The sequence below is a fragment of the Rhamphochromis sp. 'chilingali' genome, assembly GCF_963969265.1.
Source record: "Rhamphochromis sp. 'chilingali' genome assembly, chromosome: 21".
Taxonomy (NCBI): domain Eukaryota; kingdom Metazoa; phylum Chordata; class Actinopteri; order Cichliformes; family Cichlidae; genus Rhamphochromis; species Rhamphochromis sp. 'chilingali'.
The window spans coordinates 7,296,108-7,423,200 of NC_137949.1; the positions used below are offsets into that span (position 1 = coordinate 7,296,108).

Below are 127,093 nucleotides of genomic sequence, written 5' to 3' on the forward strand. Positions count from 1 at the left end.
AATATAATTCAATTCAATTCAATTGTATTTATATAGCGCCAAATCACAACAAAAGTCGCCTCAAGGCGCTTCATAGATAATACACTCTGCTACCCAACTCTCAGTCAGTGATATTCTGAAAAGCAAATGAACAGCTCATCACTTCAACTTTGGAGAAAAACTAAATATTTTTACCCTGCGCAAAAATCAAATGCAAAATTACCGTCACATTTGTGAAACGTGCATGCCAGCCTTTTTTGTTGTCACCACGGTGCATATATTAGTCAATCAAAAGCATTCGGAACTAACATTCATATTTCCTCTGCCCCATTTATCTCTGTATGAAACTATGTTTACCTCCAAGTGAAGCAGACCACATGGTGACGATGTTTTAAGAGAGAGTCACAATACAACACAAAATGCAAAAATGCAGAGAGGAAAGACTATCTTCTGCAATCTGGTCACATGAGGACACACACAGTGGGATGTTTGTTATTAGCATAGTACATGTAACATTACAATCAGGCTTGTCCATGACAGCCACTTTGTACATCTTTACAGACAGACTGAAAGCACTAGAATTCAACTCATCTTATCCACAGCATGATGAGATACATAAAGGATATGAACGGCTCATCACTTCAACTTTGGAGAAAAACGTCTGGGTTTCAGCATTAGTATGGCTTTCTTTCAGTATGTCCAGCACTGTGGTTTTGATAGTTTTCTTGTCGGCTTTGGAGAGGTTTGCTTTGAGTTTGAGCAGAGCCGAGACATGTTTTTCACTGTTGGGGACACAAAGAAGAAAGGGTTAAAAAAAGTGTATCATGTATTTCATGATTATGTTTATGATGCTTGCCTGGGGACTCTGTTGTCCTACTGGGAGACTTCAATGCTCATGTGGGCAATGAAAATGAGACCTGGAGGGGCGTGATTGGGAGGAATGGCGGTACCTTTGGATTGGCATACTGGGATGGTGGTTCCCATCTTCAAGAAAGGGGACCGGAGGGTGTGTTCCAACTACAGGGGGATCACACTCCTCAGCCTCCCTGGATGGTAGGGTGCTGGAAAGGAGAGTCCGTCCATTCGTCAAACATCAGATACAGGAGGAACAATGCGGTTTCCGTCCTGATCGTGGAATACAGGACCAGCTCTTTATCCTCTTAATGATACTTAAGGGTGAATGGGAGTTTGCACAACCAGTCTACATGTATTTTGTGGACTTGGAGAAAGCATTCGACCGTGTCCCTCAGAGTGTCCTGTGGGAGGTACTCCAGGAGTATAGGGTGTTTGGCCCATTGCTACGGGCCATTCGATCCTTATACAACCGTGGCAAGAGCTTGGTCCGCAATGCCGGCAATAAATCGGACTAGTTGTCGGTGGGTGATGGGCTCTGCCAGGGCTGCCCTTTGTCAATGATTCTGTTCATAATTTTTATGGACAGAATTTCTAAGCATAGCCAAGTGGCGGAAGGATTTCACCTGGGTTGTCTCAAAATCTCATCTCTGCTTTTCGCAGATGATGTGGTTCTGTTGGCTTTATCAGGTAATGCCCTCTCACTGGAACAGTTCGCAGCCGAGTGCAAAGCAGTGGGAATGAGAATCAGCACTTCCAAATCTGAGGTCAGCCGGAAAAGGGGGGAGTGTCCACTCCACGTCCGGTACAAGTTCCTGCCCCAAGTAGAAGAGTTTAAGTATCTCGAGGTCTTGAGATACTGGGAATGGAGAAGGGAGTGGGAGATCAACAGATGGATTAGTTCTGCGGCTGCATTGATGCAGACACTGCACTGGTCTGTCGCGGTGCAGAGAGCTGAGTGTAAAAGGGAAGCTCTCAATTTAACGGTTGATCTACAACCCCACCTTCACCTATGGTCCCGAGTTGTGGGTAGTGACTGAAAGAACGAGACCACGGATACAAGTGGAGGACATGAACTTCCTCCGAAGGGTGGCTGGCCTCTCCCTTACAGATAGGGTGAGAGGTTCGGCCGCTGCTCCTCCATATTGAAAGGAGCCAGTTGAGGCGGTTCTGGGCATCTCCTGGGTGAGGTGTTCCAGACACGTCTTTTTCTGTGTGTAACCAGTTTCCTGCCTCTGACACACATTCTTCCTAATAGCTGTCAGTAACACATCACCACACCTATTTAAACTTCTGAAAAAAGTGAAGGTGGAAAATGTGTCAGTTTCTGTTTTAAATACAACAGTAATTGGAACTCGTATTGGTGACACTGATATGTGCCTAGATGTACATGAATTCCAGGTTTCCACTAGTTTTACCAAATAACTCCCCATGAAATCATACACTTCTGTGGTGCTGATGCTTTCAGACACACAGACAGTCTATATGTGAGTGCTATCAACAGCAGTGTTTATGTCCCCTGATTCCCTTTTTCCTTTTCCTTTAAGGTTAGAAATAAGAGGTCTATACAGTTGGGTTTCCGGTGCCACATTTGGAAGAAAATCTTTCTTTTCACTCTAATTAACAGCATTGACTTCATCTGCACACAATGCTCTCTCATGCCAGCATATTTTAATTTCAATGAATGCTAAGAAGAAACATCTGAAACCAACTGAGATGTTTGGCTCAGTCTACTTGCTGTTCCTCCTCACCTATCGATAAAAAGTGCAGTTGTTTTTGTATAAAGTAAATAATGTCTGAGTCAATTCAAAAGTTACCTGAGGTCGGGATAAGCAGATCCCAGTGAAACGATTTGCATCTGTATGGCAGGAATATCTTGGAGTTTTAGCACTTCTGCAATCTTGGTCAGGATTTCCTTTAACCAGTCTTGTTTGGATCCCTGTGAAGACAAATCAGTGACGTCAGTTTAGTCTGCAAGTTTCCCCAAACTGTAATCAACATAACTGGAGTTATTACACTGGGGTTTCCCAAGATCGATGATGTATTTGATACGTTCTTTCAGTTTCATGAATAATGTCTTTATTTATGCACCATGTAGTCATCAACCAATGGTCAGATCTTTGAAACATTTGTAACTACAGTCCAGTTGTCCTTAAATGGTTTTTTTCCCTTCATTTCTACCATGTTTTAGTCCATGTAAAATGTTTGTATAAAATATTAATTTATTAGCTACAGATAAAAATCTGTAATTTAAAAATCTTTATGACAAGGGCACTCATCATCTAACTTATATATTGACTGTTGGTCCGTCATTTTCTATGAGTCAATACCTTTGTTCTTAACCCTCTCAGGCTCAAATTAAACTTTTTGTTGCTAATGCACAACCAAGTCCTGCAGTGGTACTTCTGAGTAAAAAAAAACTCATAAAATATGTATGTAGGGTTAATCAGGTTGTTAGTTTTTAACTGTTGCAAATCAGCAACGCCTGCCTCGAGAGGGTTAAGGAATGAGTCAGGTTTTCCATTCCATTTCTTCTATATCCTTGGAGGCTGACATTTTAGCCAACTCCTCTGACTTCCTTTTTGAACTTTATAGAACTTTTAGTCAAAACTTCCAAACCAAATGAATGTGAAATGCAGCTGATTCTTATTCTTATGTTTTCCAGAGCTCAGCAGAAATCTGATCACTTTTGGGTTTTATTCATGTCTCAGCTAAAGTGTGCAGTGAAGGTGAGTCTCACCATTCTGGCAAACAGCTCGTGCAGTCTCTCTGCATTTTCTTGCACAGTCTCGTAAGCCTTCAGCTGACGATCCTTGTCCTTCAGTTTGACCTCTCCTTTCAGGAGCCTCTGGACATATTCCACTGTCACTTCCTGGTGAAGCTGACCAATCAGCTCCTGAATTTAGCCCAAGTATATAAGTAGTCAGAGCACATCATAATCCTTTTACTTAAACATTAGCAATGAAGGCAATAATGGCCATTCAATCCAAAACAAAGTTTCCTCCTTTTACCTGGTAAGAGGACTGACTGGAACCCTGAAGTTCTTGAAGCTGGTCTTCAGTGCTGTTCAGCAGCTTCTCAAACGTGTTCTTCTTCAGCCAGTCACTGGTTCCCACCTTCTGGTAGTGTGGCTGTGTGAGGAACAAATAACACATTGTTTTAAAATCTTTGATTAAAACATGTTAGGATTTAATCCTGAGGATTATTGATATCTGCAGTTGTAAAGAACTTACTTTGAGGACCTTGCGCACAGGGGTTAATAAATAAGTGTGGGCAGACTGTTTCATCTCAGTCAGGACCTGCAAACAGTTTTCCCGCACATTCTCTGGGAACAGATCGTGCTTCTCAAAGAAGTCCCTTTAGACAGACCACACAGGACACATTAGCTCACAGTGAAGTATTCTCCTTTTATGATGAAGTTAAAATCTGAATTTCCATCTAACTGGATCAGAAACATACCTGAACTGTTCGACACAGCTGAGGTTTGCCTTTATGAAAGCTTTGCTGTGCGGTTTGTTCTGCCTTATGATGTCTTCATGAAACTCTTTATACCTGCAGAAGATTAAGAACAGCTTTCACTTTTATTATCTTGTTATTACCAAACATAAAACTAAAATGTATTTTCAAATTTAAATATTTAAAAGACAGCCTTGTGAAGCCTTGTTACCTCTGCATGAAGTCTGTCAGGTTGGATGTTATTTCCTGGGCCTTGTGTCGGTCTCTTACAGTTATATGTGCTGATGTCACGATGCCGTTGATCAACTGAAGACAAATGTATTGACAAATCAGTGGCAGTTTCAAGTACTCAAAGCACTTTACACAGCAATGCACTTCCATCATTTTCAGATCCAGTTAAACACCAGGAACCAAACCCAGTGCTTTACAATGTTAGTGACAAACCCAAGTGATTAAACTACGGAACCATGGGAGGGTTTGAAACTGTGACTCTGATCTGACAGTAAATACGTTTCTATAAATGACCCAAACAAAAATAATTGTCTTCCTTGTTTGTTAATCTTTTTCTCAAAGTTTTTCAAAGTCTTTTTCAGTTTGGTTAATATGTGCAGCAGGCTGGAAAATATTTGTCTGCACTTCTTTGGAAAGTTCTAAAGTGGATAACAGAGTAAATGTCATTTTGCACATTTTGTTCTCCTATAATCAAAACAATGCTATGTCATTACTTCACCACAACAATTTTATTGCACAGTTCTGATATAGCAATGTATTCTCACAATGGTCAATGTGGCGGTGGTGAGGTCCCTGGCTCAACTGCAGGGGAGGAGTGGAGCAGTGAGCTCAAGGGTGATGGAGGGACCCCTCTTGAGGTGTCAGGGATTTAACTAATGAGGTTTCTCTCTTTGTAAATAATGAAGCCAGAGACCTAAGATGAGAAGTGTGTGAGCTGGAGACCAGCAGGAAAACAGGTGGAGTGGGTGCCGTACCTGTCAACAAGCAAATGATTTGCAATAAACACTCCTCAACATGATGCAGTGTGTCAGGTGAGTCACTACAGTCAACAATTACAAGTCAACAAACGCATGACTCACTATAAGAATCCTTGAAGTTGACCACCACAAGTGACACCTTTCACTTTATATTAACACCTTTTTATAAAAGCATCAATTCAAGCCTCTTTTATATCAAGTTGTAGCAACTCTACGGCAACTGTACCTGGATGACATCATAGGCCACAGGACTGGCGTTGCAACCATCATCTCTTGTCGGCTCCTTTCCTTGATCCCACTCTTTCTTTGCTTCATCCAATACTCGGCCAATATAAATCATCAGGTCGCTCTAAACACACAACAACACACAGCTGCCAGTTTTAAACCGCTTTCATGTGTAAAGATTTAATTACTGACAGTAATAATTACATCTACAATATTATGTCTAAAAAATATCCGTTAAAACCAGCAACTCTTTGATGCTGCATTTACACATCTCACTTTAAGCCCTGCAATGACCATACTGATTAACTGGATACACGCCTCAGATACACTGTGTTACCTGTTGTTTGCTGAGGTACTGCTCCTCCAGAGCTTTCAGTAACTCGTCAGGAAGCAGGTTTCCCAGCGCTTCAGTATTGATATTACTGGCCAGCTCAGGTTTTTCAAGGATTCTGGTACACAGAGCAGATAACACATGAGTTTCTATAAACACCCCAAGTTGTGTTTAGTCTATAAAAATGGCATTTTATTTTGCACATTAAGAAAACAAGAAATTAGCCGTTACATTTGTATTATTATTCACTATCTGTAATTGCTCAGGTATTTATTCTTCTAAAAACAATGAAGGACCTCACACTGACAGACATCATCATGTTTAGTCACAGAAAGATGCTGCTTCAAACAATAATTGAACTGGTGGCTTACCCTGGATAAAACTCCTTCACCCATCGCAGGAGGAAGCTGCAGTCCTTGTCATCCAGAACAAAGTCTGCAATCTTTTTGAGTCTTGCGCTGAAAGTTTGATGGTACTGTCTTGCATAAAAGTTACAGATGTCCATCTCTGGTGGGTAGCAGTTCTTCACAACCTCCACCACCCGCTGCAGGTCCTCCTTCAGCTGCCTGCCCATGGACTGGATCTCTGCCTCTATAGATGACTGGTTCACGGGATCACCAATGGGGCTTGATGGATTATCCATACGCCCATTTACTAATTTTTGAAGCACTTCATCATGGTGTTTCTTCCACTTCTTGGGCCTCCAGGCTGGTGGAGTCTGGCATCTTTGTTTCCACAGCTGGTCCTGCTCTTCCTCAAGGTTGATGGCTTTCACCGCAGATGTCAAAGCAGACACCTCTACCTCAGTGCTGAGAGAAAGACTCTTCTGCAGAATCTGCCATACACGCTCTTCAAGGGCTTTATGGTCTGCAGCAAGCTTTTCTACTGCTTCCTTGTTGGCCTCAGCCTCAGCTGTCTCCCAAAACAGATGTTTCTCCCTGTCTATCAGTTGCTGAGTGGCCTCACAAAAGGCTTGCATTTCAAGATATTCCTCAAACGTAGATTTCACTGGTGGACAATAACAAAGACAAATCTTTGAATTTCTTTTAGATTAGTACTATTTTATAGTTCAATCACCCAGGCTCTCTGGGGTTCTCTTGGTATTTATCACTAAACATCTAAACAAATCTTCCTAAACAGTGAAATGAATGCTGCACATGTACTATATACACATAATTAAATATCATGAAAATAATTGTAATTAAACTTATGCCATGGATATTAACATGGGATTCAACAAATAAAAAAATATTTGTACTTCCCACCTTCCACCGAGGAGCGCCTATCCTCGTGTCCTTTCCGTCTAAAAGAAAACTCTCTCTTAACAGTATTATTGGGATCTGAAAGAAAAAAGCACACAGTTTAATGAAGTTTGAATAACAGACTGCAGACATGAGTTCTGGTCTTTTGTTTTCTTCACTTTCCACAGACAAGCATCAGCAGTGCTTTTTGTTGTGAACTCAGTGTCAAAAAAAATGTTGTCTTTTTGCCCATTATTGTCATGTGTAGCTGTGGCAGGCATGAAGGAGGTGGACCCAAGTGCAGAACTCAAACATGAAGGATGAACTAAAGGTGGCAGTTTTATTGCTGGGGAAATTGTTAAAAGCGTAAACTCACAAGAAACACCAAAATTTAGAAAAATGGAAAATAGTAACAAAAACACTGGGAAAAGAAAACTTACACCAAGAAACTACAAATGAGGAGCTACATTGAAACTAGAAACACATGGAGATTTACACACATGAGGAGGTACGATGTGACAAAGGGCAAAGAAAAGCACAGGGCTTAGATATTCAGAGGAGTAATAAGTGAAACAGGAGCGAGCTCTGCCGCAAGCTTTTCTACTGCTTCCTTGTTAGCCTCAGCTGTCTCCCAAAACAGATGTTTCTCCCTGTCTATCAGTTGCTGAGTGGCTTCACAAAAGGCTTGCATTTCAAGGTATTCCTAAAATGTAGGTTTCACTGGTGGACAAAAACAAAGAAAAATTGTTTTTAATTATCAGCACTATTTAATAGATGAATCGCCCAGGCTCTGTTAAACTGCTTTGATACTTTCTCAAGTTTTCACCCCTAAAGATGAAACAGGTCAGAAGAAGCGTTTATAGCCATTATTTTTTTGTTTTTGTTCCACAATTTTACTGTGGAAAACACTTTTAATTATAACATGTTTCCTACTGCAACTTTGGACCTCTGACCTTTATAACGATTTGAATACATGTCCAATGTTCCTGAATAAGTTTTGTTGGGAAACAAAATAAACAGATCAAAAAATGTTTGATATTTATTACTTAACATTTAAACAAATCTTACTAATGAGTGAAATGAATGCTGCACATGTACAATATGCACATAATAATTAATAATAAGAAAATAAGAAAAATAATTATAATGAAACTTTCAACTATATTAAAATGGAGTTCAACAAATAAAAAATAAAAAATATTTGTACTTCCCACCTTTTTCCTCCTTCGAGTCTTTAGAAGGGAGTGTATCCACTTCCCTTTTCCATCTCCATAGAAAAGATTTGCTCATTCTCTTTAATCTTTTATCAAACATACGGGGTTCTAAAAAAGAAAAGCAAACATTTTAATGTAGTTTGAATAACAGACTGCAGGTTTTCTCCCCTTCCCACAGACAAACATCAGCAGTGCTTTTTGTTATGAACTCAGTGCCCAAAAAATTATTGTTGTTTTTTTGTCCACTATAATGACCACCGCAGAGAACATTTTATTAAACATTTTACCGAGAAAAAATCCTGTGCAGATTTTAGCCACTTTGGTTTGTTCTTTCATGACTGCATGATTGTAAATATGAAATCTGATAAAAGGGCTTTTTAACAGTCATTTGGAGTTTTTATAGTAAGGTCAGGGGTAACAATCCATGCATTAATGAGGTACATTTAGTTGTTAATATACTGGTTGTCCAGCCATCAAAAAACTCTAAGTCCAAAGTGTCACATATAAATGAATATTGGCATTTACGTGGTTTCATTTTTACAGTGCATGGTTAAGTTAGCAATTACATCCTGGAAATATTCTAGATTTGCAAAAATGTACCACTTTACATACATTAAATATTTTTTTAACACATAGATTATTGACCAGGTTAAAAATATTATTTGAAGGCATCAAATCAGGATTCAGGAAACTGTGATGAATATAATCACTAATAAATGTTAATGTTACACTACTAAATACAAATAGCAGCTTTACTTAGTCTAAGGAGCTTGGAAAGACAAGCATCTGGACTTCTTTAAGTTGCTTGAAGACGTTTCACCTCTCATTGGCAGTGTTGGGTAAGTTACTTTAAAATAGTAACTTAGTTACATTACTAGTTACTTCTCTCAAAAGTAACTCAGTTACTTCAAGTTACTCGTTACTTTCAAAGTAACTAGTTACTAGGGAACGTAACTTTGGTTTTACTCAGAATTCTCTTGTTAATGTGTTGCTTCCATAACTTTGCCAGTCTTCTAGCTTGCTTACTTGCCACAGTGCACTGTGCCACCGACCAATAGAAAGGAAAAGATAATGTGCATATTTCCACGAGAGAAATCCCACGCCTGGACCGTCATTGACCGCCGCCATGATTCTAGCCTACGTCACAGCGTCATGTGCGCCTTTTACATCCAACACAAAAACTGCAGTCGTGGTGCTTTGATTGTACTCAGAACTCAGAAATTCTGCCTTCTGAATAGGAAGATGTAGGTAACACCAGACTGCAGATGAGCTGCATACAGGGCTGGACTGGGACAAAAAAAAAAATCAGCCCGGGCATTTTGACTAGAGACCAGCCCACTATTATAGGAAAAATCATAAAGCCTTTGAATGAAAACAAACACTGTTGTGACAGTGATGTACACTGTTCTGATGGTATATATGCATCAATATATAAATCGTTTGTTGTAAGATTCAGATAATTATTTTTTAAAAGCGAGACATTTTAAATGAGAATAAGAAAGAAAAGTATTTCTTTGTGCCCCCCTCTCCCTGTTAATGTCCTACCTGCCCCCTGGCAACACTTTGCTAGATCCGCCCCTGCACAGTTACCAGCTGTCAGCTACATAAAAAAGGATCCTGGTGTTATTTGTCTCTCAGAAACAGTTCATAACTTCAACTCATTCATGTCACCTAAAAGGTAAACCTGTTTCTCCATCACAGCTCTGATGATCCAGTAAGGACATCTCCTGGTTTCATCTTCATGTTTCCCTCTCACCACATAACCAAACCATATCATGACCAGCAGCTTTTTTGCAGCTGTGGCTCCAGCAAACATCAGCTGATACTAGAAATTAATATTAAATAAATTCTAACAACAGCTGATCAAACGTGCTGCTGTTGTTTAGCGCGACATCCGCTGGTTTCCTCTTTCTGGCGCAAAGTGGACGATAAACAAACAAGAGAGCCGATCAGCTGATCATTGATCAGTTTCATGATTGAAGTAGAAACAGGAGAGGGAGGGGAGAGAATGAGAGAAGAAGAGGCAGCTGTGCAGCGTAAACACAGAATAACTCCAGCTTTGTGTCTTTTTCATTGTAGCTGAATTACGGGACAAACTGTTCCTTTTCACCTCAATAAGAAATGCGTAATATTTCCTCTGAATACCAGACAGGACGGTTGGCAACTCTAATAACTTATGAACAAAATAAAGTTCAACATCATTAACTTCATAGCACCACCCAGCTGTATAGAAACTCCGTCATGCTAGCTAGCACGCAGTACGAAAAAGTCAGAATAACAAAAATAAACTCCACCTAAACTTGGTTCATATCTGACCCAGAGAGACTGCAGGTCATAACTTCTTACCTGAAGTTCAGTTCACACTTGGACCGGCGGCCGCCTCGGGTCTCTTTTCCTTCTGCGTCCCTTTTCCTTCATCCACCTGCTGGCCTCCACCACTTGCTAATGTTACTGAATCTGTGGAAGCTCCGCGATAGCCACCACACGAAGTAACGAGTAACGACCCTATCTAAATCCCAGTAACGAGTAACGCGTTCCTGATTTTGGCATAATAACTAGTTACCGTGCTCGTTACCACAATAATAACGTAGTTACTGTAATGCGTTACTTAATAACGCGTTAGTCCCAACACTGCTCATTGGAGAAGCTTCTCCAGTTCTGGGGTCAAATGGTGAAGAGTCCCAGATTTAAGCCCTGTGGGAGTGTGGTGGTCCCCCCCGCCCCTCAATGAGCCTCTAACTAATCACATGAGCCAAGGTGTGAAGACGGGTGTGGGTCAGCCAAGGTTTCGGGTGAGCTCATTGTGAAACCTGGCCCCACCCTATCATGTGATTTCCTGAGGTCAGATGGCCCAGGATGTGAGTGGGCGTTAAGGCATCTGGGAAGGGATCTCAGAACTGGATTATAGATGGCAGACAGTTGGTGTCGTAAGCCATGAGGCAGTGTAGTTCACAGTCAGCCAAGGAAATCATGTCCAGAACAGAAGCCACAGTGAACATAGATGGCTTCTTTCACTCTTCTTTCAAACCATCAGTCTTCTCTGTTCAAAATGTGAACATTGGCATCCTCAAAAGAGTGACCTTTGTCCTTTAGATGCAGATGGACAGCCGAGTCTTGTCCCGTTGAGGTGGCTCTTCTATGTTGTGCCATGCGTTTATGAAGTGGCTGTTTGGTCTCTCCAGTGTAGCGGTCTGGGTATTCCTCGCTACACTCTACAGCATACACTACATTGTTAAGCTTGTGTTTAGGAGTTTTGTCTTTGGGATGAACCAGTTTTTGTCTGAGTGTGTTGCTGGGCCTGAAGTACACTGGGATGTCGTGCTTGGAGAAGACTCTCTGGAGTTCCGATACACCGGCTACAACAATGTTGTTTCGTTTGTCTTTCAGAGCCTCCCTAGTTGGTGTCTGATCTTCTTTTCTGTGCATCTTTGCTGACCTGTGAACCGCATGTTTTAAAAGCTTCCTTTACATGTACACTTTCCCCCTGAGATCCATTTCCAGACACCTTAACGCCCACTCACATCCTGTGTCATCTCTGTCATCGACCTCAGGAAATCACATGATAGAGTGATTTCCTTGGCTGACTTTGAACTACATCCGTTTTCACACCTTGGCTCGTGTGATTAGTTAGAGGATCATTAGGGGGTCCATTGTCCCTCTTGGGAGGACACTCCCACAGGGCTTAAATCTGGGACTCTCCACCATTTGACCCCAGAACTGAAGAAGCTTCTCGGATGAGAAGTGAAACGTCTTCAACTTAAAGAAGTCCAGACACTTTTCTTTCCAAGCTCCTTAGACTACAATGACCTGGATAACTGAGAACCTTCACAGACGGCAGCTTTACTTGCTCAACATTTGATTTTACTCCTGGTTGACTTATCTGCAGCCTTTAATAGTATTAATACTTCTCTTATTAACAGACTACACAACTGAGTTGGCATTACTGGTACTGCTCTCAAATGGTTTTCTTCATACTTGTCCAACAGATACTTCAGAATTTGTATGAATCAGCGTATGTCCTCATCTGCACCCCAAGTCTCAGTCCCTGCACCAGTTTCCTTTATTGTCATGGTCTCCGTGCCTGCCCGGTCGGCCCCACAAGGCTACAATTGCTGTTTCTGTTCTCTCCCTCTCTGCCTGGGCGGAGCTCACTGTGGGCTCCTGCCCTTGGCCCACACACACACCTGACAACACTCACCCATCATCACCGGGAGCACTATTTGAGGCTGGAACACAGATCCTCTCGTCGCTGGATGATTGTACCCCTAACGTTAGTGTTCTCACAGCTCTTGTGCTTCATATTCGTGATTTGTGATTAGTTGGTGACCTGCCTTCTCGTCTGCCTCAGATCTCCCCCCCCCGGGACCTGCGACCTCCCTGCTGCGGGAACGTGTGTGAGTGTGAGCGAAGAAGACATGAGCGAGTTACCCTGTGATTCCCCCGGAGTTTTGGATCCCTTCACTGTACATATATTGCACTGGCACTGTAAATAAACTACACCTTGGAGATACCTTACCGCTCTGCGTTTGAATCCCTGTACCAGATCGTGACAGAATCATCCAGCCACGGAAATGGATTCAGCAGATCCAGCGGTCTCGACTCCCACCCTCACCACTTTGGCCGCGATGCTGGCACGCCACGAGCAGATGTTCATTCACCTTCGAGCAGAGCTCGCGAACCTCACACAGGCTGTGGCCCGGCTAACACTGCTACCGGCCGCTCCACTGGTCGCCGCTCCTCCGTCGGAGGCGCCAGCTCCAGCAGTAAGTGTCGCGCCACCCACTCCCTCACCTGTTCATGTTGACAGATTCCTCCCCACTCCCAGGGCTTTCACGGGAGAGATTGATAAATGTGCTGGTTTCCTCACTCAGTGTGCCCTTCAGTTTCGCCAGCAACCGCAAGCCTTTTCTACTGATGGTGCGAAAATCGCTTATATCGTCCAGTTACTCCAGGACCGTGCTCTAACCTGGGCTCAAGCTGCGCTTCAGGCGGAGCCGGACATCACCTTTTCTGACTTTCTTACTAAGTTTAAAGGTGTGTTTGACAGGAAAGCCACAACTGCCACCGCCAGCCAGCGCTTGCTTGCGCTTAAACAAGGTAAACGCAGCATGGCTGATTTTTCTATTGACTTTTCTACCTTGGCTGAACAGGCGAAATGGGGGGAAGAGGCCCTTAAAAGTGCATTGCTCACTAATATTAATGAGGAAATAAAGAATGAACTAATGCTCCGTGAACTGCCTTCCTCCCTGGATGCGCTTCTGGTTTTGTGTATGCGGGTGGACGATCAGGTGCGCGCACATCGGAGCGCACGCGCGCGTTCGGGGCATGCCCCGCTGGACTTTTGTGGGACCCCTACTGCAGCCCATGGGTCGTGTGACGCCGACACCGGGGATGGGGAAGAGCCCATGCAGCTTGGGCGCTCACGGCTGTCGCCCGCGGAGCGCCAGCGCCGTCTTGCCTCCGGTGAGTGCGTTTATTGCAGCCGTAAAGGCCACTCTGTCTCCTCCTGCCCAACGCTGGCAAAAGGGCGCGCTCACCAGTGATCGTGAGGGTGCTGGTGGGCGATCTGTCGAGTGAAAGCCCTCTCCCCAGACTTCTTTTGCCGGCTACTCTGCGTGTTCGGACTGTTTCTCATTCTCTCTCCGTTCTCATTGACTCTGGGGCTGAGCAGAACTTTATTGACACCTCACTCGCCGCCAAACTGAACATCGCCTTGGAGCCTCTGTCACGCCCCCTCCGCGTTCACGCACTGTCGGGCCAGCGCCTGCCTGACATCACTCATGTTTCTGAATTCCTTTCATTATCTCTCTCTGGCAATCACGCAGAAAGGATTTGTTTTTTTTTTGTTTAAGGCTCCTCTCACTCCGCTGGTTCTGGGTCACCCCTGGCTTGTCCTCCACAACCCGCATATCGACTGGGAGAAGGGTGCCGTACTAGGTTGGAGTGTGGCCTGCCATATGAACTGCCTCCGGGCTGCGGCTTCCCCCGTTTCGCTCCCACCCACGGCCTCGCCGTCGGACGCCCCGGACCTCTCGATGGTTCCGCGGGTTTATCATGATCTGCGGGATGTTTTTTGTAAGGATCGGGCGCGGTCCCTTCCCCCGCACCGCCCGTACGATTGTGCCGTCGATCTTCTTCCTGGAGCTCCGCTGCCGTCTAGCCGCCTGTACAGCCTCTCCCGGCCTGAGAGGGATGCTATGGAGCGTTACATCTCGGAGTCGCTGGCGGCAGGGTTGATTCGCCCCTCCTCTTCCCCTGTCGCGGCTGGGTTTTTTTTCGTGGATAAGAAGGATGGTTCGCTGCGGCCGTGTATTGACTTTCGGGGCCTTAATCAGATCACTGTTAAGAACAAATACCCTTTGCCGTTGCTTTCCTCCGCCTTTGAACTGCTTCAAGGCATGACCGTCTTTACCAAGCTGGATCTGCGCAACGCTTACCACCTGGTGCGCATCAGAGAGGGGGATGAGTGGAAGACTGCGTTCAATACGCATCGGGGCCACTTTGAGTATCTCGTGATGCCGTTTGGGCTGACTAACGCCCCCGCAGTGTTTCAGGTGATGGTTAATGATGTCCTTCGTGATTTTGTTAACCGTTGTGTATTTGTGTACTTGGATGACATCTTGATCTTTTCTAAGACACTCGAGGAGCACAAGGTCCATGTCCGGCAGGTCCTGCTACGCCTTCTGGAGAACCGGCTCTTTGTGAAGGGGGAGAAGTGCGATTTCCACGTGGCGTCAGTGAGTTTTCTGGGCCACATTATCGAGAAGGGGGACTTGCGGACTGATCCGGAGAAAGTGCGGGCTGTGGTGGAATGGCCTACTCCTCCTGATCGCCGCCAAGTGCAACGTTTTTTGGGATTCGCCAACTTTTACAGACGGTTCATTCGCGATTTCAGCAGAATCGCTCTCCCTCTCACTAAACTCACCTCTCCCAAAGTTCCCTTCCAGTGGGATTCTGCCGCTCAGCGAGCCTTCGCCCTGCTCAAGGACAGGTTCACCACTGCTCCCATACTCCGGCAACCGGACCTTACACGGCAGTTCGTTGTGGAGGTGGACGCGTCGGACTCCGGGGTTGGGGCAGTTCTGTCTCAACAGCTGGACGGTAAGCTGCACCCGTGTGCCTTTTATTCTCGCCGTCTCTCCCCAGCAGAGTGTAACTATGACATCGGAGACCGGGAGCTTCTGGCCGTCAAGCTGGCCCTGGAGGAGTGGAGACATTGGTTGGAGGGAGCGGCACAACCATTCATCGTCTGGACGGATCACAAGAATCTGGAGTACCTGCGCTCGGCTAGACGTCTCAATTCCCGGCAAGCCAGGTGGGCGCTGTTTTTTGCTCGTTTTGACTTCACTATCACCTACAGGCCAGGAACACGGAACGTAAAGCCAGACGCCCTGTCCAGGCAATTCTCCATCACTGGGGAGGACTCGGACCCTGAGCCTGTCCTCCCGGCCGCCTGCGTAATTGGAGCCATCTCCTGGGAGATCGAGGGGCTCATCCAAGAGGCGCAGGAGACCGAACCGGATCCTGGTACTGGTCCACCTGGTCGCCTCTTCGTTCCTTCAGCCGTCCGCTCTCAGGTTCTCCAGTGGGCTCACACCGCCCGCTTTTCATGCCATCCTGGGGTCCTCCGCACCTGCTCGTTCCTCCGACGTTACTTCTGGTGGCCTGCTATGGCTAGGGATGCCAAGGAGTACGTAGCGGCCTGTTCGACCTGCGCCCGGAATAAGCTTTCGAACCGCCCTCCACCGGGTCTTCTGCAGCCTCTCCCTACACCAGCCCGACCGTGGTCCCATGTTTCTTTGGACTTTGTCACGGGGCTGCCGCCCTCCGCTGGTAACACCGCCATACTTACCGTTATCGATCGTTTCTCCAAAGCTGCACACTTCGTCGCCCTCCCGAAGCTCCCCTCTGCCTTGGAGACGGCCCGGCTCCTCACCTCCCATGTGTTCCGTCTTCACGGGATCCCCGAGGACATCGTCTCGGATAGAGGGCCGCAATTCACGTCCCGTGTTTGGAGGGAGTTCTGCTCCGCACTGGGGGCCAAGGTCAGTCTGTCTTCCGGTTTCCATCCACAGAGTAACGGGCAATCAGAGCGGGCCAACCAGGAGCTGGAAGCTGCCCTCCGCTGTGTCGCTTCGCACAACCAATCGACCTGGAGTGAACAGCTTCCATGGATCGAATACGCCCACAACAGCCACACGTCCTCCGCCACGGGCAAGTCTCCCTTCGAAGCGTCCCTGGGCTATCAACCGCCTTTGCTCCCAGCCATCGAAGGTGAGCACTCCGTTCCTTCTGTACAGGCTCACCTCCGCGGGTGCCGTCGTGCCTGGCGGGCGACTCGGGCTGCCCTACTCCGTACTAAGGAGCGGAACAAGACCCTCGCTGACCGTCGCCGGACACCGGCCCCCGTGTACACCATCGGTCAACAGGTATGGCTGGCTACCCGTTTTGTGCCGCTACGGACTGAGTCAAAGAAGCTGTCTCCTCAGTTTATTGGCCCTTTTCCCGTGGAAGCCGTTGTGAACCCTGTGTCTGTCCGCCTCAAGCTGCCGCGCAACATGCGCATTCACAATGTCTTCCATGTGTCTCAGGTCAAGCCGGTGCTCTCCAGCCCGTTGTGCCCTCCCTCCAGGGCCCCGCCGCCCCCCCGGCTCGTGGATGGTCAGCTGGTCTACAATATCACCCGCATCATGGACTCCCGGCGCCGGGGTCGGGGTTTTCAGTACCTGGTTGACTGGGAGGGCTACGGGATAGAGGAACGCTCCTGGGTGCCTCGAGCTGCTGTCCTGGATGGGGCCATGCTCCGGGACTTCCACCGCAGGCATCCAGGTAAGCCTGGTGGGTCACCGGGAGGCTCCCGTTGAGGGGGGGGTACTGTCATGGTCTCCGTGCCTGCCCGGTCGGCCCCACAAGGCTACAATTGCTGTTTCTGTTCTCTCCCTCTCTGCCTGGGCGGAGCTCACTGTGGGCTCCTGCCCTTGGCCCACACACACACCTGACAACACTCACCCATCATCACCGGGAGCACTATTTGAGGCTGGAACACAGATCCTCTCGTCGCTGGATGATTGTACCCCTAACGTTAGTGTTCTCACAGCTCTTGTGCTTCATATTCGTGATTTGTGATTAGTTGGTGACCTGCCTTCTCGTCTGCCTCAGATCTCCCCCCCCGGGACCTGCGACCTCCCTGCTGCGGGAACGTGTGTGAGTGTGAGCGAAGAAGACGTGGGCGAGTTACCCTGTGATTCCCCCGGAGTTTTGGATCCCTTCACTGTACATATATTGCACTGGCACTGTAAATAAACTACACCTTGGAGATACCTTACCGCTCTGCGTTTGAATCCCTGTACCAGATCGTGACAGTTATATATGTCACCCCTGAGCGATCGATGTAATCTTTTTAATAGATTTTCATACCATTGCTATGCAGATGACACAGTTTACTTTTATGTCAAGCCCAACAACCTTAACAGCCTTTCCTGCCGCAGTGACTGCTTCTCTGCCATTACTAATTGGATGTAGTCAAATTTACTTCATCGCAATTTCAGTAAACCTGAGGTTTTAGTACTTGGCCCAGGCAGTTTCTCTAAGGAGATAAGTCAGTACATCGGCCCCTTCACAAATGACTTCTAAAACTAAAAACCTTGGTATCATTTTTGACCAACACCTGAATTTTGAAACTCATATCTCAAAGCTCACCCAAACTTGTTTCCTTGACCTCAGGAATATTGCGAAATTCTGTTACTAGCATAATCCTCTGCATGGACAGGACACTGCTTATACAGCAGAGCTTCTGAAACCTGATCACTGCAGCCAACCTTTCCGATCCTCTAACCAGGATCTTCTAATTGTCCCTCACTTTAATTATTAAACCAGAGGTGATTGTACTTTTGAGATTGTTGCAAACAAACTGTGGAACAGCCTTCCTCACTCAATCAGGTCTACTGACTCTGTTATTTGATTTAAAAGGTTTATTCCGGAGCCCGAAGCAGCTCTTGACAAAACAACCTGGCTAGCATGTACAGAGGCCTGACCACAACATTTTTGGAATGAGTAAAAGGAACTAGGTCTTGTCACTCAACATCACCTGTGGACCTGCATTTGTTGTACCTGGATGGCAACAAATGCCAACAAATGCAAGTCCAAAGTGTCACATATAAATTAATACAGGCATTTAATAACAAAGAGCTCATTCCTGAGCCTTGAGCAGCTCTTGAAGCAGGAGTGGTGACTTTTCCAGCAGCAGATTAGTGCCCATTGAGTGCCCCTACATCAATTGCTACTCTTGTGGAGGGGTTTGTGTGTTCCAGAGATCACAGGGGCTATAACGTTGGGGGGCTTTTGTCCCCTGGTAGAGTCTCATATGGCAAATTGGCCTTGGGTGAGGCACCAGACAAAGAGAAATTCAAAAACCCATATAAGAAGAAGATCCAGGGAATAGCATGGATTCCCAGCATAGGGTTACCGGGGCTCCGCTCTGGAGCCAGGGTGTTCCAAATGACAGTTAAAAGTACCAGGCCTTCCTGGAGTTCATGAATAGGGTGCATGAGGGTGCTCCAGCTGTGTTCTCTTACTGGGAGACTTCAACGCTCACGTGGGCAATGACAGTGACACCTGGAAAGGCGTGATTGGGAGGAACAGCCTGCCAGATCTGAACCAGAGCCGTGTTCTGTTACTGGACTTCTGTGCCAAACCACAAAACACAAACCACAACAAACACCATGTTTGAACATAAGGATGTCCATAAGTGCACGTGGCACCAGGACACCCAAGGCACAGGCTGATTTTGTAATTGTATCATTAGATCTGCAGCCATACGTTGTGGACACTCAGGTGAGTGTCCAGTTGAGCTGTCCACTGATACCATCCTGGCTGTGAGATGGATTAGGAGGCGGGCAAGGATAGTGAGGGAGAGCTGGGAATGCCTGGAAGAGGCCCCCATCTGCAAGATCTTCAACTCCCACCTCAGACAGCGCTTCGACAGCATTCCAAGGAGCCAGCAGGGGCTGGGTCCTGCAGGGTGTGCTCCAACTGTAGGGGGATCATACTCCTCAGCCTTCCTGGGAAAGTATATGCCAGGGTGCTGAGTGAGGGGAGTGGGAGATCGGCAGACGGATTGGTGCTGTGGCTGCAATGATGCAAATGCTGTACCAGTCCGTTGTGGTGAAGAGAAAACTGAGCGTAAAAAGCGAAGCTTTCAATTTATCTTCTGGACATGTCGGATTGGGAGGAGGCCCCTCTATCTCTCGGCTGGCCTGGGAACGCCTTGATGCTGGTCTATAAAGCTCTGAATGGTTTAGGACCAAAATACATCAGTGACCTCCTGACCCAGTATGAACCTTCCAGATCCCTCAGGTCATCTGGATCCGGTCTTTTATCAGTTCCCAGAGTCAGAACCAGACACGGAGAAGCTGCATTCAGCTTTTATGCTCCATATATCTGGAACAAACTCCCAGAAAGCCTCAGATCAGCTGAAACACTCAGTTTATTTAAATCCAGGTTGAAGACTCACCTATTCTCAGCTGCATTTGAATAAAGCACCAGATCCACATTTTTAAGCTTAAATTTCAAAACTTACATTTAACTACTGATTTTATCTACTGTTCTGATTTTATCTATTGTTTTTTTATTTATTTATTATTTTTAATAAATTTTAGATCATGCTTTTTATTTGTTTTTGTTTTTTAATGTCTCTGTAAAGCACTTTGAATCACCTTGTTGTTGAATTGTGCTATATAAATAAACTTGCCTTGCCTTATGTGGGTGTTTGTGTGTCCATGGCTTTGACATTGCTTTGTATTATACAAACTGAAGAATGCAAAGTTTAAGTCATGTTGGATACAGAACAGGCTGGTGCAGCACAGCGCCAGCACCTAAAAGTGAAACTGATCGGCAGAATCTTGAAAAACAGTCTGACCTCATTTCTGACCACATGATGATTTAGAGTTAATGACTTGTGGTAAATTACCTTAATTACCTAATGTGTACACCTGAAATGTATAACCTTTGATAGAGGTTGAAAAGCTTAGCATTGGAAACATTAAACACTGGGTAAAATTTTGCTGTAGTGTGTTTACGTTCGACTATGATGTGTCTTAAATGGAGTTGTTTTGATTTGGTGCTTTTCCTGCATGACATTATCAGTCCTCCATCACTGTGGAGGAATTTTGCCCCAGTTTTCTTTACAATGATGCTCTCTACAGGTCCTGCCACAGGATTCAAGCTCTGGACTTTTTCTGGGATGATTCAAGTCATTGATTGTCGCCTTTCTGTTGTGGATTTGCTGCAGTGCATGAGATCATTGTCCTATTGCATGACAAACTTTGGGCCAAAAGATGGTTTCACATTTGACTATAGAATAATTAATTTCTGGGATAAAGAGCAATGTGTTTACATCTTCCATTTTTTTGTATTTAAAGTCTGAGGTGAGTTTTTTTGTATGTTTACCAGCACCAGAGGAAAGCTTGTCTGCTTATGTATGACCCAGGCATTCCTTCATTTAGCAAACGGACATGTTCCAACAAGTTTATCAGTCTTTTTGTGTTTTGTTTGATTTTTCTACCTCGGCCAAGGAGATTATGTCTTTGATAGTGTTTGTGTGCATGTATGCATGTAATTCTGTCTGAAAACATAGTAGCTTCAAAAGTTTGGGATGAATTCTGAAACTGTAGAGCGAGGTCATGTTAACTATTCATTAAAATTTACCTTACATCCACTGAGATCTTCAATATTAACTTAATGTGTGTTTATTTGTCAGAAATTGACATAAAAGCTTAGAAACTATGATTTTTAGTCTTGTGTGCATTGTTTCTCACTGCCAGTGTTTGTACTGACAACACAAAGGTACATAGGCGATGATATATATTGGCAAGGTAAATATGACATCTCAGTTTGCATACAAATATCATGTTTTTCAAGTTAACCCTAAAATGCATTATATCTTTAAAGAAAGTTTCATCAATAGAAAGAGAATGAGCTGCTAGTTAATTAGAAATACGGGTTGGTTTAAAAAAAAAAAAATTTCCAAATTCAAATTGATTTTAATTTAAATAATCTGATATTAATACATTAAATCCTGGAACTGTTTTTTAAATATTGATTTCAACAACCACAAAACAGATAAAACTCCAAACAGTTAAAGAGCAGGTAAACAGATTCAGCAACGAGATGTAAAACAAAGAGTGGATCTTTCTCAGTGTACTTTGAGACCAATTTCCCACCAGAAATCTTTATTTTCTGCCTCATTGGCTTGCTTATTATGCACCGGTCTAAAGCGGTGTACAGTGTAGTCCAACGCTTTTCTTTTTTTCCCCACTGAATTTTTAATTGTAGAGAAAAAGTTAGTTCACTTTGTGTATGTCATGGCAACAGGATGAATACAAAGTAACTACTTTAGGATCTGTTCATAATTTGGAAAGGTTTTGACAGTACATAACCAAGACAAATGATCATAAACTTGCATTTGCAGAAATCACTGACAATACCCAGTCTTATTTAGAAATATACTATTATATAATTAGCTCACGTTAATCATGTCCAGTTATTACAGATAAATATTACCCATTACCTGCTCCTACATAATGTTTGTGTCAAAGTAAATCTGTCATTGCTATCTTCATCTGATTTTTACTGCACTACAAATTTCCTGTAGGACATTTAAAAAGAACAAAAGAAAACTAAATAAATATGTACAAATTACAACTATTTACTTTTACTGTTCCCTTAAAAGTAAACAGAGTGAGCTGCCATGGTGGAGCTTTGTCAGTGCATGTCTCCTATAATCAAACATCACCGTTAATGTCTTGGACAGGGGGGACACATTTCTGCACCTACAGTTTCTAAATGTAATGGTGCCTGCCTTCAGTCAGCTTGATAGATTTCTTTTTTTTGCTCTTTCTGCACTTTTCCCACACAACTTCTCCTTCCACCTGCACATACTGTGTGTACAATAGCACCCACTTCTCAGAGGAATGACTTCACACAGGCTTTCATGCTGGTCCTCTAGGGAAATATATGCAACCCTCACTCTCAAAAAGCTGGGAAACACTCATAATGTCAATGAAGATTTTAGGCATTGAACATAGAAGACACATCAAATGTAAGCACTGATGGCTAGCTTGCCACCAGTGCTTACATTTGAAAGCAGATTTTATGAAGACCTCAACGGTACTCACTGGGTGACGGAGGTTGTGTTGGAAGCCGGAGGCTCCTTCTAAACTTCCCCATCATGCCCACATTTATGCCACCATCAGTCGACGTCTTCTCATCGCTCTTGATGGATTTGTTGCTCTTGGTGGACACCGTGTCATTGCTGGGGTTCTCAGTGGACTTGTCCATCATTTGTGACATGTTATTCCATTATCTACCCAAATGTGAGAACGAATACAAAAGAAATGTTTAAAGACAAAGTTTGTTAAATTTTAAGTAACACGTCTGTTTGGAAGAAGTAAAAAGTAATAAATACTCAAATAAAGTAATGAAGTATTTGTATTTTGTTACTTCCCATCTCTGGATTTAAATAATAATTAAGTGAATTAGATCCTACATAATAAAACCTGTATAAGTAATGTATAAATAATCAATTCATTGTGGCTTTCACCAGGATCATCCTAAAGCTATATTACAGGTAACATTTTATATCGGATAGATTAGAAAAGATAGTGTAGAAAAACAGAGAACAACGTGTTTTTTTTTAAATTGGGGAACATTTCCTCTCATCTCTCAGGTCCTGGACTTTAAATATACTGTTTATCTGCTGTTGATCGTTTTTAGGCCTCGCAAAACTTCAATTTGTCTGGTTTACTAAATAATTCAAGGACATGCTGCACACCGTGCTGAGATAAGAAATTAGATGTCGCTGAACACAAATGTGTGTGTGTGTTTGTGTGTGTGTGTGTGGAGAGAGAGACAGCAGAGTGATTTCTCTCGCAGTTTTATTTTCAAGATTGATATTCAGTCCGTGTATGCAAACCGTACCTAGTTACAGTAAAGAGAAAAGATGTACTCACCTCCGGTTTCGCACAGGTGATAGAACTTCCACAGTTTCTTCCCGCTTCACCTGCTTTCGGTTTAGTTGAGGGTTGGCAAGAGGGTGTGACCGGGGCGCGCGATGGGGGCGCATTTACAATGGGCAACGTTACTTTCTCTGAGAAAGCCATATAAGTGTCAGGGCTCTGTGTGCGGGCAGGCGGAGAGGAGGATCCAAATGCAGGACTCAGACACTAACTTGAAACTCAAAAACCTCAGCTTTATTGCTGGTACGAAAACAAAACATGAAGTGAACATGGAATATGGAGAACCGAAACACACAGGCATAATCTGATGGTACGACGCGACATGGTGAAAAGGAACGCGATTTGTCCCGTACTTCAGCTAGACGGTAAAAAAAAGAAAACATAGACACAAAGCTGGATTTATTCTGCGTCTTTACTCTGTCAGCTGTCTCTTCTTGTCCCATTCTCTCCGCCTCCCTCTCCTGTTGCTACTTCAATCATGAAACTGATCAATGATCAGCTGATCGGCTTTTCTTTCGCAAGTCCAGTCTATCGTTTGTTTATCGCCCACTTTGCGCCAGAAAGAGGAAACCATCGGATGTCGACGTTTAAGCTTGATCAGCTGTTGTTAGAATTTATTTAATATTAATTTCTAGTATCAGCTGATGTTTGCTGGAGCCACAGCTGTAAAAGCTGCTGGTCATGATGTCGGTTTGTATATCTGGTGAGAGGGAAACATGAAGATGAAACCAGGAGATGTCCTTACTGAATCATCAGAGCTGAACAGGTGATGGAGAAACAGGTTTACCTTTTAGGTGACGTGAATGAGTTGAAGGGAAGTTATGAACTGTTTCTGAGAGACAAATAACACCAGGAGCCTTTTCTATGTAGCTGACAGCTGGTAACTGTGCAGGGGCGGGTCTAGCAAAGTTCTGCCAAGGGGCCAGGTAGGGCATTAACAGGGAGAGGGGGGCAAAAAGAAATACTTTTCTTTCTTATTCTCATTTAAAATGTCTGGCTTTTAATAAATAATTATCTGAATCCTACAACCAAAATGTTTATCTGATGTAAAATGTATAGAAATCATACATATATAACAACAAGACTGTACATCACTCTCACAACAGCGTTCGTTTTCATTCAAAGACTTTATGGCTCTTCCTATGATACCTGGTGGGCCGGTCACTAGTCAAAATGCCCGGGCTGATTTTTCTTGTCCCAGTCCAGCCCTGGACAAATGTATACTTTAGAGGTGAAGAAGCAAGCTCTCATGTTGTTGTTTCGGTTTCTATGTTAGGTAAATAAACAAAAGTTGTAATAAAACCAAATCCGACGTGACATCAGGACATGTATGTCCACTAGAGGGGGTTGTGTGCTGTAGTTGTGTGTGCAGGGGTTTAGTCTTTGTCCATACCTTTTTGGGGGGGGAAAGTTGAATTGTCTTTTTTAAATAAGATGATAGAAATATTTGAGATTTGTTTCCAAGTGCTGTTTTATGCACATCGTTACAGATATTTGCTTCAATAAAAGAAAACATTTCCAGTCCAAATAAATGAACAAATGTGAGTGGGTTAGGCTGATAGTGCTTAGTGGATATAGTGGCTTTTTATTGGTATTATAAAATATGCATTTCAGTTACACAATGTTTACATTTTCTTACACTCAAAAAAATGAATGAGGTGGATTGTTCAGTGTATATTAATTATTTATTTTCATTTTACTTAAAATATATGTTTTTGTTAAGTTAACATATGTTTTTCTAATCAAGTCTACGTAATTGTGTCTATTATTCAACGTACATAATACTAATGTGTTACTTGATCGCATAACATTTAAGTTAAGTCAATTAGGATCGATATACCTTGTATATCCACAAGGTGGCAGTAATGCAAAAACAGTTGTAATGAAACAGCGCAGAACAAGAAGGTTTCACGGCTTGTGCCTGCTCATGCACAAGACTTCAAATTTAACTGAAAAAGGCTGTTTTGGCGCCAAGCTGCTGTTTCTTTGAGAGGTAAGACCACTTTTTTCTTTGACTATGTTGTGTAGTATCTATATGTCCAGCATGGTTATATTTTGCGTTTGTCTTACAAGACATGTTATATCGTTTGCGTGTGCTTGTTTTACATTAGTTTTACTGGGTCCTGGACATGCTTATTTTGTGGACTGTGTAAGAAACATTTTTATTGTTTTTTGTTTTATTAAGGGATTAGCTACAGGGGTTCATGGGGTTATTCTTTCAAGGGGTTATTTTTCCATTTGCTTTCTTGGGATTCCTTTTCTGTAATCCGAGAGTCGGAAATATCGAATAGGATAGCAAGGATAGCATAAAGTGACATTTAAAATCCAAAAAGTCAAGGGCGAAAGCCACTGTGACACCATTGTTCTGCTCTATCAGTAATCTGTATTATGTAAAAATGGTCTGTAAATACAGCATGTTTCCTAGCGGAGTTATACATATCAATGTAGTTATAAATTACAGTTTGTGAAAGTACACACTTACTTTTTTTAATAAAATTATTCAAGACATATGAGTGGACAGACAATGGAGGTCGACAGACCTGGTGATAATTGCTTCTATAGAAAGTTAGCACATGGCAGTGTCAATCTCTTGCTTTTCTTCTGAGTAGTATTTTATTTAGTTGTAATTCAAACAATAATTTGCTTCTTGAAATTAAGGAATTAATTTTTTTTTTTCTTTATAAATCTCAGATCCTGCCTTTACCTGCTCCCTCCTATACTGATGTGGTGTATGTGGTACTGCTGAGCTTGTATGTGGTATGTGAACTGTTATACTTTTAAAAACAAAACTGTTTTATAAGTTAAGTTTTCTTTTGTGACCCATCCCATGCCCCTGTTATTTCTTCTCCACATCTGAACCATGGTAAAGGTTGCAGTTCAAGGGCCTGAGGCATGAAATTCTTTTCAGATCAGCTGTGATCAATATTTTTTGGAACTTGATAAATAACAATAAAAGCTGTAATGGCTCCATTAGCATTTTGTGTAAATGTTTGTGTTAAAATTATAGCTTTAATGAGGTCTTTCTACATTAGTTTTAGTTTGTATATGTGTACATATAGTATGTATATTTACAGTACAGTATGTTGTGTTTGTTGACATATTTTCAGGTGGAAGCAGAATATGTGAGGATTACTACTGCTGCACATGTTCCAAGGCTTTTTACACAACTTGACCAATACACTGACCAGCTCATAAAAGTCTTCAAGAAAAAAGGAGGCGTTGCAGGGAAGAAAATTAGACAAACTTTGGCCCCAGCCACACAGGTGCGTTATTCTGTTGGTAGCAAAATATTATGGCTAATAAGATCATTTTCAAATTTAAACAGCTAGTGTATGGTAGCTGCACAGTGCACTTACATTTATATTAAGCAAGACAAAGTTTGGTACTCAAAACGTTGGAAAATTTAAATTACCTAAACATATGTAAAATCTGATCCCTTGATTTAGGTTAAACCAGAAGTGAATGTTTTTATGTTATGTTTTGAATGCAAAAAAGATGATGTATTAGTTTGTCTTTACCTCCATTATGGACATATATAATGTGGTGGAAACCCTGCCCAACAGGTTAACTATTCATGTCCATGTGATGATTAGTTGGTCTTGTGTACATGTCTATCTGTGCAGTGGATATGTCATTCATTTTGCGTATAATGTGAGTTTCTGTCATCCTAAAGTATATCTGTTTTCTCTTCCTGTATCTCTGCCACTCTCTACAGAAGGAAACCATTGAAAAGGGGAGGGAGTGTGTCCTCAGGGCACTACCTTTTTACCTGAATGAAGACCCAAGCATCCTCTTCAAAGAATAATTGGTTGGTAATTTTAGTTTAGTTTTTTATCTGTATTAAACCAAATTTTGAATAACTAATGTTGTTGCATGTTGTAATGTTGTTGTTGTTGTAATTTGCATGGAACCTGTTTAAATGTTTTGGGAAATCTTCTTGTATACCCAAACTATTTATATTTATCGTTGAATCTGTAGTCTAAAATAGTGGCGCACTGGGGTGCATGTTCCTAATATTGTGTTTACGTCATTAAAGGGTAGCTTTGGCCCTTTTTCTTTCTTTTTTTAAAACTGGATGCCATTTTTCTATGTTTTTGTGTCTAAGCTACAGCTGTTCAGAGGGAGCTGGAACAAATTACCCTTGCTATCTTTACCATCGAAAGAGCTGATGCCAGCACTCCTCCAGCCGATGTGGGTATAACCATCTAGTGTGTCCTGCATGACCTGGAAGACCTGGCCTCTGCATGTGCACTCTTAATGGGTGGGATATATGCACTGAATCTCAGTTAACCTCAAGACTGAAAGCTAAGAGACAATCAAAAGTATTGAGATTTAAAGGATTTAATTGAGAGATGATACTGCACCAGAAATGTTGAAGGGTGGTGTGTATATTAGCGTTCAAGGCATATTGTTATGAGGTAGAAATATGTTCATATTCAGTTTGTGTTACATTGTGTGCATTGTAAAGGTAATTGCAATACATACTAAAATTAAGGGTAAGTTAGGAGGTTGATCTGATATCCTCGTGTTGGTGTTGTTCCCAGATCATCATACTAAATGTTGTTCCAGGATCAACATTGCAAGTGACCAATCAGAATGTTGTGACGTCATACTTTTGCGACTTCGGGAAAAACCGGCGTAAAACAAAAAACTGTACTTAAGCTGCGTGAAACCGCCTCTGTCCGCCGATCAACTGACCCTAACCGTAACCCTTTAATAAACAGTAAGCAGAATTGATATTGTCCTTGCAACATTGGAATTTCATAAATGCACGAATGGCTTGGAATAGAATAACGTCACAACAATGTGATTGGTCACTTGCAATGTTGAACCTGGAACAACATTTTCATGATGGTCTGGGAACAACACCAACACGAGGATATCAGATCATCCAAGTTGGGAATGCAGGATGAATGTATATTTTGTGGACTTTTAAAGACGAACAATTGTTTCCATGTTAAAATGTTTACATCTGAAGTTTTTTGCCCAAACACTGGTAAAATAAATGTTGACAGTGGCGAGTGTTAAATGGTTACTGCTGTGCTGTTGCAAAAAAACTGAACGCTGACAAGCTGTTTTATTGTTAGACCATAATGTTGGCATGTTTTGTTAAAGTTTTATTTGGGATGGTGATGTAATTTTCTTTGATTGCTAATATCAGTGGACTATTTATTATTATTATTATTATTATTATTATTATTGTTGTTGTTGTTGTTACATTTTTTTTTTTTTAAATTGTGGCTGTTGAGGTGGACACTTCACTTTGCATTGTTAAAGGAAAGCACTTCATTGGCATTGTGTTACTGGACTGACCCTAAGCAATCATTGCAAATAGCAACTTTGCTATCCATTTTAGACACTAAAAGAAAAAAACACTCACAGACCTTACTAGCATCACATGTGCATAACTCAAGTGTCATCTTATCAATGTGTTATGTGATCTTCAATGCGTTTTTTTTCTCTTCTATTTCTGGTAGATACAGACATTTAATTTAAAGTCTTGATGTTGCATCTGTCTACATACTGTTAATTACTAACCCTAATGAGCTGTTGTGTTTTATTTTGGACTGGGTTTACACAAATGCTCACTGAATGTGTTGGCAATAAAATAAATTTAAAAAAATAAGTTGGATGTACTTAATTCATTTGTGTGGAACCTGTTGACAAAATAGATTTATGTAAAACTAATTAATAAAGCACAAGGTGGCTGAAAATATAATATTTGAATTAATCTAACTTAAATTTAACATTTTACTGCCACAAATAAGAAATGTGTTGAAGTAACTAATCTAAACTATCTAACCTGAAAATATATCATCTATGTTCATACAACATAACTTGATTTAGTTAGTCTTAAATATGTCTTGTTAATCTTAAGTAGTTTTTTTAAATTAGATGAACTAAAGATTTTTGCTTTAAACTAACATAATTCAATTTCGTGGAACCTGTTGACAAAATAATTTTAATTAAAGTCAACGTTTCATTTTTTTGAGTGTAGCTACAATCACAAAAAGTGAAAAAAAAAAAAATCCAAACATTTGAATCAACTTATACAAAACACATAATGATAATAATAATAATACACATAAAAATAAATTTACCTGAGAAATTAATTGACTTTCACAGTTATGTCTGTTTTCCTGTACAAAATGACAAACATGTAATGTTTGTCATTTTGATGTGAAATATGTCATTTTTCTTTGTCTGATGTCAAACGCAACAAACATGAGGACAAAGGTAATATTTTTAAACAGTGTGTTTTGCTACTTCACTGTAAACACAATATTGCCATTTATCTTCTGGTACATATGCAAGAATAAAGAATTATTCTATACTAACTTGCACAAACCAAGAAACAAACATGAATCACTGCAGAAATTCTGACTTCTTCCAGTGGATGTGTACATTTTTTAAAAGCAGTACCATAAAGTATTCTGTTTTATTCTTACAAAACTATTGGATAATATCAACATGAAAACCTCACTATTTACCTAAAGGTTACATGTGAAACAATATTCCAGCGCTTCCGAGTATTATTTATCCATGTTGTTACAAGACTTGGTTTCTATTCAGCAGTATACAACAAGGTTTACAACAAGGTGCAAACATGAGGTTACACTGAAGAACAAGAAGGTCAGATTAGATTTGCCAGAAAACATCTAAAAGACCTCGCACAGGTTTCGAAAAGCCATCTTTGAAAAGATGAAACCAAGATTAACTTGTATCAGAAACATGGGAAAGTCAGAAGAAGGAGAGAAAAAACTTTTCACTACTGCATCATCTGTGAAACATGGTGCAGACAATGAGCCTCATTTACTAATACATGGACTTATACACTAATACACAAGTAGTCCACACAGAAAAATTACTGTTAAATTTGCGAAACGTTGCGTGCCAGCCTATTTTGTTATCACCACAGTTCGTATGTTAGTAAATCAAAAGCATTCGGAACCAACATGCACATTTCCCCATTTCTCTGTGTACAAAACTATGTTTACCTCCAAGTGAAGCAGAGCACGTGGTGACGATGTTTTAAGAGAGAAGCCTGCAGCTCTAAGACAAGAATTTAGGAGAAAGTTTGACTGTAGAAAATGGAATAAGTGTCTGAGGTCCAAGGAGGAAGTGTTTCCACATAAGTGATGGTCATCCAAAAATGAAAAATGACTAAATGAAAAAAAAAAAAACCCTGATACTCGCTGTGTCAAACACTAACAGACAACGAGACAGAAACATGGGAAATTACCCATAACATTCACTTTGAACATCTTTACAGACAGACTGAAAACACTTCAACTCATCTTATCTACCAAACAATATAAGACAGATGCTCTGCAACCCAACTCTCAGTCAGTGATATTCTGAAAAGCAAATCAACTGCCCGTCACTTCAACTTTGGAGAAAAACGCCCGGGTTTCAGCATTAGTATGGCTTTCTTTCAGTATGTCCAGCACTGTGGTTTTGATGGTTTTCTTGTCGACTTTGGAGAGGTTTGCTTTGAGTTTAAGCAGAGCTGAAAGATGTTTTTCACTGTTGGTGACAGAAAGAAGAAAATGTTCAAAAAAAAGATGTCATGCCAAGTATTTTATGATTATGTTTATATGCTGTTTGTCATTACAGAATGAGATACTGAGAAACAAAACTGTCAGGTGAAGAAAGTCATATATGACAGTAAGATGCAAACAAATGATGATGATGATGATGATGATGATGATGATGTTTCAGCCTACCTTAGATTACATGAATGTGCAAAATCACCCCATTAATGCCACATGATATTAACAATGTTAATAAGTTAAAAAAAAAGATTCTGCAACATTTTTTTAACTTTCAACACAAGGCTTACAAGTTCAATCATTTCTTTAAACTTGTAGTCCAAGACTGCAGGTCTTAAATCAAACAGCTGATTTGCTGATCTGTATTATTGAACCTGTTATCTTTTTCTGTGTGTAACCGGTTTCCTGCCCCTGACACACATCCTTCCTGCAAACATTAACAGCTGTCACATCACCACACCAACTATTGGAAAATGTGTCAATTTCTGTGTTAAATGCAACAATAGATGGAACTCCTATTGGTGACACTGATATGTGCCTAAATTTACATTAATCTCCAAGTTTCCACTAGTTTTATCAAATAACTCCCCATGAAATCACACACTTCTGTGGTGCTGATGCTTTCAGACACACAGACAGTCTATATGTGAGTGCTATCAACAGCAGTGTTTATGTCCCCTGATTCTCTTTCTCCTTTACCTTTAAGGTTAGAAATAAGACAAGAACGAGACAGTTTGTTTTCCGGTGCCACATTTGGAAGAAATCTCTCCTTTCACTCTAATTAACAGCATTATTGACTTCATCTACACACAGCTGCTGCTGCTTCTCTCAGGCCTGCATGTTTTATTTAGCTTTCAGTTTCTCATATTAGTTTCCATGAATGTCGCTCATCCTGCTGACAAGAAACATCTGAAACCAACTGAGATGTTTGGCTCAGTCTACTTGCTGTTCCTCCTCAGCTATCGCCAAAAAGTGCAGTTGTTTTTGTATTAAAGTAAATAATGTCTGAGTCAATTCAAAAGTTACCTGAGGTCGGGATAAGCAGATCCCAGTGAAACGATTTGCATCTGTATGGCAGGAATATCTTGGAGTTTTAGCACTTCTGCAATCTTGGTCAGGATTTCCTTTAACCAGTCTTGTTTGGATCCCTGTGAAGACAAATCAGTGATGTCAGTTTAGTCTGCAAGTTTCCCCAAACTGTAATCAACAAAGCAATAATGATGTTTTTCATTCTGGAGCTACTGCACTGGAGTTTGACAAGATCAATGATGTATTTGATACGTTCTTTCAGTTTCGTGAATATTGTCTTTATTTATGCACCACATAGTCATCAACTAATGTTCAGATATTTGATACATTTGTAACTACAGTCCAGTTGTCCTTAAGTGGAGGGTTTTTCTTCATTTCCACCATGTTTTGCTCCATGTAAAATCTGTATAAAATATTAATTTATATGCTACAGATACAAATGTGTAATGTAAAAATCTTTTTTAACAATATACAGCAAGTGGGAAAAAAGTGGGGAAAAAAGTGGTCCATCATTTTCTATGGGTCACACTTTTGTTTTTCAGGAATGAGTCCATTGGTTTTCCATTGAGTGTATTTCATCTATATCCAGGCTTGGAGGATCAGATTTTAGTCAGCTGCTCTTTTTTTTTTGTTTCAATTTTATAGAACTTTTAATCAAAACTTCCAAACCAAATAAATGTGAAATTGAGCTGATTCTTATTCTTATTTTTTTCCAACAGCTCAGCAGAAATCTGATCACTTTTGGGTTTTATTCATGTCTCAGCTAAAGTGTGCAGTGAAGGTGAGTCTCACCATTCTGGCAAACAGCTCGTGCAGTTTCTCTCCATTTTCTTGCACAGTCTCGTAAGCCTTCTGCTGCTGATTGCTGTCCTTCAGTTTGACCTCTCCTTTCAGGAGCCTCTGGACATATTCTACTGTCACTTCCTGCTGAAGCCGACCAATCAGCTCCTGAATTTAGCCCAAGTATATAAGTAATCAGAGCGCATCATAATCCTTTTACTAAAAAGTTGACAATGAAGGCAATCATGGCCATTCAATCCAAAACAAAGTTTCCTCCTTTTACCTGGTAAGAGGACTGACTCGAACCCTGAAGTTCTTGAAGCTGGTCTTCAGTGCTGTTCAGCAGCTTCTCAAACGTGTTCTTCTTCAGCCAGTCACTGGTTCCCAGTTTCTGGTAGTGTGGCTGTGTGAGGAACAAATAACCAAGTTTTTTAAACCTTTGATTAAGACATGTTAGGATTTAATCCTGAGGATTATTGATATCTGCAGTTGTAAAGAACTTACTTTGAGGACCTTGCGCACAGAGGTTAATAAATAAGTGTGGGCAGACTGTTTCATCTCAGTCAGGATCGGCAAACATTTTTTCTGCACATCCTCTGGGAACAGATTGTGCTTCTCAAAGAAGTCCCTTTAGACAGACCACACAGGACACATTAGCTCACAGTGAAGTATTCTCCTTTTATGATGAAGTTAAAATCTGAATTTCCATCTAACTGGATCAGAAACAAACCTGAACTGTTCGACACAGCTGAGGTTTGCCTTTATGAAAGCTTTGCTGTGCGGTTTGTTCTGCCTTATGATGTCTTCATGAAACTCTTTATACCTGCAGAAGATTAAGAACAGCTTTCACTTTTATTATCTTGTTATTACCAAACATAAAACTAAAATGTATTTTCAAATTTAAATATTTAAAAGACAGCCTTGTGAAGCCTTGTTACCTCTGCATGAAGTCTGTCAGGTTGGATGTTATTTCCTGGGCCTTGTGTCCGTCTACAATTTTGTGCGCTGATGTCACGATGCCGTAGATAAACTGAAGACAAATGTATTGACAAATCAGTGGCAGTTTTAAGTAAAGCACTTTACACAGCAATGCACTTCCATCATTTTCAGATCCAGTTAAACACCAGGAACCAAACCCAGTGCTTTACAATGTTAGTGACAAACCCAAGTGATTAAACTACAGAACCATGGGAGGGTTTGAAACTGTGACTCTGATCTGACAGTAAATGAGTTTCTACAAACGACCCAAACAATAATGACGGTCCTTTGTTTGTTTGTTAATCTTTTTATCAAAGTTTCTCAAAGTCTTTTTCAGTTTGGTTAATATGTGCAGCAGGCTGGAAAATATTTGTCGGCACTTCTTTGGAAAGTTTTAAAGTGAATAATAGAGTAAATGTCAGTCTGCACATTTTGTTCTCCTACGATCAAAACAATGTTCTGTCAATATTTCACCACAACAATTTTTTATTGCACAGTTCTGATATAGCAATGTTTTCAAAGCCTCTCATTATGGTCAACAATTAGAAATATCATGTTCCAGAGTCTGGTGACTCAGTGTTTATGTTTAGGGTTATGAATATGCTTTGTTTCAGTTAAGTTCTGGTTATATCTTTTGGAGTTTTCTAGTTCTTTGGTTTTGCCTCCATGTCTCCCATGTGTTACACGTCCCTTGTCTAGTTTCCTGTCTAGCGTCTCCCCTGTCAGCTGTGTCTTCTTGTCAAGTCCGTGTCTCTGTGTCTGTGTCCTGTTTCCTGTTTTACTTTGACAGTCTTGCTTCCTTTGTTAATGTTTTTAATTTTGCTTCCTGTACATTTCGTTATGTCAGATTAGTCCCAGCTGTTGTCCTCCTGTTTCTCTTTCCCTCGTTTACTACCTGGTGTATTTAATCCCCGTGTTTTCCTCTGTCCGTAGTCGTGTCATTAACTACCCTCTCTGTGTTATCTTGTGTTATGCTTTGATTAAATCTTAGTTCTCCATTTCTGGCATAGTTTCTAGTTTTTTTAGTTTTCCAGTCTGAGTTTCATGTGCTTAGTTTTTAACTGCACAATAAGCCGGCCTCCTTTAGTTAAATCTTTCGTTTCGTGAGTCTTGTATTTGGGACCTTCATCCTGCCTGCCACACAGCAAACCATCACAAGAAGTAAACAAAATGAAAAACTCACTATAAGGACCCTTAAAGTTAGCCAACACAAGTGATTCCTTTCATTTTGTGTTGATACATCTTTATTCAAGCTTTATAAAAGTATTGATTTCAGCCTCTTTTATATCAAGTTGTTGCAGCAACTCTACCTGGATGACATCATAGGCCACAGGACTGACGTAGCAACCATCATCTCTTGTCGGCTCCTTTCCTTGATCCCACTCTTTCTTTGCTTCATCCAATACTCGGTCAATAAAAATCATCAGGTCGCTCTAAACACACAACAACACACCGTTGTCACTATTATATCTACAATATTCTATGAGCTATAATAAAACAAACTATAACTTTTTTTGAACAGCATTCTAAAAATGTGCAAAGCAAATTAAACGTATGACAACAAATCCTTTGTTACCTGTTGTTTGCTGAGGTACTGCTCCTCCAGAGGTTTCAGTAACTCGTCAGGAAGCAGGTTTCCCAGCGCTTCAGTATTGATATTACTGGCCACCTCAGGTTTTTCAAGGATTCTGTTACACAGAGCAGATACAGCCCAAGTTGTATTTAGTCTACACGTCATTTGTTATTTCAGTTTAATTCACTTTAGTTCTACTTATATAGCGCCAAATCACTACATCAGTTGCCTCAAAGCACTTTGTATTGTAAGATAAGACACTACAATAACACAGAGAAAACTGCAACAATGAAACGACCCTGTATGATTAAACAGTAGGAAGGAAAAACTCCCTATTTACAGGAAGACAAGGCTCTGGGAGGGGCGGCCATCTGCTATGACCACTTGAGGGTGCGGAGAGAAAGACAGGATCAGATGTTGTGGAAGAGAGGTGGAGATTAATAATAACTCATGATTAAATGCAGAGTGGTTTAAAAACACACAGAAAGTGAAAAGAGGTGAGTGCAAAAGAAACTCATGGGGAAGGCCCAGCAGCCTAGACCTACTGCAGCATAACTAAGGGATGATTCAAGGTCATCTGATCTAGCCGTTTATGCTTTGTCAAAAGTGAAAGATTTAAGCCTCATCTTAAAAGTAGGGTGGCTGTCTTCTGATTCCCAACTGGGAGCTGGTTCTTCCATAGAAGAAGAGCCTGAAAGCTGAAGGCTCTCCCTTCCATTCTACTAAGTGCTCTATTGCTGTGATATGGTACTAAGACGTCTTTAAGAGTAGATGAGATCTGATTATTGAAGACCTTTAATGTGAGAAGATTTTAAATTTGATTCTGGATTCAACAGTTAGCCGATGAAGAGAAGCCAGTATGGAAGAAATATGATCTCTCTTTCTAGTCCCTGTAGGTACTCCTCCGGAAGCTTTTTTGGATCAACTAGAAAGTTTTCGGGGAGTTTTTAGGACAACATGACCACAATGAATTGGAATAGTCCATACTAGAAGTAATAAATGCAGGAATTAGTTTTTCAGCATCAGTCCAAGACAGAATGTTTCTGATCTATGTGTATTAAAGGGCATATCTTGGTCAAAAATGACTCCTAGGTTCATCACAGTGTTACTGAAGGCCAATTGATCCAAAGTCAAAATCTGGTTAAATGCCATATTTCTAAGCTTTTCAGGGCCGGGTACAATAACCTCAGTTTTATCTCATTTTAGAAGCAGGAAATTAGAGGTCATCCATGTTTTTATGTCTTTAAGGCATTTCTCTTTAACTAATTGGTGTGTGTCTGTGTAGCAATGACAATGCTATGCCTTAAAATGAAATTAGTCCCAGCTAAGAACCCTGTTGAACTCCATAATTAACCTTAATGTGTGAAGAAAACTCTACATTAACATGAACAAGTCTGTTAGATAAATATTATTTAAACCACTGCAGCATAGTATCTCTAATACAAACAGCATGCTCTAATTGCTGTGATTAAATATTATGGTCAATAGTATCAAAATTTAATATAGCGCATTAAGCCACCAGAAATGAATCAGAATCAGAATACTTAGGAAATTATGTAAAATGGTTGCTTAATGTACTGAAATCAGCATGGTGGCACAGTGATTAGCACTGCTGCCTCACAGCAAGAAGATCCTGAGTTCATTTCTACCTGGCCAGGGCCTTTCTGTGTGGAGTTTGCATGTTCTCCCCATGTTTACCTGGGTTCTCTCCGGATACTTCAGCTTCCTCCCGCAGTCCAAAGACATGCAGTTAGTGGGGTTAGATTAATTGGTGATTCAAAATTGCCCATAGGCGTAATTGTGAGTGCGAATGGTTGTCTGTCTCTATGTGTTAGCCCTGTGATAGACTGGCGACCTGTCCAGGATGTACCCTGCCTCCCTATGGTAGCTGGGATAGGCTCCACCCCCCACTCCCCGGCGATGCTGACAAAGATAAGTGGAAGAGAATGGAATGGATGGATGAAAGCCACCAAAAATTTGCAGCTAAAAGACAGGCGTATAAATAAATATAAATAAATCCCAGCATAAAAATAATATGCTACATCAAACAAAAACTAATTGCTTACTCTGGATAAGATTCCTTCACCCATTGCAGGAGGAAACTGCAGTCATCCACAGAACCCACAGAACCCACAATCTTTCTGAGCCTGGCCTTGACAGTTTGATGGTACTGTCTTGCATAAAAGTTACAGATGTCCATCTCTGGTGGGTAGCAGTTCTTCACAACCTCCACCACCCGCTGCAGGTCCTCCTTCAGCTGCCTGCCCATGGAGTGGATGTCTGCCTCTATAGATGACTGGTTCACCTGATCACCAATGGGGCTTGATGGATTATCCATACGCCCATTTACTAATTTTTGAAGCACTTCATCATGGTGTTTCTTCCACTCGCTGGGCCTCCAGGTTGGTGGAGTTTGAGAATTTTGTCTCCACAGCTGGTCCTGCTCTTCCTCAAGGTTGATGGCTTTCACCGCAGATGTCAAAGCAGACACCTCTTCCTCAGTGCTGAGAGAAAGACTCTTCTGCAGAATCTGCCATACATGCTCTTCAAGGGCTTTATGGTCTGCAGCAAGCTTTTCTACTGCTTCCTTGTTGGCCTCCGCTGTCTCCCAAAACAGATGTTTCTCCCTGTCTATCAGTTCCTGAGTGGCTTCACAAAAGGCTTGCCTTTCAAGGTATTCCTCAAAAGTAGGAGTCACTGGTGGACAATAACAAAGACAATTTTTTTTAAATTATCAGCACTATTTTATAGATGAATCATCCAGGCTCTGTTAAACTGCTTTGATACTTTCTCAAGTTTTCAGTCCTAAATATGAAACAGGTCAGAAGAAGAGTTTATAGCAATTATTATTTTATCGTTCCACAATTTTACTGTGGAAAACACTTTTATTTATAACATGTTTCTGACTGGATTTTTGGACCTCTGACCTTTATAACTATTTAAATAATATCCATTTTGATGTATGTCCAATGTTCCCAAATTAATTTTATTTTCACTTTTTTGGGAAAAAAAACTGATCAAAACAATTTTTCTCTTGATATCTATGATAGTAAACATTGAAACAAATCTTTCTAAACAGTGAAATGAATGGTGCACATGTACTATATACCCATAATTAAATATAATAAAAATAATTATAATTAAACTCATATCAAGTATATTTAAATGGGGTTGAACAAATAAAAAATATTTATACTTCCCACCTTTTTCATCCATCGAGGGGGGTTTATCCTCGTCCCTTTTCTGTTTAAAAGAAAACTTTCTCTTAGAAGTATTGTTGGGATCTGAAACAAAGTACACAGTTTAATGAAGTCTGATTAACAGACTGCAGAGATGATTTCAATCTTTTGTGATTTGTATGCAATAAAGATTGGCGATGGATACTCTAATAAGATTGTCTTTTATATGTTATTTTTCTGCCCAGTGAGGTTGAAATTTGGCTTCGGCTTGATGTTTAAAGGTGCACAGTGACAGGAAATAAAAACGCACATCAAATGCATTGCACCTAGCAAGTCTGTTTTGAAAATGTAAGGAGTAGAAAGGAGATATATTTACACTAAAAGCATTAAAAAGTAAAAGCAAAAGTTAAAAGGAATACTTAAAGCACTGCAAATTAAAAATAAATACACTAAAAAGTATTTGTACTTCCCACCTTTTTCTGCCAAGTCTTCAGAGGGGAGTGTATCCACTTCCTTTTTCCGTCTCCAAGGAAAGGATTCTCTCAGTCTATTAAATGTATTATCAAACCTCGGCATGCTGGGATCTAAAAAAGCAAAGCACACAGTTTAATGCAGTTTTAATGACAGACTGCAGACACGATTTCTGATCTTTTGTTTTCTCCACTTTGCACAGACAAGCATCAGCAGTGCTGTTTTCTTGTCCACTATAATGACCACTGCAGAGAACATTTTAGTTTGTTCTTTTATGACTGTATAATCTTAATGGGCCATCTACTTCATTGTTTTAATGGACTTCCCTACCACTGCTATGCTGATGACAAACAGTTTTACTTTTACATCAGACCCAACAACGTTAACAATCAATGATTCTCTGTCATTACTACTTGGATGGATTCAAATTTACTTGTGGCAGGGCGTGGTCTGTGGCGCCGCTGCAGGGAGGCTGACACGCTGGAGCTGCATCAGCAATTACGCCTCACCTGCTTAAGAGGGATGAACTCAGTCCTGATGTGGTGGTTGTTGGTGTGTGTGGCTGGCAGCTGAAAAGCTGCAGCCGTGTGTGAAGTTACAACAACCGTAATTAAGAAAAGGGTTAAAGGCGTGCAATATGTGGTCGGGTCTGCCATGCATCTGTTACATTACATCATCGCAATTTCAGTAAAACTGAGGTTCTAGTACTTGGCCCAGCCAGTTTCTCTAAGGAGATAAGTCAGTACATCGGCCCCTTCTAAAACTAAAAACCTTGGTATAATTTTTGACCAACACCTGAATTTTGAAATTCACATCTCAAAGCTCACCCAAACTTGTTTCCTTGACCTCAGGAATATTGCAAAATTCCATTACTAACAGATAATCCTCTGCATGGACAGGACACTGCTTATACAGCAGAGCTTCTGAAACCTGATCACTGCACGTGACCTTTCTGATCCCCTAACCAGGGCCTTCTTACTGTCCCTCGCTCGATTAAAAAACCAGAGGTGATTTTGAGGTTGTTGCACCCAAACTGTGGAACAGCCTTCCTCCCTCAATCAGGTCTGCTAACTCTGTTATTTGATTTAAAAGGTTCATTCCTGAGCCTGGAGCAGCTCTTGACAAAACAACCTGGCTAGCATGTACAGAGACCTGACCACAACATCTTTGGAATGAATAAACACAATCAGGCCTTGTCACTCAAAATCAACTGTGGTCTTCAAAAATGCACTCGTACCTGCAGTTTGCACCCAGACGTAACAATCTGATGGAAAGCCTTGAACCAGAGGTGGAGGCTTTTCCAGCAGCAGATTAGTGCCCATGGTTTAGCATGAGAAACTTAATGTCCACATACTTTGTTCATACATTTTCAAACTTTAGGCAACAAAGACTATGTTAAGGTAAATATTAAAAAATGTTAGTAGAAGTTTAATAATTAAATATTGCCAGTTTATAGGATCATTGATCTAGTATTAAAGTTAATACCTGTCTTTGATGGTGTCGCTGGTTTGGATTTGAGAGAAGAAACATCTGACTCTTCTTCCTCTTTTTTCTCTTCATTCTCCAGACAGGTGGCTGAAGAGCCGTCGCCAAGACCTGACAGAGAGTAAAGCAGAGCACTGCTGGTAACAGCACAATTTTCTCATAACAGGTTGATTTGGCAAAGATTTGATGCCAGATGACCTTCCTGATGCAACTCTCTCCAGTTTTCTAGGGCTGGGACCTGCAGTACACTGGCTTGTGTACACACATTGTGTGATGAACTTCTCAGAAACTGTTTGCTTGATGCTCATTTGTGTCTGTAGCACTAACTAGATCCTGAAGTACCACAACTATTACTCATGAACATCTGCACCAAAAATGCTGTTTTGGATTGTTTGGGGTCACTTTACCCACTAAGTGTGATTTGTATGCAATAAAGATTGGCGATGGACACTCTAATAAGATTGTCTTTTATATGTTATTGTTCTGCCCAATGAGGTTGAAATTTGGCTTCGGCTTGATGTTTAAAGGTGCACAGTGACAGGAAATAAAAACGCACATCAAATGCATTGCACCTAGCAAGTCTGTTTTGAAAATGTAAGGAGTAGAAAGGAGATATATTTACACTAAAAGCATTAAAAAGTAAAAACAAAAAGTTAAAAGGAATACTTAAAGCACTGCAAATTAAAAATAAATACACTAAAATGTATTTGTACTTCCCACCTTTTTCTTCCTTCAAGTCTTCAGAGGGGAGTGTATCCACTTCCTGTTTCCGTCTCCAACGAAAGGATTCTCTCAGTCTATTAAATGTATTATCAAACCTCGGCATGCTGGGATCTAAAAAAGCAAAGCACACAGTTTAATGTAGTTTTAATGACAGACTGCAGACACGATTTCTGATCTTTTGTTTTCTCCACTTTGCACAGACAAGCATCAGCAGTGCTGTTTTCTTGTCCACTATAATGACCACTGCAGAGAACATTTTAGTTTGTTCTTTTATGACTGTATAATCTTAATGGGCCATCTACTTCATTGTTTTAATGGACTTCCCTACCACTGCTATGCTGATGACAAACAGTTTTACTTTAACATCAGACCCAACAACGTTAACAATCAATGATTCTCTGTCATTACTACTTGGATGGATTCAAATTTACTTGTGGCAGGGCGTGGTCTGTGGCGCCGCTGCAGGGAGGCTGACACGCTGGAGCTGCATCAGCAATTACGCCTCACCTGCTTAAGAGGGATGAACTCAGTCCTGATGTGGTGGTTGTTGGTGTGTGTGGCTGGCAGCTGAAAAGCTGCAGCCGTGTGTGAAGTTACAACAACCGTAATTAAGAAAAAAGTGTTAAAGGTGTGCAATATGTGGTCGGGTCTGCCATGCATCTGTTACATTACTTCATCGCAATTTCAGTAAAGCTGAGGTTCTAGTACTTGGCCCAGCCAGTTTCTCTAAGGAGATAAGTCAGTACATCGGCCCCTTCTAAAACTAAAAACCTTGGTATAATTTTTGACCAACACCTGAATTTTGAAATTCACGTCTCAAAGCTCACCCAAACTTGTTTCCTTGACCTCAGGAATATTGCAAAATTCCATTACTAACAGATAATCCTCTGCATGGACAGGCCACTGCTTATACAGAGCTTCTGAAACCTGATCACTGCACGTGACCTTTCTGATCCCCTAACCAGGGCCTTCTTACTGTCCCTCGCTCGATTATAAAACCAGAGGTGATCGTGCTTTTGAGGTTGTTGCACCCAAACTGTGGAACAGCCTTCCTCCCTCAATCAGGTTATTTGATTTAAAAGGCTCATTTCTGAGCCTGGAGCAGCTCTTGACAAAACAACCTGGCTAGCATGTACAGAGGCCTGACCACAACATCTTTGGAATGAATAGAAGCAATCAGGCCTTGTCACTCAAAATCAACTGTGTGTCATGGTCCTGGGCCATGTTGGCCCAGTATTCTTAGTTTCTTGTATTTCTGTATTTCATTTCTTATTTAGGCCATGTTTCCTGAGTTGTCCTGTTATGTTGTTCCCTAAGTGTTTTCCCTTCGTGACTCTTACCCCCTGTGTGCCCCTCTGTGTATTTTTGAGCCCTCGTCTCTCTTTGTGTTTATTCCATGTTTCCCCTGACCCAGCGTTTCTAGTTCCTTGTGATGTTTGTAATATGGTACTTGTGTGATTTATTCTATGGCTTCTAGTTTTGATCCCTTGCCCTTCATGTCTCTCTGTGTCCCCTCTGTTCTGTGTAATTGTGTGTCTTTGCATGTTTGAGTTTCTTGTTTTCTGTCCCTCTGCATTGTGCATTATGTTCTCATGGTTGGTCTTTTGTTACTCCCTCTAGTCTAGTTTCTTGTGTTCCAAGTTGAGTATTTCCCTCCGCGTATTTTGGTTCTTAGAGTCCTCTGCCTTATGGTTTATGTCTCTGTGTTCCTTAGTTGCTTTCTCCACTGTGTCAAGTTTGCGTCTCTGTAAGATACTTCCTGTTTTACTTTGGTGGTCCATGTCTTATGTGAATGTGTCCTGCTCTGCTTGTCTCGTCCAGCCTGATTACTTCCAGCTGTGCTCTCCTTCTGTGTCTCATTCCCTCGTTATCCCTCTGTGTATTTAAGCCCTGTGTTTCTCTGAGTCGGTGTCGTGTCGTCCCTCATGCTGTGTGTGATTCTCCCCGTGTCGTCTGGTATGTGTTACAATTAGCTCTTCCCAGTTTAGTTTTACATTGCTTTGGTATCACTGTTATCGTTTGTCACCTGTCAGCAATAAAGCTGCATTTTGAGTTCAGTCCTGTTTTCCCGTGAGTTGGCGTTTGGGTCCTATTTTCCTGCCTGCCACACACCGTTACATGACACTGTGGTCTTCAAAAATGCACTCGTACCTGCAGTTTGCACACAGATGCAACAATCTGATGGAAAGCCTTGAACCAGAGGTGGAGGCTTTTCCAGCAGCAGATTAGTGCCCATGGTTTAGCATGAGAAACTTAATGTCCACATACTTTATTCATACATTTTCAAAATTTAGTCAATATCGACTATGTTAAGGTAAATATTAAAAAAATGTTAGAAGTTTAATAATTAAATATTGCCAGTTTATAGAATCATTGATCTAGTATTAAAGTTAATACCTGTCTTTGATGGTGTCGGTGGTTTGGATTTGAGAGAAGAAACATCTGACTCTTCTTCCTCCTTTTTCTCTTCATTCTCCAGACAGGTGGCTGAAGAGCCGTCGCCAAGACCTGACAGAGAGTAAAGCAGAGCACTGCTGGTAACAGCACAATTTTCTTATAACAGGTTGATTTGGCAAAGATTTGATGCCAGATGACCTTTCTGATGCAACTCTCTCCAGTTTTCTAGGGCTGGGACCTGCAGTACACTGGCTTGTGTACACACATTGTGTGATGAACTTCTCAGAAACTGTTTGCTTGATGCTCATTTGTGTCTGTAGCACTAACTAGATCCTGAAGTACCACAACTATTACTCATGAACATCTGCACCAAAAATGCTGTTTTGGATTGTTTGGGGTCACTTTACCCACTAAGTGTGATTTGTATGCAATAAAGATTGGCGATGGACACTCTAATAAGATTGTCTTTTATATGTTATTGTTCTGCCCAATGAGGTTGAAATTTGGCATCGGCTTGATGTTTAAAGGTGCACAGTAACAGGAAATAAAAACGCACATCAAATGCATTGCACCTAGCAAGTCTGTTTTGAAAATGTAAGGAGTAGAAAGGAGATATATTTACACTAAATGCATTAAAAAGTAAAAACAAAAAGTTTAAGGGAATACTTAAAGCACTGCAAATTAAAAATAAATACACTAAAATGTATTTGTACTTCCCACCTTTTTCTTCCTTCAAGTCTTCAGAGGGGAGTGTATCCACTTCCTTTTTCCGTCTCCAACGAATGGATTCTCTCAGTCTATTAAATGTATTATCAAACCTCGGCATGCTGGGATCTAAAAAAGCAAAGCACACAGTTTAATGTAGTTTTAATGACAGACTGCAGACACGATTTCTGATCTTTTGTTTTCTCCACTTTGCACAGACAAGCATCAGCAGTGCTTTTTGTTTTGAACTCAGTTCCCAAAAAATTGTTGTTGTTTTCTTGTCCACTATAATGACCACTGCAGAGAACATTTTAATAAACATTTAACAAAAAATGTTTTGCAGATTTTAGCTATTTTGGTTTGTTCTTTTATGACTGTATAATCTTAATGGGCCATCTACTTCATTGTTTTAATAGACTTTCCTACCACTGCTATGCTGATGACAAACAGTTTTACTTTTATGTCAGACCAAACAACATTAACGATCAATGATTCTCTGTCATTACTACTTGGATGTATTCAAATTTACTTTATTGTAATTTCAGTAAAACTGAGGTTGTAGTATTTGGCCCAGGCAGTTTCTCTAAGGAGATAAGCCAGTACATTGGCCCCTTCACTAATAACTTCTAAAACTAAAATCTAATTTTAAAACCAGAGGTGATTGTGCTTTTGTCGTTGTTGGGCCCAAACTGTGGAACAGCCTTCCTCACTCAATCAGTTTGCTGGCTCTGTTATTTGATTTAAAAGGCTCATTTCTGAGCCTGGAGCAGCTCTTGACAAAACAACCTGGCTAGCATGTACAGAGGCCTGACCACAACATCTTTGGAATGAATAGAAGCAATCAGGTCTTGTCACTCAACACCAGCTCCGGACCTCAATAATGAAGTTGAACCTGGATGGCAACAAATGCAGTTTGTAGCCAGACGTAACGATCTGATGGAAAGCCTTGAACCAGAGGTGGAGGCTTTTCCAGCAGCAGGTTAGTGCCCATGGTTTGATTTGGCATTGCAATGTTAATGTTCACATAATTTGTTCATAAGTTTTCAAACTCTAGTCAACAAAGACTATGTTAAGGTAAATATTAAAGAAAATGTTAGTAGAAGTTTAATATTTAAATATTGCCAGTATATAGGATCATTGATCTAGTATTAAAGTTAATACCTGTCTTTGATGGTGTCGCTGGTTTGGATTTGAGAGAAGAAACATCTGACTCTTCTTCCTCTTTTTTCTCTTCATTCTCCAGACAGGTGGCTGAAGAGCCGTCGCCAAGACCTGACAGAGAGTAAAGCAGAGCACTGCTGGTAACAGCACAATTTTCTCATAACAGGTTGATTTGGCAAAGATTTGATGCCAGATGACCTTCCTGATGCAACTCTCTCCAGTTATCTAGGGCTGGGACCTGCAGTACACTGGCTTGTGTTCACACATTGTGTGATGAACTTCTCAGAAACTGTTTGCTTGATGCTCATTTGTGTCTGTAGCACTAACTAGATCCTGAAGTACCACAACTATTACTCATGAACATCTGCACCAAAAATGCTGTTTTGGATTGTTTGGGGTCACTTTACCCACTAAGTGTGATTTGTATGCAATAAAGATTGGCGATGGACACTCTAATAAGATTGTCTTTCATATGTTATTGTTCTGCCCAATGAGGTTGCATCAGTTTGATGTTTAAAGGTGCACAGTGACAGGAAATAAAAGAGACATACTAAAAAAAAACCTCAAATACATTACATCTAGCAAGTCTGATTTGAAAACATAAGGAGTAGAACGGAGATATATTTGCATTAAAAAGGAAAAGGAAAAAGGAATACTTAAATAAAGCACTGAAAATTAAAAACAGGTACAGTAAAAATTATTTGTACTTCCCACCTTTTTCTTCCTTCAAGTCTTCAGAAGGGACTTCCTTTTTCCGTCTCCAAGGAAAGGACTCTCTCAGTCTATATAATGCATTATCAAACCCCGGCACACTGGGATCTAAAAAAGAAAAGCACACAGTTTAATGTAGTTTGAATAACAGACTGCAGGCCTGATTTCTGGTCCTTTGTTTTCTCCTGCCAGTGTTTGTGTTTTTGGTTTAAGTTTCACTCTTTGAATTGTGGTTTTCTGTTGTATTATATTTACTGTTCCTGGTTTCTCTTCTGGTTCCGCGCCTCATCTTGCCTCGCCTCATGTTTCTATGTCTCATTGTCTTGTCTGTGTCATCATGAACGTCTCTTGCTTCCTGTTTTATTGTGATAGTCCCTTGTCATGTGTTCAGTGTATTGAGTTTTGTTTCCCTGTGTCTCGTTATGTCAGATTCGTCCCAGCTGTGTTCCCACCAGTTCCCCATCCTCTTGTTGTCCTACTTGTGTATTTAAGCCCTGCATCTTCCTTGTTCATTGCTGGTTTGGTTGTCAATCTTCCCCTGTGTGTCATCCTCCATGTTGCCTCTGCGTTTCTTCCTCGATGTTTCATATCTCAGGCTCCTAGTTCCCAGTTTCAGGTTTTTGTTACGTTTCTTTTGTTCCTCGTGTTCTTTTGTTAGTTTCTCCATGTTCAGGTTTTGTAAGTTTATTCCTGCCATACTCTGCTTTTGTTTGCATTGAGTCTCACTGTAAATAAAAAATCACACCCAACTACTCTGTCGTCTGCATCTGCACTCGGGTCCTTCTGTCGTCACTCCATACGTCTGCCTCTGTAGCTGTGACACTCCCTTTTCCACAGGCAAGCATCAGCAATGCTTTTTGTTGTGAAGTCAGTGCCCCCCCAAAAAATGTTGTTTTTGTTGTCCACTTTAATGACCAGGGCACTGCAGCAAACCTTTTAGGGAACATTTTATAGAGATAAAATCATTTGCAAGTGTGCAGATTTTAGCCACTTTGGTTTATTCTTTCATGACTGTATAATTTTTATTATGAAAGTTGATAATGGGGGTTTTTAACAGAAGACATTGAGAGTTTTATAGTAAGGACACGGGTAACAATCCGTGCATTAATGATGTACATTTAGTTGTTAATATATGCTGGTCAGCCAGACATCAAAAAAGTGTAAGTTGAAAGTGTCCTATATAAACGAATGCAGGCATTTATTAATATAGCTAATTTCACATGTGCTTTTATTCTAAGGAAACCCATTTTTCCTTGGTACTATGCCTCGATATTTATATGTGGGTTTACTTTCTGCACTGCATGGTTAAGATAGCATTAAATCCTGGAAATATTCTACATGTGCAAAAAATTTGCCATTTTACTGAGGCAAAGTTATTCTGTTATCATACATTAAATATGCTTTTAACTTAACTGATTCTTGCCCAGGTTAAAAATGTTGTTTGAAGGCATCAGATCAGGATTCAGTTATGAACATTTTTCCTTATTTTATTTTTCAGCTTCCCAGGGAAAAGGAGGGGGCAAAACAATCACTCATAAATGTTAATGTTTCACTACTAAATACAAATAGCAGCTTTACTTGGTCAACATTCAATTTTACTTCTGGTTGAGTTTTCAGCAGCCGTTAATAGTATTAATGCTACAGACTAGACAGCTGAGTTGGCATTACTGGTACTGCTCTTAAATGGTTTTCTTCATACTTATCCAACAGATAATAGCCAGATGCAACAATCTGATGGAAAGCCTTGAACCAGAGGTGGAGGCTTTTCCAGCAGCAGATCAGTGCCCATGGTTTGATTTGGCATTGCAAAGTTAATGTTCACATACTTTTTTCACAAGTTTATAAACTTTAGTCAACACAGACTATGTTAAGGTAAATACTAAAAAATGTTAGTAGAAGTTTAATAATTAAATATTGCCAGTTTATAGGATCATTGATCTAGTATTAAAGTTAATACCTGTCTTTGATGGTGTCGCTGGTTTGGATTTGAGAGAAGAAACATCTGACTCTTCATCCTCCTTTTTCTCTTCATTCTCCAGACAGGTGGCTGAAGAGCCGTCGCCAAGACCTGACAGAGAGTAAAGCAGAGCACTGCTGGTAACAGCACAATTTTCTTATAACAGGTTGATTTGGCAAAGATTTGATGCCAGATGACCTTCCTGATGCAACTCTCTCCAGTTATCTAGGGCTGGGACCTGCAGTACACTGGCTTGTGTTCACACATTGTGTGATGAACTTCTCAGAAACTGTTTGCTTGATGCTCATTTGTGTCTGTAGCACTAACTAGATCCTGAAGTACCACAACTATTACTCATGAACATCTGCACCAAAAATGCTGTTTTGGATTGTTTGGGGTCACTTTACCCACTAAGTGTGATTTGTATGCAATAAAGATTGGCGATGGACACTCTAATAAGATTGTCTTTCATATGTTATTGTTCTGCCCAATGAGGTTGCATCAGTTTGATGTTTAAAGGTGCACAGTGACAGGAAATAAAAGAGACATACTAAAAAAAAACCTCAAATACATTACATCTAGCAAGTCTGATTTGAAAACATAAGGAGTAGAACGGAGATATATTTGCATTAAAAAGGAAAAGGAAAAAGGAATACTTAAATAAAGCACTGAAAATTAAAAACAGGTACAGTAAAAATTATTTGTACTTCCCACCTTTTTCTTCCTTCAAGTCTTCAGAAGGGACTTCCTTTTTCCGTCTCCAAGGAAAGGACTCTCTCAGTCTATATAATGCATTATCAAACCCTGGCACACTGGGATCTAAAAAAGAAAAGCACACAGTTTAATGTAGTTTGAATAACAGACTGCAGGCCTGATTTCTGGTCCTTTGTTTTCTCCTGCCAGTGTTTGTGTTTTTGATTTAAGTTTCACTCTTTGAATTGTGGTTTTCTGTTGTATTATATTTACTGTTCCTGGTTTCTCTTCTGGTTCCGCGCCTCATCTTGCCTCGCCTCATGTTTCTATGTCTCATTGTCTTGTCTGTGTCATCATGAACGTCTCTTGCTTCCTGTTTTATTGTGATAGTCCCTTGTCATGTGTTCAGTGTATTGAGTTTTGTTTCCCTGTGTCTCGTTATGTCAGATTCGTCCCAGCTGTGTTCCCACCAGTTCCCCATCCTCTTGTTGTCCTACTTGTGTATTTAAGCCCTGCATCTTCCTTGTTCATTGCTGGTTTGGTTGTCAATCTTCCCCTGTGTGTCATCCTCCATGTTGCCTCTGCGTTTCTTCCTCGATGTTTCATATCTCAGGCTCCTAGTTCCCAGTTTCAGGTTTTTGTTACGTTTCTTTTGTTCCTCGTGTTCTTTTGTTAGTTTCTCCATGTTCAGGTTTTGTAAGTTTATTCCTGCCATACTCTGCTTTTGTTTGCATTGAGTCTCACTGTAAATAAAAAATCACACCCAACTACTCTGTCGTCTGCATCTGCACTCGGGTCCTTCTGTCGTCACTCCATACGTCTGCCTCTGTAGCTGTGACACTCCCTTTTCCACAGGCAAGCATCAGCAATGCTTTTTGTTGTGAAGTCAGTGCCCCCCCAAAAAATGTTGTTTTTGTTGTCCACTTTAATGACCAGGGCACTGCAGCAAACCTTTTAGGGAACATTTTATAGAGATAAAATCATTTGCAAGTGTGCAGATTTTAGCCACTTTGGTTTATTCTTTCATGACTGTATAATTTTTATTATGAAAGTTGATAATGGGGGTTTTTAACAGAAGACATTGAGAGTTTTATAGTAAGGACACGGGTAACAATCCGTGCATTAATGATGTACATTTAGTTGTTAATATATGCTGGTCAGCCAGCCATCAAAAAAGTGTAAGTTGAAAGTGTCCTATATAAACGAATGCAGGCATTTATTAATATAGCTAATTTCACATGTGCTTTTATTCTAAGGAAACCCATTTTTCCTTGGTACTATGCCTCGATATTTATATGTGGGTTTACTTTCTGCACTGCATGGTTAAGATAGCATTAAATCCTGGAAATATTCTACATGTGCAAAAAATTTGCCATTTTACTGAGGCAAAGTTATTCTGTTATCATACATTAAATATGCTTTTAACTTAACTGATTCTTGCCCAGGTTAAAAATGTTGTTTGAAGGCATCAGATCAGGATTCAGTTATGAACATTTTTCCTTATTTTATTTTTCAGCTTCCCAGGGAAAAGGAGGGGGCAAAACAATCACTCATAAATGTTAATGTTTCACTACTAAATACAAATAGCAGCTTTACTTGGTCAACATTCAATTTTACTTCTGGTTGAGTTTTCAGCAGCCGTTAATAGTATTAATGCTACAGACTAGACAGCTGAGTTGGCATTACTGGTACTGCTCTTAAATGGTTTTCTTCATACTTATCCAACAGATAATAGCCAGATGCAACAATCTGATGGAAAGCCTTGAACCAGAGGTGGAGGCTTTTCCAGCAGCAGATCAGTGCCCATGGTTTGATTTGGCATTGCAAAGTTAATGTTCACATACTTTTTTCACAAGTTTATAAACTTTAGGCAACAAAGACTATGTTAAGGTAAATACTAAAAAATGTTAGTAGAAGTTTAATAATTAAATATTGCCAGTTTATAGGATCATTGATCTAGTATTAAAGTTAATACCTGTCTTTGATGGTGTCGCTGGTTTGGATTTGAGAGAAGAAACATCTGACTCTTCATCCTCTTTTTTCTCTTCATTCTCCAGACAGGTGGCTGAAGAGCCGTCGCCAAGACCTGACAGAGAGTAAAGCAGAGCACTGCTGGTAACAGCACAATTTTCTCATAACAGGTTGATTTGGCAAAGATTTGATGCCAGATGGCCTTCCTGATGCAACTCTCTCCAGTTATCTAGGGCTTGTGCACTGGCTTGTGTTCACACATTGTGCGATGAACTTCTCAGAAACTGTTTGCTTGATGCTCATTTGTGTCTGTAGCACTAACTAGATCCTGAAGTACCACAACTATTACTCATGAACATCTGCACCAAAAATGCTGTTTTGGATTGTTTGGGGTCACTTTACCCACTAAGTGTGATTTGTATGCAATAAAGATTGGCGATGGACACTCTAATAAGATTGTCTTTTATGTGTTATTGTTCTGCCCAATCCCACATATCAAGTCTGGCCTGGATCTGGTATCAAACCGGCACTGCTGACTTCTGGCATGATAAGACATATGTCATCCAGATATGGGCCAGGCCTGGCATAGATGGCACTGTTTATGTGATGGAATGCCACATCTGGCTTGATTGTGGTTTGGTTTATGTGGCCCAGGCCCACAGAAAACAGATCTGGCCCGGATCTGGCATCAAGCTGGCACTTCTGACTGACTGGAGTCATGGCAGGGTGTATGTCAACCAGATGTGGGCAAGGTCTGGCAATGATGGTACTATTTATGTTCCTATTTTCCCATTTTAGTTAGAAGACCCAAATGCCATGTTGCAATACTATACTGCTATGGTAACCAACGTTTCAAATGCAGGTGTGACAGGTTTGTGAGGGTACATTTTATCCAAAACCTAGTGACGGTTTACTCATCTTTGACAGTGGGTGGCTGTAGCTCAGGAGGTAGAGCAGGTCACCTACTGAACGCAAGCTTAGTGGTTCGATCCCTGGCTCCTCCAGTCTGCATGTCAAGAGTGTGAATGTGTATGAATGTAAATAGGAAGCACTCAGTTTAGAGGAAGTGTTTGATAAATGTGGCATGTTGTATAGAGCACTTTAAGTAATCTGGGAGACTAGAAAAGCGCTGTATAAGAGTCAGTCCATTCACTGTCTGAACAGAGTTTTGTCATGCTTCTTTTGCACTATTATGTTCTGGCACCTGTTGTTATTACATGGCTTGATTAAGGTACACATTAGGCTGACATCCAGGGCCAGAGCTGAAACTGTTCTGGGCCAGCAGTGTGTCTGCAACTGGCCTTGTGCTGACCCATGTGTGGGCCACATCTGGCAAACCAAATCTGGGCCACCAAAGGGTCGTCATTCTTTGCGGTATGTGAGCCATGTGTAAGCACATTCTGTGGGCCAGATCTAAGCCATACCAATTTTGCTATGTGGGATGAGGTTGCAATTTGGCATCAGCTTGATGTTTAAAGGTGCACAGTGACAGGAAATAAAAATAAAAAGAAATAAATAAAAAGAAATTCAAATACAAGTCTGATTTGAAAACGTAAGGAGTAGAAAGGAGATATATTTGCATTAAAAAGTAAAAGTTAAAAGGAATACTTAAATAAAGCATTGAAAATTAAAAACAGGTACAGTAAAAAGTATTTGTACTTCCCACCTTTTTCTTCCTTCAAGTCTTCAGAGGGGAGTGTATCCACTTCCTTTTTTCGTCTCCAACGAAAAGATTCTCTCAGTCTGTTTAATGTATTTTCAAACTTCGGCATACTGGGATCTAAAAAAGAAAAGCAAAAAGTTTAATATAGTTTGAATAACCAACTACAGGCCTGATTTCTGGTCTTTTGTTTTCTCCACTTTCCACAGACAAGAGAACATTTTACAGAGACAAAAAATCCTTTGCAAGTGTGCAGATTTTAGCTACTTTGGTTTGTTCTTTCATGACTGCATGATCTTAAACATGAAAGCTGATAATAGCGATTTTTAAACAGATGACATTTGGAGTTTTTATAGTAAGGGTAACAATCCATGCATGAATGATCTATACCCTGGTGGAGGGGTTTGTGTATTCCAGAGATCCCAGGGGCTATGATGTTGGGGGGCTTTTGTCCCCTGGTAGGGGTGAGGCACCAGATAAAGAGCAATTCAAAAACCCATATGAGAAGACCCAGGGAACAGTTTACCCTTACCAGGATAGGGTTACCGGGGCTCCGCCCTGGAGCAAGGATGTTCCCTGTGCCTTCGGGTCAGGAAACATGTCCTGACTGTCGTCAGCCTCTATGTGCTGAATGACAGTTCAGAGTACCAGGCCTTCCTGGAGTTCATGAAGAGAAAACTGAGCGTAAAAGCGAAACTTTCGATTTACCAGTCGATCTTCGTCCCCACCCTCACTTATGGTCAATAGTCTTGGGTAGTCACCAAAAGAACAAGGTTGCAGATACAAATGAGCTCTCTCCAAAGGATGGCTGGCCTCTCCCTTAGATATAACGTAAGGCATTCAACCATCCAGGAGGCGCTTAGAGTAGAGCCACTGCTCCTCCACATCAAAAGAAGCCAGTTGATGTGGTTTGGGCATCTGACAAGGATGCCTCCTGGGCACCTCCTGGGTGAGGTGTTCCGGGCATGTCGGACCAGGAGGAGGCTCCTCCATCTCTTGGCTGGCCTGGGAATGCCTTGGTGTTCCCCCAGACAAGCAAGAGGAGGTGGCTTGAGAGAGGGATGTCTGGGCTTCTCTGCTAAGGATGCTGCCCCCGCAACCTGGCCCCGAATAAGCAAAAAAGGATGGGTGCATGGATGGATGGATGGATTTGTATGTGAAAGTAAATCTCTACATATCCAGTATGCAGGATCATTGATCTAGTATTAAAATTAAGAAGTTTCACCTGTGTTTGATGGTGTTAGTGGTCTGGATTTGTGAGAAGAAACATCTGACTCATCATCCTCTTTTTCCTGGTTGCTCTTCGGAGAGGTGGATGCAGAGCCAGGACTCAGACCTGACAGAGAGGGGAGAAGAGGACATTTGTAAAAGCTGCTTTCTCTTTTAAACTGACTCTTTAGTCCCTAGTTTCAAAAACACATTCGTCTTTGTGGTGTCACAGCAGTTAATGTCCTGCCACAGGATTCAATTCAGGTTGAGCTCTGAACCTTTTCTGGGACGAGCCAAAACATTGATTCTTTGCTTTTTTTTTTCACCATTCTGTTGTAGATTTGCTGCGGTGCACGAGATCATTGTCCTTTTGCATGGCGTACTTTGGGGACTGTAAAACACTTTGGTATACAAAGTAGTTCATGTATCCTGTAGCAGGCAAACCAAAGCCCTTGCCTCAAAGGATAACCTGAAGAAGAGGACAGACCAGTAAAGTGGCTTCTTCCACCCTCTTGCACAGGCTGAAAAAAATCTAGTATTTTGCTGTTAATGTGGGGAAAAATAAATATATCTTTATGAAATATAATAGACATTAAACTTCTGGGGAAAAGAGCAATATTTTTACATCTTCCATTTCTTTGTATTTAAAGTTTGAGGTGAGTTTTTATATCTTTACCAGCACTAGTTAATGTTAACACAAGGAAAACCCAGAGGAAAACTTGTCTGCTTATGTATGACCCAGACGCTCCTTCATTTAGCAAACAGACATGTTCCAACAAGTTTAACGGTCTTCTTGTGTTTCGTTTTATTTTTCTAAGGAAATTATGTCTTTCATAGTGCATGTGTGCACATCATTCTGTCTGCAAACACAGTAGCTTGAAAAGTTTGGAATGAATTCTGAAACTGTAGACTGAGGTCATCTTAACTACTCATTAAAATTTGCTTTACATCCACTGAGATCTTCAATACCAACTTAAAATGTGTTTATTTGTCAGAAATTGACAAAAAGCTTAAAACTATGATTTTTAGTGTGTGCATTGTTTCTCACTGCCAGTGTTTGTACTGACAACGTAAAGGTACATAGGCGATGATATATATGGTCAAGTAAATATGACATTAGTTTGTATACAAATATCATGTTTTACAAGTTAACCCTAAAATGCATTATATCTTTAAAGAAAGTTAGTTAGAAATATGGGTGGGTAAAAAAAGATATCCAAACTCAAAGCAATTTGAATTTAAATAATCCGATACTGATTGATTATTGAATCCTTAAATCAATTTTTAAATATAAATGTATTTTGCCACGTATGTCAGAGTCTCAACTAAAAGCTCTCAAAACCATTTCAACAACCACAAAACAGATAAAACTCCACAAAACAGATAAAACTCCACAAAACAGATAAAACTCCACAAAACAGATAAGATTCCACAAAACAGATAAGATTCCACAAAAGAGGGAACACAAAGCGTGGATCCTTCTCAGAGTACTTCAATACCAGTTTTCTGCCTTATTCGCTTTCTTATTATACACCAGTCTACAGCTGTGTACGGTGTATGGTGATGTCTGACGCTTTTTTCACCAAAAATGACCTCAACACTGGGCCCTCTGACCACCACCAGTAGGCAACGGGTGAAGTGTCTTGCCCAAGGACACAACGGCTGAGACTGTCGGAGCCGGGGCTCGAACCAGCAACCTTCCGATGCCAACTCTTGAGCCACGATCGCCCCTACAAGGTTTAGAGGGTTCTTTTGACAGTACATATCCAAGTCAGATGATCATATTTCTAATATTTCTGAATCAAATTGAATCAAACTTGAATCATTTGTAGAAATCAGTGACAATACAGAGTCTTATTTAGAAATATACTGTTGTATAATATTGTATAATTAGCTAAAGTTAATCATGTCCAGTTATTACAGATAAATATCTACACAGCAAAATCTCCTGTGTTAAATTAACACTGGAGAGTGTCTATATGGGCCCACACCTCTGAGTGTTAAATACAACACTGTTGAGTGTTAAATTAACACTTTTGATAGTGTTATATGTTTAAAAGTAACCTAGTCAGTTTTGAAGATTAACAAAGACTAACACTGAGCAGTGCTGATTTTCTAACACTGGAAAATAACTCAAAATGTTAGAAATATTCCAGTGTTAGAAAATCAGCACTGCTCAGTGTTAGTCTTTGTTAATCTTCAAAACTGACTAGGTTACTTTTAAACATATAACACTATCAAAAGTGTTAATTTAACACTCAACAGTGTTATGTTTAACACTCAGAGGTGTGGACCCACATAGACACTCTCTAGTGTTAATTTAACACTGGAGATTTTGCTGTGTATTACCCATTACCTGCTCCTACATAATGTTTGTGTCAAAGTAAATCTGTCATCTTTATCTGATTTTTACTGCACTACAAATTTCCTGTAGGACATTTAAAAAGAACAAAAGAAAACTACATGAATATATACATTACAATTACAATACTGTAAAGTAAACAGAGTGAGCTGCCGTGGTGGAGCTTTGTGAATGCATGTCTCCTAAAATCAAACATCACCGTTAATGTCTTGGACAGGGGGACACATTTCTGCACCTACATTTTCTAAATGTAATGGTGCCTGCCTTCAGTCAGCTTGATAGATTTATTTATTTTGCTTTACTGCACATACTGTGTGTACAATAGCACCCACATCTCAGAGGAATGACTCACGTGGGTCCTCTAGGGAAATATTTGCAACCCGCACTGTCAGAAAGCTGGGAAACACTCATACTGTAAGTTAAGATTTTAGGCATAGAACATAGGAGACATATCAAATGTGAGCAACATGTCCTAAAGTTGGGAAAGGCAGCAAAGTAAGTGGTGCTAACAAGAAACAGCTGGAGGAAAATTTTGCAACTGGTTAGTTTAATGCCCACAGTTCAGTAACATGATTGAGTATGAAAAGAGCATCTTAGGGAGACGGAGGTGCACCAATCTGCAAAAAATGGACACTCAGTCCTCTGGCCTAAACAAGAGAGACACCATCTAGCTTGCCATCTGTGTTTACATTTGACAGGAGATTTTATGAAAACCCCAACGGTACTCACTGGGTGACGGAGGTTGTGGTGAAGCCGCAGAATCCAACTTCTTTGCAGGTTCATCTGATTCTGGTGATAACTTGGATTCCTTGTCACCAGGAGATGGAGGATTCTTCCGTGTTGGAAGCCGGAGGCTCCTTCTAAACTTCCCCATCATGCCCACATTTATGCCACCATCAGTCGACGTCTTCTCATCGCTCTTGATGGATCCGTTGCTCTTGGTGGACACCGTGTCATTGCTGGGGTTCTCAGTGGACTTGTCCATCATTTGTGACATGTTATTCCATTATCTACCCAAATGTGAAAATGTAATAAATATTCAAGTAAAGTAATGAAGCATTTCTATTTTGTTACTTCTTATCTGGATTTTAATGATAGTTATAGTAATTTGTGAGAAAGTGCCTCAATGAACAAAATCTTACATAATAAAACCTGTATAAGTGCTGTATAAAGAACCAGTTTATTGACTAAGCAATTCATTGTGGCTTTCACCAGGATCATCATAAAACTATATTAGAGATAACATTTTATATCAGATAGATTGAGGTAGAAAAACAGAGCAACACGTTGTTTGTAATTTGGGACCATTTAATCTCATCTCTCAGGTCCTGGACTTTCAAATACTTTTTATCTGCTGTTGATCGTTTTTAGCCTCGCAAAACTTCAATTTGTCCAGATTACTAAATATTTCAAGGACATGCTGCACACCGTGCTGAGATAAGAAATTAGATGTCGCTGAACACAAATGTGTGTGTGTCTGTGTGTGTGTGTGGAGAGAGAGACAGCAGAGTGATTTCTCTCGCAGTTTTATTTTCAAGATTGATATTCAGTCCGTGTATGCAAACCGTACCTAGTTACAGTAAAGAGAAAAAGATGTACTTACCTCCGGTTTCGCACAGGTGATAGAACTTCCACAGTTTCTTCCCGCTTCACCTGCTTTCGATTACTAGTTCAGGTTTGGCAAGGTCAGAGGGTGTGACAGAGCGCGCACGCGGGGCGGGGTAGGAGGGCATTTATAATGGGCAACGTCCCTTTTTTTATGAAAGCGATACGTCACTAACCGTTTAAAGAGCAGGCGCACAAACGAGGGGCAAAAGCAAGCGTGTCACGTTCACAGAAACGGGACAGTTTCCAGTCATCCAGTCTGAGCTGTGAGTCAGAGCACCTTACAGGCGTGTTTTGGTCAAATGTATACTTTACAGGTGAGACAATGAAGTCGCAGCATTATGTCTGCTGCATAACCTTTGACAGTGTTGCAGCGGGTACTGAAGAAAGAAATACAACAATAGGTGTCAAAAATGATAAAATCTCTCGAAACCAGTGTGTTGTACTTCTGAGACTTTTTTTTTCCTTCGCTGTTGTTTTTTAGAGGTCTAAAGAAGGGAAACTGTGCAATATATCACAACAGGAGAAATTAGAGAAAATACCTGTAACCTCTCACGCTGATATAGATGCGGATAATTGTGCTCAAGTAATGAAATCAAATGCAACGTGATCACAGTCCACTAGAGGGCAATGTGGGTGCTATATTTGTTTCGGGGAAAAAACTGTTGATTGAGTCTTGTGTCTACATTTTTATGGTATATGAAAAATGGAGCAAAACTTAATTTTTAAGAAAGTGTTGTTTACAGAACTGAGAAAAATCTCATGAATATCTTTTTGAGTATTATTTACAACATGGTTTCTATGTTTGGCAGGTAAATGAACACAAGTTGCATTAAAACCAAATCCAACGTGACATTAGGACATTTATGTCCACTAGAGGGTGGTCCACTGGTGTGTGCTGTAGTTATGCGTGCAGGGGTTTAGTCTTTGTCCATACCTTTTTGAAAAAAAAGTAGAATTGGGTTTTTAAATAAGATGATAGAAATATGTGAGATTTGTTTCCAAGTGCTGTTTTTATGCGCATCATCATCATAATAATAATAATAATAATGATGATGATGATGATACTACACATAAGATTATACATTTATCTGAAAAATGAATTGACTTTGATGGTTATCTGTCTGGTTACCTTTACAAAATAACACACATGAGCAGATTAACATAATATATATGTTTGATGTGAAATATGTCACGTTTCTGTGTCTGATGTCAAACACAACAAATATGACAGGACAAAGGATAATATTTTAAAGAGTGTACTTTATTACTTCACTGTAAACACGATATTTCCATTTATTATTTATTCTTGTATAAATACAAAAATAAAGACTTATTCTATACTAACTTGCATAAACCAAGAAACAAACATAAATTAGTGCAGAAATTCTGACTTTTTTCAGTGGTTGTGTACATTTTTTAAAAGCAGTACCTTATATTATAGTATAGTATTATTTACAACACTGAGAAAAACTAATAGATAATATCAAAATGAAAACTCCGCTATAAGGTTACATGTGAAACAATGTTCCAGTGCATCAGAGTATTATTTATCCATGTTGTTACAAGACGTCGGTTCTATTATTTCAGCAGTATCTAATACAGTAATAGAAGACTAGGAAACACTTCCAGCAGAGTTATTATTATCCAGGGTCATCAATGCTGTTTAGGTGTAAAGCCTGTGTGTCTGAGTCCACCATGACATAAAACTCTCATCTTGTGTCTTGTAAATACACAGAGTTTACAACAAGGTGCAAACATGAGGTTACACTGAAGAACAAGAAGGTCAGATTAGACTTTGCAAGAAAACATCTAACAGACGCACAGTTCTCGAAAAATTATATTTCAAAAGATGAAACCAAGATTAACTTGTATCAGAACCATGGGAAGAGAAAATCAGGAGAAGAGAGCATGTGACCGATTTCACGACCACATTATCTGTGAAACATGGGGAGACAATGAGCCTCATTTACTAATATTTGCCTGGAAATATTTTTACCCTGTGCAGAAATCAAACGCAAAATCCCATTTGTGAAACGTGCATGCCAGCCTATTTTATTGTCACCACGGTGCATATGTTAGTAAATCAGAAGCATCCGGAACAAACATGCACATTTCCTCGTCCCCATTTCTCTGTGTACAAAACTATGTTTACGTCCAAGTGAAGCAGAGCACGTGGTGACGATGTTTTAAGAGAGAAGCCTGCACCTCTAAGACAAGAAATAAGGAGAAAGTTTAACTGTACAAAATGGAATAACAAATAACACATAAGTGATGATCTTTCAAAAATGATAAATAAGTAAATAAAAAGCAACACTTAGGCTGATTATCATTTCCCCTGAGACACAACAAAAAGTCTGAAAACTGGCTGCCAGTGTAACCTGACCACTGGTGTTGATTTAGATGTGACTGCTGATAGTAGCAGCAGGGGGGATTCGGAGGTGTACATGGATACATATTCAGCCAAATGCTGCAAAACTGACAGACTTTTTGATGTGATGTGAATACATTTCTCAAGTGTGTTATCATGTTTCATTATCATCTGTCACTGTCCTGTCCTCTAGCTTTTGTTTCCTGTGACCCTCATGTTTAATATAGATTTAGTATAGGGTCTCTGCTTCTGTTTCCTCTGTTCCCAGGTCTGTCTCGTTTCCATGTCTTAGTGTGTAGTCTGGATCATTGTGAACTGTCTCATGTTTTCTGTTTTACTTTGGCAAGTCTTGTGTCCTGTTTTCAGTGTTTTGCTTTCACGTTCTGTGAATATTTAGTGTGTTAACCTCTTTTCCTCGTCTGCATATCATCCCCTGTTCATCTTTTCCTGCATTCCTCTACCTGTGTTGCCAGTTTTCAGGTTTCCTCATTCTTTGTTTCAGGTTTCATGTTAGCTTCTCCCAGTGTAGGTTTTGTTAGTACCCTCGCTAGTGACTGTTCCCCTCACTAGTTGCTTTTCAAGTGCTAATAAAGGCTCGTCTTCAATTTAAACATTCTCCTGCATCTATTTTGTCTGCGTTTGGGTCCACATCTCTTGTCTCCACACGGTTTGCCTCACAAATCGTGACATCGTCTGTTAGAGACAAATCTAACATATTAAAAGATACAGAGTCATTCAATTCTAAAGTACTGTAGCATCATGCAAAGGGCACATTTCACAATACAACACAAAATGCAAAAATGCAGAGAGGAAAGACTATCTCCTGCAATCTGGTCACATGTGGTCACACACAGTGTGATGTTTGTTATTGTACCTGTAACATTAGAATCAGGCTTGCCCATGGCAGCCACTTTGTACATCCTTACTGACAGACTGAAAGCACTGGAATTCAACTCATCTTATCCACTGCATGATGTAATACATGTTGGAAATGAAGGGCTCATCATTACAACATTGGAGAAAAACCTCCGGGTTTCACCACCAGTATAGCTTTCTTTTAGTGTGTCCAGCACAGTGGATGTGATGGTATTCATGTCGGCTTGGGAGAGGTTTGTTTTGAGTTTGAGCAGAGCCGAAACATGTTCTTCACTGTTGGTGACAGAAAGAAGAAAAGGTTATTAAAAAAAAGAAAAAAGATGTGACCTAATGATTATGTTTATATGCTGTTTATCATTACAAAACTAGAGACTCTGAAGTAAGACTATCAGTGGAAGTACATCAAATAATAAGTCTGAGCACTTTGTCAGTTCACTGGTGTGTTGACTTGCTTACTGTTTATGAAAATGTATGAATTCCATGAGATGCAAGCAAATAACTGTTGTTTTCTGCCAAGCTTAGTTTATATGATTATATATGCACCATGAATGATATTAACAAGGATTGATGATTGATAAATGATATTAACAATGTGAATAAGAAAAATGTCAATACAAAGGTTACAAGTTTAATTCATTTCTTTAAACTTGTAGTCCAAGACTGCAGGTCTCAAATCAAACAGCTGATTTCCTGATCTGCATTATTGAACCTGTTATGTCTTTTTCAGTTTTCTGCCCCTGACACACATCCTTCCTGCAAACACTAACAGCTGTCAGTAACGCGTCACCACACCAATTTAAAGTACTGAAAAAGTGGAGGTGGAAAATGTGTCCATTTCCAATTCAGTTCAATTACATTTTATTTATACAGCACCAAATCACAACAACAAGGCTCTATGCTGTTGTAATTAAACATTTCTGTTTTAAATACATGGTAGGTGAAACTACTATTGGTGACACTGATATGTGCCTAAATTTACATGAATCTCCCAGTTTACACAATCACAGTCAGCTGATGCAGACTGTGTGGAGTGAGAACCAAAATGCAGACACGCACAAACAAACTTGATTCTAACAGAGAACATAGCGTTTATTATGGCTGAACGAGCAGTACAAAAATAAAAGTGTAAAAACTATTTGAAGCTAAACAAAAGCCTAAATTGGATAAAACTAGAAAGAAAACATAAAATATCCTAAACGTGAAAAAAAAAACCTTAAATGTGACAACTTGGTACGAATACATGAAAACATGAAACCCTGGAAACCTGGCATGGCATGACATGGCCAGATCACAGACGATTGGATGAGGAATGAATGAAAACACACAGATTAATGCACACAGGAGGTGATCAGGGGAAGTGCAAACACTTGGGAAACAGCTGATTAGAATGAACAAAATGACACCACAGGGGAAGTAAAACTAAACACAATGAACATGGCACACCAGACCTCTACAAAATAAAACAGGAAACATAACGCAGACGTGGCACACGCTTGACAACATGAAACACGCAGACATGAAAACACATGACAGACTAAGACACGCGGACTCAACGTGAAGAACTGATGAGGAACATTATAAATACACACATAGGAAAAAACTGGAGATGAGGCAGCCATAACCAAGCACAGAACATGATGGCCGCAGAAAAACACATGACGGATGGAAAGGGTAATGAGGGAAAACATGTAAACAAGAGGAGAAGACAGGAGACAAAGACATTACTGAAACACATGATGGGCACGGGAGACATAAACACAAGAAGCGAAGACACAAGGGGAATCTAACAGAAAATAAACTAGAACTGGGCAACCTAAAATAGATGAGCTAAAGATAACTACATGAACTTAAACATAAACCATAAACATCAAAATATATTAAAATTCAAAATGCTGGGCCAAATGACCCAGGATTGTGACATACACTAGTTTTACCAAATAACTCCCCATAAAATCACACACTTCTGTGGTGCTGATACTTTCAGACACACAGTCAGTCTTTATGTGAGTGCTATCAAGAGAAGTGATTATGTCCCCTGATTCCCTTTCTCCTTTTCCTTTAAGGTTAGAAATAAGACAAGAACGAGACAGTTTGGTTTCTGGTGCCACATTTGGAAGAAATCTCTCCTTTCACTCTAATTAACAGCATTATTGACTTCATCTACACACAGCTGCTGCTGCTTCTCTCAGGCCTGCATGTTTTATTTAGCTTTCAGTTTCTCATATTAGTTTCCATGAATGTAGCTCATCCTGCTGACAAGAAACATCTGAAACCAATTAAGATGTTTGGCTCAGTCTGCTTCTTGTTTTCCCTCAGCTCTCTCTGAAAAGCACGATTGTTTATCCTGACCTAATGTCTCACAAACCTCTTATCATGATATAGTTCTGTCCTTATTGTTTATGTTACAGTTGATGCAACAGGCCCAAAAAAGGAGAGCACATTATGTTTTGCGTGAGTTATACTCTGTATGTTTCTGTATTAAAGTAAATAATGTCTGAGTCAATTCAAAAGTTACCTGAGGTCGGGATAAGCAGATCCCAGTGAAACGATTTGCATCTGTATGGCAGGAATACCTTGGAGTTTTAGCACTTCTGCAATCTTGGTCAGGATTTCCTTTAACCAGTCTTGTTTGGATCCCTGTGAAGACAAATCAGTGACGTCAGTTTAGTCTGCAAGTTTCCCAAAACTCTAATGTGTGTAAGATATTAATTTCTGAGTTACACATTTTTAAATTTATACATTTATCTTCCCAAGATTTATAAATGTATCTTTTTTTGACAGGGGTTTATATGCAGAAAGTGGAAAAAAGTGGGAGTGAGGGGAACAGAATAATAAATAAGGACAGCACATTGTTGAACATTGTTTCTGCAGTCTAAAGTGATTACCAGACTTCTATAGAAATCATGCCTTTGACTCATAATGTGACTTACATATAGACCATTTGGTCCATCACTTTCTATAGGTCACACTTTTGTTCCTAAGGAATGAGTCCATTGGTTTTCCATTGAGTGTATTATGTCCAGCCTTGGAGGGTCACATTTTAGCCAACTCCTCTGAACAGCCTTTTCAATTTTACAAATCTTTTTAATCAAATTATTTTTAATCAAAACTTCCCAACCAAATAAATGTGAAATGCAGCTGATTCTTATACTTATTCTTATTTTTTCCACAGCTTAGCAGAAATCTGATCACTTTTGGGTTTTATTCATGTCTCAGCTAAAGTGTGCAGTGAAGGTGAGTCTCACCATTCTGGCAAACAGCTCGTGCAGTCTCTCTGCATTTTCTTTCACAGTCTCGTAAGCCTTCTCCTGCTTTTTGGTGTTCTTTAATTTGACTTTTCCTTTCAGGAGCCTCTGGACATATTCCACTGTCACTTCCTGCTGAAGCTGACCAATCAGCTCCTGAATTTAGCCCAAGTATATAAGTAGTCAGAGCACATCATAATCCTTTTACTTAAACATTAGCAATGAAGGCAATAATGGCCATTCAATCCGAAACAAAGTTTCCTCCTTTTACCTGGTAAGAGGACTGACTCGAACCCTGAAGTTCTTGAAGCTGGTCTTCAGTGCTGTTCAGCAGCTTCTCAAACGTGTTCTTCTTCAGCCAGTCACTGGTTCCCAGTTTCTGGTAGTGTGGCTGTGTGAGGAACAAATAACCAAGTTTTTTAAACCTTTGATTAAGACATGTTAGGATTTAATCCTGAGGATTATTGATATCTGCAGTTGTAAAGAACTTACTTTGAGGACCTTGCGCACAGAGGTTAATAAATAAGTGTGGGCAGACTGTTTCATCTCAGTCAGGATCGGCAAACATTTTTTCTGCACATCCTCTGGGAACAGATCGTGCTTCTCAAAGAAATCCCTTTAGACAGACCACACAGGACACATTAGCTCACAGTGAAGTATTCGCCTTTTATGATGAAGTTAAAATCTGAATTTCCATCTAACTGGATCAGAAACAAACCTGAACTGTTCGACACAGCTGAGGTTTGCCTTTATGAAAGCTTTGCTGTGCGGTTTGTTCTGCCTTATGATGTCTTCATGAAACTCTTTATACCTGCAGAAGATTAAGAACAGCTTTCACTTTTATTATCTTGTTATTACCAAACGTAAAACTAAAATGTATTTTCAAATTTAAATATTTAAAAGACAGCCTTGTGAAGCCTTGTTACCTCTGCATGAAGTCTGTCAGGTTGGATGTTATTTCCTGGGCCTTGTGTCGGTCTCTTACAGTTATATGTGCTGATGTCACGATGCCGTTGATAAACTGAAGACAAATGTATTGACAAATCAGTGTCAGTTTCAAGCTCCCACTGTCATGACCCTGTGCCTTCTCGGCTGACTCTGTATGGCTACAAGTGTTTTTGTTGTGCTGCATCTCTCTCTCTCCCCTGCACTGCGCTCTACCGGGGCGGAGTCATGACAGCTCCAGCCCCTGGCTCGGACACCTGCAAGCAATCATCACTCACTTCTTAAGGCGGCTGCTGAGAGTGCTTCCTTGCTGGATTATTGTGTAACACTCGTCAGTGTCATCACCTATCTGAGCCTTTTTCTGAGTTTCTGTCGTGCCACTACTTACCTGCCTTTCCTCTCTGTGCCAGGATTCTCGCCAGCCTGAGGACCGCCGTTGGTGAGCTAAAGCCGGAGTCCGAGCTACCTGAGCTTCAGTGGATTTTGTACATAGCCCTCTTCTTCCCGTGCCTGTGCTTCCCGGAGACCCTCTTCCTGTGCCCCCTCACCTGTATATATTCGCACCTGGTGTCTGTGTGTGTAAATAAAACGTGAACTTTAGTGACGGTCTGACTCCGAGTCCCTCCTGAGCCTGACAGAATAATCCAGCCATCGCTATGGACTCAGCAGACCCAGCCGCGGCAGCGACAGCCCCCATGTCTCTGGAGGAGCTTCTGCACCGACACGAACAAATGCTAGTACGGCTCAGCGGAGACGTGGCGTCTCTAACTCAGGCCTTCGCCCAACGGATTCCACTGGCCGACGATCAGCCTCCTGCGGCTCCTCCCCAGGTAACACACGCTCCTGCCGTCACTGCAGCAGCCACAGCTACTCAGGCGGCTAGCGCGGTGGCTTCAGTTGCCTCCGCGGTTTCACTGGATAAGCTTTTACCCTCACCTGAGGCTTTTTCTGGGGAGATGGGAAAATGTGCGGGATTTTTGTTGCAGTGTTCCATGCAGTTTCAATTACTGCCTCATGTTTTTGTTTCTGACGGGGTTAAGATCGCTTACGTCACCCAGCTCCTACGTGATCGAGCCCTGGCCTGGGCGCAGGCCCAGCTACAGGCTTGCCCCGGAATGTCTTATGATGACTTCCTGTCTCGCTTCAAGTCGGTGTTTGATAAAGGCTCTAGTACGGAGGCTGCTGGCTATCGTTTGATTAATCTGAAGCAAGGTAGGCGAAGCATGGCTGACTTTTCTGTTGATTTCTGGACTCTAGCTGCACAGACCAAATGGGGACCTGAGGCCCTGAAGACCACTCTGTTAAATAATATCCGCGAAGAGCTCAAGGATGAGATAATGATGCGGGAGCTTCCTGCTTCTCTAAATGCTTTGATGTCCCTGTGTATTCAGGTGGATGATCGCCTGCGGGCGCGCCAGAGCTCACGAAGAGCTCTGGCACGAAGCCCCTGGCTTCTCGGGAGCCCCAACCCGACGCACGGGAGGCTAGAGCTTTTGGAACTGAGGAGGAGGTACCCATGCAGCTGGGACGTTCTCGACTCACCCCTGCGGAGCGACAACGCCGGTTTTCCGCGGGTGAGTGTTTGTATTGCGGCCGCAAGGGGCATTACATCTCTGCCTGCCCGGCGCTGGCAAAAGGAGGCGCCCGCCAGTAATTGAGAGGGTACTGGTGGGCGACCTGTCCAGCAACAAGCCTCTTCCCCGTCTCTTGCTGCCTGCAAAACTCACCCTCCGGTCGTTGTCCCATTCCCTCTCTGTGTTAATTGACTCTGGTGCAGAACAGAATTTCATTGATGCGTCGCTAGTCTCCAAGCTCAACATTGGCACACAGCCACTGCCTCATCCTCTCCGCGTGTCCGCCCTGTCCGGTCACCGGTTGCCTGACATAACACACGTCACCCTACCCGTCACACTCACTCTCTCCGGTAACCACGTTGAGAACGTTTGTTTCTGTGTGTTTAAGGCTCCAGTAACCCCGCTTGTACTAGGTTATCCATGGCTTTCACAACACAACCCACACATCGACTGGAGGAAAGAGCAAGTTATGGGGTGGGGTGTGGACTGCCACATGACCTGCCTTCGGGCCGCCACACCATCTGCTCCCTCTTCCCCCCCCCCCGGGAAGCCTTCAAAGTCACCGGAGCTGTCTTCGGTTCCCTCCGTCTATCATGACCTCGCAGCAGTTTTTAGTAAGGATGAGGCGGGCTCGCTTCCACCACACCGGCCCTATGACTGTGCCATTGATCTTCTCCCTGGGGCGCCTCTCCCCTCTGGCCGCCTCTACAGCCTCACACAGCCCGAAAGGGAAACCATGGAGAGATACGTCAACGACTCTCTGGCTGCTGGGTTAATTCGCCCGTCATCCTCCCCCGTGGGGGCAGGATTCTTCTTTGTTGCAAAAAAAGACAAGACGCTCCGGCCATGTATTGATTACCGCGGCCTCAACAAGATCACTGTAAAGAACAAGTACCCTCTTCCCCTCCTTAATTCTGCTTTCGAACTACTCCAGGGGGCCACGGTGTTCAGCAAACTAGACCTACGAAACGCTTACCACCTGGTGAGAATCCGGGAAGGAGATGAGTGGAAGACCGCTTTCAACACGCATATTGGACACTATGAGTATCTTGTCATGCCCTTTGGCTTAACCAATGCGCCCGCGGTCTTCCAGGCCCTTGTTAACGATGTTCTGAGGGATTTTATTAATCGATGTGCTTTTGTGTACCTTGATGATATTCTCATTTTCTCTAAGTCCCAGGCGGAGCACGAGAGTCACGTGAGGCAGGTCCTGCAGCGCCTCCTGGAGAACCGGTTGTTCGTGAAAGCGGAGAAATGTGAATTTCACGTTGACACGGTGGCCTTCCTTGGCTATATCATCTCTCAGGGGGATCTCAAACCGGACCCCGAGAAGGTCCGGGCCGTGGTGGACTGGCCTCAACCGCCGAACCGCCAGCAACTCCGACGGTTCCTAGGATTCGCCAACTTCCACCGACGCTTCATAAAGGACTACAGTAAGATCGCCTCACCTCTCACTGCGCTTACCTCTCCCAAAGTTCCTTTTCAGTGGGACCTCTCTGCTCAGGAGGCCTTTTCCCTACTAAAGGAGAAGTTCACTACCGCCCCCATCCTCCGTCAGCCCAACCTCAGGCAACCGTTCGTGGTGGAGGTGGATGCTTCGGACTCTGGAGTGGGAGCAGTTCTGTCTCAACGATTTGAAGGTACGCTCCATCCCTGTGCATTCTTTTCTCGTCGTCTCTCACCCGCAGAACAGAACTACGGCATCGGTGATCGGGAGCTGCTAGCGGTCAAACTGGCCCTGGAGGAGTGGAGGCACTGGCTTGAGGGCGCGGAACACCCGTTCATCGTGTGGACCGACCATAAGAACCTTGAGTACATCCGGTCCGCCAAACGCCTAAATTCACGACAAGCCAGGTGGGCCCTCTTCTTCACAAGATTCAATTTCACCATCACTTACAGACCAGGGTCGCGCAACGTGAAGCCCGATGCACTCTCCCGTCAGTTTTCCAGTACGGAAGGAGACTCCGATCCAGAACCGATTCTTCCAGCTACCTGTGTTGTTGGAGCTGTCACATGGGAGATCGAAGCTCTCATGCGCGAGGCCCAGGATACTGACCCCGACCCGGGGACGGGCCCCCCTGGTCGGTTGTTTGTCCCTGCTGCTGTCCGACCTCAGGTACTCCACTGGGGCCACACTGCCCGGTTCACCTGTCATCCAGGAGCCCGCCGCACCATCACCTTCCTCCAGCGGTTTTTCTGGTGGCCCACCTTGGACAAGGACGCCAGGGAGTACGTTATGGCGTGCGCCACGTGTGCCCGGAACAAACGTCCCAACCGACCACCCGCCGGGCTTCTTCAACCACTCCCCACGCCAGGACGGCCATGGTCTCACATAGCGCTGGACTTCGTTACGGGGCTCCCACCGTCATCCGATAACACCACCATCCTCACTATTGTTGACCGTTTTTCTAAGTCGGCTCATTTCATCGCCCTCCCCAAGCTCCCTACAGCCCTGGAGACCGCCCAGCTGCTCACCACCCACGTCTTCCGGCTTCATGGCATTCCGATGGACATCGTTTCCGACCGGGGACCCCAATTTACCTCTCGGGTTTGGAAGGAGTTCTGCATGCAGATCGGCGCCGCGGTCAGTCTCTCTTCGGGCTTCCACCCTCAGAGCAATGGACAGGCCGAGCGTACCAACCAAGAGCTCGAAGCGGCACTCCGCTGTGTCGTCTCTCTCAACCAGGCCACTTGGAGCGAGCAGCTCCCCTGGATTGAGTACGCCCACAACTGCCTGACCTCTTCAGCCACTGGACTGTCGCCGTTCGAAGCCTCATTGGGCTACCAACCACCCCTGTTCCCGGCCGTGGAGGGTGAGCATGCCGTCCCATCAGTACAACATCATTTCCGCAGGTGCCGCCGGGCCTGGCGGTCCACCCGAGCCGCTCTGCTGCGGACGGCGGAGCACAATAAAGAGATCGCTGACCGCCACCGGATCCCTGCGCCTGCCTATACAGTTGGGCAACAGGTATGGCTCTCCTCACGCTTTGTTCCCCTTCGTGCAGAGTCGAAGAAACTTTCCCCGGCTTTCATCGGTCCGTTCGAGATTGAGGCCCTGGTCAATCCGGTATCCGTCCGTCTGAAGCTGCCTCGCAATATGCGTATCCATAATGTTTTCCATGTCTCCCAGGTCAAGCCCGTGCTCTCCAGCCCGTTGTGCCCTCCTTCCGGGCCCCCTCCGCCCGCCCGGCTCGTGGATGGGCAGGAAGTGTTTAACATCACCCGCATTATGGACTCTCGGCGGCGGGGGCGGGGCGTCCAGTACCTGGTGGACTGGGAGGGCTACGGGCCAGAGGAACGTTCCTGGGTGCCCCGGTCGGCGGTTCTGGCTCCTGGTCTGCTCCGCGAGTTTCACCGGCGGCATCCGGGTAAGCCGGGTGGGTCGCCGAGGGGCTCCCGTTGAGGGGGGGGTACTGTCATGACCCTGTGCCTTCTCGGCTGACTCTGTATGGCTACAAGTGTTTTTGTTGTGCTGCATCTCTCTCTCTCCCCTGCACTGCGCTCTACCGGGGCGGAGTCATGACGGCTCCAGCCCCTGGCTCGGACACCTGCAAGCAATCATCACTCACTTCTTAAGGCGGCTGCTGAGAGTGCTTCCTCGCTGGATTATTGTGTAACACTCGTCAGTGTCATCACCTATCTGAGCCTTTTTCTGAGTTTCTGTCGTGCCACTACTTACCTGCCTTTCCTCTCTGTGCCAGGATTCTCGCCAGCCTGAGGACCGCCGTTGGTGAGCTAAAGCCGGAGTCCGAGCTACCTGAGCTTCAGTGGATTTTGTACATAGCCCTCTTCTTCCCGTGCCTGTGCTTCCCGGAGACCCTCTTCCTGTGCCCCCTCACCTGTATATATTCGCACCTGGTGTCTGTGTGTGTAAATAAAACGTGAACTTTAGTGACGGTCTGACTCCGAGTCCCTCCTGAGCCTGACACCCAAAGCATAATTTTCAGATCCAGTTAAGCACCAGGAACCAAACCCAGTGCTTTACAATGTTAGTGACAAACCCAAGTGATTAAACTACAGAATCATGGGAGGGTTTGAAACTGTGACTCTGATCTGACAGTAAATGAGTTTCTATAAATGACTGTCTTTTCCTTGTTTGTTAGTCTTTTTCTCAAAGTTTCTCAAAGTCTTTTTCAGTTTGGTTAATATGTGCATCAGGCTGAAAATATTTGTCAGCACTACTTTGGAAAGTTCTAAAGTGGATAACAGAGTAAATGTCATTTTGCACATTTTGTTCTCCTATGATCAAAACAAGGTTCTGTCAATATTTCACCACAACATTTTTTTATTGCACAGTTCTGACATAGCAAAGTTTTCAAAGCTTCTCATCATGGTCAACAATTAGAAGTCAACCAATCCAAAACCAGAGATGGCTAGTAACGCGTTACAAGTAACGTGTTACTGTAATCCGATTACTTTTTTCAAGTAACAAGTAAAGTAAGGGTTTACTATTGCAAAAAAGGTAATTTGATTACTGTTACTTTCCCATAAGCACGCTGCGTTACTGCGTTACTTAAACCATGATTTTTTTGCGAGAGTGTCTCATGACAATGATGTAAGCGAGTGCGACGTTCGTGGCAACAGCTGCGTGCAGATCAACAATGGATAATATAAGGAGGGTGGGAGAGAGTATGAGCGTGCAGCGTTTAAAGCGTGGAAGTACTGACCTTACTTTGAGTTTGATTCCGTAAAAAGTGACAAAAACATTAGTGTCCACTGTTCACTGCGTGGGAAGAAAACTTCTTTTTACAGCGAAAAAAAACCCTAAACATACGAGCAAGCACCGACAGTACGCTGCCATGGGAATGTGGAACTCCCAAATCCTTCCACTGACCGCTACGACACACCTGCACCAGGGCAAACCTCCACCTGCCCCACTCCTGCTATACAGGTGAAAATAGAGCAACAGGACCGCTGAGTCTTTGATTATTTTTTTTTTCTGCTGTGTTTTATGTGCATTTATTTGAAAGACTGAGTGTAAACACAAAAACCTATTTTATTTTATGTGCTGGAATGTGCAGAAAATAGGTTTAAATGTTAAACTAATTTCTTCCAGTCAGAGAATGTTGCATATAAATTAATTGTTTGCTTGATGCATAAAGTTAAAAGATTAATACTGATAAAACTAATTTCAAAAAGACACTTTTCCATTTGATTACATTTTGTACAGTATGATGGATTATGCAGAAAAAATAGAATTGGGCTGAAAGATCTATCGCTTTATCACCTATTCAGGTTGTAAATCATTTTTTTAAAGTAACTAAGTAACTGATTACTTTTGAAAATAAGTAATCAGTAAAGTAACGGGATTACTTTTGGGGGGAAGTAATTACTAATTAGTTACTGATTACTTTTGTCAAGTAACTTGACCAACACTGTCCAAGACTCACTGTAAGGACCCTTAAAGCAGGCCAACACTTTATATTAATACATTTTTATAAAAGCATAAATTTCAGCCTCTTTTATATCAAGTTGTTGCAGCAAATCTACCTGGATGACATCATAGGCCACAGGACTGACGTAGCAACCATCATCTCTTGTCGGCTCCTTTCCTTGATCCCACTCTTTCTTTGCTTCATCCATCACTCGGTCAATATAAATCATCAGGTCGCTCTAAACACACAACAACACACAGCTGTCACTTTTAAACCGCTTTCATGTGTAAAGATTTAATTACTGACAGTAATAATTACATCTAGAGTTGGCACGATACCACTTTTTTATGTCCGATGTCATAAATTTGGATCTGATAAAGTGTATTTTATCATTGATAAAACTGTCTTTTTAATATCTTATACGTTCATACTCAAGTTTTACAAAACAAAACACTAAAGTTATTCTATCATACTTGTATGCAAAAAATACACTGCACCCAAAATATTTTGCAGTTCAGCAATACTAATCTTTTTATTTAAACTTTTAGCAGAACTTTAAATCTAAGTATTTAAATTAATATTCAAAAAGTAATTTAAAATGTAATTTTATGCACATTTCAAAAACTCTTTGGTTCTGAAATAAAAGTAGTGCAACATCAGCACAAAATAATGTTTATATTCAACAACAAAAAAAAACAGGTTGTATAATGGACCCTTTTATGCTTAAAGCTGAACATAAATAGACATCCAGAGTGGAAAGCAGTGCAAACAGATGCAAACACGGCTTCATCACACACATCTTTTATCAAGATGGATGTCAGTGTAAGCTGTTTGTGTCACATTTAACCTGAGACTGAATTTTGTGTAATTTCTATACAAAACTTAAAACACATATGAAAAAAAGTGTTTTCTTAATTTTTTTTTGAACCACGAAACTGTTTCGCTTGCAACACTGCTGTTTGATGAAATGCTGGTTTGGAAGCACATAGTGAGGCTCCCGATGTTTTCAGTGTGAAGTAACTCCAGACCACTGACAGGTCTCGCACATAACTTCCGTTCTAACCAGTGACGCATACTGCTCCAACGTGCTAAAGTACTAAGCTGGGTTACGCCATGTCCCAAGTTTTGTGAGGTGCTTTTGTGATAGTTAATAGATCGGATTACACTTTTTATTTCTCAATATCCGATCCAGTAATTTAGGTCAGGATCGGACCGATACTGATACTGTATATCGGATCGGTCCATTCCTAATTACATCTACAATATTATGTATAAGAAAAATATCCGTTAAAACCAACAACTCTTTGATGCTGCATTTACACATCTCACTTTAAGCCCTGCAATGACCATACTGATTAACTGGATACACGCCTCAGATACACTGTGTTACCTGTTGTTTGCTGAGGTACTGCTCCTCCAGAGGTTTCAGTAACTCGTCAGGAAGCAGGTTTCCCAGCGCTTCAGTATTGATATTACTGGCCAGCTCAGGTTTTTCAAGGATTCTGGTACACAGAGCAGATAACACATGAGTTTCTATAAACAACCCAAGTTGTGTTTAGTCTATAAAAATGGCATTTTATTTAGCACATTAAGAAAACAAGAAATTAGCCGTTACATTTGTATTATTATTCACTATCTGTAATTGCTCAGGTATTTATTCTTCTAAAAACAATGAAGGACCTCACACTGACAGACATCCTCATGTTTAGTCACAGAAAGATGCTGCTTCAAACAATAATTGAACTGGTGGCTTACCCTGGATAAAACTCCTTCACCCATCGCAGGAGGAAGCTGCAGTCCTTGTCATCCAGAACAAAGTCTGCAATCTTTTTGAGTCTTGCACTGAAATTTTGATGGTACTGTCTTGCATAAAAGTTACAGATGTCCATCTCTGGTGGGTAGCAGTTCTTCACAACCTCCACCACCTGCTGCAGGTCCTCCTTCAGCTGCCTGCCCATGGAGTGGATGTCTGCCTCTATAGATGACTGGTTCACCTGATCACCAATGGGGCTTGATGGATTATCCATACGCCCATTTACTAATTTTTGAAGCACTTCATCATGGTGTTTCTTCCACTCGCTGGGCCTCCAGGTTGGTGGAGTTTGAGAATTTTGTCTCGACAGCTGGTCCTGCTCTTCCTCAAGGTTGATGGCTTTCACCGCAGATGTCAAAGCAGACACCTCTTCCTCAGTGCTGAGAGAAAGACTCTTCTGCAGAATCTGCCATACACGCTCTTCAAGGGCTTTATGGTCTGCAGCAAGCTTTTCTACTGCTTCCTTGTTGGCCTCAGCCTCCACTGTCTCCCAAAACAGATGTTTCTCCCTGTCTATCAGTTGCTGAGTGGCCTCACAAAAGGCTTGCATTTCAAGGTATTCCTCAAAAGTAGGTTTCACTGGTGGACAATAACAAAGACAAATCTTTGAATTTCTTTTAGATTACCAGTACTATTTTATAGATGAATCACCCAGGCTCTCTGGGGTTCTCTTGGTATTTAACACTAAACATCTAAATAAATCTTCCTAAACAGTGAAATGAATGCTGCACATGTACTATATACACATAATTAAATATCATGAAAATAATTGTAATTAAACTTATGCCATGGATATTAACATGGGATTCAACAAATAAAAAAATATTTGTACTTCCCACCTTTTTCCTCGATCGAGGTGGCTTTATCCTCGTCCTTTTTCCGTCTAAAGTAAAAAGATTCTCTCACTCTCTTAACAGTATTATCAAAAGGGGACGTAGTGGGATCTGAAACAGAAAAGCACACAGTTTAATGTAGTTTCAATAACAGACTGCAGGCATCATTTCTGTTTTTGATGGTGTCCAAAGTGTCACACATAATTGAATACAAGCATTTAATAATATGGCCAATTTCACATGTGCTTTTATTGTAAAGAAACCATTTTTCCTGTGTCAGTGCTGTTACAGTCCCGGGTGTTACCCTGTGTTTTGTGTTTAATTTCTATTTCTTGATTATTGGTTATTCATGGTTTTGTTCTCTTGATGTTATTTGTTGTTCTGGCTTCTAGTTTAAGTCAGTGCCTGCCACACAGCACGTCATGACAACTGAATTGCTACTGTGACTGAATATTTATATTTATTTACTCTATAGAGGACATGGTTAAGATATCAATTACATCCTGGAAATATTCTATAACTGCAAAATTTTGCCATTTTGCATACTTTAAATATGCTCTTAATGCCTGGATTATTGCCCAGGTTAAAAAATGTTATTTGACGGCATCAGATCAGGATTCAGGAAACAGACACGAGCAGATACTTCAGAATTCATATGAATCAGCATATGTCCTCATCTGCACCTCTCATATGAGAAGACTCAAGCACCCAAGCCTCAGTCCTTGGACCAGTTTTCTTTAGGCCATCTAACTAATTGTTTTAATGGACTTTCTTACCACTGCTATGTAGATTACACAGTTTTACTTTTATGTCAAGCCCAACAACCTTAACAGCCTTTCCTGCCGCAGTGACAGCTTCTCTGCCATTACTAATTGGATGCAGTCAAATTTACTTCATCTCAATTGCAGTAAAACTGAGGTTCTAGTACTTGGCCCAGGCAGTTTCTGTAAGGAGATGAGTCAGTACATCGGCCCCTTCACTAATGACTTCTAAAACTAAAAACCTTGCTATAATTTTTGACCAACACCTGAATTTTGAAACTCATATCTCAAAGCTCACCCAAACTTGGTTCCTTCACCTCAATATATTGCAAAATTCTGTTACTAACACAACGACAGGGCGTTATACAGCAAAGCTTCTGAAACCTGATCCCTGCAGCCGACCTTTCCGCCCCGTTTAAGAGGATCTTGTAACTCTGACTTTAAAACCAAATATAATTGTGCTTTTGAGGTTGTTGCGCCCAAACTGTAGAATAATCTTCTTCACTCAATCAGGTCTGCTGACTGTATTTGTTTTTTTAATGACTCCTGAAAACTCAATTTTATAGATTAGGGTTACCTTAATCTTTTTCCTTTTAAATCCGGCCATAGTATATGGCCAAACATAATCAATGATCCTACAAACTGGCAATGTAGAGATTGCACTACATCTTCACTGTCCACTTGTCTAAGCAAGGGCTCCCTGGAGCATTTGCAGACTGTCCAAAATGCTGCAGCAAGGCTTCTGACCAAAACATCTAAATACTCTCATGTGACACCGTTGCTAATGCAGCTCAATTGGCTCCCTGTTGAATTCAGAGTCCATTTTAAATTTCTGGTCCTGCCCTTTAAAGTTCTTCATCGGCAAGCACCAGCCTACATCACTGAACTTTTACAGCCCTATGCCCTTAGGAGGTCCCTGAGATCATATGATCAGGGCCTACTTGTTATTCAGCATACAAGGCTGAAAACCAAGGGAGACAGAGTTTTTGCGACATTTTTGAGTTTAAGATCTGTGGACTCAGTGGTCTCTTTTAAAAAACAACTAAAAACACATCTTTTTAGAACTGCATTTTGTTAACTTTTGTCTTTTTCTGTTTTATACTTTGTCATCTCTTTGTGAAGCACTTTGTGATCTTTTTATCTAGAAAGGTGCTATATAAATAAAAATGTATTTATTTATTATTAATAGTGCAGCACACAATGACAAAACGACGTGGCTAGCATGCATACAGTCCTAAACTCACCATCTCTGGAATAAATATAAGGAATCAGGCCTTGTCACTCAACATCAGATCTGGGCCTCAGTAATGCACTTGTTCAAATGCAACACATGCAGTTTGGAGCCAGATGCAACAATCTGATGGAAACCCTACAACATGAGGTGGAGGCTTTTCCTTTTTTTGGCAAATTAGTGCCAATGGTTTCATTTGGCACGAGAAATGATCTAGTATTAAAGTTTAGAAGTTTCACCTGTGTTTGATCGTGTCAGTGGTCTGGATTTGTGAGGAGAGACATCTGACTCATCATCCTCTTTTTCCTGGTTGCTCTTCGGAGAGGTGGATGCAGAGCCAGCATTCAGACCTGACAGAGAGGGAAGAAGAGCACATTAGTAAAACAGCTAAACTGACTCTTTAGTTTCAAAAACACATTTGTCTTTGTGGTGTCACAGCGATTCAAAACCAACTATCTGAAGTTTATTTTGGAAACAGAACAGGCTGGTGCAGCACAGCGCCAGCATCTAAAAGTGAAACTGATCGGCAGAATCTTGAAAAACAGTCTGACCTCATTTCTAATCAGATGATGATTTAGAGTCAGTCACATGACTTGTGGTAAATTACCTAATATGTACAACTGAAATGTATAACTGTATCTTTGATAGAGGCTGAAAAGCTTAGCATCGGAAATTAAACACTGGGTAAAATGTTGCTGTAGTGTGTTTATGTTCCAGTATGATTTATCTTAAATGGAGTTGTTTTGATTTGGTGCTTTTCCTGTATGACATTATCAGTCCCCCATCACTGTGGAGGAATTTTGCCCCAGTCTTCTTTACAATGATGCTCTCTACAGGTCCTGCCACAGGATTCAATTCAGGTTGACTTTATCTGGGACAATTCAAGTCATTGATTTTTGCTTTCTTTCACTATTCTGTTGTAGATTTGCTGCAGTGCATGAGATCATTGTCCTGTTGCATAGCAGAGAGATCGTCTCACATACAGAGGAGTTCATGTGTCCTGTGGCTGGCAAACAAGCGCAAGCCCTCACCTCAAAGAACAGCAGAGGACAGACCATTAAAGTGGCTCCTTCCACCCTCTTGCACAGGCTGAAAAGTCTTATTGTAACACAAATTTTGATATGCTCTACTGCAAAAAGAATTGGACAATGTTTTATGGTTTATGCTGTGTTTTTATTCTACAGGCTACACAAAAATCAGGGAAAACCCAGAGGAAGCTTCTCTGCTTTCCTTCATTTAGCAAACAAACATAACAGACATATTCTGACAAGTTTTATAAGTCTTTTTGTGCTTTGTTTGATGTTTTTACCTCTGCTGAGGATATTATTAGGATTTTATGTGTGTCTGAAACTTTGTAGGTCTAGTGTGCATTTTTTTTTCTTACTGCCAGTGTTTGTACTGACAATATAGAGTTATACAGGTATAAAGAGCATCTTAGGGAGACAGGGGTGCACAAATCTGCAAAAACATGGAACAATTTCACTACAATGTTCCTCAATGTGAAGTTGTAAAGACTTTGAATATCTCATCATCTACACTACATCATCAAAAGCTTTAAAGAATCTGGAAAAATCTTTTACCGTGAGGCACCAGGCCAAAACTAATAGATCCCTGTGATTATCGGGCCATTGGGGAGCACTGCATTATAAACAGGTGTGATTCTGTCACAGTCACACTGTACGACATCAGGAACACTTCCTGAAATCACTGTTTGTGAACACAGTTCACCGTGACGTCCTGAAATGCAAGTTAAAGCTCTGTGGCACAAAGAAGAAGCCAAATGTGAACATGATCGTCATTTAAAATAAACTGGGACACGATGTAAAACTGTTGGTTGGTCAGATGAAACATGGACGCTCAGACCTCTAGACTAAACAAGAGAAAGACCATCTAGCTTGCCATCAGTGCTTATATTTGACAGCAGATTTTATGAAGACCCCAACGGTACTCACTGGGTGACGGAGGTTGTGGTGAAGCCGCAGAGTCTGAGTTCTTTGCGGGTGCATGTAATTTGAATTTCTTGCCACCAAGTGACGGATTCTTCCTTGTTCCACGCCGGAAGCTTGTAAGCTTCGCAATCATGCCGTTCTTCTTGCTGGGGTTCTCAGTGGACTTGTCCATCATGTGTGACATTTTATTTCATTATCTACCCAACTGTGAGAAAGAATACAAAATAAATGTTTAAAGACAAATTATGTTAAACTTAAAGTAACCAGTCTGTTTTGAAAATGTAAGGAGGAGAACAGGAGCACAAATGTTCATGTTAAAATGTAGGCACTAAAAGTAAAAAGTAATAAATACTCAAATAAAGTAATGAAGTATTTGTATTTCATTACCTCCTATCCCTCGATTTTAATAATAATTATAGTAATTTGTGAGAAAGTGTCTTGATGAATAAAATCCTGTACATTCACACCTACTTTATCCCCAACAGCACATTTATAGCACTTTATATAGAACAAGTTTATTCACAAACCAATTCACTGTGGCTTTCATCAGGATCATCATAAAACTATATTAGAGCTAACATTTTATATAGATAGATTACAGTAGAAAAACACAGAACAATCTGTTGTTCATCTCTTCGGTCCTTGACTTTGAAATACTGATCGTTTTCAAGGTCTGGGAAAACTTCCATTTGTCCAGATTTCTAAATATTTCAAAGACATGCTGCAAACCATGATAAAATATACCCTGTTTTCAGCTAATAGCTCTTTGGGAATTACCTTGTTGGTACAAAACTGCTAGTTTATCGGTCGTGTAGTAATACTAAATATATATATATATATTTTTTTTTTAAGTCTAAATCCGTGGAAACAAACTACAAAAATAATTTAATAGCTAAAGAGTTTAATCCGTGTATAGCTAGTTAAGAGAGTAAAGAGGAAAAAAAAGGTGTGCTTACCTCCGGACACAGGTAATAGAAAATCCCGCAGTTTCTTCTCGCCTCACCTACTTTCGTTTTCTAGTTCAGGTCTGGCCAGTGGGGGGAGGGAGCGAGGGATTAATGAGCAGGCGCAAAAGACAGCCTGTCACTTTCCCATAAACGGCACGACTTCCAGCCATCCTATCGAAACTGGTATGGGAATTCGGGCTCTTTTTGGAGAACCGGATCTTTTAGCTCGACTCACTAAAAAAGAGCCGGTTCTCCGACTCCCAACCGAATCTTCAGGTTGTTTTGCTGCTTTAATTAATTTATAATATTAACAACAATATAAAATTATGCACAAACAGAATTACTAATGTAAAAAAAAAACGTGGTTTTATTTATATATGCTTATATATACGTATTTAAGGGGGTCCCTAGAGACAAAACACATACAAACTCCAAAACACATTTCTAGCATTAACTGAACTTCCAAAACAGAGCTACCTTGATCACTTAAATTACACAATTGAAAGAAAGCATATATGTATATGTATATATGTATATATATATATATATATATATATATATATATATATATATATATATATATATATATATATATATATATATATATATATATATACATATATATATATTTACAAGTAATTTTTTTTTTTTTAAATCTTCACTTACCTGTTACTATCACACACCAAATCCGGTCATTGGTACTTCCTGTTTAGCCACTAGGTAACAAAAGCTAAAAAAAAAAAAAAAAAAAAAAAAAAAAAAAAAAACCAACTCATTTCATTTCAACATTTTAACTATTTAAATTTTCAGCTTTTTCCTTTTAAACAAATTTAAAGTGAAACATCACAAAACACTGCAAACCAGAACACAATAAATTATAAATTAAAATATGCAAAAAAAAGAAAAAAAAGAAAGAAGAAGATGCACATTCTCTGTCATATAGGCCTGGGATGATTTTTTGGGAGTGTTTTCCTGCTTGGAATTACATACATAGGATTCCCTGCATGAATAAACTTTCTGAATCCTTTATCATCCGCAAATGAAAATAGTTGTGGGTGATTACTTTACGTTTCTAATGTGACGATGTTGTCTCTTGTTGTTGTCCCTGGCTCTTTCTGGCTTTTTCCCTCCAGCTCTGTTCCTGTACTACTGCCAGTGTAACTATCGCCCCTCCCCCCTCTGCTCAGTGCAAGCACAAGGCTCACGAGCGGAGTGAAGTGGAAAAAAGTGCGACAGAGAGGGTGAGAGAAAGAAAAAAACCTGCGACTCCCAACAAGGAATCGGATCGCGTCGTTCACTCCAAAGATCCGTTTCGGTAGCGACCTACACATTATTGCTGGGATCGGAACCAGAGCTCCCTGCAGGCTTGTTTCGTTTTCGCCGCATCGTTTCATGGTCAAATGTATACTTTACGGCTGATGAAGCAATCTCTCATATTGTACAGACAAGGACATCAATGAAGTAGAGCCTTACAGCATTCAGAACTCTTTACCATTTATCATCAAGCACGTAGGGAAATGCGTGCCGTGTGCTGCGACCACTTTGTATACTGAGCTTTATTTACTTAGAAGACTAACATGGCGCAGCATTATTTCTGCTGCGTAACCCTTGTCAGTGTTGCAGTGGGTGCTGAAGAATGAAATACAACAATAGATGTAAAAAATAGTAGAATCTCTTGAAACCAGTGTGTTGTATTTCTGAGACTTTTTCTTCTTTGCTGTTTTCTTACAGATGTAAAGAAGGGAAAATGTGCAATATATCACAACAGGTGAAAATAGAGTAAATACCTGGTCACCGCTGATATACATGCAGATAAATGTGCTCAAGTAATAATGAAATGAAATCCAGCGTGATCTCAGGCCACTAGAGGGCAATGCGTGCTATATTTGTTTCAGGCCAAAAACTATTCATTGAGTCTTCGTGCCTACATTTTTATGGTATATGAGAATGGAGCAAAAGTTCTGTGTTGTTTGCAAAACTGAGAAAAACTCATAAATATCTTCAAATGCAAAGCACCATTATCAGATGAAATGTCACTATTTAATCAAGGATTCCATGTGAAACAATGTTCTAATATTTCAGTATTATTTAACACTTGGTTTCTGTTTTTTCAGCATTATACATACATACTAATACAGTGATATTATAATAGGAAAGGCTGAGGTAGACATGTAATTATCCAGGGTCATTAATGCCCCTGTATATGTAATTATTTTCATAACACACTTTCAATCCTGTACTGGTAGTTTAAATGTTACCTTTCTCCATAGTGAGCATTACCAGTTACTTCCTTAATTTTGTTGATGGTGCTGCGCTGTTTGCAGATTTCCATGGACCTGCTTATCTCAGGAGCAGCTCTGAAACACAAAGGCTGCTATTGAGCACAGGCATCAGATTAGTGTTGCATAATAAACAGAAAGCTGTGGCGTGACGGATGTGTGTTTGCGAGTCCAGCTGTCCACGAGCGTTACAGGTTAAATTCTAATGAAGAGCTCTAAAAGTCTCATCTTACACTGAGGAAATCTGATAATTTGGTCGTATTTGTTGTATCGTGGCGAACAAATGTTAAAAATTCTCTACTTTGACTACTCTAGTATCATTTCATTTAAATGTAAGCCTGACCCAGTTTGTGTTTAGTCAATTAATTTGCATGTTGTTACCACAGAAACAACTTGCAAATGATAGGTAGATGTCTCTAAATGTGGCATAAGGCTCCAAAAGTCTCCTCTAGTGCCTAAATATAGATTATAAATGTGTTATGTGCTATTATATATAGACAATGCTTATTCTCTGTTTGACTCTGTGTGAACCTGCATTTTACAATGATTTAATGAAGTAAAATAAAATAAATTACGTGTCATTATGATGTATGACGATAGTTTTGTTCAATCCAATTCAAAAAGTTTTTTTCAGTTTAGAATAACTGCATTATTCAGTAGGTCCATAATTTATTCATTCTTATTTGTTCTTGTCATTTTGCTTCTGTATTCTGTATACCACCAGTGGATTTTAAATAAAACAATCAAGAAGCAAGGGGTTTTAGGAAAAGTATCGCATTGACTGTTAAGAATTACACCCATTTTTATACACAGTCCCCAATTTTCAGAGGCTTAAAAGTAATGGGATAGTTGCACTTCCACAGCAAGGTAAGGTCTGTTCCCAAAGTACTCCATGACAAATTAAGCAGATAAAACATTTGCTTAATTTATGAGAAACTAAACAGATTCTACTGCATGTTATGTGCATGTGGGAGCACAGATTGGGATGTTTGTTATTAGCCTAGTATTACCATTGAACATTTCGCACATATAAAAGAAAACAGGAACCCGTGTCGAATGACTTCACACTGATAATCAGGTTATCTGTCTCTGCCTAAGGTTAAGCCTGAAACTAAGAATTCATTTGCATCTGTGGACAGCAGCAAACAGCACAGTGTTTGTTTTTATTATAGAGTAAAACTGCAGGATACATGTTTAGTTGTAAATTTATTTCAGTGTCAAAAAAATAAAACAGAGGGAACAAACGCCTGAGACATTTAAGTCACTCAGAATCAAGCAGACCCTCGATTACTCATGGATGTGCAAACATTAACAGTGTCATAAATCATTCATCTCTCTGCTTTCACCAGCAGCAGTGTATGTGATGTCTGAGGTACAGAGACCTGCACCAATGCCTCGCAGCTGTTCCGACTTTAAGCACAGCAGTGCTGCTGCTGCTCAATTAGGAGCTATACATTATGTGCCGCTCAGGACACGACTACTGCAACGACTACTTTGTTGCATTAAATATTAACTCTCACAAATGTATGAATGTGTTTTTTTTTATTATTATTCTATTACAAATGAAATTGTAAATATTCATTCACAGCTTTAGTGTATTTTTTTAACAGATTCTAGGTTTGAGTAAATGATTTGTGCGAGCTGATAGCGTTTGTGTGATATTAGGTGTCTGAATGTCTATCATAGTTAAACCACATGACTCATATAACCTGTTAATGCAGTATTTCAGGATCTGAGTACTTCCTCCAAAACTGTGGCGCTAAAGAGATTATGGGAAAGCTGAGGGAGTGCTGTTACTGTGTCTTCTTTTCTGTTCTTTTCTCTCCTCCTTTGTTTTTACATTTTTAATGAGAAGAAAAGGATATTCTGCAGAATAAACAGCTGTCAAGCCTAACATCTGGTAAATTACACAATGGGTTACCCAAGATGCAGTTTAAGTGTAGACTCAGCTTTAATTCTGGGGTCAAGGAAAATAAATTGCATTGAAAAAACAAACAAAAGATCAGGTTTAATGGGCAACTCGACAAAATGCTTTTTCATTAACAGATTTGTGTGTTCTTTCATTATTCTTCCTAAATGACACAGATTAAAGGTTTGGAGTTGATTCCAAGTGTAGTATTTGCAGCTGGAAGCAGCTGAAATATACAGATTGTTATGGTGTTGTGCTCTTTTTGAGCTTCTTTGTGTTTCTTTGGACTAACCTTTTGCTTGCATCTCCTCACTGTCCTTGTCTTTTCCTACCTCTGGTTTCTCTTTGTGGTTTGTCAGTTCTAGTGACTTTCTTTTGATTGTAGTAACTGCATTTCCTTTTTCATGCTTTGCTGTTTTATTTCGTGTCATTGTCCTGCGGATTATTTCCACTTGAGTCTCATTTTATCATGGCTCAGTGATGTGATCAAAAAGTTAAAACAGGACTTGCAGAACTCTCATTAAGCAGCATTTTACTTTTGCATCTGCAGTTTGCTGGATCCCCCCCAGTGTGTCCAAACAGGGGTCCTTAAACTGGATGTGCACAGTGGCATTTTGGTGTGCACCATGAATGTTCTCCCTCAGTTGCTCCAGGAAACTACACTGGAAATATGTTGCAACACTCTGAGGGATGATCTCACTGTGCACAATGCTGTAAATATTGAAAAAAAAAATGATGAGCATGCTACTGAGCTCACTACAACCCTGGTGCACTTCCTTCAGGAATGAAAAGTACTAATGCTTAGATGTAAATCTGTTAAAAACTGTACAGGTGTAGCTGAAAAACCAGTTCTCATCACACAAAAGTCATTTCAAAGTTTCAAAATTAGTAAATATTTACTTACTGGGCATGTTTGGAGCTGTGGTGTAATTACAGTGGTGAGCAAGGACTTAAACAGCAGCCATACAGGAATGAACTTAGAAATGACTAAGAGGAAGGAGGTTCAGCTAAAATCAAGGGAAGGTCTTTCATAATAGACTTTTTGTCTTTGTCAGATCGCCTGTGTGCATTTTGCCCTCGATCCTAGTCTGCTTTTTGTATATTTATTTGTTCCTTCGTTGAATTTAGCTCATCAGTTTTGTGAACAGAGCTCCTCTTCTTGTTTCTGCGTTTGGGTCCTTTTGAGTCACACTTAACAAATGTTGACATTATTGCAAATAAAATCATATTTAATCATCATCAGCTGTCTGAATTTTGGAAGATTGTTTTATGATATTTTACTGCAGCTGTTTCAGTGCTTCACCGGTCTGACATCAGGTGACTGATTCAGACACCTTAAAGTCTCCCACTTATTTGCCTTTAAAGAAAAAAAAACTCCTAGTTTGTGTTACAGTCCATCTGTAGCTAAGTCACTGTCACATCCATTTAACTGCTTTTGACTTACTCTGGCCAGAAATTAAAGCTCTTCTTTCACATCGACAGTAAACATAAGTGACCTAGCCATCAGAAATCATGCATCACCTGATCCAGTGTTTACAGAGGGAGTAGCATGTTTCAACAAAATCCTTCATGATCGTCATATCTGTTTGTCTTTCCCCATCATTCTGTTACAGGATGATTTAAGTTTCCTCAACATTTTCCTCTCTTAATACCCTGCAAATAATAACTTCAGGTCTTGATCTGGCAACAAAAGTTGTCGGTGAATTCCAGCAGATGCCTGTCACAACGGTTTTTCAACAATGCCCTGCAGACATTTTTACGTCCACTCCAGGCAGACGTCTTTAGAAGCACAGAAGCAGATTCCCGTCTATATTTTGTTGATCAGTCTTTTGGTGTGTGCTATCTACCCTTTTTTTTCTTTGCTGGTATGACACTTACCAACATTCTCCTTGTCAGTGGGGTGACAAACCCGATGTGGCCTTTGCTTTCTCCCTCAGGTTTACATTCACCAGATGTAGTGGCCGATGGTCTGTTGTCACTTCTTTTTCTTGCTTCAGGATGTTGGTCTCAGGTGTTCAGGACTGTTTTTGGTGCATAATGACGGCCTGGTGTGAATCTGATGCAATAAAAACAGACACCATCACATGAATATCTAATTTACAGATTTGGTTGTCAGTTTATTAGGTTGTCACAAAGCCAGTGACAAAAAGTAGAGACAAGACAAATTAGTATACAAATGATCATTTTAATTACCATAATTTAGGTAATAAATAACAATATAAACAAAAGGTGTGAGGACTAAAAGTAGAAGGGCCGTCAATGGTTGATGGATGAATGGGATGAGCAAATGCCCCGAAAAAAGCTAAAATCAGGAGGTGAGAAAGAGAGGGAGTGAGAGAATGTTAATAGCAGGCTTATTTAAGCTCTGTGTGGAGGCTCACGCAGGTGTGCCCAAAACAGCCTCTGCCTGCAAACTCTGCAAAACCTGCAGTGAGAGCAGAAACCTGAGGGGTCATAAAAACCCTCCCCTAGTTGATGGTGTATGAATATTATTTAGCTAAATGTTTCTGCTATTCTTTTTATTCAAAAAATGAGATCTAAACAACAGCCAGGTACCGTCCTGAGCATCCTACATTTTGATATTTCCTGCTCTTTTTTGTTACGTTTGAAAGTGAAAATCAAATGAACTCAGTTTAAATTCTAAATGCTAAATTTTGCAGCCCCCCTTGCCCTGTCCTGGTCCAATTTAGGAAACACTGGGCTAAGTTCCAGTAAATAAGGCTAGGATTTGCTCTGCTGTGTGCTCCTTTACAGTTCGTTGGCTGTTGCAATCTCTGTGTTACAGCGCTAGTTTCACACACCCGCGCAGAAACATATACCACCCACATCACTGTGTGGTGTCACCTTGTACCCATGGGCAGCCCTGGAGTGAAGAGGAATCTTAATGCTGCTACCGCTCATTGAAATGCACCAACACTTATGGCTCGCACAGCCTGAACACTGCAAGTGCTGGAATACCACAGAGTCATGCTTTTTGAACAAAATATCACATTAGACTGAGAATCTGACTAATGGAAATCAGATACATTCATGCTGTTCAGTCAGACTTGCAGTTTATGGGTGACCCAGACAGCTTTGAGGTTTTCTTCCCATCAATCGCAGACAGAAAATCACCTGACAGAGCTGTACATCCATTACTGCTGAGTCCTCATCACTGCATGAACTCTGCTCTTTGGAGACAGCAGAAGCAGAATAATCAACCAAGCAAAGCTGCACTGTGTCGTTGATGTGTCCATTCTTTAAAACAATTGAGGATTGTCTTCTTACCAACATGCTTATAGTTTAATATAAAAAATTATTTTCTCTTTTCTACATTTGCATCCTTTTATTGCTCTCATCCTTTTACCGACTCCAGTTTCAGTAAAATACTCTCAGCACAGTTCAGCTGGATCAGCTAATTGAGAGCGAGCGAGCTGTCCTAGATTCTTTTTCATATTTAAATTCAGATGGCATATTCTTTGACACATTTTTAAGTAGTTTTATTGTTTTTCCCCAGGATGAGATGATGAAGAAAATGGCCCACAAGGCTTCTTGTGCAATTTACCCCGAGTGCATTTAAGTTCTCTTCGAGCTGTCAGTCTATCAGTGTTACTGCTGCAGAGCTGTTTCACTCTTTTATCAGTCACTGAGGCAGACTGGTTGTTATGCATCTCAGCCATGATCAGTCATAATGTCTTTTAAATTTTTCATTGTCTTTAAAGAATGATGGAGTTTTATTTTAACCACATTAATGCTCTCAGGGTTGAACCACGCATTGAAAAGTTGCTCAGCCTTGCTTCTGCGACTCCCTCCTCTCTGGCATTAATGAAAGGTCACTCTCGCCTCCACCTGGTTGAGACTCCAGCGGCTCAGCTTCATGCGGGGGAAACATGGTCCTGTGGTGGTCCTACGCACAGACTATGGAGAGCTTCTGCAGATTGTCTTTACATCTTGTAGCCATTTATTGTCACTAGGAGGAAACAAATTGGCTGTGGGCTCCTTTTGTTCATCTTGTTGATCCTTGACAGCAATGGACAAGAGCAAAGTTATAACATACAAAGGGCTGAAGTGAAGCAGAGTGATAAAAAAGCAAATTAAAGCATCCATTCCAACCACTGTCTGTGGATGCTGTATGTATCTCATGCTTTTTTATCATTGTGGTAAACTCAGCTGGTACTCCTGTTCCTGTTCTGGTTATTTTCAGCCAATCAGCGACCTACCACAGCAACATCCACATCACGCTTGGTGGTGTTAGATTTATGGAGGATCGCACATGTCTGCATAGGTTTAGAACCCCTCTCCGTAAACTCTGCGTCTGCAAATACCTACGCAGAGCCTAAAGACACAAATGCATCACCATAACTAATCATTACAGGTTCTGGGAGACAGCATCTCCCCACTTTACAATCAACTTTAAGATTTTACTCACCACTTTAAAAATTGTCGTGGTCTGGCACCAAGCTCAGGTGCCGCCCTCCTGGCTGTTCCCAAGTCAAGGATTAGATCTAAAGGAGGCCCTCACCTTTGGAAAAATCTACCTGAGGAGATCGAGCTTTCCACTTTTGCGATGGCATGTGAGTATTTTAGGTAGTTACTGATGTGTGTGTACTCTCTGGTTTTCATCTGTTACTTTGTTTATTTTATGTAATACCAAAAATGTAAAATATTTTTTAAGGGTGTTTCATTTTTAATTTTCATTGTGTGTCCATGTGTGTGTTTCTCATGTGACTCTTATGGCTCTTTGTTTACGCTTTTTCTATGAGTATTCCACTTTTGCCCATCTGTCAGTGCACTTTGTAAACCCTTTTTTTATTATTAGTATGATGATGATTCATGTTATTATCTAGATACAGTACCGTACCGCTGTAGTTGAACACATAGCTAGAACAACTTAATGAAGCTAGCTCTAGCTAGCATTGCTCCAGTGCATTATTAGGCTAAAACTTGCTGCTGTCAAGGTCTGCAGGGAGACATGCTTGGTATAATTGTGAATACAGTCATGGCTATGCTTTAGCTGTAAACACTATATCTGAGGCATGGTTTATTATTAGCTTTTCGCAGGGGTTTGTGTGTGTGCAGTGACATGGTTGTGCTGGTTTTATTAATTCATGAATTACTGTGGTGTATTAGTAACAATCCTTTGTATTGTGACACAGTGGAAAATGCACAAACACATGCAATGCAGATATAACCACAGATGCAGCAATCATTTTATTATTAGATCTATCTACTTGCAGCTTCAACCAGCACAGACAAAGACAGCAGCTGGAGGAGCTGCAGCTGTGCATATGAAGAGTAGCTGTATGTTTACAGATACTGAAATAAGCAATAAATGTATCAAGTAATTTGTGTGAGATATCTGAACATAACCCAAAACCAATGCTGTATCATAACTGATAGCGACAATATTGGCAGTTCAGTTCATGGTAATGTGCTTTTCAGAGGGAAATTTAGAGTTTCCAATTAACCTATCCCCACTAACTGCATGTCTTTGGACTGTGGGAAGAAGCCGGAGCACCCGGAGAGAACCCACGCAAACACGGGGAGAACAGGCAAACTCCACACAGAAAGTTGCCGACATGATGGAGGAATTGAAATCAGGACCTTCTTGCTGTGAGGCAACAGTGTTAACCACCGTGATGCCCTTCCTTTTTTAACCTTCAAGTTTATTCCTTTTCTGTTTTGTATCCACATTCATTGAATTCTGCCAGAATTAACCTTTAACATATAAGTGTTTCCTGTGGTTGTAACATAACTACTAAAATCCTAAAAGTTGGTGTATTCGGTTGTCTTCAATGTTCAAAATGTGAGATGCTGTAGTGGGGATTCTACTTTTTTAAGACAAAAGCTAAGTTTTAAAAACAGCACTGGAGTTGGAATTTTGACATTGAAAGCATTTGGGAGCCACTATGTCAAACAGGAGAGAAAAAAAGTAAATTCAATAATGAAAGAAGTAAAAGGCGACAGGCAGATGGCAAAAGAGTGTCAGCTACACAAGGCAGTAAAAACAGTGATTTTTTTTTTGTCTTATTTTATCTTCGTGTTAGGATTTCTGCTCTGTGACTCATTCGGTGTTCAGTTCTCGCAGCACAGGGAAAAGCAGAGAAAAATGAGGGGGGGAAGCAGGTGAGGTAAGTTTTTTTATATTTGTGCTGTCAGAGATGGTTTTATGAAAGTAGGTTTGGGGGAAAATAAGAAAAGACGGAGACAAAAGATAAAGACAGATACACACAGAAGATGAGCTTCAGAGAAAGGGAAACTGACAGCGGGAAGAGGGCATGTGAGAGAAAAGTGAAGGCTTGAGATGAAGAGGGTAAGAGAGGAGAGTCGGGTAGAGAGGAAGGAAGAGAAAGTAGGAGATGGCTATGATGAACAGTACTGGATTAGCAGAAATGGGTTATAGAGAATGGGATAGTACAAATTTGTTTTTCACGTGTGTCCAGGTCCCTAAATATTTAATATGAACTAAAGTCAAACTAAACGGTGTCTGAAATTCTGCAGGTACTTTGTATATCATATCAGTGTAAAGCTATTCAAAGGATCACTGGAAAAGTACTGAAACAGATGAAATTAAATTCAAATTAAGTCAGAAACAAAAGGGCTTAGAAGTTGGTAATGCTGTGGTCCTTATTTGCTCCTATTGTGAATTTACTATGTAAACATTGCTCACACTACCTTCACAAATTGAGGATTAGCTGTGGTTTGAACCATACACTCATTAGCTAAAGACTTTTCAATCACAATCTGATCTTGAGAGTTCAAAATGAGACTGCAGAAACCTACAGGTGATGTCACTAGCTGCGTCCATCTTTTATGCTTCCTTCTCTCACCCCAACCAGTCACAGCAGATGGCCCCGCCCCTCCCTGAGTCTGGTTCTGCCGGAGCTTCCTTCCTTTTAAAGGGGAGTTTTTCCTTCCCACTGTCGCCAAAGTGTTTGCTCATAGGGGGTCATATGATTGTTGGGTTTTTTTTCTCTGTATGTATCATTGTAGGGTCTACCCTACATTATAAAGCACCTTGAGGCGACTGTTTTTTGTGATTTGGCGCTGTATAAATACAATTGAATTGAATTGAATTGAATTGAATTGAATTGAATATATGCTACAGGGTCATTAAACTAATTAAAGCCTATTTCAGATCTAAGTTTAAATGCAGCACCAATGAAAACCGTGGTTGGTTTACCACTGGGTTTGTTTGACAGTGCTGGAGATGAATTTGCATTCATTGCCATATTCTACATCTAGTTTGTTTACAACTGCTGGCAGAGTTGCACTGTAAAAAGAATAACCCTATTCAAATTAAAAAAAATGATGTCCAATTGTCACATCCAAAATATTTGACTTCATAGAATCCAAATTGAGTCACTTGATATGACCTGATACTTTTATGTTGATATAAACAATATTACTAGACTTGACTGAAACTTTAAATTTTGCATTGATCCAAATTGATTTTTTTACATAGAACCATATTTTAATTATTGAACCAAGCTAATATATTGAAATTTAACCAACCTAATGTATTCACATCGAACCAAATTAACATGAACTAATATGTTTGTGTTGAAGCCAGGTAATTGATTTACATATATTCAAACTATATTTTTTACATTTCATTTTATTTCAGTTCAAAAATGCTCTGCATTTCCTATAAAAAACAAGACAGTTGGCCAACCAATTATTACAAAATTATTTATTGTTCCAAACCATTTTAACTATAATCAATAGAGAGGATTAGTAATATACAGATTTAGTGCTACGGCAGAAATGATTAGAGAAATGTTTGTTTTATAAAACCTGCAATCTTTTGAAAACCAGTATAAAACCTGCAATCTTTTGAAAACCAGTATAAAACCTGCAACCTGTCTAAAACTGGAATAAAACTATTATAAAAACTCTTTTTAAACCAATTTGCAAGTACTCAAAAATGTTTATATGTGCACTGTGCCTCTACAATGTAAAAAAAAATAAAAAAAATCTACACATGTATCAATGAAATCAACTTAAATCTCCCTTTCAAATGGGTGTTCTTATAAATTTTGAATGTAGAATACCACTGCAGGCCAACCAAGCAAAATAACCAAGCACACATGCACATGCATGTGCACATGCACACATGCATGCAAACACACTACTGTGCAGTGTTAAGTTCACAATTAAGTTTGCGAATCTTAGAGGTCATCTTGTTAAAGTCAAGCTCCATCATAATCTTTTGAAGAGCCTCAAAGGTGAACCTGAATCCTCGTGGATATTCCATATTAAGAGCATAACAGAGTCCAAAGATCATTGCCACTCCAGCTGCCACAGAAGGCAACTCAATCAGGACTTCCACACCATCAATGATTATCCCGATGTCTCGAGGCTGATGTAGGAGGCTTGAGTTGTCCCTGAAGACGAAGAGTGCCATGGTGGCACTCTGCAGCTCTTCCTCAGCTTCATCTTTCTGGGATATCTTGAGGTAAAATATGGAACAAAATGTACAAGTGAAGAACTGAAGTCTGGCACACCTGATAAATCTTTGACCATAATAAACTACTATTTTGATAGTTGTTTGGTCACAGACTATTAGAACAATTATTTGACTAATCAGATTGTGAATTGCATAATCATTAAATTAAATCAATGGTGGAACATTTTCATAAATGTTCCACAAAGCCCAAGAAAAAAAGAAAACAATACAGAACCCTAAGATATTAACTTGATGAGTTGATTAATCGTTGCTGTCCTACATTAATCACTGCATTTAATAGCAGAGTTGTCAAATTTACATCAAGAGACTGCGTCTCATGTAGAGACAGAACAGATATGGACATACCATGTATTCTTTTATCAAGTCCTCAACACGTTCTCCAAGGTAGATAATGAGAGATTTAAGTATACACTCCCTCCTAATGTCAGTATCAGCATCCTGCAGGAACAGTTAAAATTGTTACTATGCAATATGGAGAGTATGCTGCGTGAGAGGAATTTTTTTTCACCTCTCTATCCTCATGAGGTGACTAATGCCCCTTTTCCACCGACAAATCGGCACGGTGCGCTTGAGAGCAGTTCAGTTTAGCGCGGATGAACTCGTTTGTTGCAGTGGAAACATAAAGCGGACGTAACTGGGAACAGGGACGAACCCATCTGACTATGGAAAGTCGCGCGCAAAAGTCTTTGTCCGCAACGTCACAGCCCGAAGAACAACAACAATCGCGATATATGTGTGTTTTTGTACTTTGCTCTGTCTGTGGTTCATTTTGATTGGTTTGATTTTTGGTTCTTGTGGAGGAAGTCGCCATGGTCCAAAGTCAATGGAGTATGGTTGCTGGGAGTTTTTTTTAAAGCCTTTTGTGGGAGCGCTTCTATATCACATCACGTGGGCACCACACATAGCCGGGCCAATCAGGTGTAAAGGCGGTGGAAAAGTGTCTGCAGGGGGCTAAAGTGAACTGAGCCACACCGTGTTCTGTCGGTGGAAAAGCGGCATATGCTTTCTTGTCCCTAAATAAAAGTTTATACGTATATATGTATGTATGTGTATCTGGCGAGTGAGAGTGAAAATGTGTCTCCGAAATAAATTTTGTTATAGTTGTGCTCTGTACTTTTATAATGACAATAAATCTCTTCATTCATTCAAGGACAAAGCCCACACTTCCTTTCAACATTTTAAAAGGTCACAGCCATAATCACTGACGTTACCAAAATAAAACTGTAACAGGATACAAATTCTCATTAGATACAGGGGTTAAAATGCTAACTGTCATGTTAATAGTTAATTATATACACCCTACCTGATCAAGAAACTCTAGGATTATGGCAGTTCTTGCTTTGGTTGTCCCTCCTTTCTTTCTGATTATTTTAAGTAGCTGTGGGGAGTGCTTGTCCAGCTGGGCCATGAATCTGGTTAGCAGGGGAACTGCAGTAACCCGCAGAAACTCTGCATTAATCTGTACATGAGTAGACAGTGTACAATACATTTTTTTAAAGACCAACTTCCAACAAGAAAAAGTCAAAACATATATGTCCCATTTCCAAACTATGATAAAAGGCATTAGTACAAAAAAGTTAAAGTTATACCTCTTCCATCTGAAATAGACCTGGCCATCTTTCCAAGAGGTTCTTGATGTCGGGCTTCTTATCCACAACCTCTTTCCTCCTGAATTCGAAGGTCCTGGCCATCTTCTCTCGTACAGTTTTCTCATTGTTTCTCTTCTTTAATTCGGTCAGGAGAGATATTCGCTCTAGTTCTAGGCTTTCTGGATTCTCACTGCTGGTCTGAGGATAGTAATTGGCCTCACCTCTTCTTGCCTTTTTGTTGTTCTTGGCTGGCTTGGGAACAGGATCTTCTCGTGACTTTGATTTGAGGGTATTTACTAAGAGCTCAGATGCAAGTCCATGTGACTTAAGCTGAGTGCGGTAATTGCTCATCTTAGTCTTTAGTCTGAGTTTCCATCCGTAGCTCTCATTGAAGGGGTCTGGTTGCCTCAAGCAGGGATGTTTCCTTGTCAGAGCTTCCGCAACGTCACTCAGGTCTGCATCACTGGGGTACGCCTTGTAGGAGAAAATCTTCTCTGCCAGTCTTTCCAGAATGTCGGACAACATTTTCGATGTAGGTGTGAGCCTGGTTTGGTCCTTTGTGTATTCCGCATTCCCTTTCTCAAGTTGACCTTCTGTTTCAAAAGAGAATTGTGGGATGTTGAACTCCTTTGGCCAGGGCTCTGTGCGGAGTTTCTCAGAGGAGCTGCTGCTTAGTATGACTGTGTCATCAGTGTGTGTTGAGATGGAGCTTGTATCTAGGTCACTTTCTACAAATTCTAAAAGTAATGTTTCAGTAGCAGACGGTATGACCTTGATGGTGGTAAGATCCTTGATCATGGAGGTTGAGTTCAAGTTCACAAATGTTCCACCAAAGTCTACATCTTTATATTGCAGCCTGATACCTCCAGCAACTTTGCATGACTCTTTAACTTGTTCAATGAGCTCTTCAACTGTGTCTGGCACCCTTGATAGATCCATCCTCTCAGAGCTATTGTCACTCAACAAAATGAGGAGTCGTATGGGATTTGCCATATTTGTGGATCAAGTTGCCTCTCAGCGCTAGAGCACACAAAACTTACAACATAAAATAACACAAAGGAAAGAGACACAACACAGTATCAGCTCCCACTGCAGGTTTTTGAACATATGTTATAAGGGTACTGTCACAGAAGACTGCAAATTTGGATTGCATGTTTAGTGTGTACAACCACACCTTATCCTATACAAAGGACATTTTCCAAAGCCAAAAGTGGTCCAGTTATGTCATTGACTTTTCTAGCCTGTATTGCACAGAAGATAAAGTGTGCTCTAAGTCCAACCTTGACTTTTTTGTGGACCAGGGCCCTGTTTCAGAAAGCCGGTTTAGTGCAAACTCTGAGTAAGTATACCCTGAGTTAACGAAAACTCTGGGTTTTTGGTTTCACAAAGCGAGTTTAGATTAATCCTGAGTGAGTGACTATGACGACACACTCCGTGAAGCTAACCTGCCCCCTAACATTTTATTTCAACTGTTACAGTTGCACTGAAAACGTCTCCTGCACTCGTCTGTGGTGTTCCCCGGTCATAGACCCACAAGATTTATCAAAGAGGGATTCCACAAAATTGCAGGTAGTAGGATGAACAAAACTTAATTCATGATGTGGTGATACTTGAACTACTACTTAAATTTTACATTTAATCAGGGCTTTATGTATCCTCGTGCGCGCGCTTAACTTGGGGTTAAAGTAACTCCGCGTTGATTGAACTAATTGTTATCAGCCTTTCTGAAACCGAATATTCCGAGTTGGACAGTTCGGGGTTACTCAACCCTGAGAATCGTTTTTCACTCTGAGTTTTCTAAACCAGCTTCCTGAAATAGGGCCCAGCTCTTCCATGGAGACCAGAGGAGGCAAGAGAAGACCAGGTTAGGAATAAATGTTACAAGTCACAACTGTCATTCTTACCTGTGCGTGTTGAAGGGTTGATGTAGACTGTGCACAAACTACTTATGTTGCGCAGGAATTTAATGTCAAAACACGTCCTGGATGTCTATAGAAACGGAGCAAGGGAGGGAGGAGGCATTAGTTCCCATTTACAATCTCCTTGTGTTGGCATAAAGATGATCAGGTTAAAATTGTAAGTGCTATGTCAATGCAGACCTTAAACTTGAATATATCTCTTTAAGGTAATCAAACGCATTCCTCCTACAGTATAATCCACCAATGGATATGGATCTGTCAGTTCATCTGGACCCAAAAGCAAAATGTCCTTGTTGGGGCTCACTTGAAGTTCAAAGGCCCTGAAATGCTCCCAATGCCACGCCCTCAGCTTGCGAACAATGAAAAACAGCTTGTCCTTCAGAACCAACATGTGGATGATTTCAGTGAATTTAGGGATCCCAGCCAAAGATCCATATGCAAGGATCATTTCAGTTCTGTAGTTGAATCCATTGTAAGTGATATTCTTTGCCAGACACACATGGTCCACTGTTGGGTGTTTCAACCGTATTGCTTGTGCAATCTCCTCTTTCAACACATCAATAGAAAGAGTTGAAACATTTGATACTTCCAGGAGAGGTTTGTTAGGGTACATCAATATCTGCTGTGCCATGTGAAATTGGTGTCGTTCTGCCAAAGATAACAGCACATTCTTGAAAGATTTTGTGTATCGAACAACTCTTTTAAAAAAACTGTGCTTGGCTTCGAATCTCAAAGTCCACAGACAGCGTAATGGTCCAAACTGACAAATAAGCTGAGGATAATGCTCCAAGAAATGGTGCTTAGGCAGCAAGTTGTAGTCTGGGAAAACCTCTTTGAGTCGCACTCTGTGCTCGGAGATCTTGAAATTCAAATATGCAATTGACTCCTCTGTATGAACAGGTGAGACAATTATATCCACAATATCCTTTAGATCTGTCAATATTTTCCATGCAGGTTCATCAGCAGGCACCTTCTGGCCAACAAGGAGGGGGAAAAACCTTAACAGACTCCAATTTTCGTGTGAATTGCCACCTATTGTCTTTCGAGATACAAAGTTCAATGGCACTGGATGGGGACGATTTACTTTGTCAGTCCACTTAAAGGGGAAATTCAGTATACAGTCATTTAAATATGCATGTGTAAAATATTTCTTAGACGTGAAGATGGAAAGACATAGAGCTATCTCTGCAGGAACAATCCCTTCAAATAGATCATGGACCAGATCTGGGGGGAAACCAGTAGTTACTTTGAAATGACTTAGTTTCTCAGCAAGGACACATCTCTTCTTTACACCACAGAAATTGTCCAGAGATTTTTCCTCTATGATTTTAAGATGATCAGAATGAATCTCTTCTGTTCTTGAAATAAAAATGCCACTATCTAATGCCTTGGTTTGAATTTCTGATCTTGAAGCTGTACAAAATCGGCACAGATGACCACTTGAAAAATTTTCAACAAATCCAGCGATGCCGTGGGCTCCAAGGTTATCAGCTATTATGCACTGTACTGTTCCCTTAACAAATTTCCCTAACTTTGGCAAAAACACACCGTGGTTTTCCAAGGAAATTAAATCACTAATGAGAGGCTCAAGCACTGCTTCATAGCCATACACCTTCAAATCATCACTTCTGACCAGCAGAGCCAAGTGTATCGATGACAGTGAAGATTGACAACCAAGGGACAGATTAGCTAAGGTCCAATAGAGGGCACAGATTTTATGTTTTCTTCGTGATGTCCCAATTGGATTACATATTTCAAAATCATCGATGTAGAGATTTATTGAAATTGCACAGTCTTGAGACAGAAGTTTGTTGTTTCGGAAAAATTCCCCATCAAAGGGACAACTATAAACTGCTTTATCACTCAGATGAGACTCATATCTCTCCTTCAAATTGGCAGTCTTTAACAAAATAGTATCTGAACTTAGAAGCTGCTGCAATGTTTTCAGCACAGATACATATTGTAGTGATTTTTGTTTTCTTTTATCAAGAATATATTCCACTGGTGACACTACACCAAATTCTCTTTTATAATATGATTTGCGCTTCCAAGAAGTAGACAATGGACCTTGTTTCACTATTGCTTTTTGAATTGGGTTTGAAGAACAAAGTGCAGTGGCTAGCTCTTCAACCACAGATGCTTCCACATGACAGTTATTATCTCTCAAAAACTGACTAATTGTGTTTTGACTAACTCGCACAGAGACAGTTCCTATAAGATGTAGCTCCTCAAGCAATTCATTCACAGCTGTACTGGAAACTAAGTATGTGTGTTCCAATTTAAGTAAAAGTGAAGCTAATTTCAGTTCAACTTCCTTTTCAAAATCTCTTGAGTCTGTGATGGTTGGCTCATCCAATTCAGAGTTCAACGAGTCTGTAGGATAGCAGCTGATAGATGATGTGACAAATATTCCACTTTTTAAGTCTTTAACAGTGCATGAATTATGTTTTCTCCATTTATGGGTCTTGAAACTGCCATATATATTGCTTTTGTATGAGCAACCATTAAACATACAAGAGACAAGTTCATTTCTTTTTAAATGTTGATTGATATGTTGAAAAAAATCATACTCTGTGGAAAGCTGATTGTGGTCACAAATGTAGCACTTGAATGAAGAGGCTTTTTGTGTGGACTCCTGAGAAAGATGGTTCCTAGCTAGATGTTTTTGTAGACCGTTCCATGTACTGGATGAACAGGGGCAATTTTCATGGATGCATGGGTAAGGACGGTGCCTGCCATGAAACCGATGATCAAGTCGATAATGTTGTAGTAGCTCAGATTTTCCTGAAAATGACAGGCTGCAGTCCTTGCATTTCCACATCCAATAACTGAGGAAACAAAGGGAATATATTAAATTCCCAAACAGGTAATGTTTGTATTGGTTCGATATATAGAATTCCAAAAATGAATTTGTCCATCTGCTGCAATGACAATTTATTTGACCACCCCTTTCCATCAGTATGAGAATGAGAAAATAATGGAGGGCTTTTCCTTTTTGTGTTGAGAGTAATTCCCCCCCCCCCCCCCCCCCCCCCAAGATTACATCCCTAGTCAAACTCTGTTTGAAGAAATGCCTCAGAAGGGGGCGGTGCCTGATGGATCAGCATTCATGTGGGTGGCAGGCTGAGCTGTGATTGACACGTCGCACTACTTAAACAGCAATTCACCCTCAAAACAGCTTTTTTCTGCTTATAAACTGTATTAGTGAGTCTTTACCTATGCAACCTTTCAGTTATTGGGCATTTCTTTTACAATTTCATGTAAACTTGTTAAATTCTACACTTTTTGGTCTAAAAATGTCTTAGTGCTGCCCTCTTAGGGTTGAAAGGTGGCTATTGCATTTGAATTTTGTGATTGGCTGAAAGCAGTTCATGCCTACGTCAGCGGTACATGCCAGTCACCAGCATCGTCTCTAAGACACATTCGCAACCTTGGGGTCCCAACCCCAATTGGGGTCGCGAGATAATTCTTGGGGTCGCCAAATCATTTTGGAAAAATATAAATGAATGTAGCTTCCGAATGAATGACAAGTGGTTGGTCTCAAACAGGTATTTTATTACTCAAAGCCAGTTACTGGGGGGGGGTTTAGCTCTGAATAAACAGATGAACAGAAGCGCTTTTGGACCATTGTGGAGAAATATGCATCTGGTATGAACAGCGGAGCAGCTGACAGTGTATGATTTTCCTAAGCACACCACTTCGAAGTGTTCCTGTGGCCAATGTAAACCATGTGTAAGAGTTAGACCAAAAAGGGTAGAATTTAACAAGTTTACACAGAAATGTCAAAAACTGCCCAAAACTGGAAGATTGCATTGTAAAAACCCATTATAACAGTTTCTAAGCAAAACAAGTTGTTAGGCTTCAGTTACTCTTTAAGTAGTTACACTCCAAAATAACAGGACACAACCAAAATGAAATGTTCCCTTAGCCCTCCATAGAAAATGTTGCTGCATTTATAACTGGACAGAGGAAATTAGTGGACAAGTATCTCTTACTAACTCACACAATGGATGTAACTAATGCAATAGCAATATTACTTACTACTACAAAAGTGATTTTCAGAGTGCTTTTCAATTACAAAGACTAGAAAAGGGGAAATGGGGCACATCTCCCTACACAACCAGCACTGAGCACACACCTGGGTGAAGCCGAGAGAGCAATTATTGCACACAATAGTGCCAACACATCAGCAAGGTGAATGAGAGGATAATGAGGGAGGGTCTAGATTATTATGACATGTTTAAAAAGGATGTGCAGTGTAAATGCAAAATGATACCTGTTCAGATTAAATGAAAATGTATGCTTCAGCCATGGAATGGATGGAGCGATCTGTGGTTCTGAAAGCATACAGAAAAAAAAGAATAATGTTACTTCTCTATAAAACACATAACATAGAAAAACCAAGAAATACGTAACATGACATACACATCCTTATAAAAAGCTAGTACTATAATTTGATTTAGGTTTACCAAACAGTCTACAGACCAGCCATTAGCGACTAAGTTTGGCATAGGGTCAGTTTTTTGCTGTTAAAATCAAAATTTCTTCAGAAAATCCACATTTTTCAGAGCCGCGCCTGAAAGTCAATTGAAGGAATTAGTCTTATGTCATTGATCTTACATGCTGGCTTGTTATTTCTGTCTCTAAATCATGCACATTAATAATTATCTTTTGCGCTCGGTGTACACACACATAACACACAGATATTTATATGAAGAGAGACAGAGACAAACGTGAGCGCACAAACACAAGCTTGTGTCTAGAAACCGCGAGCTCACCAGAAAAATTCAAACGAAGCGGAGCACGGAGTTATACTATGAATGTTATGAACTATGAACTTAAGCTAGCTAGCTGTATCCACCACCGATGCATCGTGGTAACGCTAGCCAGTTAGTATACTGGTAAAAAACGGCTTTTTGCCTAACTTGCATTCCCGACTGTGATGGTCGGTTGCTGGTAACCAGTTCTAACGTCGCGCCGGATAGCTAGCTAGCTTGTAGCTAGCAGCTACAATCATGCAAAAATTGGGGGTGGCTGTCGACCCAGCTTAAATGGGGTTATTTTCTGCAATTTTGGCAATACAAATTATAAAAGCTTTTGTAACACACTTGGCTTTACTTACGTTTATTTTCAGATGAAATTAATCAAAGATGTGACACGATGTTTCCAGCAGCCATGCAGAATAAAAATTGGTCCCGGTCTATTTCTGGTGGGCGTGTTCAAGTGCAAATCACTTTGACTCAAATTAAAGATATTATCTGTTCAACATGAAAAGGAATATATGTTTTGAGAGAAATCAAAAACTTTGCGTTGTGTCCTTTGTACAGATATTTAGTTTCATCCAAATCAAAAGTGGTATTTTAAAATGCAAAAAGAAAGGGTTTCACAATCAAATCAATGATTTTATTCTGTTTTGAATGGCACTTATTAGATTGAATGAATGACTGCATGTTAGACTTTTTACAGTGTGTTCGTTGTTAGTGCATCAAATTTAACATCTATCGTCAGCATTTTGGCTAAGCATAAACTACAGCTGTCAATGATGTGGAGAAAGCCAGCATTAGCTGTCAGAGTGGGTATCACAGGAAGACTATGAACGCTATGAATACAACTTCATACTGCTGATCAGGTTTGTTTCATCATAAATAAACAGAATGAAAAACATCTTTTTTTAAATTACTGAATAGACATCTGATCTTCTTAATGGTAATCCAAGCTTTTGTAATCCTTTCATGATGAGTTAACTCAGTGGTGCACGTTGCTAATTGTTATTTGCAGCCTTCTCCAAGGTGTTGGCATTTTGCATTGTTCTCCTGAGAATGTCTCCAGAGTCCTAATCAGCATCCATAAAAAGTTTGATTCAATTAAGCATTATATCAGATGGAAAACGAATGTAACTCTCACAGAGGCTGATTATTGCTGGCAGCACACACATATTGAGAATTAATGGAAAAATACATAATGGATGATTATGACTGCCCAGTGAAGCCTGAAGGGAGAGAGGAAGAAAATGGGGGAAGCCTCGCACTTAGTTACTGTCTGTACAAAAATACAGCATGAAACCTGCTTTCCTGTTATACCACAATATTAAAGTGTGGCTGTAAACAAAGATTTTGACATTAAGGACAAGAATCCTGAAGACAAGAGGTTTAACCCTTAAAAGCAGACATTTATGACATTTATTGCTAGTAAATGTCATGAAAAACTGCCAGCTCATTTTAAGCTTCTCTCATCACTATCACTGTAAAATTCACAGTGATAGTGACACTAATGGAAAAGTGACATAGCTATTAAAATATTAAGTACATTTTATTGAAATATGTATATACCGCCAGTCAATGAGAAAACAATGTTTTCTTTACTCAGCCAACATCGTTTTAAAGCTCTTGTGTTCTCAATCATGTATGTGCCAGACAAATTTTCATGCATCCAGCTTGCATTTTGCAAAAAGTCAAAAATATCTTTTAAATCTCTTAAAACTTTGTTGAGTTTTAAGACCAAACTGACTAAAACATTTTTTAAAAATTCAATATCCAGGGACACACATTACACATAAATATTTGTGTTCTTTGTGGGTTTCTTATAACTGAGAAATTAATAATTATATATCTGCGCTGATCAACTAGCACCGGTGTTCACGGAGATCTTCAACCTCTCCCTGGCCCAAGCTGTGGTTCCCACGTGCTTCAAACAGTCCATTATTGTCCCTGTTCCAAAGAAACAACAGCCCGCTTGCCACAATGACTACCGTCCAGTAGCACTGACTTCAATTGTGATGAAGTGTTTTGAAAGACTGATGAGAGATCACATCACTTCTTCACTTCCTGCCACCATCGACTCACTTCAGTTTGCTTACCGGACTAATCGTTCCACAGACGATGCCATATCTCACCTGCTCCACACATCCCTGAGTCACCTGGACACTGGCAGAGGGAATTATGTTAGGATGCTGTTCGTGGACTACAGTTCAGCATTCAACACAATAATTCCCTCTAAGCTTTTCACCAAGTTGACGGATCTAGGACTCAGCTCATCACTGTGTCAGTGGATCCTCAACTTCCTCACAGACAGACCCCAATCAGTGAGGGTGGGAAAACAAGTCTCCCCCTCCATCTCACTCAGCACTGGAGTGCCTCAGGGCTGTGTTTTAAGCCCCCTGCTGTACTCACTGTACACTTATGACTGTGTTGCCACATCCGACACCACCTCCATTGTCAAGTTTGCTGACGACACTGCTGTTGTGGGCCTGATCTCCGACAACATCGAGACGGCCTACCTGGAGGAGATTAGGAACCTGGAGACCTGGTGCCAGGAGAATAACCTCCTCCTAAACATCAGCAAGACTAAGGAGCTGATTGTGGACTTCACTACAAAGCAGGCGAGGAATTACAAACCCCTCATCATCAGTGGCACGCCAGTGGAGAGAGTGGACAGTTTCCGATACCTGGGTGTCCACATCACTCAGGACCTGTCATGGTCCTGCCACATCAACACCCTGGTTAAGAAAGCCCGTCAGCGTCTCTTCTTCCTCAGAAGACTTAGAGACTTCCATCTGCTACTGAAGGTGCTCAAGAACTTCTACTCCTGCACCATCGAGAGCGTCCTGACGGCAAACATCTGCACCTGGTTTGGGAACAGCACCAAGCAGGACAGACGAGATCTGCAAAGGGTGGTGCGCTCGGCAGAACGCATCATTCAATCAGAGCTCCCTGACCTGCTGTCCATCTACACCAAGCGGTGCAAGTCCAAAGCTAGGAAGATTATGATGGACCTCTCCCATCCCAACAATGGACTCTTCTCACTGTTGAGGTCTGGGAAGCGCTTCCGCTCCCTTAAGGCCAAAACAGAGAGAATGAGGAGGAGCTTCTTCCCCCAGGCTATTCGGGCCCTGAACCAGGTGTAGGACTGGACTCTCCCAAACACGTCACTATAAGACTGGACTCTCACACACGTCACCACACGCACCACCACACATTTCCTATAATCCTATAATTCCTATAATTTATAATCCTTATCTTTATAATCTCTTCTGCTATTTGCACATTCTTTACTGTAAATTCCTAAATTAATTTGTAAATTTTTGTAGTACACTGTAAATTGTAAATATTGTAAAACTTTTCTTCTGTCATTTAATGGTCGGGCATTGTACAGCTACAAGCATTTCACCCCCCATGTCATACTGTGTATGGTTGTGTGTGTGTGACAAATAAAATTTGAATTTGAATTTGAATTTGATATCTATATCTATAGATATATAGATATCTATAGATATAGATATCAAATTCAAATTCTATAGATATATATATATATCTATAGATATATAGATATATATATATATTTATTTATTTTGATGTGCTGATTCACATCTGAAAGTACTGGAAATCACCAACACTGGCTGCAGCGACGTGACGTAAAAGACTAATATGTGGCTTTTCAAACAGCTTGGAAAAGATTGCACACTCGGCTGTTTAATTCTGTTCTTACATACATTTGCATTATTTTTTACTTCACCTGGCAGGATTTGCATTAAAAAATTGCGTAGCTCAAAGTCCAGGTCTTAACGGCTAGTTCGAGTGGGATTTGGGAGGTTTATAGCTCACAAACGAAAGAAAAAAGTAAAAAGAGTAGTTTGTGGTGATAAACAGTCCCTCTATTGTTCATTTGTCATCAAAAAAGCATTATGGCAAAACTGTTGTTGGCATGGTCATACCAAAAACATACAACAAAGAGCAACCTCAAAATAATCCACAGCTGTGGGCCTTCTTCACAAAGTAAGGTCACAGTTGGCTACTAATGCCCCAATCACAAAGCTATCAACCTCTATCTTCATCTCCACCACTGTGCACTCCCCAAACACACACTCCACAACAGTGTCTGTCTTTTCAAGGCACTAAATGAATGTGAACATGAGCTCCTGTCATGAGTTGCTCCATGTTGCAACATAAAGTCTTGTCAGTAAAAACAGATTTAGATGGAAGTGCAAAGCAAAGAACATGCATTATGTAACACATTAGCAAGTTGTCAGTCACACACACACACACACACACGTGTGTGTGTGCGTGCGTGCGTGCGTGCGTGCGTGCGTGCGTGTGTGTGTGTGTGTGTGTGTGTGATTGTGCTTCACCTCAGGAAGGCAAAAAAAGACTTTAGAAGTTAAAAAGTGGAGATAAGCTGTTACCTGCAATGTCTTGCTATGAAGTGCATGGATGTAAGAAAGATGTACAGTATGTGGGTATCCACTGAGCACTTTATTAGGTACAGTAGTATTTGTAGTATTTGTGCAATTAAAGCCCATCATGAAGCACCAGTGCAAAGCAGAAACACCTGCAAAAGCTTCACTTAATGTTTACATCAAACATTAGAATGGTGAAAATGTGATCTCAACACCTTTGGCTCGGATTGTAGGACCTCCTGGGATTTTCATTACCAGAGCTCCAGAGCATGCGTGTGTGAATGAGAGAGGTCAAAGTAGAATGGTCAGAAAAGAGCTGACAGAAAAGCTAAGGCACCTGTAACCTCTTTTTTGTTTGTTTGTTTGTTTTGTTTTCTACCTGCACTGAACAGAATGCAGAGTTCAACCACTCTGAACTTTGCTCCTGTCTGATACTGCAGACGTTAGGTCACAGTCTGCTATCAGCAGAGTGAATCCACTGACCCAGCCTGTTTGTGTTTACCAGGCTGCTGCTGCCACTGCTGGTTAATGTTTTAGGGGACTGCAAAAATGATGTGATTTAATCATGAGAAGATTGTAGTATACATGTGTGGCGGGGCGTGGCCTGCTGTGCCGTGCAGGTGCGTCCGCCTCCTCTGCATGGCACCGCAGGCCACGCCCTGCCACAACATGGTATTAAGACACTAATTTGCTGTTCCTAATAAAGCGCTCTGTGACCATTAAAGGATATCAATTACTACTCATGAGTAAAGAAGGTCATGTACGTCCATAGTGAATGACCATTACTGAACCAAGGACACCAGCTGTCAGCTATCCATTGGGGTCTTAAGATCCCTTCCCATGTGATTCAGTTCCCACTAACACCTTGACCCATGTGACCTTCATATGGGTAGGACAGTGTTTCATAAAGGACTCACACCTTGGCCCCTGTGATGGTAATGAGCTACACATTGGCTCATGTGACCATTAATGACTCACATGATTAGCTCTCAGGACCACATCTCAGGGGACCACCCCATTAGGGTATAAATACCTGGGACTCTTGGTTAAGAGGTGAACCCCCAAAAAAATCCATCTGCCTTCATTTCAAACACTGAAGACTAACATGATCTGGATGAGCAGCAGCTAAATGACTAAAATGAAAGTTTATTTGTGTTTAGGCACAACCCAATGTTTGACTGACTCAGGAAGACTGAAATTTGGCTGCTTTATGTACTAGATACTAGTTCTATCAATCAACTTGCATTTTACAGAAGGTAAGCCATAGTTACAATTATGATTGCTCACATTAATGGCAATTGTTTTGCATAAGAACAAATGTTTCAACAAATCGTATGAACCAGAACTGGCAGTGAGTTAAGTTCTTCCACATCCTTTCTTTAGTCCCAAACTGATTACTTTCCAAATATATAAAATTGTTTGTTTTTTGTTTTTTTCTTTATTCAAAACTTCATGCAGATGAGACGGTGAGACTCACACCAATTTGCACAGTGTATACGTCTACAACTTTGATAATGAATATCCAACTTTGACCTTGCTTTCCTGCCCTCTCTAATAGGTGAAATCCTCAAGGGACCCTGGCTTGTAAACCTGAAGTCACCTAATGCTCATTCACCGAGTTATAATTTTTCTCTGTGAAGAATTAATACTTTCAGGTAGTGTGTATATAGTGTATATACATATATAATAGATAATAGATTTTTTCAATGATAGTGGCGTTTGACATCACAGGTCTCATTTCAAAGACCAGTTCCCCGTTTAGAGGTTGAACCGCCTCGCTGCTGCATGGTGCAAACATCAAACACACGTTCAGTCTCAGATGTATTTTTATCCCGTCCACACACCACCACCACCACCACCCTCCCACCCCACGCACTCTCCTTGTCTACAATGAATAGACCCTTTAAAGGGATTTTGTCTGACCACTTCCTTTATTCTCCCCGCTGAAGGCTAATTGAGGTTGTGCAAATTAACAAGGGGAGCTGTCAGACGGCGGGAGGCAGGGGAAAGGGTGAGGGGAAGGCGGGCTGTGATTGGTGGTGGGGGGCTTGGATGGCGGCAAAAATAAGCACTTCCTCCTCGGTGGTTCCCAAAATAACCAGCGCCCCCACAGCTTGAACGCCACACTCCTGAGGACTGGGTATCCCAGCTGTGAGATGGGCTGTCAGAGTCACACACGCACACATCGCCCTCCTTCTTTGTTGCATAGAGACAGCAGTATCAAAAATAAGCAGTATTACTTCATCGCAGCTCTTTCCAACACTGTTCTCTGTATTTATCAATGAAACATATCAATTTAAATCTAGTGTAGGCCTCTACAAGTGACATTTCAAGTGTGGCGATCCTTACGTTATGTCCCCAGCCTGATTGGGACCTAGATATGACAGACTTTGCGCCTCCCCATTATTCCCACATAAGAAAGGACAAGCAGCACACACCAATTCAAGAAATGGAACTGCTAACAAAAGCTTCTAATCATAGTTTCTCTAACAAAAAAAGAAGGGGACCAAATAATTCTCTACCCCTAACCAAGAAAACATGATGAATAGATGTTCAACCAAAATCGTCACGGTTTCTATGTCTTGAGTTTTGTGGGTTTTGTCAAGGCTTTGTGTTCTGGTTCTTTATTAGTGACGGGCTTCTGTTTGTTATGTTCTTCATGTATTTTTATGTCTATGTGTTATTTGTGCCTGGAGTTCACATGTTAGAGTCTTTGTCTCAGTGCAAGCTATCTCCTCATTTATTTTCTGTGGCATTCCTTTTATTGAATTTAACTTCCTTTGTCTCATACCCCCTAATTTCTGCCCACCTGTTTTCTCCTAGCCTCATTACCTTGTGTATATACTGTCTGCGTCTCCCCTTGCCCTTTGTCGTGTCCTCTCTTAAGTTTGTGTGTTTCCAGTTTGTTTACTCCTGCTCTACTCCGCGTATGATTTAGTTTGTTTCCTGTGAATTACTGGCAATAAAGCTGAGTTTTGAGTTTATTCCTTTTCTCCTGAGTCCTGCATCTTGGTCCTAATTCTGCTAGCCACAAAGTTTAAGCTTCACAAAAAAGCTCTTCTCGCTCCTACTAATCTGCACTAAAGTGCTCAATATTTTCAGCATATTCTCACTCTGTGCAAAAAGACTATTAAAATGTAGCTCAGAGTTAACATTGAACTCACAGGTTCAAACTCTGGGTCTGAAATGCACTAATCAAACGAAACTCAAAATAGTAACTAAAATAACTGCTGGCTCTTTTCTGGGTGCTGACCATCCAAAGACCTCCGATAGAATACCAATCATAAATGTCTTTGTTTGCTTATTATGTATATTAACTTTTAATATGTTTTTCTATTGCAAGTTTGGTCTTTAAAGTCTTATTTTAATTTAGTAACAAATTGTACTTCACCTGAAGGCGCCCTTTATGAAGGACTTTTCAGAACTGGAATAAGTGGTTACTGATTACAGCATCTCATAATATTAGCAACAGTGAAAAGTGAAATTTAACAACTTTTTTAACAAAGTTTTAGTTAACTCAACACACGTGCACTTCACCGAATTACATTCCTGACACAGTGTCCCTTCTGTATTATTTTGCTTAGATGAAAATGGCAACTCAATTGCAGATATCATGCAGAAGGTGCACCAGAAAATGAAGGTTTTAAATCACCCTAATTTCTATGTCTGCATAAGAGCGTATTTATCTTTGAGTTTGCAGCTATAAACGATTTTATTGTCAAATTCAGGTCAATCATACACCTGTTTTTTTTTACAGGATCTCAGGTAATCATCCCTTCTAGGATTTGTGCGCACAGATTTTCAAACCTGCCTTAGGTTGAACTTTAACATTATGCACTCCATACTGTATATAAATGCCACTTGTTTTGCACATATTCAACTCTGTATATTTTATATATTTTATTATTATTATTATTATTTTATTTTATTTTTTTACTATTTAATTTGTAAAAATGTGTATACACACACACACACACACACACACACACACACACACACACACGTAGGAAAATATTTAGTATACACATCCAGAAATGCATACACTATTATATATTGTACATATATTTATTAGTTTCAGGTTGGCCATTCTTGTATTTTGCTCGTTTGTGTTGTTGTGTTTGCACATCTCTGTTGCTTGTGGGGCTCGCACACAAGAATTTCACTCGCATGTGCTGTGCCAGTGTGCCTGCACATGTGATGTGACAATAAAAAGTGATTTGATTTGATTTGATTTGATTTGATTTGATTTGATTTGGTAGGTTGATGGGAAATGAGACACTGCTGTCAGATAGAGATCTGGATGAATTAGCTGAATAAGACCTGAAACATTCGCTTGAATCAAAATGGAAATGAACATGAGTTCAAATGAGAAAAGATGATAGCCGAGCCTGCCGCGGGCTGAAAGGAACAAGAAACTGCAGTGGTGTCGTAGACTGGGGGTGAGGTGGGGGGGGGACAGAGGAAGATACATTTACTTCTTTCAGATGGGGTCAAGATGGCCTTGAGCAGAGTGCCCTGTCACAGTTTTTTTTATAAGTTTTTCTGCCATCAAATTCAAAAAGGTAATATTTTTCTTAAAACTGGTACATTTTAGGACATGAAGGTTTTTTTTTAAGACTTTTTATTAAGAATTTCTTTGTTATTTAGAGGCAACTGCTCATAATGGTCAAAGAACTTCATCATGCAGCGAAGCCTGGTGTTAAACAGAATACAAACATTGTCTGCTGTATCTGTAATCTGTGCTTCTCTTTTTAGGTCCTTAAACTTTGTGCTTCTTCCTTTTTGTGATTAATTTTGGTTCCCTTTCCAGTACAGTCTAACTGTTCAACTGAACAGCATTCAACCTACGCTTTGCACCACTACCATCAGGTGACCTGCTGCTGGTTTTTTGGAAGGCTACACAAGTGTGTCTCTGCAGCCTCTGCGTTGGTTGAAGGCTACACAAATGCAAATTCTGTTGAACCTAACCCTAACCCTACTGAGTAGGATGCCACTGGTGAGAAAGCAGACAGGTAAGTAAGCAAAAAGTAAAGTAAATCACAAAAAAAGTAGAAAATTTGAGAAGCATGAACATTGTTACCATTATAACTTATTTAACAAGTAGCAGGAAGTGGGTGGAAGAGTCTAGCTTTAAAAACTGCGGGTAGGTGATTAGATGAGGACAACCAAGTGTGCCAGACAGGAATCTGTAGGCGATAAGCCCCTCCTCACAAACACACTGAGAGAGAAAAGGTGGAAAGTGAGAAAGAGAGCAAGCACCAAGCCAGCAGTGGAGGAAAGTGTTGATGGAGAAGTTTAGAGAAAGTCATCACTCAGCAAATGATTGGATACCAAGAGAGGAACTGTGGTTTTGCATTAGGAAGTCAGGAGTGGCAGAGAAGTATGTGAGCGCGGTGCAGGACATGTATGTAGATAGAAAGATAGTAAGTGTGCATGAGAAGTGACAGACAGGTTTCACTACAGCTCTAAACCCCTTCTTGTTTGCAATTATAATGGACAGACAGGTGATGTTGGGCAGGAATTTCTATTTACTATTATGTTTGCAGACAGCATTGTGATCTGTAGTGAGAGTAGATAGAATAGAATAGAATAGAATAGAATAGCCCATTTTGTCATTGTACATGTACAATGAAATTGAGGGTGCTCCACGCCAACAGTGCAGTGCAAAATATATATAGTAAAACAGCAGGAATAAATAACAAACTGGGGAAATATACACAACAGGAGAAAGGCACACAATAGAAAAGACAGATATTGGACAGCAAAGCACCTGGAAGTAGTGCAAAAGACTTGGTCTGAGTATAGAGTCTGTGTGTGAGTGGCCTGAGTGATCAGGGCTACTTAGACCATGGCTCAGATTGGTAAGGTGATTGGACATGGGTGGGGTATGGGGGTTCCAAATGGCCTGGGGGAAGAGGCTGTTTGTGAGTCTGGGGGTGTGGGACCTTAGTGATCTGTGGTGGGGGGTCGGACCGATTGGTTAGGAAGTCATTGATCCAAGAACAGGTGGCACGGGAGGATCTGAAAGGGTTCTAGGTTGGTGGAGCAGGCGAAATTAGAGATGTAGAGGTGTGCACTGGAGAGAAGATGAATGACAGTCACTAGAAGGAAGACAGAATGCAAATGTGTGAATGACGGGGAGACAGGTGTAGCAGTGAAGCTGCATGGAGCAGAGATAATGAAGATAGATTAGTTTAGACATCTGGGATCAACCATCCAAATCCTGGGTGGAGCTGACGTGATGGTGGGTACATCCATGTGATCTTATGATTATAAAATTATAAGACTAAACTGGTGACACTAAACCAACACAGCACATGTCCAGAAAACAACAAAACTTTATTTGTTAAAAAATTTCAACTGCTATACATTCCAGTACTGATCGAGAGAGAGCGAGAGAGAGAGAGAGAGAGAGAGAGAGAGAGAGAGAGAGAGAGAGAGAGAAATTTGGCTCTTAAATCCACAGTGAGGTTTTACAATTGTTAAAATATAAGCATACAAATATCAATAGCACTGAGGCACAGTACACAAAAATCAGTAACAAATCACACCATTACCCTCTTACAATATTTACAATAATTAAAAACTTTTTAAATAGGCTTTTAAATGTTTTTTTTAAATTAGGAATAGTTAGTTCTCTAATTGCATGAGGCAATTTATTCCACTTACAAGATGCTCTTAGTATAACAGTTTTTCTAAAAGTTGTTTTTAACCTGAGGAGTTACAGATTTTTCGATTTGTTGCAAATCATGTAGCATGATTATGTATTTCATCTGAGCAGAGAACAAATATGGGGTGTTTAACAGTATTGCTTTCTTTATAAATAAAACTAAGCCGTAGTGTAATTTAGCCAATTGTACAGGAAGCCAAAAAAAGTTTATTATGCATTTAATCGATACTGGTATAGTATGATCATCTTAACACTAATCTGGCCGCCTTATTTGGTCTGTTAAGGTCTGTCTTATTAACTGCTGACCAAATGATTGAATGATACGCCAAATGAGTTAATAATAATAATAATAATAATAATAGTGCATTAATGACATCCTTCATGATTAAAGAAGTGATATAGAAAGAGCATTTCCTAGCCATAGCTATTCCCTGTCCCATTTTCTTAATAAATGAGTCAGTGTGCTGAGACCATGAAAAGTGGTGATTTATGGTAACACTGAGTAGTTTAATCTGGGTGACCTGTTCTAATACTGATCTGGCTACAGAAAGATTCAGTTGTGGACTGTTGACTAAACGTAGTCTACTTCCAGTTAACATAGATTCAATTTAGATACATTTTTGTTATTTTTACTTATCCAGTCAAAAACGTTCAGCAAATCTTGTTGTTATACGCTGGTCAATTCGGAGTTGGACCCCTTAGAACAGGGAGTAGACTAATGGGTCTGCAATTGACACTATTAAAAACATCTTAGTTTTTGGAATAGGAATTATTTTCAATTCTTTTCTCTGCAATGGAAATAAGCTGCATGCCAAACATCTATTAAATACGTAGCATATCGGAAGGGACACAAACTTGGCTCCAAGCAGTTTGAGCAGTTTACCTTCTGTATTATCAGAACCTGAGGGTGTATCATCAGGAAGTGACATCAATAAACGCTCCACTGTCTCAACCTTCACTGCCTCAAACTTAAATTGGCATTGCTTATTATTCATGATAGCATCCTGTATGAGTGTGATAGGGTGGGATCTCTTCTGCTCATATTAGATTTTAAATAATTGGCTATATCTTTAGCTTTACTTATAAATATTCCATCTGTGTTGATGTGTGACACCAGCAGAGCGAGATCTCATCCCATCATATCATTTATGATTTTCCACAGCTTCTTGCTGTCCTTATTGGCTTCCTTGAGTTTCAAAGAAATATGGAATATAATCCTGATTTTAGTATGGTAATGTGCACACAATGATTGCTAATAGGTGGAAGTTTAAATTGTTTATCATCTCAGATTAGTGCATTAGCATGCTAAATTACACCAATACAAAGTACAGCCGGGACTGATGGAAATGTCATTAGTTTAGCCTGTTGTTAAAAAATGCTAATTTAAATTTGTGACCTGATTATTTAACTAGGTGAAGCAGCAGAGAATCATCAATGTTATAACAGGCCTTCTCTCTCTTATCCTCTGTTCAGCTCTGCCAGTCGGTATCAACAGGGGAACGTAATATAAGCCCAGCAGAGAGGGTTATGAAAGGTTGCAGATTAAAATGCTATGACACTGGGAGTTGGATAGACTTTAAATAATGCATGCAGTGTCATCAGCACTGTCTCATGTGGATGGGCCAAAAATGCAGAGACTGTTGAGGATCAGAGGCCCCGAGGCTCTGTGTGACCTGCTGGATCTCCAGGGCTTCAAATGGGTCAACGAGCAAAATGAGGAACAGCCCGACTTCAATAAGGTGGTATTTACTTTTCAGCAAAAAATGACACGTAGCATCAGGGGGGTGGCTTTGTAAATGTCTGTTTCTCACTGCATGCTTCCACTTTGTAGGAATGTTGACTTTACAGGTAATATTAAAAAGAGATGGGATGTAACAGCATTTTAATTTTGAATGAAACTTGGCAAGAATACAGAACTTTCAGAATTTACAGAAAACATGAGACAAGTACCAATAAGGGTTTATGCTGTCATGTCTTTTTTTAAATGAAATTAACATGAAACATCTTTCCTCGTATGTCACTGGAGTTGATGAAAGCACCTAACTCTGTATGAAAAAAATGTTTTCACCTTGTACATTTTTTCACAGCTCAGCATAGAAGGCCAGAGAGCCACTGGAATATGTTTCATGTAGGGGGTGGTGTAGGGGTTTGGAGTTGCACTTTGACTATCCACATGAAAATAGATCTTTATAAACAATATATGCTGAAACACATTGTGTATTAGCATTTAGCTTGTTTTCTCATATACCCTTAAAATTAGGTGAAATATTTTATTGAAAATATATTTTTTATCATTCACAACTGTAGATGCATCTGCCACTTGCTGATTCTAATTAGGGATGGGTATTGTTTAGGTTTTATCTGATACCGGTGCCAAACCGGTACTTCTGAAATCACTCTTGGCTGGAAGCAGTGCTTAAACAACGGAAAAAACACAAACTTTGTCCAAAAACCTCTCATGTTTAGCTGTTTTCCACTTTTTCTTTGGTCATTTTAGCCTTTTTGGCCAGGGTGAAAGGAGTATCTGCCATCAAACAAGAAGACAGCTGCATGTAACTACGACGGTGTTTGCTAGTTCACCTTACATGCATTAATTTACTAACGTGGTTAGCCTACTCAACGTAAATTAGACACGAACAGCTACTCACACAGAGAAGAACGGCTGCTGCTGCCATCATCATCCGTCATCATTTCTGCTACACTGGCAGGGCTAGGGGCCAGGACTCTCCTCTTCGGGTTCCTGGGGGATGTTGCTAACTCCGGGTCCGATAACAGGCACCACACCCGCAGTAGATGCGCTCGGTGTGAGGTCTCGCAGCAAGCTATCAAATACGGCGCATTTCTTGGCTTTTAAAAAAAACGCTATGCGTCGCCAGGTGTTTCATCAGATTCGAGGGGTTACCTCCTTTGCACAGTATCACCTTAAAGCACTTGTTGCAGGCTGCTGAGTTTGCATCTTTTGCTATAGCTCCGCTCTAAAAGAACGTACGTACCCGGGGCCGCCTACTATCCTTGGAAAGGTAAAATGATTGGCTAGAATCCAAAGTGTATGACATCTCAGGGGGAAAAAAGCACCGAAATAAAGCACCGAAATGTGCGCTGCTTTTCGGTCTGGTTACTACTGTTTACTGTATGTCAGAACCGATATCGGTACCCATCCCTAATTCTAATTGGCCACTTTTATCCGCTAGTTTTGTTGAATTCATGAAGAAATGCAACATTTGGACATAAAAAGTGATGTGGTGGTGGTTAGCACTGTCACCTCAAGACCTGGAGTTATCTCTTTACTTTTTACGTGGTTTTGTGTTTAAGGATACACTTTAATGAAGCTGTTAGTTGAGAACCTCTGAGGTGTTTTCAGGCATAAAAGCCAAACAAAGCCCTCCAAGACATCTACAGGAAGCGGTGCCTGAGGAAAGCGGGGAGGATCATCAAGGACTCCAGTCACCCCAGCCATAAACTGTTCAGACTGCTTCCATCAGGAAGGAGGTTCTGCAGCATCCCGTACCAGCAGACTGAGAGACAGCTTCTTCCATCAGGCCATCAGACTGCTGAACACGTCATAGACACCTCAGCTTCACTACTGGAACTTTAACATTATGCACTCCATACTGTATATAAATGCCACTGTTTTGCACATGTCTCAACTCTGTATATTTTTATATATTTTATTTATTGTTTACTCTATTTAATTTGTAAAATATGTGTACACACACACACACACACACACGTAGAAAAATATTTAGTATACACATCCAGAAATGCATATACTATTATATATTGTACATATATTTATTAGTTTCAGATGTAGCCATTCTTGTATTTTGCTTGTTTACATTATTGTATTTTGCACAACTCTGTTGCTTGTGAAGCTCGCACACAAGAATTTCACTCACATGTGCTGTACCAATGTACCTGCACATGTGATGTGACAATAAAAGTGATTTGATTTGATTTGATGTTGGGAGAATCTGGTCACTACTGAAAATACTCTGTTCGGGTTAGATGAAGGTGCTGCAAGAGTAGCTTGAGCGTTAGTCTCTAAGAGATCTTCAGGTTAAGAAATGGGTCAGCCTCACACAGACGTGTTGTCAGCAGGAATTTGTTTTGTTTTGTTGGCTTGCTGTGACTCCCCAAAGAGAAGATAATGCAGTCGCTTTCTTGATTGCACTTTCCCATTTATGTGTATTCTGTACAGGTGAAATTGCCATGTGAGATAATGCTGCTTTATTAGATGGTATGCAGCAGACACAGGCAGAGGGAATGAGAGTGAAATGCGATTAGAAAACATTTCGTGAGCTGAATTTTACTCCTGATCACAGGCATGTGCCAACATCATCCAGTGAGCCAACAGGACAGCGTCCAAATGAAGACTTGAATTTTAATTTACTTATTCACAGTGAACAACAGGACCACTGAACAAAATGATGTTAAACTGAAACCAAGCAACTCTATCAAATATGTCATTTTTAATTCTGCTTCCTCTTCGCACCAATTTCACCATTGTGTAACAGTAAGTTGCCTGTTTGTCTGAATTGTGAAACTGCTGGAATGTGTTGACATGATGATATTGTGTCTGTTGGATGAGCACCTAGTGCGCATAAGAATCCTGTAGTTTTTCACCTGTGGACACAGAGCTGGGCTCTGGTATTGCTTCAAGTCAAGTGTGACTGCATATCCTCTTAAGTTCTGGAATAGACACATGCTGCCCCCTTATTACATGATATGGTGCACATCTGGGAGGGAGGAATCAGTTGCTTGTATTTGCATATAGCACAAAGTAATTGCAACATGCAAAGCAGTGGCACTTGGGTTCTCTGTTAATATGTGCAATATTGATACAGCTCCCAAAAGGTTAATTCTGTTCATCTGGATATAGCGTGTTCAGTGGGAGAAACACTTCGGCACTCATCCAAGTGACTTCTTCAGTCTCATCTGACTGCAGGTTTGCCCAACCTTATAATGTGCAAATGGACTGTTTATAAGGTTGTACATTACATTTGCATTTGCACAGTACATTTGCACAATTGTGCAAATGTAACCTGCAGTCAGCTGAGACTGAAGAAGTCACTTGGATGAAGTGAAACATTTCTCCCACTGAAAATGTCACGTCCAGATGAACAGAATGAACCGTTTTGGGATTTACTTACCTGGATGATTGAGCATGCATCAAGACACTGATACAGCAAAGTGACAAACACCTTATTATGAATATATATGGCATATAAGGCAATGTTACAACGAGACAGCGCTATCTTGGGCATGATTGCTGCTTTATTCACAGGAAAGTCGTTAATATGGATGCATTTAGTATTAGTTTAACTCATTCAAGTCAAGTCAGTCTTTTTAACTTTGATGTCGGTTTCACAACCAGCAAAACTTTAATTTTGAGCTTTATCCAGTGTTAATATAAAAACAAATCCCATTTGAGGCTTAATACCATGTAAAATATTAAATGTTACCACAGACATGTTGCATTCATGTGTCTGATAGATGCAAAGTGGATCCCTTCCTTCTCCCAGCTCTGCACATCAGATTTTTGAGCTTCTAATGTCTCAACAGCACAGGGATGTTTACCTCATGAAGCCTTTATAAAACCATCTGGCATACAGTAGGCGGAGGCACATTTGCTCCTCCAGCGGCTCGCATCAGCCTCCTCTCCCCGTCCCTGCCCCCTTCAAGCTCCACCTGCAGAGCCGCCCCATCTAAAATTGATTACGGTGACATTTACTATTCATAGAAAAGGTTACTAGAGTAACCCTGTGCTGTGCTGCATGTTTGAGTGGAACATTATTCCCAAACAAATGAAGAAGCGCTCTTCACTGAACAACTGTGTACCAGGGCTGAATGGCAAACTGGTTGTGTAATTATGAATAATATGAATATCTGCAACATGTGTTTGGCTGGGTTCATGATTTTTTACTCTACTCTGATTATATTTCGAAAAGGATCGAGATGGAGAAAAAAAGCGCCACACAGTGCTTAAATAATTACAGTTAGATCCATGATCTGGTATTTTGACTAAGCTCTTTTTACATAAAACACCCTTCCTGACCTGGTTTTCAGATATTTTTTTTTCTGAGACCAGTTTTGTTATTGATCAAAAAGCAGGAAATGGTAAACGGCAGCGATTAGCTGGTGGGCATTCATTAAAACTGTAAAACTCTGGGAAACATTGCCAGCATAATAATGCTGTCTGATGTGCCCCAGTATTACATTCAATGGATTCTGCTGGCAATTCTAATCAAGCGCCACAGTGTTTTGTTCACCTTAAAAGTCCCTACCTGTTCCCACTGAGATTATTTATAAATCTTTTAAGGGTGGAAAAGTACTAAAAGGTAGCTGGACATTGATTCAAATGGTCTTTCGTCTTTGAACCTCTAAATGGATGAGCAGGTGCATGATTTTGACTGACAGCAGAGCTGGCAGGAACACTGAGGTCGTCTTCTTTAATTCATTCTTTTGACATAATGACTGAAACACTTAACATTCATTAAACCAACGCCTTTTTATTAAACGCTCTCCTCTCAGCACTTATTATCTGCCTGTTTCATCTGTTGTTGTTAACTTTGTATGATAGAAATGACATTCATATGTTACTGACTCGCTTAGATTCTGGAGGTGATTATTAAGGAGTTGATTGGACTTTCTTTCTTTATTCTTTATTCTTTTTTTTTTGCAAATTTGCCACACAGATTGTCAAACTGATTGTTAATATTAGACAAAGATAATCCAAGTAATTATAAAATGCAGATTTTAAATGATTTCATTTATTATGGAAAATGGGTTATCCATACCTGGCCCTACAGTCGTGGTCAAAAGTTTACATACACTTGTAAAGAATATAATAAAGAAGAATATAATAATAAAGTGATGTGATCACTTTTTTCTGTTAACCCATAATAAAGTCATAAAAGAACCAAACTTCATGAATGTTTTTTGTGACAAAGAAGTATCTGTTCCAATCACTCTATCAGAGGAAAATCAGAGTTTTAGAAATAACGGGACACTCGGTAGAGTCATTATATTATATTCTTTACAAGTGTATGTAAACTTTTGACCACAACTGTATGTGAAAAACATAACTGGCTTAAACCTAATAACTGGAATCAAGTCTTTGTAATAATTGGCAGTAAGTCTGTTTTGTTTTTTTTAAGCCAGAACTTTTAAAAAGTGGAAATTTTGTCTCATAACATTTCTCAAAGGTCTTGGGGTTTATCAAGATATTTATTAATATCTATTTTGTCGGCAGTGGTTTTTGCCTTGGGAATTTTCCCATCGACACCATTTTTGCCATCATTCTCTTTCTTATTGTTAATCATGAACTCTGACTTTAACTGAGTCAAGTGAGGCCTGAAATTATTTGGATGTTGTTCTGGCATCTTTTGTGACCTCCTGAATGAGTAGTGATGCACTTGGAGTAATTTTTTGTAAGGCCAACCATTCCTGGGAAGGTTCACCACTGTTACAAATATCCAATAACAATCATAATAACAAAATAAAAAATGAGATGTGAACAAATAATTGTACTATACGTACATCTTCCACTTTAAGTCACCTAAAAATATGTTTTTTTATTGCAAGTTTAACAATTAAGTGTTTACATCAATTTTCTGCTAAACATTTCCAGTCGCACTGCCGTGCTGGGCAGCCACGATGAGTTTAGTACGGAGGTGTTTTTGTACTGTGTGGGCGTCCAACTAGAAGGATGAGAGGGCTCACAGGAGACGAAGCTCCTCGCTGGCTGCCGTCCATACAGTAAGAGCTCTTCATACAATCAAACACGCTGCATCTCGCTGCTCTTTAATTTAGTCAGTGCACATCCAAGTGTTACATCAAATTCAGGCCGCGTTTCATCAGATCAGCTTTTAAAGACAGCTCTTGTCTCTTAATGATTTTTTGGCACATTATCAAATTCAGTTCTAAATAATGAGACCAAACCTTTGTTTTGAAAAGGTTCGCTTCATTCAAAGCAGCACATAAACTCTTGCAGTAAAGGCAGCAGTGTTTATAAAACAGGTGCTTTCATTGGCTTACAGTTAACAAAGTTGGGCAGATAACTACTTTTGGAAGATGTTACTTTAGAAAAGTGATGTATTAAACACCACATTGTTGTTTTACAAGGACTGCATTGCATTTCTTAATTAATCTCTGGAGAGTGTCATTTGTTACACTACTTGGGTTGCTACTACTTAGTGTTTAAGTATTAATGCAAAGCTCTAAACCGGCGTTTCAGCACTTCACAGTGATTGCCACACTGATTCTACTGTAGAAACACGTGAAGCTACAGATGGAGGTTAGAAACCATCACTGCTTTTGTTCCCTGCTTCTGGTTTGAGTTGTCATACACTTACCGTGAACATCATTCTGGCCATGCTGTTATTGCAAAGACTCTGTGGTGTTTCCAGCAGTGAATAATCACTCTGGGTGCAGACTGCCCCTTATCATCAGGTTATAGCACTTTTGTGGAATAAGAAAAAGAACCATGTCTATCTCCACTCCTCATTGGCTGTAGATCGCGCTGCCATTTTTCATCCTTTCTGTGCACAAACTTAAGTTGGCCGTTTAAAAGTAAAGTGCTCAGGAATTTATTTTTTTTTAAAGGCACATTAGATTTTTATATAGCTAGGTGAAGTAACAAAGTACAGTCGACCCCCGCCTATTTGCAGTTCAGCATTCATGGATTAACATATTCACTGATTTTTCTGTGGAACACAACTTCAAATTATTCACAGAAAATTCACCTGTTTGCAGAGGAAATCTAGAATATTTCCTCATTATTTTCATTTATTTTCATTATTTTTACATGAATTTTTATAAGAAAAAAATGATTTGCTAAATCAAATATTAATATTAGTATAAACACAACAAAATAATAATAAAATGTTTGTTTGTTTTTCTTAAAAGACAATCACCAATGATGCTAAAATTACAAAAGCAAAGCTCCTCAGAAAGAAAATGATGCTTGGGAAGCTGAACTACGTATAGGCAGAATTCTTAATAGACACGCTGCTGACAGGCTGGCGTTTGCAAAGTGTTTTAGGATAATAGTTTAAGGTATATTTAAACTATTAACATAGGCAGTTATAAGAATTTTTTAAGGGTTTCTCATGTATTCATGTATTTCAGCTTTTTAAAGGCATTTGTGGTCCCTCACCCCCACGAATACTGAGAGTCAGCTGTAATTGTTTGCCTAGGAGTACCCGGAGAGAAACCACACAAACACAGGGAGAACATGCAATCTCCACACAGAAAGGCTGATGGTGGATGATGGCCTCAGGACCTTCTTGCTGTGATGCAACCGTGCTGAACACCGCGACCACCGAGCTGCCAATCCATGCTGAAAATAGGAAAGTTATGATTACAAGGCTTTACACAGAATTTTCTTTACATTTTTTCCTTGACAGGTTAAACCACAATAAATAGCAATAGCATACACACACCACGTGCATGCTACTCCTGTGGTTTGAAATCTCGCGTGATCTTGTAACATCTCAAGTCCAAGCAACTAGCCCCTCTTGCTGGGTTCATGTCATCACAACAAGAACAAATAGGTTCTTGAATTTCATGCAGATCCTACATGATTTAATTACATTCACCATAGAAACATACAATAATTTTATTCAGATTATAAATTGTAAATGTAACAGCCACCCAATTTCTTTTTTTGTGCTTACAAAACTCAGCTTGAGCAATTTATGTCTAATACACACAAAAAATAAAGTTTAGTAGCAAGAAGCTGTCTGTGTTCAGTTTTTATGTTGTTTGAGTTTCATTATAGTTTTTTTATAGTATACTTCTTATCCACTAACAGCAGTGTATCTTTCTGATGGATGTACTGCAAAGCGAGATTAATGGCCTAATAAGCTGTACTGAGGCTGCAATTAGATATAGTCATGACAATGGCTCTGAATTACCTGGATAAATCACTGTAACTTGTGCTGATTGCGTAACCCGGTTGAGAGTTAAGTTAATAATAAAGTAAAAATACAGAAAAACATATGATTTTAGCATGAAGGAATTTTCTACATTATTTTTTACAGACATTTATCTTTACGTTTTAACGTAATGTGTTGAATTTTACTATTTACCAGTTATATCCTTTGTTAAGGATCCTTTTTAATGCTTTGGAAAGGCCATGTTTTCATTCATTCTTTTATTTACAGCATGTTTTAAATACAATATAGAAAGCTATACCTTAGTAATATCACATTGGAAGCCCAGTTGTAAAGCATTATTACTGTATCTACATGTAATTGGTTGGTGATGCAGAAAATCTACAGATGTTTTTGTACTAACCCTAATCTGCTGCTACGTCACTTCAACACTGTTAGAATTGCAGCTATTAGCACACAGAATGTCTATCAATCAATAAAATGAATTTCACTTTCATCTGCTGACAAACTAAAACAATTTTCTTGTCTCCTCTTTTAGTCGATGGGATAGTAGCATTTAATGTTTAAATGCATCCAATTTGAATTTTCAGAGCTCTAATGTGCATCTGTCATGTTGGATAAACAGCAGAATGCCCTCAGTGTTAAACTAATTAACTCAAATTAAAATGTTTACTTCACCGCTCTGTGAACTAAATCCCAAGACTAATCATGTTCTGCAGCATTAATCTCTTTTCTTATTTGCAACAGTGCAGCATTTACTGTTGCCTTTTTTATGTTCTTTACAGATTTTTATATCTATTGTTTGATCGCCATCAGGTCAAGCAAGCTAATGCAAAGAAAGCCTGCATGTGTTAAACTTCCTTCTTCTTTTGTGCCAGCTGGTTTTTTTTATATGAATCTACTTTTAAAGACCCGAACAAAAGTTAATATTGTTTTGTTTTAGATAACCTAGCAGATAATCCGACCACCGTTTGATTTTTTTAATGCATTTGCTTTTGGCTCGATTAAACAGACTACATGTGATAATCCATCAGCATTAGGGGTGATGGTAGGTGACTGACTTTTTGCTAAAACACAAAAACATGAACTCTCTTGTTCCTCTTTTTTTTCCTCATTCATGAACACCTCAAAGCCAGGATCCTTCTCCTCGGAGTCTTTATGTTATCCCTGTGCTTGACTGGATTTTGTCTGGGAGCTATGGTTTCCTCCACCGTGCTAGATTAGCTAGTTAGGTTAATCAAAACTATTCTGGCTCAGCAGACTCTCATAAAAAAAAGATAAATAAATTAAATTAAATGTAAAAATTGAATTATAAAAAACAGTTTTCATTTAATTACCTTTACAGTGACTAATATCCTGCTCTGAGGGCTGTGGGGAGTCATGTGGTTCTTTTTGGGAACCTATTATAGCTTTCTATCACAGTAGTCTGTAATTAGTTAGTTTTTCACTTTTGCTCGGAGGAAAATGTCTCATCTTTAACAGATCCTTTCCCTCCTGTATTTTTTGGTATTGTGTTGTCAAAAACACTTTATCTTATCATGTCACCTGGTTCTCTCATCATCTATTTGGATGTGTGCTGGGTTTTTATCTGACTCTTTTATTTGACTCTAACAGTCAAACTAAGGAACCTAACGTATGGCCATTTAGTAACGTTTGCTGTTTTTAAAATGTGTTTGATAAATGGAATTGACCAGATTAAAGTTCAGCTTTTTGTCTGTGATACTTCTGGCTTGGCAGCCATAAATAAAGACTTTGTTATCTCATCGTATTGAGCTGTGAGAGGACAGCGCTGGGCTGAAGCAAGAGGGCGGGTGTGCGTTACCTCGGCCTATCACGGAAACATTTAAAAGATCCGTTTGAAGCCAGCAGGAGTGGGAGATGAAAGTCCTGGCACAGCACACTTTGACATCATCAAAACACAACTCCCTCACAACACTCAGCTGCTCTAATGGCTGTGTTAAAAGGTACTTTTAAATACACAGATTTACAAGTGGCTGCTGGCATGATTTATGCACTCTTTGTTACAAAATGAACATGAATGAATGCAACATAATAAAAGAGGAGCACAGCCAGAGGACGTACAGCAAAGTAACCCTTATTTATGTTGAGTGAAAGTTAGCATCTGGGCAAAAAGATAAATATTTTATGTATTTAATTATTTATAAATGTTTTTTATCTGAAGTAAAATTGAAATATGTGAAATGTGGCAAAATATAGGAGAAGGAAGCCAAAAGGGAAAGCGAGCAAATGGTAAGTGGGGTGGACAGGATAAGGGAATAACAGAAGTGGGGAAATATAACAAGAAGTAGAAATGAGGAGGGAAGGAAATAAAAGCAAAAGTTGGGAGAAAATGTGGAAGGAAGTCAGAAAGGATCAAATTACAGAAGAACAGGCAACAGATCAGAGAAAATGAACATCAAACTGCCAGAGAGGTCGATGTATATTAACAAAATCAACAAAACTGTGGACCCTAGCGTTTACATAAACATCCATCATTACGTTTATTCCTAAATCCTGTGAAGATTTCCAACAAAACACAATAGCTCTGTCTCCTCACCTGTCAGCGGTTGATCGCTGTGAAGGTTTAAGGCGCTGCAGACATTTTGTTCCCATCTATCATGTGATTCATGAGGCATGAGATGCACGCCGCAGCATGACAATGCGCTCAAACATCTATACTGACTTACAGATGAGGACGGTATTTTTAGCCCACATGATTCATCACCCTCAAAAAACATTAGGAATAATTCTGAGGGAAATGTAACTTAAATATATAAAATCAAAGGGTTTTTTTGTTCAAGTACAACGCTTATATAACAATCTGGTCAAATTTCATTTGACCAGATTCCATCAAATGTAACATTTTAGATTGTATTTATGTAACAAAATAAAATTAGGTAAAGTCAATATTTGGGGCAGTTTTTTTGTTTTTTGAGTGAATGAAAAGAATTTTTTAAGTAATTACAGAGTGCTGTTAAATAGAATAAGGACTTTTTAACACAGCTTTTCCAAACATCCTAGCTTTATTTTTTATATATATATATATATATATTACTTTGCACACAGAATTTATTCAGAGAAGCCAAAAACTACCAGGGTCAAAACTATGAGCCTCTCCAGTACTAGTCGATTATTAGGGGTGCAACGATACACAAAATTCACGGTTCGGTTCGGTTCGATACTTTGGTGTCACGGTTCGATATTTTTTCGATACAAAAAAATGTTCATGCCTTTTTAATTTGTCATTTATTAAAATTATAAATATATATTTTAACTCAAAAGTACAGTTTTTAAATTTAACCCTAACCCTTGTGCGCGTTTTTTATTTTGACAGCGAATGCGCACCTGCGGACCACTTATGTGCACCCCTGGTTATTTAGCTCGTCATATTGCAGCCACAGAAATTCTTTTGTCCATGAAACCATAAAGCTGCACTTTCTTTTTGCCTTATAGTCTCATTTGTCATAACTTCTCCGTTTTGTGGTAAGCTTTTCTTTGGCTGTCACTTCTTCACCCCGACCTGTCTTATTTGGCTCAGCAGAACTAAAATATATATACTGCTACTTTTACACACGGACTCACATAAGCTCAGCGATTCTCTGCGCGATCAACCTCTCACATGTTTAAGCTTGCTGCGGGAGATTTCACTTGTCATGTTTGCATAGTAAGCTAACGATTAATAAGACGATGTCAGAGGAATTGGTGCACAAATTATCATCACTCACAGATCAGTGCTGTCGCTCTCTATACACAGTTCGCACGATTGCAAAGTGAAAGCAAAAAAACAAGCGCAAATTCAAACGCGATTTCAATATGTCACATATTGACAGTGGCTCACCGATGCCAATGACATAATTACCCAGCTACATTTCTGAAAGAATGCAAAAGCATTGACATATATTTTTCCTACAATAGCCCGACGGGCAGGGCAGAGAGTTTTTTGTAGCACGACTGAAAAAATCGCTAGCTCCGGGACGTCGGGCTAGCGATTTTGCAAGCCCTGTATCTGATTGAGGAATCACTCATCTTTGGAAAAGAGAGTTTATTACAGAGAAATGTCTCTTTCCAAAATAAAAGCTATACTATCCGCTTCTTCTGGGCTATATTCTCAGCAGCATAAGGAGAATCACGTGCTAACAGCTGTCTAAATGACTCGGCTAAAGTTAGTAGCATGCTTGTTGTTTTTGTCTTTGCACTAGGATGATGTCGGCGTAAATGTGCAGTCATATTCGTTGTGTTCCCACTAGTGCTTTCAGGTTAATCTCGTTGAAATGACCTTAACGCCACAACACGGCAAATCTCCGTTAACGAGCTACCGCCGATCGCCCCGTGCATGGGGCTAGACGGCCAACACGTTAACGAGCTAACTGCGCTAACACACTAGTTCACACCCATGTAATTGAGCATTGCATGGCACATCCAACATACTGTTTTACTTTAGTCCATGACTCGCTTACCTTCAGGGTCATACGTCACATGAAAACCAAAATAATTCCAACCGCCAGATCTGAATGAGGGTGGGGGAGGTCCATCTTGCAAGGAGAGCTTAACTTCTGTCTCGCTAGCTTGCCCTGCGCTCTTCCTTCTGACTATGCTGTCTGTGTTGAGCGCTCAGTGGATCTGCGCTCGACAGTGCAGCCTAGGCGGAGTAGTCGAACACAGATTCACTGAGCGCTCAACACAGACAGCATCGTCAGAAGGAAAGTTGATAAAATAAATTACAAATTTTGTATTGTTCGATACATATGCGTACCGAACCGAAAGCACTGTATCGAACGGTTCAATATCGATACGAATATCGTTGCACCCCTATCGATTATGTGTCCTTTTGCTGGCTAACAGCCTGAAGCTTGTTATCTACAGAGTGTATAGCTTTACCTTGACTTTACAAGATTTGACCATTACATGGTTAAAGTAGGTGGCTGTAGCTCAGGTAGTAGAGCGGGTCACCTACTAACTGGAAAGTTCTTGGTTTGATCCCAGTCTGCTCCAGTCTGCAATTATCCTTGGGCAAGATACTAACCCCAGGTTGCTCTCCGATGCATCCATGTTAGTTAGGAAGCACTGAAAGTCTAGAAAAGTGCTTGTGTGATTGGGTGAATGAACAAGTTGTATAAAGCGCTTTGAGTACTCAGAGTAGAAAAGCGCTGTATAAGAACCAGTTCATTCACCATAAGAACCAGTCCATTTAAAGTGCATCATTGGAAAGCAATGGTTTGTGTTATATTTTTCATGGGGCCAATACTACTGAGCCTAGTCATTTTAGTTTTTTCTGAAATAATTCTGTTATTGTGTGCAAATAGAAATAATTTAGGCTTTCTGAAGAAAACTAGTCCTTTGTTAAAAATCTCTTGTTCTGTTAAAAAAGAGTTATGTTCAACCATAAGAATAGGAATCAGTCTGGCAAGAAATGCTGGGGCCACAGAGCCAGTCTAAAGAGACACGATGACACCGAGACTACATCCACAGAAGGAAAGGTGTACTGTACTGCAGGTGTACTGAGTACATGTGCTGTTTTAACCCTGTAAAGCCTCAACCATGAAACAAATGCCAGAAAATCCACTTTTTTAATTTATTGCTCTAACAAATTTTTGCAAATATGAGTTTTCATTTGTTCATAAAACATTATTGTGCTGTTTATCACACTGAAGGTTTAGACGTCGCAAAAAGTCAGATATGATACACTTGGGATTAGAGGGCTAAAAGGACCTTGAGTCTGTTTTAAAATGTCCCAAACTGTAGCACAGTGTATTTGAAATTCATCACAAAGGCAGACACATTTGTATC

General features: G+C 40.4%; 2 protein-coding genes, 1 long non-coding RNA gene and 1 pseudogene across 6 annotated transcripts; 1 reads left to right on the plus strand and 3 right to left on the minus strand.

The window, feature by feature from the left end:
* Positions 1-571: 571 nt before the first annotated feature.
* Positions 572-22,627, minus strand: LOC308389321 (tumor necrosis factor alpha-induced protein 2-like; annotated as a pseudogene). The gene is made up of 12 exons (XR_013974738.1): positions 22,458-22,627; positions 7,098-7,172; positions 6,204-6,840; positions 5,839-5,950; positions 5,503-5,625; positions 4,499-4,593; positions 4,291-4,383; positions 4,065-4,188; positions 3,843-3,962; positions 3,572-3,727; positions 2,649-2,770; positions 572-761 (listed from the first exon to the last, which is right to left on the minus strand). The product of XR_013974738.1 is annotated as a tumor necrosis factor alpha-induced protein 2-like (transcript).
* Positions 22,628-25,208: 2,581 nt separating this feature from the next.
* LOC308389324 lies at positions 25,209-28,318 on the plus strand. 3 transcript variants are annotated; one of them, XR_013970254.1, is made up of 5 exons: positions 25,221-25,294; positions 25,993-26,058; positions 26,409-26,564; positions 27,017-27,109; positions 27,407-28,318. It is a non-coding gene; the product is annotated as an uncharacterized lncRNA (long non-coding RNA). The 3 variants fall into 3 exon arrangements; XR_013970255.1 differs by lacking the exon at positions 25,221-25,294 and adding an exon at positions 25,301-25,450; XR_013970253.1 differs by lacking the exon at positions 25,993-26,058 and having other exon boundaries at positions 25,209-25,294.
* Positions 28,319-30,643: 2,325 nt separating this feature from the next.
* Positions 30,644-56,895, minus strand: LOC308389318 (tumor necrosis factor alpha-induced protein 2-like; the record flags this gene model as incomplete). The annotated part of the gene is made up of 14 exons (XM_080870649.1): positions 30,644-30,828; positions 31,881-32,002; positions 32,676-32,831; positions 32,947-33,066; positions 33,168-33,291; positions 33,394-33,486; positions 33,602-33,693; positions 34,952-35,074; positions 35,218-35,329; positions 37,281-37,911; positions 41,070-41,183; positions 44,190-44,303; positions 53,553-53,663; positions 56,715-56,895. 14 exons carry the CDS (start codon positions 56,893-56,895, stop codon positions 30,672-30,674), a joined length of 2,250 nt encoding a protein of 749 aa, XP_080726775.1. The 3' UTR covers positions 30,644-30,671.
* A 1,877-nt stretch (positions 56,896-58,772) lies between these two features.
* LOC308389317 (tumor necrosis factor alpha-induced protein 2-like) lies at positions 58,773-79,495 on the minus strand. Its single transcript, XM_080870648.1, has 14 exons — positions 79,433-79,495; positions 78,480-78,681; positions 76,767-76,877; positions 74,542-74,646; positions 73,645-74,281; positions 73,280-73,391; positions 72,005-72,127; positions 64,922-65,016; positions 64,714-64,806; positions 64,488-64,611; positions 64,267-64,386; positions 63,996-64,151; positions 63,266-63,387; positions 58,773-61,023 (listed from the first exon to the last, which is right to left on the minus strand). The coding sequence occupies exons 2-14, from the start codon at positions 78,658-78,660 to the stop codon at positions 60,834-60,836; spliced, it is 2,169 nt and encodes a 722-aa protein (XP_080726774.1). The 5' UTR covers positions 78,661-78,681; positions 79,433-79,495; the 3' UTR covers positions 58,773-60,833.
* Between the last annotated feature and the right edge of the window lie 47,598 nt (positions 79,496-127,093).

Excerpts from the sequence above, each read along its gene's own strand:
- LOC308389317 (XM_080870648.1), bottom strand. The coding sequence starts at position 78,660 with ATGTCACACATGATGGACAAGTCCACTGAGAACCCCAGCAAGAAGAAC. Across the intron at positions 74,282-74,541 it reads CACCTCGATCGAGGAAAAAG|TGAAACCTACTTTTGAGGAA; the intron begins GTGGGAAGTACA and ends ATTGTCCACCAG. Across the intron at positions 72,128-73,279 it reads AGTACCTCAGCAAACAACAG|AGCGACCTGATGATTTATAT; the intron begins GTAACACAGTGT and ends TTGTGTGTTTAG.